This window comes from Strix uralensis, chromosome 2, assembly GCF_047716275.1.
Source record: "Strix uralensis isolate ZFMK-TIS-50842 chromosome 2, bStrUra1, whole genome shotgun sequence".
NCBI classification, from domain to species: domain Eukaryota; kingdom Metazoa; phylum Chordata; class Aves; order Strigiformes; family Strigidae; genus Strix; species Strix uralensis.
In genome coordinates this window covers 119,780,355-119,924,533 of record NC_133973.1, presented here as the reverse complement: position 1 = coordinate 119,924,533, position 144,179 = coordinate 119,780,355, and the positions used below count along the sequence as shown (strand labels likewise).

The window sequence follows — 144,179 nt, the reverse complement described above, 5'->3', positions numbered from 1 at the left end:
CGTGAATAAAGTACTACCTAAGGAGGTAAGTGGCTGTCACCTGACCTAAGAAATCAGAGGGCAACTCTAAATTATAACTACTGTCCTTTAGGGAAAATGTAATTGCTGTCCCATTTCCCTCCCTTTATTTTTTTCCTTTCTAACTTCTGCTTTGCCAAAGTGTTTGTAAAGGGGAAATACAGCATTATTTAGTTCACTTTTTAGTTAATATTCCCTAGAAATTCTGGGTCAAGATCTAGCAAAAAGCTTGCAAACATAAAAATAGAATAGAGAATGTGGTTTGTGAGCTTTCATTTTCTTAGCCTTGTAGTACAAGAGGAGGCAGACAGTATAGCTGACAACTCATGTATTTGAAAGTGAGTGTTGTCTTTTCATCAAAGAACAAAATGGACTGTGAAACTTGCTGCTCCAGGATGTTATTGAAGTCAAAACACAGAGCAAGAGCGTAAGAGGGAGGGCAATATTCTCTTGTCCTGAATTACTGTATTTTTGGATATTCTTGTTATTTATATAAGAGGTATTAAAAGAAGGGGGGGGGGGGGGGGGGGGGGAAGCCAACAACCAGAAAACAGTTTGAAACACAAAGTTTAAATAAGTTAGTAGTTAGGATGAAGTCTCCGTCACCGCAATTCTGTTGAAAATATGTTTGGGATTGTATCTTCTCAGCAGCATTGGGAACTGACAACAGTTAAGAGATACACAACTGGGCTAAATGAACATAATGCAGTATGGCAAGTTGTATGCTCCACTGAGCTCAACATTTCCTTGGAAATAAAACTAGGTTTAGCCCACCGAGAGAGCATGTCAGTGATCAAACTATACATGCCTTGAGGAAAAACAGGGGAAGGAATCTCTAAGGTTTAATTTTGTAAAGCAAAGTTTCAAAGAAACTACTGAAGAACAAGTAATTGCTCCATACTCCCTCTTTCTGAAAGGTCAATTTTTAGTTCCCTTTAGGAGAATGTGAGGAATACATGTTACACAACCATTCAGAAAATCCTTTGTTACTGTGGGAAGTCAGGTCTTCTAGGCAACTTAGGCTTTTGGGAAATTCATTTATGCAGAGATCCATTTCAGGTGTTACTGTACAACTGTTGGGGCTCAGAAAACCTTGTTTGCAAATGCAACAGACCATGAAAATGATCCATGAAAATGATGAGTTAGATTCCATTTATAGCTCTGTTTAGCAATTAAAATGCAATCACTAACTATTAAGATCCTCAAAAGCGCTACCATTTCCTGTGGGTCTGTCACTGTTCCACCCAAGATTCGTTAAAGTTCTCTGTATCTGCAAACACTCATTTTGATATTCCTTCTCCCACATAGACAAAATCTGATGGCAGTTTAAGATACTCAACCTGCTAATCTGTATCTTAATATATTCAGAAATCAGTTACAAAAATATTTGTGTAGTATCTAAGGTAATCTATTACCTAAAGACTCACTACATTCTATTGCAGTAAGTTAAAATACAGAGTAAAGTTAGTCTCACAAGACCCGAGTCTCATCTCATTAGTAGTCTTGATCATTTTAGTCAAAGAACTGCTCATATGCATTTTGGTCTGCAGAACTGGCAGCCTTAATTTTTCCAGATTCAGTGAAATATAAACCATTGGACTCTATTTTTCCTATACAGTAGGCAAAGCCAGTAACAAATCTGTGGGACAAGAAAGATAATTCAGCAAAACAAGCAAAAGTGGATTACAAGATACTGTTTACCCTAAATTAAGCTGGGACCATTATACTTCTTTACACAAGATGTCAGAGCTCTAGCAAAAGTCTGGGAAGAGAACACAGGATTTCCCCCAGAATTTTTTTTCTTGTGAAGCAGAGGAAGATGCACCTGAGACATTGATACTGCAGAGAAGGATGTGGGTAATTCTGGTTTCATATTTGGTCTGAGTGGGTGTATCTTAGCTGCCCTTTGAGGGATGCTCTACACTCTTCCTCTAGAATATATGCACTCTGTCAGGCATAAACCCAGCTGTGCAGCGTCAAGCCACCTGCTAGGGTACGGGGATCTGAGAGCAAGCAAGCACACCTCAGAGGTTGGTTCACAGTAAGGACAGCTCAGTTTTGGGCAGAGCATTTCTGCAGGTGTCACACAGGCTGCTTGAGACACTGACATCTGTGTGAGGGACAGGCACACTTTGACACAGGTTGTGCTCCAGCATATGCGGGGTGCTGTTATGTCTGCTAACTGTTGTTGTACTTCTATTAAAATATAATACACTCAGATAAAAGCATGGAACTCTGTGACCTGGTGTTTGAATTGAAGCATTTTTGCTTCAGTAAAATTTGAGTGTTTTGTAATAATACGGATATAAAAATCCAAGTATTTTTGCTTTAGCTCTTGTGTCTTGGTCTTTCATGCAGTGAGACTAGTCTTTTGAATAAAACTATTCATATGTTTGCAGTGCCAGAAACTTCAGTCTTTCATACACACTCTCCAAACTATTAACCCAGGATGGGTAGATACAAAAGGAAATGAGTTCAGTCTAATTAATTGGATGTCCCAGCTAGCAAATGGCAAAGACACAAGCAGGTCCGCAATGACTGCAACAGTGGTGGCTCAGGAAACAGCCCATACAACCCCACCCTCCCTCGATAAACAAATAGCAATTTCTGGAAAAGCATTTGCTTCACCATTATATAACTGGATAATTCAAGTTTCTTCCACTTTAGTATGACACCAGTCTACAGATAAAAGCTGTTAAGTGCAACAAACACCAGTCTTGAAATCCCAACTGCAGGCAGTCAGTCAGACCAGAATCTTATAAGGAAACTTTAAAAGACATTTGATTTTAAGGTTACTAAAAGAAGTATCATGCTTAATCACATAGGGCGTAAGAACTGGAGCTAGACATTCATCTACTTGTCTTTGCATAAGCCTCTGCATCATGAGGCTGTGCTGGTGTAATGCAGCAGGACTCTGCTAACTTCACAGCTGTACCAGTTCAAAGCAAAGAATTTGGCCTGTTTTAAGACTTGAGAGCTGCATGATTCTGTTACCCTTGTTTCTATATAGAAAACAGAAGTGTATAAAAAAGTAATATGGTAGAGTGCTACCTCAGCAGTTTGGAACGATGGTGGTACTGCTATGGGTTACTAACTCCAGCCTCATGCCAGCAGTTTGGCTAAGACCCCTAGGAGCAGTGCAAGAGAAACCTACTATATGATACATATACGCCAGCAGAGTGCTCTGCCTTGAAATAAGAGCCGACAGGCAAAGCCAGTGCAATACATTGGAAGCATTGTTTTATTGCTGCCTTACTGCTGAGATTGCTGAACGGTCACGAAAATGCCTGGCGCTGCTGCTGCACTGTTCCAGCAGGACGTGACCTGCTGCAGGAGATGGCCGCACACTGTGTCTGTTTGGTGTGCAGCAGCAGCTTGTGTAAATGCTGAAGAACTGGAAATATCAGATGAGTTCTCTCTACGCAACTGAGTTTCCAGCAGTTGGATTACTGCCAGCTAAACTAGCGCGATTTAAAAGTAAAACAGAATTTCTACACCAGCCAGAGTGTGTCAGCTGCACTATACCCACGTAGAAGCTGGTCCCAGGGAAGCAGAGCAGGCCCTTGGCTCCTCACTCCAGCCCCACAGCCTGTACCACCAGCCGGGCCCCATGGCTTTGGGTCACTTTGTTCATTTCCCATGCTTAAGGGTTCTTGACTGCACACAGTAATCTTGGATTACGGAGGAGCATAGGCTACATCTCAACTGTTTTAAGTGCTGCCAAGAAAAAAAGGGACTTGGGTCAAGCCCAAGCTAGCCAAGCACAGAATTGCCAAACCAAGGCTTTCAATAAATCAGTTCCCAGAAAGTCATGAGACTGGCATTAAAAAAAAAACAACTCATGAGGCCTTAATAATAGTTCGGGGTTCTCTTTATTTCCTTTTTGTGCTCTTATATTCATGTTTCTCTTCAAGCCTGGAGAGAGAACTTTTTGTTTGCTTGGTTTTAGGTTTTCAATTCCTAGCTGATGACCTGATTTTGAAATGACAGAAAAGAAGGCTTTGATTACAGTACTTTAAAAATCACAAAATTTAGCAGCTTTGCAAACACCGCTGTTCACATTTGTGATGTGATATACATGCTCCTAGGGTGTCAGAGAGAAGGATCATTGTTTCTAACTCCAGTTACACTGTTGGAGAAGAAGCAGAACTGATAAGATTATTATAACCTGGATTCCCATGGAGTCCCAAATGTGCAAGCACTTACTGGTAAGCCTCTGGCTTGTTTTGTAATCTCTTTTATATTTTTAAGATAACAGATATTCACACGCATAGATGTTTGCAGCATCAAAACGCTTCCTTCTCCATATGTACACATAGGTATCTAATTTGGCCTCTTACACAACTGCTGATGTATACCTTAAGAAGCTGAGCCCCAGTATTGCTTTATACACCGATTAGCATTTTTATTTTCAGTCATATCAATTACGACTTCCCAATGACTGTAAACAACAGCAACAAAATGTATTGGAAATTATAGCCTTTGACCAGAGAACGTTTTGACATATATGCATTTTATTACTTCAGCTTCTTATCAGTTCTATACATTTTCATTTTTATTCTAGAAATCTCTCAATTTCCTACTTCCATATGTAAAAATCTGTTGAAAACTTTTGCCTCCCTTCACGGCTGGTACATGCAGTGCGTTCAGGGCTGTGAGCAAGATGGAGCCCTAGTTTGCTATGCCTCCTGGTGGACACACGCACCTCCTGCCTTAGCACACTACCTTTGTGCATCACATTTTCTCTAAGAATCTTATACCAAAGCCTTTCTCACGTGCAATTGAGCTGCTTCTCATTACAAACCAATAGGCTACCACTAAAAGTAAATGCATTCCTTCCTAGCAGGCTATAAGAAGATGTATTTTTCGAAGGTAGTAAAGACCAGCATGCAGCACCTCATACATCACTCACTCTGCTTGCTACTGACAGAACGGCAGGACTTGCATCATCTACAGCAATCAACATCCTTGCTTAATGGAGAGCTTTTGCTTACACTTTGTTGCGTGTGTTCTTACACAACAACTGTAAAGACTCCTGGGAAGGCAGTAAAAATATGTCACTGATAATTCATAACAGCATTATCCATGGAAATGAGAAGTGGGCACCAGTAGGCAACAGGAGTGGATATCAGGCTGTAATTCATTGTCAACACGAATCTTGTGCAGTCAGAAAATGGCTTTTTTAATTGGAGACTCTAATTACTGTCTTGATCAGGAGTTGGGACACTGGAAGTAGTGAAAAAGATTTCATGAATTTTGGTCCTCAACTCCTGTCCTCCAGTAAGAACTCCACAACTTCAAGTTCAGGGTGTTATTATATGCATGAAAATTAGGAGGGAGTTAGACCAAAGAAGAGTCCATTTTATGTTAGACCAAAGGTCCCTCAAGCCCAGTATTTTGTCTCCAGCAACTGTGAAAGTCGACACCTGGAAAAGAATGCAAGAAGGGAGCAAGCATTGTCTTCCCCAGAATACCTTCCCATATTCCAACAACCTGCAGATCAAGGACTTCAGACATGAGCTGGACATGGTGGTTTTGTATTTAATAGGCTGCACTGAATTTGCCTTTCATGACATTGTACAGTCGTATTTTGAACACACTTTAAGATCCTCTATTGATGGAGACAAATATTCACAATGGAAATCTGGCTCTAACTCAGCCATGACACATTCTGCTTTGTTTTGAAAATTCCACACTAAACTGTCCATGCACTTTTTCAATTTATCATAGGAGGGAGCTGTTGCTATGCACTGTTATGCATAACATGAAGTAGAAGGATTTCAGAAATTCAGAAGAGTAAGAAAAGTTTTCCTGTGGAAAAACTCACTCATTTTTCTATTAAAGAGTACCAAGATTTTCAGACAAATAGCTTTAAAATCCCCTACTCAGAGATGCAAATTCCCACACAGATTTTGCAGTCTCTTACGTGTGACAGAACCATGGCTTTGAAGCAACAAATTATTTACAGTTTAGCAGAATTCCATGGCAGCAATTCACCTTCCTGTCACAAGACAGACCCACCTCCTCAGCTCTCCTCTCTGAGTGGATAACACGAGGCTCTGGCTTACTTCCAGAGCTCAACCTCTTTGAATGACAAAACTCCAAACATTTCTATCTGTTTCCTGCTGTATTTCAGGTGCTATAGTAAAACTAGCAAAGACAAAGCAATTGCAAACAAAACACCCTCCTGCCCTGCTGCACCGCAGTTACTGGATCCTCATCCCCAGTGCCAAAGTTCCCAAATGTCCCTTCAGCTGCAGAATCACTTGGCAGCTACACACACTTTGATGGTACTCAGATTACCTGCCTTTTACAGAAAGGCTTACAAACCACTTTAATTCCCAAAATAAAAACCACCACCCCATGACCATTTTACCTATCCACTAATCCTCCATTGGTTGATGACCTCTCCTTCACATTCCTGCCTTCTTTCAAGCATGGGTTATTTCAGACCTCATTGCTCTCAAGTCCTATGCTCCGGGGCTGAAGGTAACAACAAAGTGCTCGGTCTGTGTGTCCCACTTGCTCAGCTACAGACTGAATCTCTGCCCGTTTCTGACTGGTTGTGTTGTCAAAACTATTGTCCCAAAATGTCTATAATTCCACATCTGCATTTTCCAAAGGGTCATCTTTCAGATCTGGTCCACTATCATAAACTTGTTCAATGGTAGTTAAGCAATCATGTTGCAAGGGTTCCTGTTCAGCTATAGGCATCAAAGGGCTGGGTTCAGCGTAGATACCACATTCAGAGTCACATCCTCTGGATCTATTAGGAAGGCCTGGTATTTTGCCAACTGACCTGGAGAAATCCAATGCTGCCCTTTGCCATTTAGAATAGCTAACACCACAGGAGGTACCAATACTGTTATGGGTTGTCCCAGGGTGAGCTTTCATGCTTCCTGTATCAGCAAAGTGGTAGCTGCTATGGCTCAAAGACAAGCAGGCCAACCCTTGCTCACCTCATCAAGCTGTTTGGAAAAGTATCCCAGCTTCCAAGTATTTGAGTCATTACTCCTAGGGCCACATGCTGTCTTTCATGCACATATAGCTGGAAAGGCTTTGTCATGTCTGGTAAGCCTAAAGTAGAAGCCTCCATCAATAAATAAATGTTTGGACTAGATGATCTTCAAGGTCTTTTCCAACCTAGATGATTCTGTGATTCTGTGAATTTCCTTTTTATGTCATCCAAACTCCTCTGACACTCAGGAGTTCATTCCAGCAATTCTCCTGGTCCCTTAATAGCATTGTATAAGGGCTTGGCTATCAACTCAAAGTTCAGAATCCAGAGGCAACAAAACCCTGCCATTCCTAAGAACCGTTGCAATTGTTTCTTAGATTCAGGCACAGCAATTTGGCATATAGCTTCTTTTCATTTTGCCCCCAGTTCCCTCTGTCCTTCTGATACCTCAAAACCCAAATATTGAACCTTTTCTTTTGCTATCTGGGCCTTTTTCTTAGAGACTCTATACCCTGCTAACAAACTAAGTAGCCTCTAAACAATCCTTCTCACTGTCCGCTCCAACTAGTATGTCATCAACATGCTGCAACAGAGGCACATTGTAGTTGTTACCTTGCCACTACTCCAGTTCCTTTGCCACTATGTTACCAAACAAGGTAGGGCTGTTCTTGAATCCTTGAGGGAGTACCGTCCAACACAGTTGTACTTTTCTTCCAGTAGTAGGGCTTTTCCATTCGAATGCAAAGATTGTCTGACTTCATGCATCCACAGGAATGCAAAAGAAGGTACAGAGGCTAACAAGGTGTAAGGGTTTGCTACATGGTAATTCCACAAAGCTAGCACACCGCACACTGGTAAATGTCATACTTATACACTTCAAACTACAAGGATACAGGTTTAATGTAATGACCTTGGTTAGTTTCTTACCACTTTGTTCCTCACTGGTTAACAACATCTCAATTTGAAGTCACAGTATCCTCTTTTTTAACTTCAGTGAGGAAGGGGCTTTTCTTTGTAGGGAGCTTTTTCCTACTCGAGGGCATGTTTTTATTATGTTGATGAGGAAAGCTCACTCATAGTTCAAGTAGTTCTCTCTTTGGTTCAATTAGGAGCTTTTGTTCCTGTGCACTTATCTTGGTATTCTCCTGCTTGATGGGGTTTTTTTTTTTGTGTCATTCCTCACGATTAGCTCATTTTTTTTCTTGTTTTAATTACAGTGTTGCTTCTTCAGGGTCGCTCTGTCAGCTTTACTAGTTCCTTTATCAGTTCCTGGCATTCTTTCACAACCCTTCTTTGGTCATTTTATTAATGAAGATGTAACAGTTAGAGCTTCCTATGATCAATCACACTTTATTTAAGTTTGATTGCTTAAAAATAAATCAAGATCTGCATTACTGAACTGTCAGAGGCAGGTGGAGAGGAAGACTTTGGTCATTTACATGGTCTCAGAATTAGAAAAATCAGGTTGAAGAGATGGCATAGTTTGGAGGAACAAATGCATAGAAAATGTTCTGTGTCAGCAGCTCACGTGACCACTTCTGCCCCCACCCAGTCACATGAAGGTTGCCAAGGCGAAGTAATGTGGCCCATAGCTCTCCCATCTTTTTTTGTGAGGGCTTTGTTGCACTCTTGTAATCAGACTGTAGCTAGAGGACTGAACTGAAAAGAGTCATGCCAAAAAACAGAGCGGGGAATCCTAGGATACTACAAATCATGCTACCTTAGAGAAGAAACTTTGGATGAGATGATTCTGCTCCCATGTCAGTTAACAAGAGATGATCACAAAAGGAAAGCTCCACATGGACCATGGATCTTTTCCTTTTTCTGGATCTCCTTGAGTGTATCAACTGAAAGGGATAATTTGACACAATTTTGCTTCCAAGAAAATCCAGATTAAAACACATGTTCACACAGAACTTTGATAATGACCAGAAAAGCTAATTATATAAATATATAAATAAGTCTGACTACTTGGTGGATTTGTTATTTTCGAAAACTCTTTAAAAAACAGCTGGATTTTCATTTTGTAAATATGCATTTATGCCATGTCTCTTGTAGATAGAAAACCAGGACTCAGAGAGATCATCTGTAGTAACTTATAGAAATTATTTGCTGATCATTGGTATACATATGAAATGTTTTTATCATCCCGAACCTTGGAATTTTATGCCAAATAGAAGGGTATGTGGTACCTTTGCTTAGCAGCATAAAACAATCCAGGCTCGGACTGCTGTTCTCCCAGAATACATCTTGTTTTGCACAGGGGGTCTGTAGGCTGATTGATGGCACTGAAATGACTGGAAACCAATTACTTTCTTCTTTTTCCTCTTTTTTTTTTTTTTTTTTTTTTTTTCCCCCCTAGGTTAGTTTTTGCATTAATCACCTCTGTGAATCCATCCTACAGCTGGGTCATCAACACTAGAACAGCAAAAGGGAGGGAGAGGCAGAGAAGAGAAGGACTGTATCAGCTTCACCCCAGATTTCTATAAATTGCCATGGGGTTACACTCCATGGCCTCAAAGATAAAGCTGAGGATAGAAGATTGTGTGAATACCTGTATATTATCTTGCTGAAATTGTTTGCCATCTAGTGGTTTGTTGGCCTCCTACAAATATAAACTTAAAAATAGTAAAGAATTGGAGGATATAATTATTTTAAAAAGTTTGTATTACATCTGTTTCCCAATGTGCAAGAACCTATACAAATACATAGGAAACATGAAGTGCCTCTCGCAAAGTATTTACTATTAGAGTGAACATGCCATGGAGACAAGCAACAAAAACTGCGCACAACCAAGCTGAGATTCAGACATGTTAGGTACACACTGTTTGTAATTTTTCTCTCTTTTATTTCATTGTGCTACTCTTATTTCATCAAGGTATCCTGACCTAATTTACTCCATTTTCTTCAAGCTTGCCCACCCAAAAGCGTACATTTACATAGAGTACGAGGGAATTAGGAAGGTTCTGTGTCTGTGGGTGTGGGATCTCAGGGAGCAGCAAGAGTTGCCTGCTCTGCAACAGAAGGTGTGCCAGGAGCTAAGCACAATACCAAGGCGGGTGAAAGCAGTCACCTCACCAACAAGGAGCCAGGATGCGGAGCAACAAGCCAGGGTCAAGTTTAGGTTGAGACTGGGTTGTGTCAGGGTCAGACGCAGTCCAGTGAACACACAGCAGGGCTGCAGTGATGAGGCAGGTCTGGGGCCAAGCCAGCATGCCAAGTCAGCAAGTCCGGATCTGGGCCAGACTCGCAGAGGTGCAAGATGGTGCAAACAGAGCTGCTGCACAGCTGCACTGCAGCGCAGGCAAAGGCCAGCACAAAGCCTCAGCTTAAAAGTGGCTCTCAAGGGAAGGGAGAGGCAGGCCCTCACTACTAGCTTTTTTCACAACTGCTCTTATCAGTGAAGGAGCTGACCTTGGACTCTGCCAACTAAACTTGTGCAAGGGGGTAACGTGCTCAGGGCCATGGCAGTCTGAGGGCTGGAACAGGGCTATGGAACATGTCCAACACAGGGGTAAAGCTGGTTAATGGAAATGGCCTTCTTCATTAAAATGGTGTATGAATGAAAATCCCACATGAAGGTAGATCGAAGCAAAGTTCAAAGAGCTTACTGTGTTCAGTTTGGGGGAATCAAGAATTCTTGCTGTTAATGATGGCTTCATTAATAAGAAGCAGCAAGGGACATCTGGGTTATTAACTGATCACAGAACGATTTGAAGCTACTAATTTGACGTGTATATGAAAAAAAATCAAATACAATCCTAGGATGTATCAAGGTCACACATTTCTATCAGAGACACTGTGCAAGACCTGAAGTACTAACTAGTCACCCATGTTTAACAAGGGTAAATTCAAACTAACATGCACAAATGGCTCAGTGGAATAATCAAGAGAATAATAAGAGTTTCCTGTCTTATGAAAGGAGACTAGTAACAACAGAGGCTAAAATAAAAGGGTTGGAGGGATGGGTGGACATTACAAAGAACAAAAACTGTTTAAACTCAAGGGCAGCACTGGCCAGGGACAAATTGGTATAAATAATCCTATACTGAGAATTAAACTAATAAAATAAATTATTTGAAAATTAATACATAATTAGGCCTTCTACTCTTCCAAGGAGTGAAATTTTGGGACAGTTTTTCAGTGCCGTTAATACCAGCAAGAAAACTTTAAGAAACGGAAAAATACTTCTATATTTAGTTACTTGAGTTGCATGTGACTGCAAAGGTTTACATTAGAAGGTCCAGAGGGTCCCTTTCAGACTTATTTCCTGCATTAACCATTAATTTATGACAAGCAGCCTTCTGGTTAAAGTCAGACTAGATTATCTCATGTGCTTTTTTGGCTTTACAATATTAGAAGTCCACATAAAGCTGTATTTTAGCGATATACTGCTTTACAAGTATGCATATATGACCCTATGCTGTAGTGACAATATTGAAATAAGCTGTATTATTTGTAGCCACATTCTTTTGTGTTGCAAAAATCTAATGAAAAAGAGTTCAGCATGGGTGAGGGGATACCAGTATACCAGCTGAGGATCTGGCCCTCAGAGTATTTATTTCAGTGACTACTCTATGGTATATTAACATATGTTGACTGCATTTATATTAATATGAGTTAATAAACATATTGAGTGCATTGATTTCAGTTATATTTAAAAATATTACTCTACAAATGGTATATTTGAACAAACACAATTATTTTGCCAGTAATCAAATAACAACCGAAAGCTATTCTGCCAGTATTACACAGCGGCAACCTGTGTAAAGTTACTGCAGCCTCTGTGACAGGTAGAGTTTTTAAGGAAATTGCCTAGAAAAAAAGGTCAGCCTCAGTCAGCTGAAATGTAGAGATACACTGTGCACCTAGGTAATTGTAACACTTTTAAAATCCTATGCTAAATCTAGATGGGGACAGCACTACATTTTTTTTATGGAAAGAATACTGGATTGTAAAAGATAATGACGTGAAACAAATTTGGTATAACAGGATTCATACAGCGTAGGTCCTATAAAAGCTACTTTGACACAGCAATAATTGAAATAAAGCTTAAAAGATTCAGACTATGTAAAATCTTATGTTGACTATATCTGTAATGGGTAAAGGAATCCCTCTAATGACACTGAGTCTAACTTAGACGGTAGGAGCTTTATATATGAAGCAGAGAAAACTTGCACATTGAAGTCACTTGGTTTATGGCCAGACAGTTTGGAGGCTCTTGACATCACCACCACAACCTTCTCCTTAAAGAAAATACACCAGTTTAAGTTATATAGTATATTGTTATCTCCCTCTTTGATCTTACAGTGGTGCAACAAAAATCATAGGAATAATCTTAGCTACCTCAAGTGCATCAGAGATAAACAACATTTCCTCCGTTTCCTCATTTATTTACACTCCTGTTTGAATGAATATTTTGAAGTAAATGCTATATTTCTTCCTCATTCACTCAGCACTCTCCAGTCTGGGTGTGGTAGAGTGAAGGGGATCTACATAACCATCTAATCAAAACTAGTAGAGCAATGTGAACATTGCAGAGAGCCAAATTAAGTGTACATGTGCAGTCTGTAATTGCTCAGGAAATCTCAAAATTTCCTACTGCACATACTGGTATAGTTGTCCCAAAATCTGAGTTCTTTTACCTGGTGTGCAATGAGCCAAAAAACAGAGTCGAGATATTTGTTTAATCCATATCTGCACAGAGATGGGTGCTACGTGGTAATTCCACAAAGCTAGCACACCGCACACTGGTAAATGTCATACTTACACACTTCAAACTACAAGGATACACATTTAATGTAATGACCATTAGTTAGTTTCTTATCACTTTGTTCCTCATTTGTTAACAACGTGCCTCAACTTGATTTACTTCCAGTATATTATTATTATTCTGCATAAACTCAAGGAGCGGGGGTCTTACCTGAGTAAGGGACTTTTTCTCATCAAGAGGTGTGGTTTTCACATTATAATGAGCTAAATGAATCTAAAGGACACAACTTGGTCAGTCTTTATGGTATCTCTGAGCACACGACCAAGGGAAGTTTCCTTGTTCCTCAATTCAAGGTTCTGGTTTTTTTATCTTCTTCATTTTTCAGGGCTCTACTGTCTTTGAGCCTATTATCCCCTCCCAAGGCCTTGTCCTATAAAATGTTTCTTTTTGTTTTAATCTTTAATCTTTCATCAGTATTTGAGCCATTCACCAAGAATGCTCACGTCCTCTTAAAACCTCTGATAGCATTGCCGTCCCTTTGCTGATGCCTGGGTTTTAGAAGTTGATCTTCTGTCATAAGAAATAGTAATGGGGAACTGGGAACTCCTCGGTGGACCTGCCCACACAGCCGGGCAGACAGGTGAGACCCCTGGGCTGCCAGCGCCACTTCTCTGGGGCCGTGCTTCTTGCCCTGCCAAGGAGCCCAGTCCCTCACAGGCCAGGTCTCCCAAAGGGGCATCTGGGATGCAGTGACGACTCCTTGGGTGCCACCTCCACCGCGCCTGTCAGGGACCCCACTGAGCCCTCGCCTGAGCCCGGGCTGTGACAAGAAATCCCTCAGACCCAACCGGTCGCGGGGCAGGACATGTCGGGCTCCATGGGACCATCTTCCCAGAAAGACTGGTGTATTTGAGAACAAGAGAGCTTTCACCGGCCTACAGCGCGGTCTGAGGGAGCAAGCGGGAAGCGGAAGGGAAGACGAGCGCGACGGGCAGGGCCCCGCCGCTGGCAGCGCCCTGCGCCTTTGCCGTAAGGCCCGGCCCCTTCCCTCAGCGCATCGCTGCGCACTTTGCGTAACACCGCTCTTCCCGTCGCGCGGTCCCTTCTCACCGCCGTCAGGAGGGGGCGGGACGTGCGCTACGTAGACGGCTGCGAGAATCGCCGCAGCTCGCGCTGGAGGCGTAAGCGGCGGGACTTTGCCCCCGCCCCTCCCCCGGTGCCGGCGCGGAGGTCCCGCGGTCCCGTCCTGCCGCCGCCATGGCTGCCCCGGGGCCGGCCCGGCTCCTGCGGGCCGCTGCCGCTTCCTCTCGCCGCTGGCTCTTCTCCGCCTCGCCGGCAGCCGGGACGAGGCCGTGCCGCGGCAGCGGTGCCGCTGCCGTGAGGGCAGCCCGGTTGTTCAGCCTCTCTGCCCGGGCGGTGCTCAGGTAAGAGGGCCGGGGCCGTGAGGCGCTGGGCGGGCTCCTCACGGCGGCGGCCGCCTTCGCGCCGCGGCAGCGCCGTGCCGTACCGGGCTGTGCCGCTGTCGGGGCCTCGGGCACCCGGGGCCAACGGCCGCCTGGGGGCTGGGCCGCCCGGGCGGGGGCGGCCGAGCCGGGCTGGCGCTGCGTGACCTTCCTCCGGTCGTTCGCCGTGCCCCGCTGCCCCGGCCCTGCCGCTACCTGGCCCGCTCGGGGCAGGTCCCGGCCTCCTCCTCGGCCCCCCTCACGGCCGCGCTCCGCCACGGCTCTCGCCGTCCCGCCTGCGGCTGCCGTGGCGATAGCTCTGAAGCGCTCTGCGGAGCGACCTTCCACCGGCGGACGCCCTGGGCGGGTGGGGCGAGCTGTGTCCCGCAAGGCTGTGCCGGGGGCTGGTGGCGGGAGGTGCGGCGCGGGTAAGGCACAGGGCCTCTGGGGCCTGCAGCCCCGTTGAAAGAGCTTGCAACGTTATGGAAAGCTAAACTGGGGTTCCTAATATCCAAATTAGTTTTCTAAAAGGTTGTGACCTTATCAGTGTTGCTTTTTCATGCAGTGCAGTTTCCTTTTTTTTTTCTTTTTTTTTGTTTGGTGAAAGTCTCCTAGCCTTCTGGTAGAAGTACAGCATGTATCAGTGAGAACTCAATACTGAAGATCTCTTCTGCCTTTGGTATAATTTTTCTTTGCTGAAGACCACTTGTGCATCTAAGTGTGCAGAACCCCTCCTCTCCTCACCAGTATGTATAAGTAGGTGTTTCAGAATGCATTACATCTGTAGACACTTAATATTCCACAGCCCACAACTACAGATTTCCCACTTGGTACATGTAGTCAAAGACTGTGTTTATGCATGGCCTTCTGGCTTGTATAGTCAAAGATAGGTCAGAGTCTACAGTTAACTGTCAGCATTTAAAATACAGAAGCTTTAAAAGCCTAGTTTACTTGCTTGCCAGAGAAGTTTCTTTGACTTGGAACAGGACCTGCACTCAGCTGCCCAACATCAGGTGGTGTAGCCTAGCCTGTTTCCAGATGGTTGGGTAGTGCCCTTGCCATCAAAGTTGTTTCAATAGTTTGCTTTTAAACTCTCCCGCATGTGCTCTTTTACTTTGTTCCTGCAGATACTTTTAATGTGGAGAGACTAGCTTTGATCTAGGACTCCCATATGAGATAGGGAAGTTGCTAGTTTAGATCTCTTCTCTGAGTGACCCTGCTGAGTGTCTTAAAGATAAGTGTCCACTGAATGATTGCCCTGGTGATCAGTTATTGTGAGGTCCCTGACTCACAGTTTCTAATTCAAAAAACCAAAAGGCCTTTGTAAAGTATTTTCAAGTTTTTAAAACTTAGTAAAATTACTGAACAGGGTAAAAATGGGAGGGAAAAGAATACTAAAAAGGGAAAAGTTTTCCTTACCTTAATGTCTTAATGTAAGACTTGTAATCCCTCAAGTCTTTCACAAACAGACTGATTACAGATTGCAATTTATTCACATTCATTGCCCAAGCATACCAGCAAAAGAGCTCACACAACCAAGTATCTCAAACATTTTGTTTATATATTCTATATAACCTGGCTGAGTGAGTGGGGAGAAAAAGAAAAATCCTTGTTTCTTTCATATGTTAGTGTTTTCTCCATTTATGTGCAGGTTATTTTCTCTAGTCCTACAACTTCTGGATGTCATATTTGAGACCCAGATCCTGAACTTTATATAGTCAGTGTTATTCCAGTAAAAACATATTGTTTTTATATGTAGAATTAACTGTATTTGTGTCTAGAGCATGAAGACCTAGCTGTATAAAATCATCAGCTGAGGTGATTCCTGTGAGCAGATGTTCCCAAGCATTTCAGTGAAACATCAGGTGTTATGTTTCCATTTCCATTTCATTCTTTCTCTTGCTCCATTTTTATCCGCCATCCTTCATTTTGTGGTGAACAGGAGTTATCTCAGAATTCTTTTATACCAGTTTAGATAGCTGCACAGTACCTTTGGTGCACAATGTAATTACTGCATGCTTTAAAGATTAGTTCAGATTTATAACTTCCACATTTTAATTGAGCCCTGTATAATAGTTTCATTCATGAAACTCTTCAGGCAATTAGGGAGGGCTGTTAGATTTACCATTTAATAAAAGATCTGGAAAGTTATCTTTGTTTTGTTTGGAGGAATGTAAGAGATGTTTCTTAACTTGGAAGTAATAGCTGAAGATTCAGGAGGATACTTTTTTTTTAAGGGTGAAGAGGTAGCTGTCAGGATTCTTGCAGTACTTGCTCTTTTTTGCATGGGAGGGACAATGAATAGCATTTACAGTTCTCTGGCGCTCTTCTGTGCATTTGCAGTATGCTCAATTTAGGGTAGTGAAGCTTGATAACAAAGCTGATAGTACTGTGGCAACCATATCAAGAAATTAATTGTGTTTTACATCTGGTGAAAAGTGTTCATCTGAGCATGAATTGGGATATTTGTGCTTTATGGAGATTACACAAAATATGTTTTGTTCTTCCTGAGGCTATTTATAGTTCCATAGACTTGGCACATGTTTCATGTTAATTGCCTGTGACTAGTTCACAGTATGGTAGTGTTTGGCTGGTTTTTTCTTCATGCAAACAATGTTTAGGTAGACAAAAGCCATGTTACTTGAAATTTATAAAGCCTGACTACTGTTTCATGCAGGTGCAGTGGTTATTATTTTTTAATGGTATCTCCCAGTTATTGAAAAGATCTGCACAGTGTGTGTTTTGAATGTCTGATCAGTCTGATTATTATGTACACACACTTCTGAAAGTACTTTCACCACTCAGGCTCATGTACAATAAAACCTCAGTGATTTTTTTTTTTTTTAAATTAAACATTTTGGCTATGTGAAGAGTGGTAAAGATGGCAATAGCAGAACAGATCCTACTGGAAGACTTAAGGCTATCTCTAGCTTTATTACAAATAGCTTTTAGTTTCATTTATCAGCCAGAGTGAATTAGGTCCTGTAGAAAAGATTAATTACTGTAGTGATCTTTAACAAAAGTTGGTGACTTAATGGTGGTACTTCGGTTTGTCCCCTTGCTGCACGCTGCACTAGTTAGGCATGCACAGCCATGCTGCAGTTCCACAACTTGCTGAAGCTCACGTAAAATTGTTACTACTGAAAAAGGGATCCCACTCCTGTTTCCTCATTTTTGTTGTGGGCAGCGGCATTCTGTCAGTTTTGCTTGCTGGTTCATCTGAGACTACTTTGTTTTTATGGTTATTTTTTTTCAGCCAGATTATCGAAATGAGTTGACTTGTGATATTATCGGTGTAAGGATGATGTCAGGGCAGTTTGGAGTGCAGATCACCCAAACCCACATTTTTGTATTAGAAAGAGATCAGTTTAAGCTGATCATGAAGCTTAGGTTATGTTATTGCATCATAAAGTTGCAGTAACACAATTTTTCAAACTGATGTAATTTTCATTTCAGGGGCAGCTCTGACTGTGTACCGGTTCTGACATTCATACGGCCATTGACCTGTGAAGGTTGAGTTTCAGCCAGTTTACTGCATGACAGTGTGAGCGCTGGAGATAGAAGGAACAAAGGAGGGAGGGCCGGCCTGTTCTTCTTGTGGCACTGTGGTGTTATGCCAGATTAAAGTGTAATCACAGGTGAAGACAGTTTCAGATGTGTTTTGAAAACTGGGAGGGGGATGACTTGTCTTTTACAAAGGTTCCAGTGATCTAATGGATGGCCAGGCATCTTGCTGTTCGATCCGTGTGTAGTGCTAGGGCCTGAATAACAGGCCCTGAAACAAAGTTGACCTGTAGATGAACCTCATAACCAAATGTTATCCATTATTAGTATCTGCTAATTAGTAAAATCTGTATTACCATTAGCATTTATTATTAGTATCTGATCATTAACGAAATATGTATGTTCATTAGTGAAAGATGTAGTTTAGACAAAATATAGTCAGGAGTGAGACTGAAATGTCATGAGAATGTATCCAACTTTCCTTGTGTGGCCTTGTTCAAGGCTGAGAAACCAGGTGTCTGGTCTTGTTGGGAACTTTGTGGGAACAGAACCAAGTAAGTAGATAAAGAGACTCCCTTGATTCTGTTTAGCCTTGTTCAGAGCTGAGAACCCAAGTGTTTGACCTTGTTAGAAACTCCCTTGGTTCGCCCTCCCACCCCGAGCCCTGGCCAGGCTTTGGGTGGAATCCAACAGGAGGATGAAACCAGATGTTTCTGCTCAAAACAAAGGTACCAGTCATTTTGACTTGCTGATTTTTGGTATATAAGGCCGGACCCGCTTGCAGCGACTTTGGATGCCTCACCTATGGGTGGACACGCCTCATAGGACTTCCCACTTGCAGGGAAAGGCTCTCCAAATCCTCACTGCAACCGGGGCTCCCCAGCAACTGCGGGTCTGGATGATGGTAACGTGTGCAAGTGGTGATTTATCTTTCTTAATCACTATTCTCCCCATCATGTGGTAATGATTAGGTGCATTACCTTGCTTATTCGTGTTTTCTATAATTTATATAGTAATAAAGGATACTATTTTGTATTTTTCTTATTACTTATTTTCTGTATTACTTGGTTATATCCTTTAATTATTAACAGTAAATTAAGCCTCCTCTTTTCACTCTGGTGTCTGAGTTTAATTGGCATCCTCGATAAGCAAAACACCATATTACTTGTGATCGCCTCGTCCTATAATAAAGCAAGGGGTATGTTTTGGATATTGAACAAATATTTAGTACTTGCCATGTCTATACCTTGGGCAGAGAATGCCCATAAATGCAAGTGTGTCTTGCATTGTGTCTCCTGTCAGGGTTGTGGCTGTCATGTTGACAGAAAAATTTCGGTAAAGGAGGGTGTATTTCAGTGAGTTCTGGAAAGACTTTTTGAAGCAGTTTAAAATTACACTGTCAGTGGTTTACTTTGGCTGTCAGAATGTGAATCTATACCTTTCCAGATGCCGTCTAAACCCATCAGTCTTGAGCTACCAGTGGAGGTGGTGAATTTTGTACTAGTATATCTAAGAAGTGGGTGCTTGTTTCCTTGGTTGTGCTGTGGGAGGTGTTAGTGCAGCAGAGGAGCAAAATGAAGAGCAGAGTGGTAACTTAAACCCCCACAGAATGGTTTGCTAGAGGTGGTCCTTTGATATCACAGGTGACTCTGCAACATTAATTACATGTTGGAAAGATATATCTTTAAGATTTATGAATTTTATTATAGTGCATGCTTCAGTTGCATTCTGCAGATCAGCAAGGTCAATCCTTCATTACTGATGATAATTTTGGAATGAATTTGTAGTTAATAGTAGCTTGTGGCTGCCTTCTGGAGAATGGACTGAGGGATGATATGACAAGGATTGAACATGACATCATAATGAATCACGGCGCGTTCTGCTGCCAACTGAGCTTGCAGTTGTGGGAAGTAGATTAAGTCTAGAGCAACAAACATTTGTTGTTTTTCAAAACAAGCTAGGACTCAGATGTCTAAAAACACATTTTCTTTTACAGCCAGTTCCAAAAATAATCTGTTCACTGATGCTTTAGTATGACCACTTTCAAATTCAATTCTCCAGGTTAGAGTTTGACAGGGGGTGATTTGATTTTCAAGCTTGTATGCTTTCCATATGATAGATCACTCAAGACCCACATTTGGTATAAAGATTAAAGGTAATATTAAGCATGCTCTTCTTAAACATGGATTTCACATTGAAACATAGATTTTTGCATTAGCTTTTAGTTGTTCTGTTTGCATCTCTCATCTCTTAACAGGTTTCATCACAGTCCAACAAGTTTTTCTTGTTTTGCTCACTTAGTATAGGAAAGAAAATAATCTGTTTAAAAACAAACTATATTTTATTATTATATTAAACTTTCATTTAATTTGTATGTGAAATAACATAATACAGAACACAAAAAACCCTCGTTTTTCCATATTAAAAGCTTTATTCTTGAAGTTTTATGCAGACTGCAAGGGAATTTTTTTCTTAAGTAAACATAATCGTCTGAAAAGCAAAGCAGGAAAATACAAAACCTTCTTTCTTTGAAGTCAGTGTCAAAACTTTGAACTTCACTAGAATTAATATTTACAACGTGAAACCCTAAGAGAATCTGTGCACAAAAAAAAGCAGAATGCTTTTGGAGTATTTCTGGTTTTGGGGAGGAGAAAAGCATTAAATTTTGTAACTAATAAAGTAAAATGTCTTAAACTCTAAGTAGTAAAATTTGTACTAAATGATAATGATGAGAACAAATACAATTTCATAAATCCAAAGCAAGGCTCTGCAGAAAGATGTGGAGAGAAGCATTTAAAATAAGCTATTTTATTTGATAAAAATACAAATATTGTACCTAAAATAAAATAATTCTGACTCTCTTTGGTGAAAGGCAAACACCAGGATCCTATATAGCTTCTAGTGACAATACACAAACCAAGAGGTTTTTTTCTTATTTTTCATGGCCTTTGTTCAATGTACAGCAATAAATGCCTGTACCTGTTGCAGCTTCTAAAAGCCAGTAACTGAGGTTTCTGTGCTCTTAGTGTTGATAGCGATTACTGGTTTAGTAGTGTTCAATCAGTTTTAAAGATCTAAAAGATTCTAGAACTCCTCTTTAACTCCATTATATACTTTTCTTTTTCAGCTCAGAAGATAAAATAACTGTCCATTTCATAAATCGTGATGGTGACAAACTAACAGCCAAAGGAAAACCTGGGGATTCACTGCTGGATGTTGTGGTTGATAATAATCTAGACATAGATGGTTTTGGTAAGTAGATTCACTGAATACTGTATTCAGTATTCAGCCGCACCTCGATTACTGTGTTCAGTTTTGGGCCCCTCATTACAAAAAGGACATTGAATTACTCGAGCGTGTCCAGAGAAGGGCAACGAAGGTGGTGAAGGGTCTGGAGCACATGTCGTACGAGGAACGGCTGAGGGAACTGGGGTTGTTTAGTCTGGAGAAGAGGAGGCTGAGGGGAGACCTCATCACCCTCTACAACTACCTGAAAGGAGGTTGCAGAGAACTGCAGATGAGTCTCTTTAACCAAGTAACAAGCAATAGGACAAGAGGTAATGGCCTCAAGTTGCGCCAGGGAAGGTTTAGACTGGATATTAGGAAGCATTTCTTTCCAGATCAGGTTGTTAGGCGTTGGAATGGGCTGCCCAGGGAGGTGGTGGAGTCCCCATCCCTGAAGGTGTTTAAGAGTAGGGTCGACATAGCGCTGAGGGATATGGTGTAGTTGGGAACTGTTAATGTTGGGTTGATGGCTGTACTGGATGATCTTCAAGGTCTTTTCCAACCTAGTCGATTCTGTTATTCTGTGATTGAGTGTCTAGAAATTGAGTTACCAGTTTATTCATAAGTATTTATAGAATCATAAAATCATTTAGGTTGGAAAAGGCACTTAAGATCATTGAGTCCAACTGTAAAGGAATATTTATTTGTGAATTTATAAAATCTAGCTGTACTTTTATTTATAAAACCTAGCTGTACTTTATTTGGATTTTCTCTTTTTTTTTTTTCCTGCAGGTGCATAGAGTATTTTGGGTCAAGTTCTAAAAAAATATTTGGGGTGAACATTGCTTGAATGTTAAAGGAGAGGAATGTGTACAGAGTGCTGTGAAGGTGGAATCTTAAAGATGTCACCTGCAGACTTTTCTGAGCTGATAGGTTCTGGAGGCAATGCAAAGCTGGTGTATTTCTTACTATGTCTGGTTACTTCTGTATTGCCATACTGTCTCTATTATCAGGTTTTTTGTAGCACAAATCGCTGTAGTATTTGAGTGCTGAGTGAAAGTAACAACCAAATCCACATCAGTTAGCAGAGAAGAGCAAAAAGTTTAATTCTTGTTAAAGGACTGAGGTAAAGGAGACGTAGTGAAATTCTAACTTGGTACAAGTTCTGTTCAAAGTCAAAATAGGAGGAAGTTATAACACCTGTATTCCTTAAAACTTCTGCACTTTCCATAGTTAGTTGCGTTGAAGTTGTAGGATTCTGCCCATTGAAAGTCATGTTATTGGGTAATGGCAATTAAATACCTCAGGAAAGGTATTTACATGAACATGAGCTTAAGAATTAATAATACAAACTAAAGCAGGAAGTGGAAATACAATTTTCACTAGTGAGTGTGTAGCATCGAGCAATTGGAGAAAAAAATAAGTAGGCTAGCATAGTACAGTTTGAAATCTGAGGTGTGTTTTATTTAAGTGCAAATAAATCTCACTGTTAGTCATAAAATCTTTGATAAGATTTTTAATCTGACTTATGTCAGAGAGCTCTTATGTCTAGAGTTGCATACAACTGGGGAAGAAGAATTCTCATAAACATCTGTAGTGCATTGTGATAACTAGCTTTATGTATCACTTATTAAATGTGTCATATAGACTTACGACTAGTCTGCTTGTATTTTACAGTAAATACTCTCTGAGTTTGTGTAAATACCGGCCATGTTAAAGCATTGTGGTAAAGTGGGGAAAAAAACATAAATAATGCTGTCAATAAACAGAATCCAAACTAAAAATTGGAGATACTGTAACAATCTTTAATTATAACATATGCCAATCCCATTTCAATAATCATTTGTTAATGAAACATCGTACTAGGACAGAGAAATAATGCAGTATAAATAATATGAAAATGTATGTTCTGTGTTTAGGAAAAAAATGAGAAAAAAAATGTAAAATATAAGTCTTACATATTTATTTCTATCACTAGGGGGCATCCCATGTGCAGTAATAATAATAGAAATAGCTCTGTATAGAGACTTAGAAAACCGTTGAATGATTCAGCTGCACGCAAGTTTGTTTGCTACTGTGAGCTTTGCAGTTGCAGATAGACTGGTCAGTGTTTGTTCTTTCTCTCCTCACCTCCCCCAACATTAAAATGCTTAAACCACTGATATGACAAATTTTACATTATTTGGCACTTTATTTAAAGTCTAATTTTTCACATGCATTTGTATGTACTTGAAGACGTATTTTAAAAATCAAGTCTTCTAATACAGTATATGCTGTTGATACCATTACTGCATTTAACAACGCAGTGCTTTCTGTATCATTCCTGTGGTCTGATGATGAATCCCACTGTTTCTTTTCATAACAGTGGTTAGACATGCAGCCTTGCTTCCCTTTGTTTCCATATGAGTACAAAGGTGATGTGGTCACAATGCTTTTGGCTTTGCTTTCCCTGGAAATGAATAAATAAATGAAACTTGGCTAATGTATTACCTGCTTCTCTCAACAATTTAAATCAGAGGTGGGGGTTTGTGTGCCCCAACCCCAATCTCCATGCAAGTATGAAGAGTTCAGCTCTCTCCTCCTCTTGAAGTTGCGTGTTTCGTTTTCAACAAAGTGGCGAACTCTGTGCCAGACCTATACTGTGGCAGAGACAAATTTGTTAGTGCTCAAACTTTTACAGTCCCCCGGTGACCTAATTGCTGTAGCAGGTAGATGTAGTTGATGCTTGTTCTTTTCAACCCTTGCAAATTATTTGATCCTTGGCTTGAGCTGGATCACCTAGTAATACACGTAGGCCTCTAACACAGAGAAGACCATCTCTCTCTAGCCTGACTACCTTTGTTGCTGCAAATTAGTGTTCTGTTGAGTGAGAAGAAATACCAAGTATAAAATCCCTCCTTCCTGTACTTCTGAAGAATTTTTTGTATAGCAGGTGTCTTCTGTTGAACTTCTTAAGGAAACCACCTCAAAACTATGGGAAAGAGGGATAGAAAGATGAATCTTGGAAATAAATTCGATAGTGTTGATTGACAGCATTGTCTTGCTTTTGCATTCTTATAGTAGAAAACTTTCTTTAAATGGTAGAAAGGGAATTAAGTATTTTAACTAACTATAGCATTCAAGTAAATCTTGATGTTGTAGGAACTGTAGCAATACTATTGACAGTTGAATGCAGAGTAGATATATGAATGTGGAAATATATGAAACATTAATTTTACTAATCAAAAGATACTGCTTGTATTAGACAAACACATTATAAAGGATTTCTTCTGAAATTCTGCTGTAATTTGAAACTTTGATTTTCTATTATCTTGACTTTTTTTTCTTTAGGTGCGTGTGAAGGAACGCTAGCTTGTTCCACTTGTCATTTAATCTTTGAAGACCACATATTTGAGAAACTAGATGCAATTACTGATGAAGAGATGGACATGCTGGACCTGGCATATGGCCTCACAGAAACGTAAGGCAATATAACACTTCACTACATCAAAGAATAGAAAGAAGGATTTGCTGTCCAGTGTTCTTAGAATGCCTTAATTGGCTTTTAATGAATAGCTAGATTCTGTTACAGAAATGGGACTGCCAAGTTTAAATGTTGTTTATCTGAATTCATATTTAAAAGATGTCAGTATTGGTTTTGTAACTGAAGAGTGGTGCTTGCCAATACTGCTCTTCAGAGGTGTCTGATGCAGAAGTGTCAGATACTGGAGTGACCAAAACCTCAGTTCCTTCAACAAAAACCGCCGATGCTGTTGTGTGTAAATTTTCTTGTTCTTGTTTCCCTTCCCTTCTGGTTTCTGTCTCCATTGGTCTGTAGCTAGTTAATGTATTTTATGAATGTGTTTACATTAGTATTTTAGTTTTGGTCAGATCTTCTTTTCACAGAATCACAGAAGGGTTGAGGTTGGAGGGGGACCTCTTGAGGTCAACTGGTCCAGCCCCCTGCCCAAGCAGGGCCACCTAGAGCCCCTGCCCAGGACCATGTCCAGACGGCTTTTGAATATCTCCAGGGATGGAGACTCCACCACCTCTCTGGTATTTATGTATGTTGATAAGATCCTCCCCTGAGCCTTCTCTAGGATAAACAGTGTTCCACATGACAGTGTCCCCACTTTTCATGCTTTGACTGATGTCAGAGTGCTGTTGTTGCACACAAGCCCTTTTGGGTAAGACCAGTCCTAAAGTGTGCTCTAACTGCTAATGGGCATTTCAGTGCATAGGATTAGACTGGTGAGAGTCTAAAGTAACCCTCTGTGCTACATCTCCCCCACCATCACACCCCTTGTAATTAGGGTGTCACATCCTCATCACAGACCCATTCCTAGTGGGCTGCGCTACTTGCTGGTGTAGACGTAGCCTGTATCATAGAACATACCCACATGAAGGGTAGGCAGCTATGCCTTACAAGGTTTCATAAGCCCTTTTCTTCATGCTTCAGTGGAACTGCTTGTTGAAGTTTTTGAGCATCTTTCCAATTAAGTCAGAGAGCTATATACCTGGCCGGTATAATGCATAGGGGTTTTTATGTCTCTGCAAAGAAGTACTCTGAATTAACTCGTTTGTCTCCTTGTACTAGTAATGAGAATCCTGTACTAATCATTTCTAACTGAGAGTACACTATTTCTCACTTCAGCCAAATCTTAACTTTTCTGGGAGGTTGTGAAGGCAAAGAAGTCAAGGATGGAGAAACTTTCTTTTGTTTTGTCCCCTTTCCCATCTCGCAAAAACCTTTTTTGATTTTGAAAAAATCGTAAGCCTATTAAGTGTGAATTTACTTCTCTCTCACCATCAACCATAATTCTCCTAAGAGTTACTTTTTGGGTTCTGGGCTGAACCAATTCCTAGATATCTCTGGAGGCCAATGATCTTATAAAAACCTTTTTCTTTGGCTATCTTTTAATTAAAAGGTTTAAAGCAAGTAGTTTTTACTGAAGAACTGGAAAATGGTAGAAAGACAGAGCTCTCTGCTTAAATATTTCTGTTTTCTCTCAAAGTTCTTCAGACCAAATTAAGTTTTAGACCCTCTGCAGACACTTACTACTTCTGTCAGGTTTTCCTAACATCATGTGTTCTCCTATGGCCAGGATCTTTCACATGTGTGAGAGGATGACTTTTCTGGAAGACAGAGCTTTAGTGCCTGATATTTGCTGTAGGTTACCTGGTCTCCTGTGCTAATATAAACTTGCATAATGGGGTTGCACTACTATGTTCTGTCATAAATATAAGGATAAAAGCTTTTTCTTGTCAGTGACTCTCTGTATTTGGGAAAGCTTCAGCTAGCAGCTGCCATGAAAGCTCATGTTTTTTTAAAATGAGAGACTAATTAGAAAAATTAAAACAAATTTGTTTTGATTAACTGTAGAACACTAGGTTTATGAAAAGTAGTAAGATAGGGGGATGCAAACCCTGGCAAGTTTAAATGTTTAAAAAGAATACCTAATTAAAAAATAAGCTGAGAAACAGCTTGCTAAAAAGCAGAAAAATACTTTTTTTTTTCTAACCTAAGCAGGAGACTTGTCTATATGAATAACCAATGGATAATGTAGAAGGTGTACTTAAAATATAAAAAGATAACATAAAAGCAAAGGGTTTTTTGCATTGTTGTCTCTAGAGATATCCATGCACTGGAAGGTTTCTTTGCAGAGGGCTTCCTGGAGTATCTGTCTCAAACTGATGTGTCCATAGAAGTAGTATTACAGCAATTAAGTAAAATGAGTAGAAACAAATGTAATGACTGGGTAGCATTCACCCAGGAGTTCTATAGGAATTCAATATGACATTTCTGAACTACTGTCTGTGAGGCTTAATTAGTTGGTTTAAAACTACTTCCACATCAAAGTAATGGAAGGTAGCAACCCAACTTTTAAAATGAGATCATAGGAACTGAAGAACAGTGAGTCTGATTCCATACTGGACGTGTTAATCATGTCTATGGACTGCTGCTTTTTTACAGTTTCTACTACATAATGGTAAGGAAAGAATTCAGCAGAGCTTTTGTAGAGGAATGTAACAGATACGGGAGCTCTTCAGATGAGTCACTGAGCATGAAGAAAGATCTTACAGTTCACGTAGTTCACTTAGGTCCAGAAATCCTTTACTAAGTTTTGAGTTGCAATGGGATAAGAGCAAAAGCCCTGTAAAGGATAAGTAACTGGTTAAAAAACAAACATTTGTCTTTTAACAAGGTAGAAGTATTTGGCTGTCTGGTAAGAGTATGTGATCAGCAGTGATCTAAAAGCGATTGGTGCTGGGTTTTACGTAGTGAGCGTATTTGTGAAAGGCTTGGGAAAAGAGAATGAAGAGTAAGGCTTGTGTATAGTGCTATGTTACTCAGTGCAGTAAAACTGAAAACTGTCAAGACATGCACAAGGATTTTGTGCCATTGGGTGATAGGAAACGAAGTTTGGTGTTAAAAGGTGAAGATAAATGCATATGGAGAGGTGGTTTTGGTGTTCAAAAAAAAAAAAAAGCCCAAACTAAACCAAACCAAATACAACTACAACAACAACAACAAGAAAAACCCTGCCAAAAAAACCCAAAACAAAGCAACCTTCAAACCCCAAAAACCTCAAAAAGGTAAATGGAACGTTGGCAATACTTGATAGGAACAGGTAGAAAACCAGAAAATACCGTTACATGACAAAATGGGGATTCACTATATACTTGTGCAACTCTGACTTCCTGTTTTGTTGTTTTTTTCTTTTTTTTAGTAGTAGAATGAGAGGAAATAAGGCCCGTAGAAGTGGTTAAAAGGGAAATGGCTTTCATGCAGGGATTGACTAAATCATTTTTTGAGGGGTCAAAGCTTCTTCAGTTTTAACGGATGGGGAATCTGGTTAGATATCTATAAAATTGTAAATACTGTGGAAGAATCTGAGTAGGAGAAGATAGTTTGTTCCTCACAGTGTTATTTAGTACTGCCTATTTTTTTTGTACTGCTGTGTAGCAGGCTCAAAACGAAGGGCAGTGTTATCCACATGAAGTGAATCCATTGCCGCCCTACGGAGTGCATATGCAGTTGGTATTGGTCTTTAGTGAAAAACAGACACTTCAGTAAAATTAAGCCTTATGGGCAATGCTAAATATAAATACCAGAAATTGCATCTCTAACAGATTTTATATCTAAACCTATTCTTATGGATGCATATTCATGAGATTAAATCTTCTGGTAATGTATGTATTTATACATACATTTGAAGTTGATGCTGCAGTCATTTACATAGAATTATTACTTTGGGGTATAGTACTGAGTTGAGAGCTTCATCAGCAGTTGATCACTACATGCTTGAAAGAGTTCTGTATAGATATTAATGTAGTACCATTTTTTTATAGTATCTGCTTACATTCCTATACTGATTAAATTATTCAACTGGTGCTACAGAACATTGCCCACCCTTGCTTATGTTTAAGCATTCTATACTTAAGTACCAAGGTGTGGACACTAAAGATATTCCGGCAATAAAAGTGGCTTGTGATGTCTGCAGAATTTTCTTGTGGTATTAAATTTTTTGATTTTAATTGCTCACATACACCACTTTTTCATGCTGAATAATGGGTAGAAAACCAAAGGATTACATCTCCTCAGGTGCTATGAGTATTTTATCCTTCTTCCTGTGCTTCTTGTCTTTTCTTTCTGGCTTAAAGGCCCAAATCTTGAGTTGTTTAGTTTGAAAACATTGGACCCTGGATGGGTTATGCTATACTTTTCCTGAGGCTTTTTTTCAGATTCATTGCCTTTATCTCTTCAGAGATGCCAGATGTCCCTTGAGAGATCAAGTGTTATTCCCTGCACTTGACTGAACTATTAGTGACCCACCGAAAATGGAAGGGTCACCATTACTATATGTTGTCTCAGCAAGTAGGAGGTTCTCAGTGTACAACTGTCCAATGTACTGAACTCTGTTATTTAATGTAAATCATAATTATTGCCAGGTATATCTTTGCATTGATGCATGCAGTTCACTGCTGGTCTTGATTAAGACCATGCACAAGAGTGGCTGTTTCCAGATCATAACGTGTTTGGGCTGGCTGAATGTTGGAGGCATAACGGGGTAAATGCTGGAAATAGATGATTGGGTAAAACTAACAACAATGTCGTATTTCCCTACAGATCACGTTTAGGCTGCCAAATCTGCTTGAAGAAGTCAATGGATGATATGACTGTTCGAGTACCAGAAGCTGTTGCCGATGCTAGACAATCAGTAGATATGAGTAAAAACTCCTAAAAGAAAGTATCTTAGGGGTTTTAAAGAAGCCTAATTATTTTTATAACTTATTTTTAAATGTGTAATTAAATATGGAAACTTACATAATTGTGAGTTATTTTATATGACTATCAATATTAGATTAATGCTATTTTAATTTTCTTTATAGAACCTCCTATATTTTTACGCTTAAAAGGCAATAATACTTCTTACAAGTGATCATTGGATTATAAACGTTAGCAAGTGTACTACAGATTTCATATAACATTATTCTGCGAAAACCTGTAATGACGTTTGAGAACTCTATCACTTCTACAAGACTTCTAAAAACGCCTGAGCATTTCTAGGTTTCAGATCTGGTGTATGAGAGAACAAAACTTGTCAGACTGCTTGGGGTCTTTTTAAAGTGTTGTTATTAAAGATGGTATGCTTGGAGCTGATTCACATTCTTAGTAAATATCATACTTCCTCAGCAAATAGTGGATTTTCAGACTAGGGATTTGCCAAACTTTGGAATCTTTTATCTTGCAAAAATAGTGTTAAAACCATGAAATGTAGGGGCTGATACAGAATGTTGGCACCTGCAGCTTAATTGTTGCAGTGCATCTCTGTTGCCCAAATGAGAAGTCAATAAACCTCAACTGTATTTACGTTTGACTACACCACAAATATGGGGATATACATGTGGCTTAGATAAGTAAAGCCTTGGAGCTGTCTAATAGCAGAGCATAACCACTGGAGGTAACTGTAAATTCTTGCTGTTCTCTGAAGATGGCTTAGTTGGGATTGAAGAGGGCAATGTTTGCCAACATAAGATTTGTTCAAAATCTTTATCCTTCTTTCAGTTTTGAGCTTGTTTAGAAGCTCATCAGTTCAGAACATCATCAGTCTGATGTTAGCTAGGGCATTCACCTTAAAGAGATTCCCAGATTCTGGGCCTTGTTCTCAGGATCACTTCAGTAATGGCTGATATGAAATGGCCAAGTATATTCCATAAGGATGGACTAGGTTCCTCAGAAGGGGTAGGGAGACCCCCATGGTGGGATAGCGTGTGGACTGATGATGAAGAGCTTTCAGCTGGATCTTGTTTTAGTCTTTCTAAAGTAGACCAAAATAAAATAAAGTCTCTAAGAGTCTTTCTTATTCTCTTCAGTTTTTGTTGCCTAAATACTTAAGTGAAATGGTTGTCACCGATACAACAGTTGTTACCCTTATAAGGTTATTTTATACTATTTTGGCTGTATTTATATAACATGTTTGTTTACATTTGAATGATGTAATACATTCATTAATGCCTTCTTTGAACTGGTGACAATGACATCTAGACATCTTTTCTTGCATTATTATATTTATGGGAGCAGAGGAAAAATACTATTTTTCCAGTGTTTAATATTGGGATTTTTTGAGCTTTGTAAAGAGAAGTCGTCCCCCTTTGTTATAAAAAGAAATGTTTTCTAGAACTGTATTGAAAATAGATTTAGTTCACATTCTTTGATTTCCTCTCTGAGTAGCTCTTACTTTGTTTTCTGGTCGCTTTGGACTTTCCCCTAAAACAAGATATACTTCATGTGGTCTGCTCAGAATGTAATCGTACAGGGTTCTCAGAATACAATTCCTATCTCATCTAATCCAAAATATGACTTCAAAGTTGAAATTTCCTGGCTTTTTGAAAGACAAAGAGAGCGAGGTCGGGGAGAAGGGTGGAAATTGAAGATACATTCTGAAGATACTGCTGTCTTCCTCTTCAACTGCTGTGACTAACCATAATTTAGAAGTTACCCTCCCACAATCAGGCGCTAAGGTAAATCAGTTCTCACTTTGTATTGCTTTTGTCCTGAGTTCATTTATATACAGTAATTATTATTAAATCTTGAACTTTTTTTTACATGAGACACAGTTCTAGCTTCCAAGAGAGGGAACTCAGGTGATAACCAGATGTACTGTGCATTTTTACATCAGAAAGAACTCTGAGGTTTTGGTATAGCTGTGGGGTTTAGGGGTAGATCTTGGTTTGTGTTGGGTTTTGGGGTTTTCTTGGGTTTTGTTTTGGGTTTTGTTGGGGGGTTTTCTTGTTGTTTGTTTGTTTTTACATAAAGCACCAGTCACTTCTTGTGGGAATCTTGAAGCGCTTAACACTGTTAAACAAACGTGAAACAGCTCTCATGCGACAGTTCTTTCTAAGCCAAGGTTGTTTCATTGTGCGTTTCCTGTGACAGCTTCTCATTACAAAGACTTTGACTCTCCTGTAGTGTGCTCGTGGAAGGAGTTATTTAGCACAACACAGCAAAAAAGGACACTTCAAAGTTCATTTTGAATTCTAGAGGTATCCCATATTGCATGCAAATGGAAATCTCAGAAAGCAAAGGAACTAACGTGTAATCCCCAAAATGCACAGCTCAGAGATACCTGTTTCGTTATTGTCAAAATGATTTGCAAATAAATCTTATTTTATACCACTTTCTGACACATCTTGTTTGTATTGATTTTTCTTCCCTTTTTTTCCAAGCCATTGAATCTATTCCTGGGTATAAAATGGAACTTAACAGTTAATGATGCAGATTCGAGTGTAAGTATGGATCGTTTTGCAATGGCACACAATTAAAGCATCAAAACTAGTTAAATATATATTTACTTCCTTGTCCAAATAAAGATTAAAGGTAACTCTAAAAGTATTTCCTTTCTCTGTTAAAACATGGAGTCAGGGGGACTCTATTCTCTCTCCCCTGAAAAACAATGAGAAAATCAGAACCGACTTTGTTCCCTTTGCTTCTGAACTTTAGGTTACAACACTTGCTTGCAGTCTGGGGCAGAAAGACACCTTTACTTCACAACCACTGGGTGGGGGGGAGGGGGTGTGCTGCCTTCTGATTCCTGGGGGTAAAAAGGGCCTTTGGATTTGCTTGGTTTTGTGAGGCAGCCAGACCAAAACCATCCTCTGGCAAAAGGAAAGGTGGTGTAGTCCCCTCTGCCTTTCTGAGAGCGTGGGGGAGCTTGTCTGTGGCTTTAGGTCATGTCCCTTCCCCTCCACCCCTTCAAACCCCTGTTGGGTTCGGGGTCCTGCTGGCTTCTGTTCTGAGCAGGGAAGCTGACTGCAAGAGCCAGCAGCCCCTGTCTCCGTGACACTTTGTGCATGTGTTTGTGTGATGTCTGAAGGGGAAAGAAGGAGGTGCCTTGCACTCCTGTGTTACTACATCTTGTTCTGTGGGGGGAAGTTTCCATGAGGTGGACTGCAAGCTGTGGCTGGGGAGAGGAAAAGGCAAGTTCACCAGGCAGATTGTTACTTCTTGGACAGAAAATCTAAATCTGAAGTTCACCATTTTTGGCTACAGGGCTCCAAAAGATTTAAGGCAGCTGTGTCCAAACTTAATTCACATCCCCGGAGGAGGCAAGTTGAAAAGGTCATGTCCAAAAAAGCTGGAGTGAAAGTGGCAGTGCTTCCCCTGCTCACAGGTCTGGGCTAGGGCATGGACAAGATGCCCTACAACCTGACTTTGCCTTGCCCTTGGAGAGGACAATGTGGTATAAAAAGATAAGGTAGACAAAAAAAAAAAATCCTTATTACTTGGGAGAAAAAGGAGAAATAAATCTTTAAAGGAGAAGAAGACATGCTTAAGCTGAGTCACTGAGATGTCAAATAGCAGAAAAGTTGGGAAGAGCCTGCAGCTGTTGTAGGTGATTTCTCTTCAAATGATCTCAAAAGATGTGAAAGGGGAATGGGGATTTCCTGCATCGGGGTGGGGGCTGTTGCCTCCGTGGGTGGCTGTGTAGATCCACATGCTGCTGTGGGCTCTAGTGCCTCAGTGCTCTTCCTCTCCCTGTTGCGCTGCCAGGAGTATGGTCCATACATAAAATAACTGACATTAAAAGTAACCCTGAGATTTACTTCCTAATCTACTGGCCACCACTTCCTTTTTTTATGAAGTTAAACTTTTTTTTTATGTGAACCAGTCCAGATTAAAAAAAATGTCTTAAAAGTAATTTCTGGCCAGCAGTGATTTAGCATTTGCAATTGGAGCAAACGCTTCATCTAAAGCTGTGGCCTCGTTGTGTTCAGAGCAGTATCTCTGGGGTCCCCCTCCGTGGTTCTGGAAGCTCTCTTGACCTCAGCCCAGCAGCAGAAACGTTATTTTGAGCACTAACACTGCTTGTGTTGCTTCCACGAGTGGCGTTACTCAGGCTAGCATAACCTCCCTTGTGCCTAGCCCCTTCCATAGTGCAGAGCCTTCTTCCCCGAACAGGCGCCAGGGTGCATCTCTTGCATCTGCTAGTGATGAGAAAGGATAAAAAGGGGTTTGTACTGACTTGGTACAGCCTTCCTTCCCATTTGTGGCTCTTGTAGAGCATGTCTGTGCTAGAAAACAGGATAACGTCTGAAATTCTCTCAGCTGGTGCTGACCCCAGGTGGTAAATCCATGCAGCACAGCGCTACCAGGGATTAAAATTCGGGTGTGGGAACAGCGCAGCGCGTTAAAGCAGCTTTGTATGTGAGCCCAGCTCGGCTATAGCGTTCGATGGAACTCGCTCCTGTGGAGCCGGCTCGAGTGTCTATAGCTGTGAAAGAAACGCAGGTTCAGTGTTGCAATGGAAAAGAGCTATTGCTGGATCAGGCCAGGCTGCCACAGCTCTGGGTGCCTGTGCCCAGCCAGCGGTGAGGCTGAGCACGTAGTCCCACGGACAGACAGATGCGCGGACACAGACACACATGCCCCGGCCGTGCTGATCAATGCAGGCGGAAAACACAGCGCCAGCCATCTGAGCCCTGAGCTTCTGCAGGCAGCACCCCCCTGTCTGTGAGCTGATGGGGAGCCTCTGCCATTGCCCATGGTGCTGGTGGCTCCCCGTGACAGCCCTGGGAGCAGCCCTGTCAGGGGCTCAGCCAGCTCCGGTGAGGGTATGGGGGTTCCCCTGCCTGTCATGGTGCCTCTGCTCATTCATGTGCATGGGGATGAGCCGTCAATCCCATAACCTAACACTAGTCAATGACGGGGCAGGACATTTGTGCTCCCAGTTTCTCCAGCGCTGCAGCAGAGGATGCGTTATGCATGAGAAGTGGTATCAACACGGGACACTGGTGCCGAGTAAGTAACCGCCTCCAGATACTCTGGAGGAGTCTGCAGGTACCTATTGGCAGCTGTACCTGGCTTGCAGCTACAGCTGGGTCGGTTTTCTTTCCGCTGGCAGCAAACTGCCACTGGCACCTGGTGGGCTGAAATCTCTGGGTTTGGAGAAGTCTGTCCCATCTCACTGAAAGAAATGCCAGGCCATAGATGGCATTTCTCCTTCAGGCTGTGTTTGATCAAAAATGAGTCTCCTTAAGGATCCAGTTTTGGATCAAACAAATATCCAGACAAGTTGGATGTTCTTACTCCATCCAAGTGCATCTGAGCAGGTTCAGAGGGAGGCTAGCAGCTCATTCTTGTTTTACCCTTTCTCAAGTAACAGCTCTGCTTTGCATAGGTAAGCCTGCACTAGGTTTTGATCTAGTGAGCACTCACAGGCTTTACTGGTAATGGTTTGAAAGAAGGGCATTGCCTTTCTAGAAAACTCTGACTGGAGGGGAGAAAGAGAGAGAGAAGGAGAGCTGACGCAAGATCATAGTGATGCAGCTGCAGCCTCTTGGATCCAGGAGAGAGGCAGACATATACCACCCAGGGAGCCAGCGATGGGTTTTGGCTGGGGATAAAAGTAGAAGGTCTCATCTCAGAGGAATGTTTAACAACAGATGAAAATAGCTGTAAAAGAAAACAAATGGTGTCACAGAGACAAGGCATATGGTAGCTCAGAGTGATGGGGAGGCTCATTCAGGCTGTGGTTCAGTTCCAGGGGACTGATGATTGTCAGGAGGGAGCACAGCAGGGGATGGTCAGATCAGGAGAGTCTCTGCTTCAGATTTCAGCACTTCTTTTTTTTTTTTTTAATTCTAGCCTTATTGAGTTGTTATGATCATCACAGCCATTGGATTTTCATCAGAAAATTAGGAAAAACACATTCTGTCCTAGCATGGAGAAGAAAAAACAATGTCCCTTGCCTTGCAGTTTCCTGCCCTTCTGGGGCTGTCCTTCAGGGAGAAGGGCAGCCCAGGAGCCTCTGAGGCAAAGGTCTGGGAAAACAGAGCAGACCTGCCCCAAGGGTGAATGTTGTCATAGAATCACAGAATGGTTTGGGTTGGAAGGGACCTTAAAGACCATCTAGTTCCAACCCCCCTGCCACGGGCAGGGACACCTTCCACTAGACCAGGTTGCTCAAAGCCCCGACCAACCTGGCCTTGAACACTGCCAGGGAGGGGGCAGCCACAACTTCTCTGGGCAACCTGTTCCAGTGTCTCACCACCCTCACAGTGAAGAACTTCTTCCTTATATCAAATCTAAGTCTACCCTCTTTCAGTTTAAAGACATTACCCCTTGTCCTATCACTACACTCCCTGATAAAGAGTCCCTCTCCACCTTTCCTGTAGGCCCCCTTTAAGTACTGGCAGGGAACTTCAGGAGACTGGGATCTCTGTCCATTAGGTGATGAATACAGAAAATGTTGTATTTCCAATTCCAAGAACCTGTGTTTGAGCACTGATTTTGAGCTTCACATTAAAAATGACCTTAATTAAAGACCTCATTTCCAGTCTTCATTCTTTACCACTTTTGCATTTTATTAAGTATTTGTCTGTGCATAAGAAGGATGGGAAAGGTTTAGCTTCTGATTTGCCTGTTACAGTACCTATTTTCGGAGGTCAAAATGCCTAAAGGAGGTACAAGACATCACAGAATCACAGAATCATCTAGGTTGGAAAAGACCTTGAAGATCATCCAGTCCAACCATTAACCCAACATTAACAGTTCCCAACTACACCATGTCCCTCAGCGCTATGTCGACCTGACTCTTAAGCACCTCCAGGGATGGGGACTCCACCACCTCCCTGGGCAGCCCATTCCAACGCCTAACAACCCGTTCTGTAAAGAAATACTTCCTAATATCTAGTCTAAACCTTCCCTGGCGCAACTTGAGGCCATTACCTCTTCAGAGACCTTTACAGCAGCACACAGAAATGAAGGGGGAAAACCAATTACCGGGGAAAAGAAGTTAATTCTTAGAATAGAAGTATAGAGTAACCACAGGATATCTGCTATGGTATTTCATTGCTTATGTAACTGGTTGATCAGTTTTGTCAACTGTCCAATGCTTGCCTGCTCCTGGTTTACCATAAAGCCCTGCCTTCACCATAAATAACACATTTAATCCATTTCTGCTTCCTTTCAGCTGAAGCACCTCTATAATGGCTCTAGATCCCAGGAATTTTGTAACATTAACTTTTCTCTGAGAGTCAGGTGTCAGAAATTCTTACTCTCTGGCAAAATAATTTCCCCAAATCTTTTTGTTAATGAGTGAAAAAAGAATCCCATATCCAAGTCTCAAGTGAGCTTGAGCTGCAGTATAATCAGTGCAAGTACATCTGCCCTAGCACTTGCCATATTGCATGATGCAGACACAGTCAGCAATTCATGGTTTCTGCAATGAGATATTATTTACCAGACCAATAGGGCTTTTTTTGCCTCTTCAGATCTGGAGTGCATTCAAAAATACACAGGAAGGTTCTCTTGCTGAAAACTCGTGGTCACCTTTAAACCTGGAAGGAGACCTGCGGTTTTGAGGAGTTCATTCCTGGCAGCAAATTTGGGTGGACACTGCTCTGACAGCACATCTGAATCTGTAAACACTTGATCCAAATCCTCTGAGGCAAGAAAAAAACCCTTTAGCCAATCCTTGCCACTTGCTCCCCACCTCTCCAAAATAAACACACCAGTGTGTTTTGGTTTTGCAAAAATGTTGAAACAAATTACACTTGATACAAGTCACACCACTATTTCAGAAGTGAAAACAGCAATATTCCTTCCAGAGCATGCTGAATAATTAGATATAAAAATAAACCACCTAGCGAGGCCCTGGTAGTGTGTGCACTGAGCTCCCAATCCTCTTTTACTTCCTCCACTGCTCCTGCCAGAGAACCCCTGATTTATCGACTATTTGCCTCCTACTCAGTCGCCTGCAGCTCCTCATGACTTCCACTTGCTCAGTTGGTGCATCTGGATTTTTTTTGTTCTGCTCTGTTTATGTCCTTTTTATGGTGTTTTTTTGTCAGAGACATCAGGTATCCTGCAAAATTTTCCTTTTTACTGCACAAGTCAATATTTGCATTAAAAGCAAACTCTGTTCGTTTCAATAATCACGAAATTCTTCAGCTTTCTCTTACTTTATGAGTAACTGCAATGCCTGGAATCCTGGTGGGGTGAACTGCTGGTAGAAATAAAGCCCCTCCAGGAGCTGACAAAGGAAACAAGGAAAGGGCTCAGGAGCAGCTCCTGGCTCCAGTGCTGCATCCTTGTGCTTCAGTGCTGTCTGTGGCCCCTCATCAATCCCCAGGAGCTGTAGGGGGAACTCGGGGCTTGTCCCCAGTGTAACACTGAGGTATAGCTCAGTGCACAGGGCTGTAGAGGAGCAGTCAAAATGAATTTGTGGAGCACACGTTCTTCAGAGCCATGCAACACCAGAAAACCTCATGTTTCTGCTGTGGCTTTCGCCAAAGCTCCTCCTGCAAAGTGCTGAAGATACGTTGGACATCTGACCATACAGCAAGAGACAATTTAATTAGTGACTACTTAGAAACATTATGTCTGAACAGCTTCATCTGGTGCTGTGTCCTTCGTACAGTCTCTGCCAGGCACAGCTCTCTCTTCTATTGCTTTTAACTTTGATAGCCTCCTTTAAAAAAATTATCATAATTACTTCTGAAAAGATGAAACAGCGGAAATCTCGAGCCTGCTTCTCCATTTTCTCCCAGGTTTTCCATGGCTCTCACACGATCTTGTAATGCCAGTGTGCTCTTTTTCTAATTTCATAGCCTTGATATTAACACTTTTGGAAAAAATCCCCACTGGTGAGAACTTCTCCAGGCCCTGTCTGGGAGATTTTTGACTTCTAAACTGAATTTCAGGCTACAGTATTTTCACAGTTACCACTTTTATTTTGTAATGGAAAATGTGAAATGAACTGCTGAATAAAATAAATATTTTTTTCTTGGAAAAAATTGTGAAATTTGAGTATTTTTATTTCTGTATTGCTCTTCATAGAGTGAAAGCTGTTCATTTAAAAGGCATGTGCAGAAAATCAATTCTGTTGGTTTGCACGATACCATTTAATTCTGGTAAGCTTGTTCATAACATTTTCAAATCTGATAATACTGAAATTGTCTTTAAGTCTCTCGATAACACAGGCTCTGAAAGATCTTTTCTAACATTACACTGTTTTCCAAAATGACAGACACAGGGCTATAAACCTGGGATATTTGGTTGGGGATTCACACAATCACAGGATGGTTTGAGTTGGAAGAGACCTTCAGAGGTCACATACTCCCTGCATACTTGCTTAGGCAATTGCATAAACTTTGGGCATCTCATAAGTTTATTACATAAAATTTCTAGTGTATCTGATAAGTTTATTGCAGAATTTGTCTAGATTTTTTGAGGAAATTGATTGTATTGAAATTTGGTGTGTTTTCACAGACTTTATTGATTTAATCTGTTAAATAATTCCTGGTACATTATAAAACAGTTGTCATTAACAACTTTTTCTAATTGAGTATGATAAGAGTATTCCCCATGTGTGAAATTTTCTCAATTTGATCTGTAGGGAAAAAAATTACACTTTCTTTCCTTTAAAAGAACAAGAAGTATAACAAGCAAAACAAAAAGAAGTTGAGGTGTGGATTCCATCTTCCTGGCCAAGGGCTTGTTGGGGCTGGAGATCCATGGCAGACTGGTTGTGAGTCCATGACTGACAGCTGCTAGACAACCCTTGACCTGTCTGTAGGATAACAGAGAGATTTAGCAACATGTTGGATGGTGGCTCCAGCGCCCTTGAGGACATGAGTCACCATGGGGACTTGTTAGTAACCACAGACTGGAAGGGGATGGATACAAGATGGCTTGAGCACTTAAGCAGTAAAAATTGTTAGAGACGAAAACAGTAAGGAAGTCTGAAGTCTACCAGCAAAAGTCAGCCGGCATTCAGGCAATTTGTAGAGAAAAAGACCAGTGACAACTGAGTGTGGATCAGATTGTGTATTGGGTTTGCTTGGCAAGGTTTTGGTAGCGGGGGGGCTACAGGGATGGCTTCTGTGAGAAGCTCCTAGAGCTTCCCCTATGTCTGACAGAGCCAATGCTGGCCAGCTCCAAGACAGACCTGCCACCGGACAAGGCCGAGCCTATCAGCAATGGTGGTAGCACCTGTGTGATAACATATTTAAGAAGGGAAAAAAAACCACTCTGCGCAACTGCAGCCAAAGAGAGGAGTCTGTGAGAGGAACCACTCATCAAGATCAGTGAAGGAGAGGGAGGAGGTGCTCCAGGCACCAGAGCAGAGATTCCCCTGCAGCCCGTGGTGCAGCCCCTGGTGAGGCAGGCTGTGCCCCTGCAGCCCATGGAGGTTAATGGTGGAGCAGATCTCTACCTGCAGCCCATGGAGGACCCCATGCTGGAGCAGGTGGGTGCCCAAAGGAGGATGTGACCTCGTGGGAAGCCTGCACTGGAACAGGCTCCTGGCAGGACCTGTGGCCTCATGGAGAGAGGAGCCCACAATGGAGCAGTTTTGCTGGCAGGACTTGTGACCCCGTGGGGGATCCACACTGGAGCAGTCTGTTCATGAAGGACTGCACCCCATGGGAGGGCCCCATGCTGGAGCAGTCTGTGAAGAACTGCAGCCCTTGGGAAGGACTTACATTGGAGAAGTTCATGGAGGACTGTTTCCCATGGGAGGGACCCCATGGTGGAGCCGGGTAAGAGTGTGAGGAGTCCTCCCCCTGAGGAGGAAGAAGCAGCAGAGATAATGTGTGATGAACTGACCGCAACCCCCATTCCCCATCCCCCTGAGCTTCTGGCAGGGAGGAGGTAGAGAAATCGGGAGTAAGCCTGGGAAGAAGGGAGAAGTGGGGGGAAAGGAAGGTGTTTTTAATATTTCAGTTTATTTCTCATTAACCTACACTGATTTGATTGGTAATAAATTAAACTAATTTCCCCAAGTCAAGTCTGTTTTGGCCGTGACAGTAACTGCCACTAGTGATCTCTCCCTGTCCTTATCTTGACCCATGAGCCTTTCATTATATTTTCTCTCCCCTGTCCAGTTGAGGAGGGGAGTGATAGAATAGCTTTGGTGGACACCTGGCATCCTGACAGGATCACCCGACTACAGATTACTGCTTCTCAACAGTGTTTGTTCATGAAGAGCCAAAGTGCCAATAAATCTAAAATTTACCCTAAACAACTGTAGTCAATAATTTTGTCCCCAGATGCTTGGTTAACTTGGAGCATCTTGGGCTATGAAAGTGGTTTTGTTGCTGCTTTTTATAAAGATAATTCCCAGGAGCAAGGATTCAGTTGAAGAGTTAGTTCAAGAGTTATTCTTATTTTAGAGCTTCTGGTATGATGTATGTGAACCCAATGTGTCCTACCCTGACATGAGCTGAGTGGCCACCATGCCGACATGTTGCTTTAGGAGGCAAAAATGTTGTCCTAGTGAAAGAAAAAAGATATGAAAAAGGTCTTCAGAGATCAAGGCTGAGAAGAAGAAATAATAATTGTTAGGAAACCACTCAGAAAAATAGCCATGTTCATGGAGTCCGTGATATTTAGTGTCTGAAGTAGTTATGAATTTCTCTTCCAAGTTTTACCTTTTGAAGGTGGTTGTAGCCCTTGAGAATCACAAGCTGAGAGCCAGAAATGGAGTGCTGTGAATGCACGTCTTGGAGGTAACTGGATACTTCTGCGTCTTTATCAGCTCTCCCAGTTAGCCAGTTTTAGACTAATGGTCACTTAGTTTTCACCCAAATGATTTCCACAAAAGCGTTTTGGTTGAGCATGGATTATCACCCATGACTTTTGGTGTTTCTATCATGAGGATACACTGTAGAGCTGTATCAGCTTGTTTTGTATGTGCTTTATCAAGATCTGTCTCCATTTGGTGTTTGTTGGACAAGAGGTATCTTGCTTCTGTGATGAGATTGGAATGGGTGGGAGGTGCCTGGAGGGCCAGAGAGGTTGTGGGTAAAAAGGTAGTTCTAAGAAAAGTTATTTCAAGGTATGGTCTTACAGCCAAGTTGTAATTATCCAACATTTTCCAAGATATACCCAGAAGGAGTAGAAAACTTATGATCTTGGGTGGGAAGATGGGTCTTTTTGTTTTCCTGTCAGTCTGCATGAAGTATGTAAATAGTCAGATGCTATCATTTGTCTTGGGAAATTAAGGAAATTAGAGTGGGAGGATTAGAGACATTTTTAATCACCCCTGGCTCTGTATCCAAGGATTTTTTCCATGATTCATCTTCATCATGGGCAAAGAACATCTTTGCTGAGCCTCAGAGGGTACAAACCCCATGGCTGTGGCCACACCATTGCAATTAGGTCCATTTACCAGTGCTGAAGGGTTGACTCAATCTCTCCATTTGTGGATCTTGGGCTGTTTTAGTTGTCTGCATGTAGAGAGTGTGATATGGTGGACCTCTGCTCCCAGGGCTGTGTAACCCTTCCCTGCCTGCACTGGCCTGCCTTACCCTGCCCGTCAAGGGAGGCTGGAGCTCAGGGACAGTACGAGCCTTGTGACCACTAAGGCATCTACATAAGATACAGTACATATGCCCCTCCAACACTTCCCGTCTGGTGAAGTCCATAACAGCAGTGTAGGATGAGGGGTGATCTGAGGAGCCTTTATTGTTAATTTATTTTCCTGTAATTTCTGGTGGAAGTCTTGGGGGTTTTTTGCCTTTATTTTTGGAGGAGGCATTAACAGAGGGTGATCGTCAGCTTAGGTCCAGTCCAGTACTTCACAACAGATCTTTCTGCTCCCTGGGGGTTTGCTGTGCCTGGGCGTGGTTAAGGGTGGTTTTACATTTTATATTTGATGGATGTCTATGCTCAAAATATTTACTAATCCCAGCTTTATCAGGGACTATGAAACCAGGTGCCTTAATACATCCTCTCTGCTTAATCTTTGTTGTTCAAATGGAATTTGAAGCTCCACCCAAATTGACCGATAATCTTTTGTTTTGTACAGTGTGCATTTTCAGTTGATTTGTGAGTATGTGTTTGTTTTCCAGGTTAAGACAGTTCCCTTCACACCAGAGACTCTTTCTGTCTTTGGACAGAAATGATCTTTGGAAGTTGTCCTGAGAGCATATAAATACAGTAGAGTTGGAAATAGAAATGTGACATTTATTTATTGGGCCAAATATCAAGCAGCAAGCAGGGAGTAAAAAAAGTAATATAGTAATTGTGTTATTTACATGTATTTAGTGGGTAATGCTGATGAGTGGTGAGGACATTATTGGAAAGGTTTTGTTGCAGAGAAGGATAAAAGCAGAATTAATATCTCCTGCACGCAATTACTCTTAAAAATCACGGCTTGTTCCCTGTCTCAGAAGCTCAGTGGAACAATGTAGCTCTTGTATGAGGCCAGAAAGTATGAGCATGAGAAAACCTGGCCCTTGCTCCATGCCAGGTTTCTCCTGGTGAAATTCCCCCCACCCACCCACCTCTTGCTCTTACAAGACCGAGAGAAGGTCACCCCTAGGCAGTTAGAGGGGTTCCGAGGACACCTGCACGCACAGTAGCCACCTCAGCAGTTCAAAGCAGGGGTTTTGTGGTTGGTGATAGCTGCCACAGCCAATAGGTGGGCTGCAGTTCTTCTGCCAAAGGCACCTCTGGCTTTAGGCAACCGCTGGGATGTGCAATGCACAAAACCCCTCCTACTTCACCTCACTACACCTAGGTCGTGTCTTGAGGGTTTGTGACTGCCTTTCAGTGTACTTCAGACAGTAAAACTGAGGTAAACATGGTAGAGCTGGTCCTTCTAAATCCCACCTAAAATGGGATTTAATCTAAATTCCACCTAAAAGCACCTAAATTCCTCCTAAATCCTAGAGAACCACTTATCCTCCTGTCTGGTCCTATGCAACATGGCACCTACTTCAGGAGATGTCTCCTTGGTTGAACTTCAGTTTCCTCGTGCCTAAATTTGGGAGTGGGTGAACACTGGGATGCCCTGGTCCAAGGGAAGGGGGTGGTCCTCTCTCACCTAAGGTTACTGCAGTCCAGAGAGTTGCCTGTAACTCTGAAAAAGTCTCTCACTTTTTTAACAGAAGTCAGCTATTTCCTTTAATCAGTAGGAAGAGTGAATTCCAAGGAGGTGTTTTGCTATTTGTTCCCTGCACAGGAAACAAGAAGGGGTAGTGCCTAATGTAGCTGGTCTAAATTGTTCTCTGGAGGCACCCAAGCTCAGTATATGGTGAACAGAGAGAAGCAGAGGCTTAACTTCATGTGTCCTGGATTAGACACCGGAAACTGAGTCCCCACCAACTGCGTGGGAGTCTTGGCATCATGGTACCACTTCACTGTACTTGGAAGTACCTTCTGATGTACCTCCATCCACCTGGCAGGCAGGAGGTGGGACTAAATCAGTGATCAAGACTCCTTTTTGGGGATTTGGAGAAGGGAGCACTCATTTCTCTCATGAACGGAGCACATCTCTTCACTCATGAAGAACAGTTTGGGGTGGGACGAGACACCTCTGAACAATCCTTCAGCTGTAGAGAAAACCCAGCACCAATCTCACACCAATATTTTGATGGCTGAAATCACACCCAGCCTGTGGGAGAGTGGGTCATTTCCTTCTCCTTCCATTAGTAGCCTAAAATTCAGGCACAAATAGGCATAAGGTAGACACCCAATCTGTGTAAATGACCTGATTCTGTAGTGAGAAGAAAGCAACAGCTGCATTTGAAAACTCCCTGCAATGAGCCTGTTTTTTTTTCTCTGATGTAGACACAGCTAAAGAAAATGTATTTTTTGCATATTTACTCGTTAAACATTAAGGCCATACCTATCTCTTTGTTGGGACTGCTTGTATGATTGTTCTGAATAAAATGGCTAATCATTATGGAGTTGTGAGTAATCACTGAGGACTGGGAGTCTCCTGTATCATTAAGGCCTGTTCCTGGGTAGTCACAAATGTCCTGTATCTGCACTGTGGTTCCTGAGGCTGTCATGGATGTCAGGTCCCTGGTTTGCAGCGCTTCCTTAGGCAGGATTTTCAGTAAAAAGTATACAAAGTGGCTTGGAAGAAAACCTGAGGTGGCCATGATGGGATGGTCTGAAAAATGTGAAAATTACAAATGCAGATGTTATTCTACAGTCCTTGTTATGTCTCCAATGCATGTTACCTTCAGCAGCTTTGTCTCATTTCTGTTGCTGTTGTATCCTCTCAATTACTGTACACATCTTGTGCTGAGCCCCAGATTCTCCTATCGCTACTCTCTGGTCTATTCTCTTGTCCTACATGCAAGGATCATCAGTGAAGTCTTTTCCCTTTTGTAAATGTCTAGTCTCCACAGATAATGAGTCATGTTAAGAAAGTTGTCTCCGCTAGATGGGTGAACGTCACCTCTGTCCTACACATGGTGGCTGACCAGTGTCAACCCAGGTTTAAACTGAGAGGGGTTAAGAAAGTCTGGCACCCATAAAATCAACAGATCTGGGACAGGGACACCCACTCTCCTCACTTGCTGCCCCTGAGCCCCTGAGATGCTTCCCTGGGTGTTAATGAGCACATAATCCATTTGGGTTGCAGAGAGTCCCGCAGCCACCCCAAGAGGGTAAAATGTGCTTTTGGCCTAATGAGGGGAGGGGCCAAAAGAATGACAGCTCCATTTTTCATTAGCCTACAGCAGAGAGAGACAAAGCCAGAGTCTCGCTCAGTTAATTCTCCAGCCAGAAGCCAGAGCGGTTTTTCTGGAGGGAAGGATCTGAGAAATGTAAATAAATCGGATTGATGTGGTTAGGTAAGGGCATGTTATAGGAGCGTTTGATGATTGCCCCAGAATTATCTTCTTTTAGAAAACAAGGCTTTTGGCAGTTACAAAGACTGGCAGGCAAAGGAGTAAGTGGCTGTACCTCCACTGCTGGCTATTTCCTCTGGCACAGCCATATTACATCAGAGACGGCACCAGCTCTTCCTCCCTTCCCCTTCCCCTTGCCCTTTCCCTTCCCCAAACAGCACGTAATCCTGGGTGGGGAGCTGTTGAGTACAGCTGGCAATGGAAATGTTCTTCCCAACACCCTTCAACAACATCTAAGCAAAGGAGCTCTGAAATAGAAAAGAAGAACAAACAAACAGTGCATCATCTCAAGAAGGAGTATTAAGAGGCAATGTCCCTATTTCTGCTGCATGTTAGCATCAGTTCCCCCTCACCAATGTCTGAGCACAGCCTCACAGCATGGTGAAGTGTTCATTTTTGTCATGCCATGCTGGCTTCCAAAGCTGTGTAATGAACTGCTTTAAAGTAAATACAGCTTTAGAGAAAAATGCGGGCTGTATCCAGTCGTGTAGCTCCTTCAGCTGCAAGACAGCTTTGCCTTGAGCCAGCTCATGAATCACAGTCATGGACATCAATCCCAAGAGGTCCTACGGCTCTGCGGGATATGTGGGGTGGCTGGGATGGGTGCCCTGTGTCCCCAGCCCAGCATGCTGCGTTGAGGTGGGACCTGGCGTTCATCATGCCACTTGCTCTGAAGCAGGAACCTATTGGGAGCCCATGAGGTCACAGGAACAACGGAGGGGCTTGAAGACACCCCAGGAGATAACCACGAGTGCAGCATAGAGGTGTGTCAGTGTGAGGTGAGATATCTCCCATCCAAAGCTGGGCTGTGGTTATCTGTCCCTCATGGTTAATGAGAACAACTCCTCCAATAATTATTCCTAAAGCAAGCTGTTGAATGGAGAGCTCTGAACTTCATGTTTTAGAGCACTATAAGATCAGCTTGCTTCACTGTCCTTGTCTGAGCTAATTTCTCTGATGCAAAGAGATGCTTGCTCTTCTTTCCCTGTTAGATGTTGTTTGGTGTGTCAGTGGCTGCTGGGGGCACAGACTAATGGTCATTGTTGAAGTATTTCCTCGATGGCCTAATTAAGGAGGAAAAGTTCATTTGACAAGACAGAAATAATTAATGAGCCACTGTTCTGGTGAAAGGTTCCCCATAATGTCCATGAGAGAGAGAGTAATGATGGTTTTGGGAACAGAACAGGTCTCCCCAGCTAAGCCCAGCTGAGTTCTCTTGCCCTGCATGCACACACTTGCTGTCCAGGAGCCTTTCCCTCTCCTGCTCAAAATTTGCCCAGTTCAAACATAGATAGAAATTCGGAAAAAAAAATATTTGAGTCATAAAAATCTATTGTAAAAAATGCTTCTTGTTTGTCTCTTCCGCCTTCTCATTAATTTCTTACTCTGAGAGTCACCTGAATAAAAGGAGGGGAGGCAGCAGTAGATACCCTTTATTTGGATTTTGGATGCCAAGCAGCATGGCATGCTTACAGGGAACAGGGGAAATATGGCATGGACAAACAAACAGCTGCATTTGGAAAGCAGTCACCAGCAGAGGAGAGGCCCTGTGGCTGTCTGTATTGGAAGGGGCTCCATGGGGGTCTGTCCTTCCCCGCTTGCCTCTGCACCTCAAGACCATTTGGAAACTGGAGCTGAGAAGATGCTTTTGCAGGCAATGCTAAGGTAAAAGGGATGTCAGGCTGGGAGTCAGGCTGGATGTGAGCTCTCTGGGTGCCCACCAAGGTTTAGGGGTATATACAAAGGTGTCCACATGTGAGCTAAGTCCTTAGCTCCCACTGTCGTTACTGGGGAAGCAGTCAATATGGTCAGCAGAGTCCAGAGTGACTCCATTCCTCTGAAGCAAGCACTGGGAAAGGATCTGGCTGCCAAAGTGTAGGTGTCTAGTGCCATGTTGGAGACTGCAGACCCTACTTGGTATCCAGGTGCTGTCCCAGGGGGTCAGGGACCCTGCACGTCTTGTGTGGCATCTGCCGGCCCTGTGCAGATGCATCCACTGTCCTAGGACATTTCAAATAACTGATGTTTAGGCAACGTATTTCACCCGCCAAACCCCTCTCCATGCCATTAGTTGTTGACCAAGTTGCTGGCTACGCTCTTATGACTGTACTGACTAGAGTGGGAGCTGGGACGCCTGACGCATGTGTAGACACCTGAAATTAGAGGTCTAAATCTTGAAGTGAATCCCAACAGGAAATTCTAAATTCAAAAGGATCTGATGACACTGGAGTAATAACAAGACATCAGGAAGATGGTGTTCAGCCATGGGGGGTGTAGCATATCCAAGGTGGGATAGTTGTCTGGATCACAGTGCAGAAGGGCTATCTCACCATCTTGGACTCAGGGAAGAGAGCCAGGCCTTTTCCTCCAACTATATCCTATCCAGATATTTTTTTTAATTAAAAATGGTGCTTTACATCCCCCTGTCCTGCCCTTTGTCAGGGTTGTGTCTCCAGACTCAGGCCAGGCTGGCCAGTGTAGCATTGTCTGATCGCTGATGGCTCTGCTCCCTGCTCAACCACCCCATGTCCTCCTCCCAGCAGATTGCTCAGGCTGCAAAGCCTTGAAGGTTTCTCAACAAACATAGAAGTTGAAGGAAATCACATGGAATCAAATGAAACATTTAACTCAATCTGAGATATTGAATCTCTGGGTTTTTTCCTTGACTTTTCTAAAAATATGTCTTAAATGGAAGTAAGATCTGATGTAGAATTTAATTTTTTTTTTTTCATCTAAAATCTCTGAAGAAAATGTGGACTTTCGTGGAGAAAGGGAACAGGGCTTCAGCACTTTTTAAATGGAAATAATTAAGAAAAATTGATGTATATCTATGAAATGTTTCAATATAACTTAAACCCTTGTCTTCCAACAGAAAAATATTTTGGCCAAAAATATGCATTTTTTTATGATCTACAGCATCACCTGCAAAAAGCACAATGTAACTGCTGAAGACAAGCTCTGTAACCACCCAGTACAAGCCTCATATCTACCTTTCTGCTTGCAAAGAGCTGCTCTCTAGGCACTACTGCAGCAGTAATAATGACTGCCGATATTGCCAAGAATTTGCATTTCTGGTTATCCTAAAGCTTGGTATTTCAAATGAGAGACTTCAGAGAACTAATTAGCACACAGGCTCATTAAATGCTAAAATATGCTCTCACTAGGTAGATGGAGCATCCAGGCCGTTAACCCATTTCCCAAAGGCAAACACATCTCTGCCTCCTTAGGCTTTATGCAGAGCAATCTGAATCTTTCAAGCTGCATATGCTCAGGGAATGGCAGTTTATACCATCTACCGGCTTTTTTCATCAGTACTGGGAGGACTGGGCGCTGCCCCATGGTCATCACCATCTGAGCCTGGCTCTGGGGTGGCGTGGGGCAGGACGCCCCGGCACAGCCCAGCTGTGAGGGGTGAGAGAGCGGTGTGTTCAGTGGTGCATCCCTTCCCATTAGACCGAGCAACCTGCCTGCGCTCCGGCACAGGGATGGTGTTGCCAAAAATGCCATAGTGAGCCAAGCTCAGCCTGCAGTCAGTGTGTGTCTGCAGAGAGAGCGAAAACTGAGGGGAAATTATACAGCTCTGTGCTCACGTTCTCCTCTTACTCTTTCTCAGAACCTAAAGAAATGGCTGTGGCTTTGTGTGGAAGTTAATTAATGATAGTAAATAATATTCCTTTGTGCTAGGAGTGAATAGTGCCCTTTATTTGGGGATCTCAGTGTGCTTAATGCTCTGTATTTAATTCAGCTTCACAGCAAAAGCTAGCTGAATTATTCATTGCAAATAAATTATCTGTTGTTTGCGAGCCCAGCCTGCTTTCTTTGATGCCCTTTTCCATAGCCAGCAGTGTCTTGGGCAACAGACCCAGAGCACACAGCTCGTTGTGCTGTTTGTTAATTACAAGAGTGTGTGTGCACGTGTCGGGGGCAGCGGGAGGAGGGGGACAGCCTCCAGGTCTTGCTAATGGTCTGAGCAAACCTTTGAATGGGAGAGAAAGCAATAAGCCATGCTGAGCATGTTCCTCATCTGTGCCCACAGATGAATACACACATACGCATATGTATATGAAGATTTTCATACACATGTGTTGGTGTTCATGGAGTGCCCAGGCTCCAGTTAAGACCAATTGCATATGGTAAGTCTACAAATAAGGGATTCAGATTACATCCTTCTGGATTGATTTTGGTATAATGCTTGATGTTACCTACAAAACACATGCATTTCCCAATATTTCAGCCTCTCCCCCACACCCTCAGCCAGTGAAAAGCAGAGACATTTAAATACTCAAATCAAGCATGAACTCCATTGCTGCAGGAAAAGTAGCAGGCTGTACGCATCCTGGCTTCTCGAGCAGGACAAGGTCCTGCAGTACATAGGTTCAGACCTGTCCACATCTGGATCCCAGGGGTTTTCAGATGCCCTGGGCCTGAGGACACTTTGGTTGCAATTTTAGCCAGCCCTTCAACAGCACTTTGTTGCAGGTGGCAGGTTTGAAAAAAAGCCCAAGTATGCCTTTTTCAGGCAGGCAGAGCTCAGCGGTAAACTCACTACTATTGGTAGGTTCAAGATGTCAAAAGGTGACATGGACCCAAAAAGATTTTTGCCTAATTCACCTGCACAGAAATGGACAGACATCACCTGCAAGGAGTCAAAGGCCACTGCAGCTGGTCCCCCTCTCCCACATCCCCACTGGCTGCCCCCAGGGAGTGAGAAGGGAGGCAGAGTCAGCACCAACTCCAGCCCCAGTGCTGCAGGGAGGCTCTTCCCACATGGAGGATCCCATCACTGAGTGGGTGCATGGGACAGCCCTGTCCTCACCTTCCCACCTCCGGAAGGAGTTGCTGCTCTGGGTAGTTTTGTCAAAAGCATCAGTTTCATCAGTATTTGAAGTGTTTCAGTGTGTTCATGAGCGATGAACCACCCAGATCTGGGGGCCACCAGGGAGCCTCTCAAGGACTGTAGGGGATGTTAGAGCTGGGCTGGATGTGGATATTCCCCAGCCAAGGGCCGAAACACTGGGCACACAGCAATGTGTCACTAAATCTCTAGTTTAAGTCTCGTGGGAAATGAATGCATGATTGAAAACCATGAATTTCCAAGCCTTTAACACAAAACATTTTCTTGCTTTTTTTTGTTGTTGTTTTGTCTGTTTATTTCTTTTAAAGAATAAGGTCACCTTTGTAAGAAGGGCTTGTTTTTCTGTTTAAAAAATCATTCTATGCAATTTTTTTTTTTCCTCTGGAAATTACTAAGCTGACAGAAGAAAACTTAGATGCATGTTTTTTGTCAGTTCCTTGTAATCAATAGCACTGACATAAAAAAAGCTGAAATCAAGCATCAGCAAGGGAACAGGCTGAATCCATAACAGTTGGGCTGACCTATTTTTTAATCACATTTGATGAGAGGAAAATAAATCAAAGTAATCCGGCCTCCTACCTCAAACCTGATGCATTATCTTGGGTTTGTTGGGTGTTTGCCCAAATGCCCTCCAAGCACCAAGTGAGGAAAGCATTCAGACACCTTGGTTGGGATCCAAATCTACCCTCTTTTAGTTTAAAACCATTACCCCTTGTCCTTTTGCAACAGGCCCTGCTAAAAAGTTCGACCCCATGTTTCTCATAAGCCCCCTTTAAGTACTGAAAGGCCACAATAAGGTGTCCCCGGAGCCTTCTCTTCTCCAGACAGAGCAATCCCAGCTCTCTCAGCCTTTCTTCATAGGAGACGTGCTCCAGCCCCCTGATCATTTTTGTGACCCTCCTCTGGACCTGCTCCAACAGATCCATGTCTTTCCTGGGCTGAGGACTCCATTGCTGAACACAGTACTCCAGGTGGGGTCTCACCAGAGTGGAGTAGAGGGGGAAAAATCACCTCCTTCAACCTGCTGGCCATGCTTCTTTTGATGCAGCCCAGGATACGGTTGGCTTTCTGGGCTGTGAGAGCACATTGCCGACTCATGTCCAGCTTTTCATCCACCAGTACCCCCAAGAATTTCTCCTCAATGCTGCTCTCAATTCCTTCATCCCCCAGTTTGCATTGATACCGGGTGTGTCCCTGACCCAGGTGAAAGACCCTGAATTTGGCCTTGTTGAGATTCACATGAACCCACTTCTTGAGCTTGTCCAGGTCCCTCTGGATGGCGTCCCATCTCTCAGGCATATCAACGGCATTACACAGCTTGGTGTTGTCTACAAACTTGCTGAGGGTGTGCTCAATCCCACTGTCTATGTCACTGATGAAGATATTAAACAGTACAGACCCCTGAGGGACACTACTTGTGGTCAGTCTCCATCTGGACATTGAGCCATTAACCACTACCTTGTGGATGCAATCATCCAACCAATTCCTCATCCACTGAACAGTCCATCCATCAAATCCATCTCTCCAACTTAGAAAGAACATGTTGTGGGGGACCATGTCAAAGGTTATAGAAGTCCAGCTGGACAACAGCTGTAGTTCTTCCCTTGTCCATTGATGTAATCACTCCATGACAGAAGGCCACTAGGTTGGTGAAGCCTGTCCCATCTTCTCCCCTTCCTTGCAACAAACCCCAATAAAATAACTAGGTTTCTCAGATTTGAGAGCATCCATCCCTTACGATATGAGAGCCTATGCATTCCTAACAGAAAGCTAAGTGTGGGGACTGTATTAAGGCTATAAATATCTTGGAGTGATGGGCCTGGACTAACAACCCATTTTACAATGGGACCTGTTCTGTACCTGCATCGTGTGGGTCTCCCGACTGTGAGGCAGAGCTGGGATTTTGTTCACAGAGACCCATTTGCAGAGTAGTGGCTTTTATGGCCTTTTTGAAGGTGAGAAAAGTGAAGAATTTACATAGTAAAAATTCTTGGCAAAGTTGGAGCCTCCATTTTCTGCATAATAAACCAATTACTATACTGTTGAATTTACACACCTCAGACAAGTATACTGTAAACTCATATCCCCAGGTAAAAAAATGCAAAAAATTCAGACTTCAGTTTTGCCAAACATTTTATTGGACAATTTTTTTTTTTTTTTTTTTAAATCTAGACAGGATGTGTAAGTACTGAAAACTTTTTCTTAGTTCTTACACAATAAAAGAATATTTTCAAAGTCTCTACTTTATAAAATAACAGATCTCTGTAATAGAAATTAAAACTGTAAATGGACACTTGGTAGGGATCAATTTTTTCCATCAGTGTGGGAACATCTGGTATGTTTCTAATTTATTTAGAAAATAAGCACATGGGCTCCAGCCCAGTAAGGAATTTAAGCACATAAGCAATGTCATTGGTCTTCTCTGGGACTATTTACATACACATTCAAGCTAAGCTCAAGCCCAGGTGCTCTTCTGATCCAGATTCCTCATGCTGTCTCTCCATGAAAAGTATGATGCCATTTAGATGCTGCACATTTCTGCAAGTATTTGAATATTTAGCAGAGGGATAACAATGCCATAGAAGTATTCAGATGGGCCTGAGCAATGAAGAGCATCTTTCAATGCCAACCATCTATGGAGACCAAGTCCTGCTTGAAAATGTGATTTCGGGTCATGAATTTCCTTGGCTGCCTGGTCACCTCAGGTTCCTTGAGTCAAAGGCACTCTTGGACATGGTGTCAGACATCCCTTTCCCAAAAAGATGTGCCAATAAAGCACCTGCGTGCAGCCCTGCCTCCTTCCTACCACAACCACCAAGCCAGCCCCCCAGCTCTGCTAGGGGAACTTTCAACTGTGCTTTCAAAGGTGTTTCAGATAAAACCAGTTTGTTCAGGTAAAATATTTTAAGCTGGCTGCTTGCGTTAACAGAGCTGCTATTGCCTGCTGTGAGGTCAGGGGTCCACGTGAGCTGCTTCCCATAGCAAATGGCGACTGACCCCTTGGTGGCTCCAGCTGGGTCTGGAGGGATCATCTCTCTCCTGCCTTTAGTCCTTTCAAAGCATTTCACACTACATCTTTTGTGCAGGCTGTCCATGGGGCACTTGACATTTAAAAAACCCCTTCTTGTTCAAAACTGTTTGCTGACTGTGTTGTAAGGTAGTTGCACACACACACAGGGCTTGCACATATGTGAACAGTATGGGCAGCATGTACTGTTCCACTCTGGATGGTCAGGATTAACGTCCACTAGTGAAATACTTACCCACTCATGGAAAATGCGTCTCTCTGGTAGCTGACATTAGCAAGTCATTCTGCCCCAGAGCTGGCCTCAGGCCCCGGTTTCCCCAGGTGCTGGCACCGGCACCCTCCAGGCTCTGAGGTTCATGGTCCCACTCCAGTTGCCAGCACTCGGCTCTCATGCTGCTGCCCACTAGTCTGGCTTGAAGGTTGCTGGTGGTCCCTCACAGGGCTCAGAATAGAGGGTGTGCCCATACAGAAGGTGGATGGAAAGAATGTAAGAGTAATTACTACTAGTAGTAAATAATTAATTACATCATTACAGATGAATATTTAGTAAGACTGTAGGGCTGGCTGTGGTGATCAGGTGCAGGGCTCGGTCAGAGAAGCATACTGGCCAGCCAGCTATTACCCAGACCAGCCCCTTTTATCCTCTTTTCCCTCTGTTTTCTCACACTGGTTCCTCCCCAGTCCATCTTGATCCCTCACTTTCCCTGCCTTTGATCCTTCCCTTAAACATCCCATAACAAGTCGCACATTCCCACAATCCCCTTAAAACACCTCATAAGAAGTTGTACAATGTCCCCTAATGCTTTTCCCCTGCAGCCCCCCGTGAATCCCACACCCCTGCAGACACTCACCCCTGCCAGCCTGGGGAGGGGGTGGCCCCACTGGCTCCTCAGTGGGGAACCCAGGAACCATGAGCTGACTGCTGTCCTCTGACTGTCCAAAAGAGCAGGCTGGGGCTCCTCTGGTGAAGGTGGGGTGACTGGGATGCCTCACCCAGTGTTGCCTTCTGATCCCTGGGGGTTCTGTTGAGTTCAGGCTTTAACCATCGGTGGATGCCCTCCACAGGTCACTCTTGCTTCATCAGCCCTTACCATGGGGGTTCACTGTCTACACCCTCCACTGGGACCGTGTAGCCTCAGCTGTGCACATCGGCAGCGTGGTCCTGTTCCTTCTCTCCCCGCTGGCAGACCACCCACCATCCACTGCCTGTCCCAGCCCCCAGCACAGCAGGAAACCCTGCAGAAGCTCTCCATATCCAGGAGGAGGAAGAAGAGGAGGAGGAGGAGAAGAAGGAGGAGCAGGACAACTTCGTCTTCAATGGTCACATCAGAAATACAGCTGCATCTGAGAGCAAATTTGTAGCAGGTTGATGGAAATACTTTGTGACAAGAGAATCAAGTGCAGAGAAATTATTTCTGTATTGAAAACACCTCTCCCATGTAGGGTCACAGAATGGCTAAAATCTGAAATATTTAACCTAATGCAACTGACAGCAGCTACCAGAGTACTTGTCCTCGAGGAACTGCTGACATTTGCAGTGAAGCCACTACAAAACCCAGACAAACTAAGGCCTCGAGCAAACCTAGTATCAAGGAAAAATCATTACAGAGTGCATTGTGCATATTTGTGAAACACAAGTGATGCCCAAAACCTTTAGGCCTTGTGTGGCAACCATGTCCTATCAGAAATATCCAACACCTTTAACCAAAGAGTTTTCCCCTTTGGACACTAACAGGTCAATTAGTTTAGCTTGACAGTGGCCTCAATACAGAGACGTTGGTAACTAATCTTGAAAGCAAGTGAAATCATGCAAGTGCTTCTGTGAATGAGAGAGCTGGCTCGCTTCCCTTGATGTTTATGTAGGGCTCTGCTTAGCCGACAGACATCATGCTCCACTGCCTCTTACACTTGACAGGAGCAAAGGACTCTTCCAAGGGGAAGTGGCCTTGCACAAATGCCAAAGACAAGGCTCAACACAGATGCTCACTCAGCCTCTTCTCACATCAGTCCTTGGTGAGGGAAAAGCCCCCAGAGTGACTGGTGCTTTGGGTCCTCCTCTAGATGATTCCTCAAAATGCTGCGAGTGCATGAGGGTGTCCAGTGGCATCACTGAAGCTATCTCCTTATGCGTATTCGGGTATTTTGGACCCAGGATATGGGGAGATGTTAAATACTGAGGGAAAACATGTATCATAGTCTCTGCTCCTAATATAAAAGATTAATGGGATAACCTAAAGATTGGGTGTAAGACTGCAGCTTTTGCTGGTTTCTTAGACTTTTTCTGGGTTCTTTAAAAAATCATCATCATCGGTTCCAAAATATTTTATTTAGCTGTCTGAGTCAGCCACTTTTGCTAAATTTCCCTGGCTGTGATGAACAGCAGTGACTTGCTGGGGTATTGTTACCTCTCCTCCAGACATGAGCTACATGAATGTGCAAGCCCCTATCAGGAGGTTGGACCAGAGACCTCCTGAGGCCCCTTCTAGCCTGAATTATCCCATGCCCCTGTGTTTTTATGAATGAAAATGAGAGGAGGTTGATAGGTCCAGCTCACGGAGGTTGTCTTGGCTGTGCTGTAGAGGCACAAGTCAGCCTGCAAGACTTGTGAACCAAGTCTGTTTGCATGGGTCATGGAAGCCTCACTGTATGTACATATGTGTGAGTGCATGTGTGTGTGTGGTCCCCCAAAACACTGGCCACCTCCCAATCTCCCATGTCTGGTTAGGCATGGGTGAATAGTTATGTTTGAGATGGGAGGAAATACCCTCAAGCAGGAACCTCTGCTCTCTCTTTGCTCCAGGCGCAGGCATGGGAGGGGGACATGGACATGGTAGAAAGTTAAAAAACAGCTCTGTGTTGCCAAGCAACTTGGTTAGTAAGTTCCCCATCTAACACAGATGTCACCATGGTCATAATAAATTCAGGGCTTCAGCGGGTTTCACCCTTGTGTAGCAGCACCGTTGTCCAGGTCCCACACATGCAGCACCCCACCATGTGCTAGGCTCTGTGCAAAACATCAGCAACCACCAGACTGTCCCAGCAAACTAGGATGTTTAGAGAAAAGATTAGTGGTGTGAAACAAGGGGCAGAGGAAGCAAATAAGTTTGCCAAATGTCATACAGCAGATCAGGAGTGGAGATGGAAATAAGATGTTGACCACCAAGTCCTGGAGCCAGATATGTCTCCAGGAAAAGGAAAGAGCTGGAGCAGCAGGTATTAACAGAAATCTGGTGATTTGGAGGCATGGACAGAGGAACACCTTCAGTTTAAAGGTCAAGCTTCAGCCCCAGGACCTATAATCTATTTTGCTTGCACTCTACAAACTAGTTTAAGCAGAGAATAGATGGGACATGCCTTCCTGTTTCCTGTGTGCTGGAGAGATAAAGCTTGCAGGGATGAAGCAATAGCATTTATGAGACCAATGGAGAAAAATGGAAAAGCACACAAAAAAAACGCCGAAAACCCAAGCAATGATGTTTCAGGCACATAAGCCCTTTACCAGAGTTAAAAAAAAAAAGGCAAAAACTTTCAATGCAGGTTGAGAACAAATTGCTCTAAATTTACATTATATGAATTTCTGAAATTACATGAAAGGAATGATGGCTAGTACTTGTGAAACAGAGGCAGGATGCTCATTAACGATGAGATCATGAACCCCTGTGGGACAGAAAGGCCAAGTGAAAGAGGTAATTTGTCAGTTTTCTTTATTTTGTGTGCTTGACAGCAGTGAATGAGTAGTCATTGCTACATTTCTTCCCTAAGTCAGTCATCTTTTTTCTGTTATTTTTCATAGAATCATAGAATGGTTTGTGTTGGAAGGAACCTTAAATATCCTCTAGTTCCAACCCCCCTGCCATGGGCAGGGACACCTTCCACTAGACCAGGTTGCTCAAAGCCCCGTCCAGCCTGGCCTTGAACACTTCCAGGGAGGGGGCATCCACAGCTTCTCTGGGCAACGTGTTCCAGTGTCTCATCACCACCACAGGAAAGAATTTCTTCTTTATATCTAATCTAGATCTACCCTCTTTCAGTTCAAAACCATTACCCCTTGTCCTATCACTACACTCCCTGATAAAGAGTCCCTCCCCATCTTTCTTGTAAGCCCCCTTTAAGTACTGGAAGGCCGCTATAATAAGGTCTCCCTGGACCCTTCTTTTCTCCAGGCTGAATAAGCCCAACTGTCTCAGCCTGTCCTCATAGGGAAGGTGCTTCAGCCCCCCAGTCACCTTCGTGGCCTCCTCTGGACTCACTTGAGTAGGTCCATGTCCTTCTTATGTTGGGGGCCCCAGAGCTGAACACAGTACTCCAGGTGGGGTCTCACCAGACTGGAGTAGAGGGGCAGAATCAGCTCCCTTGACCTGCTGGTCACTCTTCCTTTGATGCAGCCCAGGATACGGTTGCCTTTCTGGGCTGTGAGCACACTTTGCTGGCTCGTAGTCAGTTTTCCATCCACTAATGCCTCCATGTCTTTCTCCGCAGGGCTGCTCTCAATACACTCCTCGCACAGCCTGTATTTGTGCTTGGGATTGCCTCAAGCCATGTGCAGACCTTGCACTTGGCCTTGTTGAACTTCATGAGGTTTGCACGGGCTCACTCTCAAGCCTGTCAAGGTCGCTCTGGATGGCACATCCCTTCCCTCCAACGTGTCTACAAAACCACACAGCTTGGTGTTGTTGGAAAACTTGCTGAGGGTGCACTCAAACCCACTGTCCATGTCTCCGACAAAGATGTTAAACAGCACTGGTCCCAGGAGTGACCCCTGAGGAACACCACTCGTCACTGCTCTCCACTTGGACATTGAGCCATTGACTGCAACTCTTTGAGTGTGACCATCCAGCCAATTCCTTATCCACTGAGTGGTCCATCCATCAAATCCATGTCTCTCCAATTTAGAAACAAGGATGTCATGCAGGACAGTGTCAAATGCCTTGCACAAGTCCAGATAGATGACGTCAGTTACTCTTTCCATGTCCACCAAAGCTGTAACCCCGTCACAGGCAGCCACCAAATTTGCCAGGCACAATTTGCACTTAGTGAAGCCATGCCGGCTGTCACCAATCATCTCCTTATTTTCCATTTGCCTTAGCATAGTTTCCAGGAGGATCTGCTCCATGATCTTGCCCAGCACAGAGGTGAGACTGACTGGCCCATAGTTCACCAGGTCTTCCTTTTTTCCTTCTTTAAAAATAGAAGTTATGTTTCCCCTTTTCCAATCAGTGGGAACTTCACTGGACTGCCATGACTTCTCAAATATGATGGATGAATAGTGGCTTAGCCACTTCATCCACCGGTTCCTGCAGCACCCACAGATGCATCTCATCGGGTCCCATGAACTTGTGCACCTTCAGGTTCCTTAGATGGTCTCAAACCTGATCTTCTCCTACAGTAGGTGATTCTTCATTCTCCCAGTCCCTGCCTTTGCCTTCTGCAACTTGAGCGGTGTGGCTGGAGCACTTGTCAGTGAAGACTGAGGCAAAAAAGTCATTGAGTACCTCAGCCTTCTCCATGTCCCAGTAACCAGGTGTCCTGTTTCCTTCAGGAGAGGGCCCCCATTTTCCCTAGTCTTCCTTTTATCACCAATTTACCTGTAGAAGCTTTTCTTGTTCCCCTTGTTGTCCCTGGCCAGCTTTAGTTCTGTTGAGGCTTTAGATTTTCTAATCTGAGCCCTGGCTGCTTGGACAATTTCTCTGTATTCCTCCCAGCCTGCATGTCCTTGCTTCCACCCTCTGTAGGCTTCCTTTTTGTGTTTGAGTTTGTCCAGCTCCTTGTTCACCCATAAAGGCCTCCTGGTATTTTTGCCTGACTTCCTCTTTGTTGGGATACATCACTCCTGAGCTTGGAGGAGGTGATCCTTGAATATTAACCAGCTTTCTTGGGCCCCTCTTCCCTCTGGGGCTTTATCCCATGCTACTCTACCAAGCAGATCCCTGAAGAGGCCAAAGTCTGCTCTCCTGAAGCCCAGGGTAGTGATCTTGCTGTGCACCCTCTTCGCTGCCCCAACGATCTTGAACTCCACCATTTCATGGTCACTGCAGCCAAGGCTGCCCTTGAGCTTCACATTCCCCACCAGCCCCTCCTTGTTGGTGAGAACAAGGTCCAGCATAGCACCTCTCTGTGTTGGGTCCTCTGTCACTTGGAGAAGTAAGTTATGATCAACGCATTCCAGAAACCTCCTGGATTGCTTGTGCCCTGCTGTGTTGTCCCTCCAACAGATATTGGGGTGGTTGAAGTCCCCCATGAGGAACAGGGCTTGTGAATGTGAGGCTGCTCCTGTCTGTCTATAGAGGGCCTTATTCACTCGGTCTTCCTGGTCGAGTGGCCTCTAGCAGACCCCCACTATAATGTCACCTGTCCCTGTCTTCCCTTTAATTCTGACCCATAAGTTCTCAGTCACCTCCTCATCCATCCCCAGGCAGAGCTCCATGCACTCCAGCTGGTCACTGACATAGAGGGCAACATCCTCTCCTCATCTCCCCTGCCTGTCCTTCCTAAAGAATCCTTCTGTGAGGTTTTGCTACTCCAGGAAAGAAGAAAACATTTTGGAAATATCTCATCTACCATTTGTCACAAAAACTTGGGCATGTCCTCCAAAGCAGCCACCCCAGCTGAGGGAGACATGGTGTCCTGTGGTGACCAGGACCCTGGGACCTCACCAGGGATTCCAGTGTTTGGGGCACCCAGATGAAGCCAGGGCAGAAGTGGGAGCTCAGCCTTTGGGGCCACCCTTACCCCAGCGCCTTCTCACAGGTCATCAGCAGAGCCATAAAAAAAGTTACAAAAGCTTCTTTTTAATATTCCCTGGACCCAATATCCCAGCTCAGCCTGCTGGGGTGCCCAGGGAAAGAGAGCAGCAAGGACCCCTATCCATTAAATGTTGGCTTCCCAACAATAACATACCTAAAGCTGCTGCTTACTGCATCTTCAGAGTCACATCTGACACTCTGAAAAGGTTCAGTATAATCCATTTTGGATCTTAACAGCATTTAATTGCTTCAGTGAGGAGTTGCAGACGGTGATCTTCTCCATCAGCGCTTTTTTGTGATTGTCACAGAACATGCCTTGTGCAGCAGCGGCGTGTATGTCTTGTAAGACAGAAGTGCATTTTAAATTGTACTTGGTCTACATCCAGCTTGTTCACCATATGTTTAAAGCTGAAAGCACTCTAGCATTAGCTACAGCTCAAAAGCAGACACATAATTTGTTTCACATCGAAGCACTCTTGGATATACTTTTACTTCAGACTAGCAGAGATAAATGACTTGCTGGAAGGTATCATTTGTAGGACAGAACATTTATATTGCAGAGACTAGAGATTTTTCTAAAGCTTTATTATTGTTGCAATGAATCAGCATTTGCTACTTGATGTAATCTTGGCAGCATGGCACTGTGCTTTTTACCATTTCAAAAAGAAATGCAGAGTAGCTGTTTTATTTCAAAACAGCGTCTTTTTTTGTTTTAAAGGAGGTGCATATATCGGACTATTAGATGACAGATCTCAAAATACATACAAAAGATTTTACCTCTGGAAGGTGACTCTTACAGATCGATTCTGCATATTACCATTTTTATTGAAACAGCTGAATATGAGAAAGATGAAAAAGAACAAATTGCGGTGAAGTCTTTGAGCCTGCACACAATTATACATGCTGGTATAGTTCTAAGTGCATGATGGTTTATCACATTATGTGGGCCTCCACAAAGGCAGCTCTGCTTACAGATACATTTGCAGGATTAGAGCCCAAAATAATAACCCTCTGATTCTATATTTTCAAGTAAGGATATTTCTATCTTTGTTAACTGACATCCTCCCCCCCTCCAAATCTGCTGGAGAGTATCCATTCTGTCTGATACAGAGCTAAAAACCTTTTATGCTGATAATACTTGGAAATAGCTTAGTGCACTAAACAGCGTTTACATTTTTCAGAAATACATAGTGACTTAGGAGCATAAACACATTTACGAGAGCACAATCAAGCAGAATGGGATCTGAAACTCCAGTACTGGCCAGTATTAACTGCAGCGGGGGAGGGCTTTTGAAAATGGAAAGCTCCTGAATGAATCAATGCAATTTCAGAAGCACTTATGCATGCATACACACCCAGATGTGTTTAGTTTCTTTCTTGCTTTCTCTATAACCCTACTAATATTAAAGAATAAATCTTGCTCTCAGCCAGTGTTTTGTTCTCCTCCTTTCCTTACTCCCAACACTAATATCTATTACCCAAAAAGATGTCTCTGCACCTCTATATTATTAACTGCATCCCATTAGCTGAAAACACCCTCATCTCTCTAGATGAAGAGCAAAAGGGTAGGAATTCTTGTTTGAATATTACTAAAATTTACCAAAGTCAACAGGATGATGACATACAGCATGAATGATGCCACCCAAAGTGGAGGAAAAATGCTGCAGTCCTTCCTCACGCAAGATCTGCAGTGGCATCACTATGACTTTTGCTTCAGCCATAGCTTGTAGAACTGACACCTAAAAAAAAAATTACACAGAATATAAATTGAATTTATGACATAACAAATAATATTTAATATATAGCATTGAATGCATACACATCAATACCAGTGCTGTAACAACGAAACAGAACTCGTAAAATTAGCAGCAGTTTTTTGCAAGTACAAAAATACACATTTTTTTCAGAACATATATAATAGCAAAATTTATCGGGATATATTATACAAACTCAAAGCATTTAGATAATGCATTACTTTTAATATATTATACGATGTTTTAGATGCTGCATAATAAAATTACATGTGTTCTGCTTGCAATAATACATAATGCCATTTACAGCAATGTTAAGAAACTATTCACAACTTAAACACGAACAGAACAGCCAACGAAGCACAATAAATGAAACACAGAGTTGCAAGGTGTTAGTTACAAGCTTCAGCGTTTCTCTTTTCTTATTTTTGAACTTATTTTTTTCTTTCTTTTGCAGTGTGAAAAAAATAACTACACCTATTGAACATACCTTATAAACATACAGAAAACAATACACTTATCCCTTGGAGGACAATGAAGGTAATACCTATCAGTTTCAGAACAGTAGTATAATACCACAGTTATGGAGTCTATGCTGACTTTGCACGCTACATCAAAACCACAAAGGACTGGGACTCACATCCGCAAGGCTCAACACACGAATAGTCAAGGGGAGAGGCCCAGCAGGCACCCCACTGCCCTGGAAGGCTCAGAGAACAGGGCGCTGCTCTTTGTTACCTCCTGGGACCCTTCCAGATTTTTGGGAGATTACTGTTTGCTTGCTTTTTAGCAATTTTTATTATTCTTACAACGTTTTTTGCAAAGCTTCGTGTGGGAATATTACTCAGACAGTTTTCTAAAAAAAGAAAACATGTGAATCTGGGGACTGCTCAATTAAATTTGAACAACCTGGATATTAAACTTAAAATGAACACACATTAATACCAAAGGCATTTTCTTTATGGTGTTTATTTTAAGCATTAAGATTCCTCTGCAAAAAAGCTTTGGTCAATCTCTTCAAACTTTGGATTGCTGCAATGCTCTTCTAGACCTCCGCTTTGATCTTGGATCATGAAGTCTGTCTCTTCCTGTGACTTTCAGAGGTAATGGCTGAATGTCAGGCTTAATCAAACAGCCGTCAACTCCATCAGTAGGTTGCAGGGGCATTGGCCTGCTGTTGGGCTCCACCAAGCCCCCCTCAGCCAAAGCGTTGGTAGGTTGTGGAGATGGTGGCACCTTGGTGGGTGTAACCAAGCAGTCATCAGCCGCTTCAGCAGCAGTGTCTTCGTGTTTCTTTAGTGACTGAAAAGTGTTATCAAAAGGGGAGGAGGTTTCAGTTGGGGTAAACACAGATTGGTCTGAAAATTGAGAGAAAGCACTGTCCAGAGAGCTCATTGATGACACAGATGGAGATGTCCCAGGAGAAGAGAGGCTGGAAGAGCTAAATCCTGAGCAAATATTTAATCCCTCTGGCGTTGGAGGCAAGGGGCAATGGGACAAGTCTTTCTTTTCAACATTTTGGTTTCTGTTGTCACTTTTACCAATGTTAATCCCTATAATCAAGCTCTGATTGATAAGCTTTTGCCCTTCCATCTGCAATGACCGAAGCTGTCGGAGATAATCTTCATCTTCGTGAGACAGGACAACATCACAGCTGGCTTTTCGTGTTGCCTTCTCATGACCACCACCAACACGGGCGAAGCTGGGGGTGAGGAGGCCAATTGCAGGCTCCGAGGAGCGCCTGTGTCTCCTCAAGCTCTTGAGAGTGCCTGAGGTAGCTGCTGAAGAGAAGCCCAGTGCACTGGAGTGGAGAGACTCATTCTCTGAGTTTTCTTGTGATGAAAACTTATGGTGTACATCAACAGAAATTGTCAACTGTCTCGATTTGGTTTTACTTTGGATTTCATCCACCTCTGTATGCTCAGAATCACCATCACTCAGAGTGAAGACAGACTCCCTGCTCCTGTTATCCTGATCTCGGTTCTTAATCCAGTCGCTAGAAGAAGAGTCAGCTTCATCGTTCGCCTCATTTTCCAGGCTGTCGTAGGAAGAGTCATTCAGATGGAGAGAAGCAGCATCTGCAAAGACAAACCAAGTGTTAACACATCAGTGACCAAGCCATCCTGCTGACAAGCAGCTGCATATTGTTTTTCTGGCAAGTATCCTTTACTTTCAGGAGCATTTGCCCTCTAAAGATTCTTCAAGCAGAAATGCCAATAATTTAAAAAAAAATTGTCTAACTTTGAAACTGAAAGGAATGCTAAGTCACAATTCAGTCAAGAAACATAGGGTAGTGGCAGCAATAAGGGTTAGGGGGTTTTGTGTTTTGTTTTTTTTTAAGTGGCAAACTTTAGTAGTAGGTAATCCAGCTGTAAACAGTAATTTAGATACAGTATATTGAATCAATAATTTATTGAAATTTTCTTTTCATTATTGAATATGAAAAGCAACATTTAACCTTTCTTTCCTTCTTTTAGACAAATGAAGAAAATAGGGCCCACTATGTACTTTTATAGTCTTCCAGAAAATACAATGTTTTTAAGAGCAACACTATGAAGAAATTTCTAGTCTCAAAACAGTCACCTCATTTCCACTGAGCAGTGCACACCTGGGCCCTATTCTGTATATGTGATAATTGGAAATGCATTAAAATCTCTTTTGCTCTGGGCTATGCTAAACTGACTTATCTCACATTTGCAGCAGCAGACGGAGTTCACGCATGGGCAGTCACCATGCTTCAGTGCGTGCCTGAAAACTTACTCAGCTGCCATAACCCATCGCAGGTCTGAGAATTCAGTCCCCACACATCCCAGCACAGCAGATCCCATGCACTTCTCTTGGGAAGGGGGCAGGCCAAATTTCACTGGATTTCACTGAGGCAGAGCATGAGGAGTTTGGGACAGCCACACTGAGTCAGACCAGTATGCTGGAGCAAGTGCCATTACCACTTTTAGTACAGGCCAGCTGTGTCAAAATTTATTTTACAGAAATACTGCTTTAGAAATATTTTAAGGAGAGACCCAAAACTCCAGTCAAAATTGATGCTATCACAGAGCTGGAGAGAAAAAGAGCATTAATGATATTCTGGAATGCTCTGCCAACTAGTCTGTCAGACATTTTCAGTCACCAGTTCCATGATTTTTCTGTGCTAGTAGCAAAATCTGGATGCCCCATTGAAACTCTGGAGATCTCTCTCTTGTCATAATGAAGAACAGATGCTTTCAACCCTAATATAATGGTGTGACAGCTGTATTATAACCATTGTTGATCACTGACTTCCTGATATTCTGGGAAAACATAGGCTGGGGCAAAAATTCTAGATTTGAGATGAAAAATCTTCTCCAGATTATTTTCTTTCTTTTTCTTTGTTCTCCCCACCCCCAGCCCCCACCTCCCCCCTTTTTTAAAATAGTGGCTTAGAGATGACTGGAATAGGAGCAAGGGATTCTTTGGGAGAGCATTTTGTGATATGGGCCAGGTTTATCATAAGTTGAATTAGTGATTATCACCAATACTTTGGGCAAAGGAAAGAGAACAGCAGTACTTGGGAACACCACATGAAGAGGGAACAGCATTTTTCCATAGAATATACTAATCTTTCTCCTGGCTGAGTTTAGCTGTCTAACAGGATCAAAACATCATCTGTATTACCTGAGCTGTTCTCTCTCTTGCATGTCATCAGAATTTCTCCAAAGAGGGACGTAATTTCCTCTCCAAAAATCCTGCAGCAATTCTCAGTGAGGAACTGTACCAGACTAGAAATCTGCAACAAAACAATGGGAGAGAGATGTCTTGTCACATCTTCTATTATTCCACTCAGGGCAAGCTCACCATACAAATGAGGAACAGGAGCAAATTGCCCATCCATGATGTGCCCTCTAACGGATAGGAACTCCTATTCTCATCTCCTGGGCCTGAGTAAAACAGCCAGGCCCAGCTAAAATGTCCCAGTATACAATCCTCATATACATCTTTTCCATTTCTACTCTGTCCTGTTCCAAGGTCACAACAACCAGAGATCTTTTTAATGAGAGAAGCACTTTGTTATTACACTGGGTATTGCTTTATGATCTCCCTCTCCTTCTTCCAGTCAGATTATGTGAATGGGTTAGTAAAGGTTTCTGGAGCCCTGATAAGAGGACAAGTCCTGAGCTGAAGAGGTATTGACTGTTTTTATGTTTGTAACCAACATCCTGGTTGAACAGGATGAAGGGTGGTTTGTTTTTTTACTCCATTGCAGCATTTCTTACCTTTTTTGCAAATTCACTTTCTATATCAGGAGTGGAGGAAACAGGAGGCCAGAGCAGGCTAGGCGCAATGCAGATAGCCAGATTAAATGCATTCATCTGGTTCTCCTCTGATCGCATTTCTATACCATGCAGTACTCCAAAGATGTAACGTAAGAGAACAACATTAGCTCTGGGGAGCTGCTCTATTAACCTGAAAACATACACAAATGTAATTCTTCAACTTAGTGACTGGACAAAATAAAAACATTTTCTGCAGATACACATAAGTCAAGATAATGAAAATACAGAAACAGGGTAACATGCTCCACTAATTAAACCAGGGAGTGTGTCAAAAAAAAGGTGTTCTTGCTCAGCTGCTTTCCCTCACTGTGACACATCTCTGAAGAGTTTTCTGGGAGGACAGAAGACACCTTAACACATAGTTAAAATTACACTCTGTCAAACTAATGAACCAAGTACCATGTATGACATGAAACTGTATTTCACCTAAGGTGCCTGATAATTCACTAGTCACTTAACCAAACAGTTCAGTTGTCTCTCCGTGTCATCTAGTTCCCATAAGTATATATGTATGTAAGTACACGTGAGGTCAGCTAGTGACCAAAGCTCTATTTCCCATGACATAAACTTTGCCCACTTTCGTTTCATATCACCTGCAAGGGTGGAGGCTTCCCTTGTCACTCACTATGCTCCAGTACTTCATTCACAATTCCATCTTAGCTTCAAAATGGTCACTAAAATTTGAGATGAATGAGGGGGAATATATGAGGAACTGATTTCAGCTACCCAGGACCCCAAAGTTCCCTGGGAATAATTTTGGGTTTGGTATCAGGCAGAAATCCTGGTCTTGAACAGCATATTTATAAAAACCACTATTTTTTTTTTTATGAAAGGATATTTCATTTATTTACTGGTATCCACAAAAGCCAGAAAAGCAGGACAAAAGAGAGTCAGAAAATTGTCCCATACAGGCAATCACTTAAGTATATATGTAAGTTTGAATGCTCGGTTATACACAAAGATATTTTTAGCATGTATTTTTTAAAAAATGTAATTTTAAGTTGAATATTTGGGATTCTGCATTCTGAGATATAAATTTATAGGAAAAGAATACAGAGAATATAAGTAACTCTACCTTTGGATGCTTTTTATCTTCTCTTCATTATTTCCTTGATCCATCACAGAGACCCACTTATCACAGAGCTGGGATGACAAAATGCTGCCTGGGATGTTACGAAGAAAATCCTTATCAAAAGAAAAGAAGAACAAAACATGAACAGCTGTTCTGGAGCACGGGAAGGAGTAGGAATAAGATACAGAGATCCAAGAGGATGTATCAGTGGGACAGCACTAACTGACAAGCATCTTGTTCCACACAGCAACCAAAACCAGCAGAAAACCATCTGAGATAAAGAAGTACTTTGGATTGTGCTTAAAGTGAGTATTTTCCTGCCCTTTACTCACCCTTTCCTGTCAAAACAGAGGTATTTGGATGCTTCATCTGCTATTGCTGAACTGAAAAATCTGCAGTGGGACCAATTATTTTGATGTTGCATAATGTCTGTCTTTACTTATCACTTAACTTCATCTGTAGTCCCTATTTCTTCTCCTTAGCTGACAAGCTCCAACACCTCCAAGACCATAAGCACTCCAAGGCACCCCTACCTTCCTTCCCTTTATCAATTTCTTTTGGTTATTGAGTACTAGTCATGGATAGTCTTGCTGCTCCTGTTTCCTAATACCTCAACCACTGGCAGGCAAACTGTTGCAACTTGGGAAGAAGCCCAAATCCTAGGTTCCCAAACAAGCAAGGGTAAGGGAAGCTATGATGCACATGAATACCACATTTGCTCTTAGGTGGTAACTGTTCACTGTTATAAATGCTAAACTATTGCCCCTCAGTGAAACTGTTACCATGGGATGAGTATTGCACAGCAGCACTTCGCATGGTGCAGCTGTCCTGCACTAAACACATGGCCTAAATCCACCAGTAGGAAAGTAATTGTGCAAGTCTCACCCATGAAAACCTCTCACATGGTAGCAAGAGGAATGGCTTTCTGCAATAAAAATATTCCACTGAAGAAGAGCTTGCTTGAGAATGGAGATTACTCTTTCTTTTAAGCAAAAACTACACATAAACAGATGCACTGTACTAAAATGTGAAAAGAAATATGCTATTTCTCCTTGTAGCTGAAATTTTACTGAAGGCTTGGATGTTTTTTGCAGAAGGAACATTGTTTTCAACATACTAGTCTGCAAGAAAAGATGGGAATATTAATCCAAATATTTTTGGCAACATTATACACTCGCTAGGGTGTGTAGTGTAGAGTATTTCGTTAACTTTAAGCAGAGATAAAAAGCGTAACAGGACCAGGTTGTAGCTGAGACCTCAGGAAAGCTGGCAGAAAAACAAGCTGGCTAGTCCTCTTCCCCATCCTAATTTAGTGGCAGCCTCCTTTGGAGATCCTCACAATGTTAACGCGTCAGCCCATTCTTAATTCAGCCCACCAAGTCCTCTTTGGGCCTGTCCCTGGGGAAAAGTCCTACTTGTTTGTGCCCAGGATCTACGCTGCTCTCACCCAAAAAGGGGGAAAGCAATGTTCTTCACATACCTTAAACAAAGATGCCGTCACAAATATGGATTCACAGGCTAGGTCCACTTCAGCACCTGAATCAAGCTTCTCCTTGAGCTCTTTGCAGGTTTTTGCACTTCCAGAGCGTCTGAAAATGCCCTCAGTGGAAGGGCCCTCTTGGTAAAGGAGGGAAAGCATGTCCTAAACAAAATTAAAAGGCAGAGGGACTTTCTCAGAAATATATTTTATTGTCTAGTGCCATTAAAATGTAGTTTTGCCACTTTTTCCACTGCACAACAAAGCTGTGGTCTGGGTCACCGATTTTGGAAAACATCCCCTCAGAAATATTGTGCTGCCACTGCTGAGCACTAACCTCCTGCATGATCTCCTAGGATCTGTGCAAGTTTTAGCCAAGTCATTTAAATATATAAATACTGTGGTATGGGCAAAGGAGAGTGGTCTACCTAATCCAAAGCTCTGCATCTGACAGCGGCCTCAGCCAGACACCACACTGCAGGAAGAGACCCTCACTGCTCATCAGTGTGTTCAATATTATCACCAACCAGAGATGAAGACTTCTGTTCCATGCCTGATGTCTGGAAAAAAAGAGATTTTATCTAAGGTGGCAAGTGCTTTGTTTGTTAATATCTATCTGCACTTCTACAGAGATCAGAGTCAGATTTTTACTCCCTTTGTTTCTTGTGAGTGGTATCGTACTCTGCAGGCAGCTCAGGGCTATTAGCGGGACCACCTCTGGGGCAAGGTGTTCTCGCCTGGAAGGTCACCCAGAGGGGGCTAAAGCCTGGCTTGCGGCTCCTCTGAAGCCAATGATTAAGGATTAAACAGGTAGGCAGCTCATTTCATGAGATATTTAAAAGGAAAGGAGGAACAAGCAGATTGCTGCCTTGCTTTTAGAATAACAGGAGGGCCTGATTTCTTCTGCTAAATAAGACAGGAAAATGAGCAGAAAAGGAAATGCTGAAATCAAAGACCTCTCCTGAGGTAATATGTACATTATATTTTCCAGCTGCTTAATTCTCTGCAGTCTCCTGTGGGTCATCTCTCAGACATGCTGGTCACCTCTCCCCAGGCCTGCTCCAAGCGATGTGGAATTTGTCATGTTTGTCTCTTCCAAGGGGGAAACACATGCAGACAGTCTCTGGGATTATGTGCGTGCACACAGTGATCTGAGGACAGAGTTATCAATAGAGATGGCAAGAAAAGGGACACTGGGGGAGAGTCTGTCATCATTAAACAGAGTTACTGTAACAGTTATGGCTAAGCAGTGGGGTTTGGTCACTTTCTTAGTCTGGGCTGTAAGGTAGGTCTTCCTGACACACAGCAGTGCAAATAAATCTAACAGAAAGTACTATTTTTACTTTCTTCTTTAAAGTTTCTTTCTCAGTCTTGCAGAAGTTGAAAGCCAAGAATTCATGTAAGTGCAGACACTTTGGAGGAGACCCTTCGTGTCAGCACTTCCACTTTCTCTGTGGGGATTTAGAGCTCTGCTGTCAAAACAGGGCTGAGTCCCACAGCACAGGATCTTAGCACATGAACAGACACTTTGAAAATGTATTTTGTATAAAATACCCACAAGATAAAACTGGGAAGCCTCTCTTAAAGTAGTAAACCCAGACAAAATTAAACAAATTAAGGTAATGGCGTAAGACAACTCAGTGTGGCAAAGGCAAAAAGAGAGCCTTTCAGCCATGAAAGCGTTTGAAGCTCTGAAGCAGAGATATCAAACATGCCTACAGCATTCACCCCTGATATTTTCCTTCTCTTGCAGGTAAACCCCATACAGTCCTGCAGATGCAGTATTCTGTTCTCCAGAGATGCTGCATGAAATCAAAAGTAAGTTATATTTTGTGGCATAAACACGTTTAAGATTCAAAGCACAAAGTCCACCAAGCAGTGATTCTATGCTTAATAACTTTGGGGTTTTTTCAGATAAAAAATTACTAATATTTAGGTTTTGGAGAAATTTCTGAAATGCAGCACTAGCTCATCTCTCAAACAGAGAGAATGAGGGACCAGGTTCTTCCAGAATCCATCTCTGGAGGGCTTATTTAAATTACCTAAATGATAAAAATGCACACTTCTCCCTCAAAACAAAATAACGAACCACACTATTAAAAGACCTGAAAAGTCCTGGTATGATTCACTATGCAAGCAGTGATAAAACAGAACATCAAGAACAAGCTTAAGAGAGAAACCATCTCTTCCTGTAAACTGGTATAACGCCACTGAAATCAGGTTCTGGTAAGTTGTTTCAGCCAAAAGTCAGGCTGTTAGGATGAGGGGCCCGGTCCTGCAGGACTCACTCACACTCTGCAAATGTTTCAATTCCTGTATTGACAACAGGGTAGCCCTCAGTCCTGACCAAAAACGCCACATATCTGCCTTAATTATGCCTAGGAATGGGCTCTAGGACAACCTTTTTCATGTTCCTGGACTAGTTTTGAGAGCACCCACAGCACTAGCACTCCCTCAAGACAGGATGAAAAGATGCTCCTGCAGCCTCCACCTTCCCACCTATTTTTGTAGTGGTGCTGTCAGATCAAAAATGAGGACCCAGAGTGCTTCCCTGCCCTGGGATGCCTTCAAGAAAGGCTCCAGAACTGTCTGCTTAAGGGCAGGTAGCATTCGTATGCAGGCATAGACTGTTTATATGGGACAGCAGATGCCACATTTATGGAGTTGGGGATTTTACAGAGATTTTGGGAGTAGTTTAAAAAGTATGTGTGAACGTGGTATTTATTTACACTGCTTAAGTGAGGATTAGGGAACCAGCCTTATAGCGTGGGCTATAAAGAAGAAATAGCTCAGAGCAGCAGACTGATCACATACATTTCTCAAGCTGTTTGTTATTAACCAGGCCTGACCACAGTGTATGTTAAAAACCAATGTTCTTGCTGAGCACCATAAATGAGGTTTCCTTCTGGTTTCTCTCCTTGGGTAATTTCAGTGTCCCATTTACAAAGTGTCCCCATGTTCTCATTCATTACACAAAGAAATTCCACCACTTGTAAGAGCCAGCCCTGAGCCTGGGACTCACCAAGAGGGGTTTGGGCAGGTTGTCATCCTCACAGATGGCTGTTAGCAAGAGGCCAAAGAGCTTCCCAGGAGCAGCAGATGTTGAGGAGAGGGGTGCATTGTCCAAGTGAGTGCCTGGGCCACGCCAAAAAGCCCAATTTATGATAGATCTTTTCCTTTTAAATGACTTTTGGCTTAAGTCTGGGAAAAGAGAAAGGTGTTTATTAGAAAAAATGTATTTCAATTCTAATTCCAGTATTTGTTTTGCAGCGGTTGCTATGGTTTCAAAGGAAAAATTGTCATGAACTCAACCAACTCCTTGGCATCCGGCTCAGCCTAATCCACCATGCAGCACACACCTGTGTGTGTGTGTGTGTGGAGAATGTGCTGCCTTACCCTTACCCATGTTCTTAAGAGGATCACCAGGATCTGCACTGCACTGCTGGACCACAGCATCAGCACTTACCGCCAAGTGCAGAATGGCAAATCTCAGGCCGCTGCGATTTCACACAGAGCTGGACTGTGCTAAACAACTCATTTCCCACCCACAGGTGCAAAACCACAGACCTTCTTTGGAAAAAAATAATACATAAACACCACTGCCCTCACCTTGGGTTGCTGTCCAGAGACATCCTAGTTCCCCTGGTAATGCGGGAGAGCACCTGCTCTCCCCACAAGTAACACCAGAGAATCAACTAATGGAGTGAGACATTTTCAGACCAGGAAAAGTCACCACCTTCCCTCTCTTCTCCGCAAAGCAAGTACATCATTAGTGTCCTCACTCCAAACATTTGATGACCATGGCCTAGGGACAGTGCCTGCCCTTTAATCAATGTCTTCCAGATGGCATTTCAGCATGCTGCCAATACACTGAAGGACTGCATTTGTCTTCATTTATTTTAACGTATTTCATAAGATATCTAAATAGCACCACTAATCGAAGCTCTTATTTGCAGTGTATAGAGAAGAAAATACTAGTATTGGGATACAAAAAGGGTTTTTTTCATTTTTCATATGACCTTTCTCAACATCAGCCTGTGTAGTCTTCTTAACAGCACAGGCTGCTGCTAAGGGTGGGTTGAGACTGTTTATGATGAAAGTGCTAACTGGGAAAAACTATTCTGATATATTTTTCCTTTTCTAGATGTTTTCAAAGCCAGTCAGCTTTGATTTACCTGCTTGCCTACACTATGCACCTTTCTATCAGCTAGTTCTTCCACTGGGTCATTTTGCTTTCTGCTGTTGTAGAGGGCAGAGAGTAGAAGCAAGGCTTGCAGAAGTAAGGACTGTGGTATAATACCATTTTTGTCTCCTATACTTTATACTACACTTGTTTTTCAGTCCAGATAGTGATTTTTGTTATAGGCCATTCCATTCTAGGAGATCATGCTCCCTTTGGGAATGGGTGGAAGTGTTTTCATTAGAGGCTTACAGGATGAAAAGTTACAGTTTAACTCAAAACTTGAACATATGAATGTGAAAGCCTGATGAAAAATTCTTTTCATAAAAAATAATGAGGATATATGTTTTAAGTAGTCCAAAGCTTCATGAAATATAAGCTTGGCAGTGTCTAAGGCTTTACTTGACACGTCATGTTTTGGGAGAACATAACTAACCTATAACTTTCAAAACGTGTCTCTCTTTCAGATGAGCTGGATATTAACACATGAATATGGTTTGCTTCACTTGAGTCCTACTCACACAATGGCAAACACATATTGGCATTTTTTTCTGGCAACCCTGTAGATCTCAATGGAAGTAAAAATTAAGAAGAGATACTATTTTGGAGAACAAGGAATAGCAGAAGTGGGAAAAAAAAGGGTCTTAAAATCAGGAACTGTTCTTAGTCTCACACTGTTTGCTCCACTCTTAAAAGCCATGGCTCAAACTGACAGTGTGAGCAAGGGGTAATTGTGATTAACTGCAGCTCTCTCCTGGGACAGGTAGGAAATCTTAATCTGTGTTCTTCAATATACCAGGACAGAAACCAACAACCAATATACAGCAACAAAATGCCATGTCACTTACAAAACTAAACTAACATTCACTGAACAACAGGAAAACATCCTTTTCATATCCCCTATTCTAAGGGGGTTGAGAAGTCTTAAGGTAAAGAGCAGATGAGAATGGGAGGATGTACACTTTGTTTTCTTGAACCTGAGCAAAGTTACAACAGTAGGAGAAGCCCAGCCTCCTCTCGGCCAAGACAGACGCCAATTATTGCTCTGCAGAAGTACTTCCATATAAAAACATCAGGGTCTTGCTCTGGTGGAGTATTCTAGGCCAGAATCAGAAAAAAAGCAATACTTCTTTGGTTGCAGATCTTGCTCAGAGCTCACAGCAGCCATCTATTCTGCTCATATTTTACATGCAGGGAATTTCTATTCATAGGTAGTGTCCTAGCCGTGCGAGTGGCATTTCCTCTTCTTGCAAACTAATCAGAAACTTCGAAAAAAACCCTCAGATCTATTTAACAATGTAGCATCCTTTCTGATCAAACCCCTAACTGTCAAACAGTTTTCAAAGACCTCCTTTCTGTAATGAGACCAACTTGTTGAAATTCTGCCTTCTCTTTTAACAGACAATTAGATAATAATTTGGATTACAGACTAGCTCCTGACAGCAGTCAGTTCTTGCAAGTTAAACTTTAAACAAATCAGTATTTACAATACTTTTTAGATATATGCTCATGAGCATTGCTTAATGGCTCTGTTTAACTGGTAGGTGACCATTCCTGTTACGTGCTGAAAGGCTGCAGGAGAGGCAACAGAAACAGTCTGGTTCTTTCAGACAGTAAATTCTTCTGTACTTTTTTTAAACACCCTGCAAGACAGCTGATGCAACTAGACCACCACAGTTGGTGTCCACACAGCTACTTATTTGACATGATGGCCAGTTGTCAGTCCTGTCGGTCTGTCAACACCTACAATGTTGCCTAACCATGGTGCATGCTGGTACAACTGGGCAGCTACTCCCTGCTGCCTCCAGAAGGGACAGTGTATCCAGCACAGCACTACTGGTGCAGGGAAGTGATGGGAGGGAAGATAGCACGGCATGTGTGGCAGTGAAATGTGGGGTTACAGATGCCGCTCCCTGTAAACTTGACCAGTATGTGGTGGTGTGCCTAGTGTTTACCTAACAACAACACAGATTTTGGCTTGCTGATCTGAAGCTGAGCCCAAAGGCAGATCATAGCCTTGGATTGCACACAGGTACGCTTTGCCATTTTCCAAAACCAAAATAGGTAAGAAGGAGTTAGGAAGAGCACAATGAGCAGCGCTGCATGCAAGATAATTTGGTTTGCAAGCAGCCAGACCTATACATCACTGTAAAAGGTTTTGTCTGATGAAAGTAGGAAAGGTGAATGGACTAAAAGCCTTTCTCCCACATAGCGCAGTCCCTGTGCATGACTTGCAGGCTGCCCCAGGCTTCTGCTGCCTCAAAGCCAGCCTTGCCTCCCCTCCTGCGGCTTCCACAGCACCGCTGACACACATCTGCATTAGAACTTTACAGGCCTGATTTGCATTTCTATTTTCTCTTGCCAGTCAACGTCAGCTGCCAGGCAGGGTCTGTAAACCTAATTACACCCCTTTGCTAGATTGCCTCATTCTTAAAGTATGCCATGAAGTAATATATGATACAAATTACTGGGAAGGGGGGATGAAGGCGTGTGAAAAGGAAATTAATTTATATGAAATGCAATCAATTTCCGGAATAATTTGTAATAGACACTGGTATAGCCTCACTATAGTTAATTTCTAAAAACATTAAAAATGGATTCTATTCTTATATTGTGGGAGATCTTAGCTATTGGGGAATACACAGGATAACAGTGTGCATGTTATTTTTATTACTATATGGTCATTAATGGTGAAGTAGGGCAGAGTTCCTAATTGACCTGAGTATGTCAGTGTGTTAAGCACAATAAAAATACACCATGGGATGCATCCTTGCCCTTAAGAGTTTTTAGACTAATGCCCCAATCCTGTAAAGATCTCCTCTTTTGTTTTACTCATGAGCAGTGAGCAGTCACTGACAACAGAGTGCAAAACAGAGAGCAGGTGCTCACATTTTTGCAGCATCAAGGCCAAAGGCAGAAGAAAATATTACTGTCTTCATTTTACTCAGAGAACTGAAATGAATAAATTGTATTCGTTCACTTCATCTAGGTACTCAGGTACAGGCCCACGCTTTGCCATATGAGGGTCCCAGTGAGGCAGATGTGTAGTCCTAAGTACCTTGTTGAGATAAAGGATGCTGCCAAACGTTACATGGGCATTCTGTGCAGAAGTCAATCCTTGACTCCTGAACCATAAAAGCATTCTGCCTTGCTACGGAGCTCAGCAAGGGTTACAGAGAGAAGCTCAGCTAATAGACTTACAAAAAATTGCAGGGGTGAGATCTTGTCTGTCTTTTTCTGGTTTTTGAACAACCATTTGACAGACAGCTTGTCAAAATGTAACTTACAAAGATGACACATATACAACAGCACATTCAAATCAGGGAGAGCTACATTGCAAAATCCCCAGTGCAGCTGGAAGGTACATCTGCATGCTGCTCTTCGCTTTGCACCCCCCTCCCCATGCTGGTGCATTTGCTCTCTATAGCGGGGCCAGAGAGGCAGAGGGGCTGCGGGTGAATGATGCTGGGGCGAGCGAGGCAACTCACCATTCAGCTGCTGGCACACAGCCAGGCGGCTTGGCTTCAGCACAAACTGGCACTGCAGCTCCTGGGGCAGCTGCTCCGTCAGGAAGGACCCCTGAAGCTGCCGGGGGCAGGCACAGTGCTTTGAGCCATGGGGCATAGCGTCACGAATGTGGCTCATTTTAATTCCAAAGGGATATTCATGTCCTGTTCAAAGAGAAATCATAATAATCTGTGTTGGATTGACTGGAGGCTTGCGAAACTCCATCTGCCTTGGAGGAAAAGCAGATTTTGCATGCTGGTCTGCAGCACTTTCTCTCTCTGTAATCTCAGAATTGGTGCTTTTCTGCATATTTACACAGGCATAAATCATACACTGGCAGATACGGAGTTACTTTATTTGGTGTAGTTAAACAGATGTAAAAGTAAAATCAGACCTATTACAGCTGTAACACATAAAAGCCCATCAGAAAAAAGACAACTATTTCTGAATCCAGCATTCATTCTTTCTACTGCTTTACTTGTGACACTAAAAGTTTAGGTACTGGTTGCTCGTATCGTTCTGATGAGAAATGAGATTTTGGATCCAGTCATCTGTCAAATTTTTGCTGAGCATGCAAAACCAAAAAATCCAGTGTGAAAGTAATCTCTCCCTCTCCATGGTAAGTGCAACAGCCAGCAACTCAGTCAAATGACACACAATTATAGTTCCTGTCTGCGGCTGAAACAGGAAAGAAACGTTAATCACAGGGCTAATGCAAATGAGCTATGCTCGGCACTAACCAGCATCTTTGGGGACTACACAAAGGCAATCCATTTCTGGAAGAGCTTTCAAAAATGCCACCAGAAAGATATTTTCTGGACTTGTCTAAAGACCTGGCAGTTGACATATATTAAATACAGGTACAATGTTAAGATGTTTTAGTTAACTTGCACTTAGATTGATAGTGGAGGAGACATTATTTGAGATTATAGGTAGTGTGAAGCTGAAGCACAGTCAAACTCTGCTTCTGATGTCTACCTATGATAAAAGCTGGCCTTATATAATAAACCTTTGCATAAATATAAAGAACAGCATCAGTTTTATACCTGATTCTTCTTTTCCAAGGATTGTAACTTGAATTTGCTGTGAGAAAGAGTCAGTCAATTAAAAAGGCTTTCTGCATTTCTGAATTCTCTGGTTCTATGTTTAAAACCATGGCTGTGATTTTACCTGAAGAAGCCACACATAATAGTCAGAGAGACAAAGTCTGGTATGTTTCAAAGACAAAGCAGTTTGTACTGTCTATAAGGTGCACAAGTTAGACATTTTATAAATATTAATGTTGTCTGACTCCAGCAAAGCATTTGTAGCTAAGGCTGCTTTAAGAAGGAATGCTAAGATTTACTGGGGTTAGATTTGCAGGAGGAAAATAGAAAATCCACAGATTTTTCTTGTTCTAATCATCTGTGAACTCATACAGCACAAGTAATGCTGGGCTTCTACAGGGAAAGGTTCTTAATAACGGGAAGGGATTTGTTCCCAGTGAATCATGGGTCAAAATCAACTCACTCTACCCAATCACTTCTGAGCTTTGGGTTGATTCCTGGGGAGGAAATGTTTCTAAAAGCATTTTAGAAAGTGAATAAGCAATAATTTGCTCCTAATCAGAGGGGAACTGTCAGCCAGTAAGAGAAATACAGGATTGGAAAGGACTTCTTGAATCAGTTAACTTAAATTGTGGAAGAACAGAACATTTCTCAAAACTCTGTTGAGTTTTGCTGAGGAGGGGAGTAAACAATGCTATGGAAGTGTAGGAAGAGATATGGTATAGCTGGACTGGCCCCAGGAGAGGAGGTGAGTGAGTGGAGAGGCTGACTCTGTAGAAAGACAGGCTCATGCAGCAAAACTGGGGCAGAGATAAATGAACTTTTTCAACCTCTTAGTGACACAAGCAGACAATCAGCATCTAACTAGCTCCCCAAATAGGCAAACTTGCGTGACAGGGAAGTAAGAGAAAAAACATGAAAAACAAAACAAAACAGAAGAGGAAACGTTTCAGTCTTCTCTGTATTTCTTGCTTCCTTCAGCCCTAAAAACTGAGTGAATGTTTCAAGACAAAACCATGCCAAGAACTTACCAATAAGAGGGTAAGGAGCATCTTCTCTTCCTGAAATCACCCAGAGCTTGTAGTCTTTTTCAGAGCCCTTTAAAACCAAAATTAAGAGTAAGTTTACCAGCCATCAAGAACAGGTTTGCCTTAGGTTTCTCACAATATAGAGGTAATCTGCACCTTGCTAGCGGGGTTGAAGGAACCCCCTTTACTTTTGCAGTGTCCAAATTTGCCACCAGCAAAGCTTCTGAATTGTGTCTGTCATGTGCAATGTGGTGTGTGACCAGGGTCCAGCTCTGAGCAGTGAGAGGGGCTGGAGCCCATCATTTCTGAAGGAAAAGGGAGAGATTTGCCCCAATTCTTTCATTGCTCCTGGATGCAGAGGGATGGAGGTCACAGCCTTCCGGGACTCAGGATTCCTTTTGAGGCCAGATCAAGACATTAGCCATGCCAGGCCTGCCTGCCACGTGGCTAAGTCAGTCCCTGGTCCACATGCCTCCCCACTCCCAGGAGGCTGGAAATGAGGCAGCCCCCAACATGGAGGGGACCTCTGGCCCTGGGCGCTGCTCCTGGCCCCCAGTGCCTCTGTTCCTCACTTCTCCCTGCCAGCACTGAGCAGCATCTGGCCCAGAGGAGAGGCAGCTCTGATCCCCCAGAAGGATTACAGATAAGCAGCATGAAGTGGAGGCCTGTTACAGAGCGTGTGGCAGACAGTGGGCTGTTCATGTGAGCTAAGGTGACCCTTCAGCTCCATCCTGAGTACCGGGGTAATCGCATCCTCTGGGACAATGCTCTGGCACACAAACACCCCCAGTCTCACTCCCAAGAGCTCTGCTCCACCATCTCCCCAGCTCCTCTACGTCCCCTGCAAGCGGGAAGAGCTCAAGCTTGCCAGCCAACAGCATCCCATGCCCTGTGCTGGAGAGCAGGGCAGGAGCACCTTTGCCTGAGACCTGAGCCCACAGTGATGATGGCAAGGCAAGGATGGAACCTGAGGGGCTCGTAGGGCTTCTGCTAGCCCTTTTGTGCAGTCTTTTTGTGTGGAAGGGCTTGGGAGCGCTGGATGGTGCCTCTTGTAAAAATTTACAATGTAGAGGATAAATTTACATCAAAGGAGACAATTTCCAGAGGATTGGAGAATGTGAACATCTTTGGGAAAAGCTGCGTAAAACCGATGATTTGAAAGCAAATTCTAACTATTGCCTTTAGCATAAATACACAAGTAAATGTTGCAGTTTAGTTGAAGAAGGAGAATAGTACATTATTTCAGATATGATGGTGAGACAATAGAAATAAAAAGAATGACATTTAATATAAACCACTCTCAGGACAAAAGGTAATAGCAAGTGGATAAATACACTGTATGAAAAGTGTTCTATTAGACCTTAAATCCCTTTTCAGTGACACTGCTAAATCAGAATAATTAAAATCTAAAAGTTTTCTGGCTACAAAAGGTGGTATATCCCTCATGACAGTATATATTTAGCTCTAAAAGTAAATCCTACCTCCTTTTAAACAGATCTGCCTACTATCCTGCATTGTCTGGACCTTCACCAGTCCCTAAAGCTCTTGAGACTCTTTCTGCTTGCTGCATGCACCCCGTGTAATGCTGATACACCCAATAAAGCCTTTGCAGTTTGCTCTCTGACTGACAGAGCTTTCTGGCCCATATTAGCACTGCTGTTAAGTTAGCTAGCAGGGGGCAGAAGGAAAATAAATAGGCTTTGGAGACATCTCTGATGCCTCAGGGCAAGCAGCCAGAAGCAAATAAATACAGCTGAGGAGCACAGGAAAGGGTATTTACTTTTTCTTTTAAATATATATATGAAAGGATTCGTTGCTGTGAAGGGGAAGCAGGGGAAGGGAAAGAGCTAGTAAGTGCAGTTTCAGGAGGCAGACTGCTCATCTCTCGATTCCAAATGTTGTCTTTTATGGGCTTTACGAGGCCATTTGTCAGTATAAATGTGACTGTCCCAGAAAAATCAGCAAGTGTGCTTATGGAGCTGGGAAACCCAAGGTCCTTCTTTCTGCCCCACTTGATAATTTGGAACAGATGATCAATGCCATTTTGCATGAACTAGCTGTCATTTTACCAGAGAAACCACAGAGGAAAAAACCCTGATGTGTTAAACCAGAGTGAACTCAGCCAAAGTAATAGCCCCATTAATCACACAACATATGAAATGTAGTTTTTATAATTGCCATTGAAAAGTTGTAGAGCTCCTTTCAAGTAGTTCTCTCTGGACATAAATAAAAAACCTCGAGACAATGCATAAGGAAAAGCTTCCTCACAGTCAGAACAATTGTAGAAGGGGGTTGGGTGTTTGATACACAGGCTACAGCTTAATTTATTTAGCTCGTTAGATTTTATTGCTAGTCTTATGATATGCTTCTAATGAAAAAGGCTTTATGCTATGAAGATGCAGTGAAAAAATGTAGTATATTACTTGGGCAAATAATTCTGCAGGCAAGATTTTACATCTTTTGGATGGCTTTCATTCTTTTTCCACTCGAGATAAAAATGTAAAGAGGAGGAAAGGGTTGATTGTGATACATACAAAAGAACACAAAGCTGAAACCTAACCAGCTCCTCCTCCAGCTCATCTTAAACAAAACACTCTTACAATACTACCATTTTCCTGTTTTTTCTGTACACAAAATGAGGAAGTGCAAATGACACCCATAAAATGGGTAAAAATGAAGGACATCATAATAAAGACTTGCAGTTGTAATATAGCACAGTCTCTTGATTTTTTTTGCAGACTGGGGGAGACAATCTGCAATTAAAATCCTGATTTTAATTCACATCTTATCCTTTTCACCTTGCAGTCCCTCCATCAACTCAGAGCGACCTTAATTGGACAGACTGCTGGATTCTGAGCTCAGGCCAGAGCCCCAGCCCTGGTGTAAATGGGATGTCTGAGCCATAAAATGTTGGCTAGACAGAAATTACTGTGCCTGGGAAATACCAAACTAGCAGAATAGGCTCCTGGATGCATTAAAAGCCTGTATAAATTAGGGATAATGAATGCTAGGGAAGGAAAATTCTGAGTTTACTCCAACTTCTGCTGGGGGTGTCCAGAAACACCAGGGAAGCACAAGAGTGACATACTTGATTCTTCACACTCAGGGCTGTGGTAAGGAAAGACTTGTCAGATTCCATGCAATGAGATCAGCATATGCATCAAGAGTAAGACACTTTAAAAAATCTTGTTACCCAAACTGTAGACTGACAGGCCAGTTAAAAAGCTGTCATCCAGGAGCTTCTATGACCATCGGTGTTGGTTGGAGCCACATTGTGAAACAATGAGAGAAACGGAATAAGTGAGCCAGAAATCTTGACCCTGGCAGTGATTCATTACTACACCTGAGGCACTACCATGTCTGGTTTAGAGCAAAGGGAGCCAGTTGAGGCAGTACTTGATCTCCTATGAATCTCTGCATCTCCTTGGTGCACTACCCTGCATTATCATAAGTCCTGTAAAAGCCTTTTTCCAAAACAGTTTCAGGACATTAAATTGGGTGCATTCAGATTCTGTGCAATCACTCAGTTACATTCATACCTCATGTAACACTAAAGGTCCATGGATATTTAGAGCATTTTGTTTGGGCGCTTGAGAGCTGGGGACACAGCTGATCATGCATGTTTGCCCATTTTGAAACCAACTAACAAGGAGGTCAGTAGGTCTCCTATTTGCACTGAAATATGCAAAAGGAGCTGTATCAAACTCTCACTTCTTGTGTCAAGATATCTTCTCCTAAGCATCAGCAAAACAGATTTTAAAGTGACTTCAAACATGATGGATCCCTTACAGGGATGAGAGACTTACTCAAAGCTTCTAAGGCACTTGATGATCTCTGGAGCTCTATATATTAACAAGGCACTTTAGCTTCATTTCAACAACACTGAATTGCTATGATAAAGGGTTTCATTAATGTTCATATCCTAAAACTTGGAAAAAGTACAAGAGAAGATTTGATTATTAAAAGTGACTACAAGACTCATTAAAACTGGTGCAAGGACTTACGTTAATTCCTAGCTGCTGCAGGGCCATCAGAATTACGTCATTTGTTGTATCAACGTTGGTTACACTTAGGGTTTTTGACTGTGAACAGAAAAAAGAAGGGGAAAGTGGCATTAAAAATTTGGATTTGCAAAGAGTATCTGAAGTGAAATAGCTCTGCATAATTCACTGTTGGAAAAATTGAGAGTATTCTGTTAAAATTTTACTTGATAAATAAGTTATACTACATAGATAAAGATCCAGCTGCCTGAGACTGAGGTTCGATTCCTCTACTTTGTCACATACTTCCTGTATTTGCTCTCTGCTTCCCCAACAGCTCCATTACAAGGGAGAGTGCCATGATTACTGGGGACAAGACCTCCACATTAAAATATGCAAAAAGACACAGTCACTAACTGCACTGTAGACACTGCATGAGGGAAATGTAATGGCTTGATTAATTTAAAATCATGCAAGTTTCCTTCAAAAAAATGAAACAGTTCAGTGAAATAAGAGGTTCTCAAATCAATTGTTAATTTCTGTCCTTTTCTACTGAAGATCCCCCTGGTAAGAAAATACTGTACAAAGCCTGTTCATCTCTATATCTTTTGCCACATTCTATATATATATTTCTCAAAGCTAGATTTGGCTTAGTACCAGAAGCACTTCCTCTTGGTAATCTTTCATCCACTTAAAATGCTACCTCTCTAGCATCCTCCAGAATCTGTTCATTAGTCGTATGGAAAAGCATGGATCAGCAGAAACACCGCTTTCTAAATAGCTACAGCAACCACCATGAAGCGCCAAGCTTTGTGTCAGAGGAAGTGCTGCTTTGCACAAAGCAGTCTTTCTAGGGTGAGATTTCAGCACCTTCTGCCTGGCACCAGTATTACTCCTGTACAGCTGGGTGATGTACCTCGGCACCATGGGTTGCTCTTATGCAGGGCAGCACATTTCAAATGCACCAAGATTAATGATTCCATCCTCAGCCCCTTCGGGATGTGGCAGCACTGCTGCCATCACCTTGCAGAGGCAAAAACAAGTAGGAGAGCATGTCCAGAGTGGTTTTTGCTTGCACCATCACACCTGTGCTGGCCTCACTTCCAAGCCGACAGGCAGCTCCCACACATCAAGCACAAGTTACTAAGCCCTCTTCGGACACCTGCTAGTTTGGCTCTTCTAACAAGACTACACAGCTTTTGGATTGCAGCTGGTTTGTGGCCAGCCTAAAGCCCTGGCAGAACAAATGTATGTCCGCTGCAGCAAACCACCCAGGCATATCCAATGGCCCAAAGAAGGGAAGGTGGCAGAGCTGGGATGTAAACGTTCACTGCCAATCCTAAAACAGTTTGCTATACCCTGCTACCCTGTGTAGCACATCAATTTTATACTGGCTGTAGGATGTTCAAGTGAAACAAGCCCCTGACATTTTGCATTTAGAAAAGATCTGAGCTGTACATTTCTATAAGTCCCTGATGGTAACAAGCTGCCATGGCAATCAAAGGAAAGTAGTGAGAATACTGTATATATTGCTTCAGGATGTATCTGAACGCTCATACCATAAAAAATTTAACATTTGCCTGAAGCAATAACATCTGGCTCTCAGGAGTAGGTCAGCACATTTGCATAAGTTTTACTCTTGGCTAGAATATTAAAATGGTTTGTGCCTTGTGTTCAGCCTTCCCTACCCTCCAAAAATGAAATAATTCTTGGGCATCTCCAGCTGCTGTAGCACAGGGACCACAGTGCCATAAGAACTATTTGCATCACAAAGTTTCCATCTGCTCCTCCTCTGTTTTATTACTGATAATAGCTAGACTACAGCGTGTCATTTCTAGGACTGTCAGGATCAGGAAACCGTATCTGGCACATGAGCTAATTACAGCTAAGGAGAAAAGACATTTAAAAAAACCCAACAAACCCTGGTACAAGAGTGCAACACCTGAGTGCATGTATGATTTATAGACGTTTACATCTGAGCAGACCTTGACTTGCAGTCCTGCATTTGAACTATCACAATTATTGTTATTGTTTATTAACATTTGTCTTAGCAACCTGGCAATTCTATTATCATTTACCTTCATGACGATTTTCTGAAAAAAAAGGCAGATTCCGTTACACTTATGTCTATGCAAATAGAGAATTCTAAGTGGAGATTAACTGTGCAGCAAAGATCTCCAACGAAGTCTAACTTCCGTGAAAATTTCTTGTGTCCTTGGAAATGCTCTTTAGGCTTCTGAGCATGAAATACAGATCTTACAAGCATAGTTAGAAAGAAAAAACAAATGCGTAAGAAGCAGAGGAAGAATGGATGAATTATCATTGAATGATAGGGTATCCCTAGGGAACTGCCTACATACAAGAATTTAGTTTAAATTGGTCAAAAATAACTTAGTAAAAAAGGTGCAAATCACCCTGTGGATGACTTTTCTTTACCAATTTACCTTGTAAATATAAATTTACCAGCATCAGTTAATTGATGAAAAAACATGTTTAAGGCAATTTTAGGGTGTTCATATACATAGCTTTACTGACTTAGGATCATTATAAACAATGAGACACATTGCAACTTTGCAGAATTGAATGAAGGCAGCTGTGGGTTTAGATCAGTTTTACAAGCAAAAAAAGAGTACATTGTCCTGGCATTTCTGAAGATGCTTATGCATAGGTTCTACTAGAGGTGTTTCTTGGGACTTCACGCTGTACAGTCTTTAGTTTGTGTGTCAGAACCAGTATTTCTTACCAAGCACACTGTCTTTAAAATGGAACTAATGTATTAAACACGGGAGACAAACATTTCAGGGTTGCATATGCCAAGTCTTTCAAAGGGGCTGTATCCCTAAAGGAGGTTGCAAACCAGAGGAACCCTCCCAATACCAAAAGAATTTACAGGTGACAAGCACTGATAGGTGATGTGGATTTAGACCCCCGTTTAGCTCAAGAGCACTTACATATGCACAAGTCCCCACGTCCTTTGCAATTATCTTCAGAGGAATGCTTTTAGGATAGTCTTTTTCCTTCTCTTCTCTTATTCGACTGACAAAACAAGTACAAAACAAGTAAATTTTTAATACTGTAAACATAAATAGCAAGACAGAGATTCAAATAGCAATCAAGCTGTAACTGGATAAGAAGTAGATTGTTTGCAGATGTACTGCAGTAGAAAGATCTCTGAGGACAAGAAAGCATCCAGCAGTATCTGGAAAGGATGCTGACTGTGGATCCCGGTAATGCCCTGTTGCATTAAAATTCACTGTAGAAATCAGAGTAAGCAGCAGCAAAACTGGATTTAGTAAAACAAGCTAAAACTACCCATCACTGTGATACCTTGGTCTGCACTACAGGCTCCTACTGGAATCAGTTACATCCCATTGTACGGACCAGTTCAAAGGACTGAACAGGAGAAGAGTGAATTAAATCATCCCAGAAAGGATGATTTAAACAACCCCAGGAACTCTGAAGAATCAGATAAAGACACAAACCTCAACCAGCAGAACTAGGTGACAAGAAAACAAAACCACCGCTAGTAGTTTTCTGTCCAAACACAGACTGAAATAAGACAGCTCTATTTATGTAAACCCACCATAGCCTCCAGCTTGGGATACAATTTGTAAGACCAAAATACAGCCAGCCATGAGCAGCAGATACGTTAGAGCAGAGGTTCCTGAGCTGGGCTTGTTTAGATGCCATCGTCATGGAAAAAGCCCCAGGCTCAACTAGAGCAGTGGCGGCAGAGGCTCCTACAGATATGTAAGGAAGGGACCATGTGTGATAGGAATCACTCCAGTTTTGTGCCAAGCCATGTTCAGGCCCAGGGAAGTTTTTCCCTCCTTGCACAGCGATCATTGCATGAATGGCACATACCATCTTCTGCAGGGAGAAGACATGAGATGCTTTTTTTTCTTAATATCGCTTTGAAAGAACTTATCTATCATGATGGCATAGGCACCACAGCTTGGGAATCACTGGTCTAGAGGACTGGGACTCTTTTCAGTGTCTTCAAAGACTGTATAATAAAGTACCTTTGCAAAAAAGACAGCCACGTTTCCTTTTGTTCTGCAGACCTGAAAAAATTATAGAAAAACAGGGACAAATCAGCCATCATTCTAATACCAAAATAGCCCTTGAACAAACCATGGTGGAATGGACTGCTTCTTGGTTGCAATTTCCATAAATACCCACAAAAACTAAAAGATTTTTCCAGATTTGAATGAAAAATCTGTTTTCCTGCAAAATCAACTGAAAAGCCTACCACAGAGATCAAAAGACTCTGTTACCAGTTTTTATCAGAAGCTAAAGCTTTAACAGTGAATTCAGTAGGAAATGAGTTGAGTTCTTAAACTAATGTCCAAATAGAAGAGGAAGGTACTTTAAAATAAGAGCTTGATTTAAAAGCTTAAAGATATTTCCTCAGGTATACAGATTTCTTTCCACTTTCACTGTTCTAATTCTCTTCTTATTTATTACTTTGATTATCACAACATCACAAAGTACACACAGCCACAATGAAAAAAGGTCCCATTGTACTTAGTAAGGTTTAACTTTGGACATTTTAAGGCTTATCTCATTTATCTTTATCTCATTTATACACTTTCAAGGATACAAAACTGTCCAGTTAAATGTAGCTAATAATAGGATAGTGCAAGGAATCTAACCTAATTTTGCTTCAGCTTTCTTGATTTAAATCCTGCCCCAGATGGAGTAACTGGCATTGTCACTGTTGCTTTTGCAAACCAAGTTCTTCAAATTTTCAGAGCAGGCATTTAGGGAACTACAAACCTACTGAATGATGTTGTGAGGGGAATGCACTTTATAAACATTAAAAATGTGATTCTGCTTTGGCTGCTTCAATTCTGTCAGATATGCATCTACAGACTCATGTATGGTGTTTTAGATTTTTCTGTGTACTTCCAGACATAAAATAATTTCATTTCTGTAAAATCTGACTCTGTTTTGATTGAATCTATTGCCTTCCTATCCAACTACTTTCTGATAGCTATAAAGGATCACATACTGTCTCTAAGCTTATGTTTACTGGCAAAGGTTCAATTGAAAATCAATAGAAAATTTCAGCTTTGTTTCAGGACTATTAAGTGAAAAAAAACATAAACAGCACAACCAGCTCAATAGAGAGCAGTTTGTGCACAGCATTCTCTTTGGATATGGACAACATGACACACAAATTAAGCTGCATGCGTCAGCTTTTGTTCTCTGTTGGTAAAGAGGAAAATGCATTTGCCAAGACCTAGCCAAATTACTGTGGCTAAGAAGCTGGGATTTCAGGAGGACAGTGCCCTTCCTTATCCAAAGTGACGACAGAGCCCTCCCACTGAGACTAAAATTAGCCTAATCACTGAAATTACCTCTATAGCCCTAATGTGTCCTACAGTCAATGCTGCAAAGAAGACCAAAAATCTTTCTCTCTATTAAAATTCAGAGATTCTGCTTTAAGGGGATTTTTGACATTTTTTCTGGCACAATTAAATTAAAAAGATAAATAGGACAAGGTCAATATTCCACTGTGTTTCCTGCTACTTCCAATACTGTTTAAAAGTGTACCGATATTCTGTTCCAATATTCTGTTTAAAAGTGTACTACGGGACTCTCTTTGATTCTTTCATTAGCTTGGCTGTTTACTATTTGTAGTTCATCTCATTAATTAGCCAAGATGTTTGTCAAGTTATACCAAAAAGAAGAGAATTTCCACTGAGCAAGTTTGCAACACAGACAGTGCTTTGCCAAATCACGTTATTTTCTCAAATTTTTAAGTGATAAGCGAGTTTCACTGCCACATTTGCAGAGAGACAGAAGATGAGGCATGGAGGGTAAGTGGATTGCTCACAGCAGTAGAAGGAATTGGTTTAAGAATCACTAAGTCCCTGCTTCCCACATTCACTGGTGCTGAAATGAATCTGTGATAGTCTCGATACCTGTCAGCCTAAAAACATTTAAGTAACTTGGTAAATAAAACATATGTCAATTCTTACCTGAAATTTGCCACACAGTTTGTGGTGGGCCAGCCCAAAACAAAGGACCTCTCTGGGTCTGTGCTGCCTTCGCAGACTTCTTCTGTACAAAATGCTGTCCACATCTCACAGAGACGTGCTTGGCACTTTAGTTTGAAATGAGAGTGCGACCTGCCAGCAGAAATTCACAGGTATGTCACACACATGAAAACATAGCAAGGCAGGTTAAACAACTCAGTTTCTTCTTCCTTCAGGCACATGTGAAGCTTGCATTGGAGCTGATGGAAGAAACACTTCTGCTTTAGTTAAAGAAAACAATGTTTTATTTGGGTTGCATATAAAAATATATCAATTTCTCATCTAAATGGGATTAACAGATATCTTATATGTGGGATAAATAGGTTGCTTATGGCATCCCCAGACATCCCCCTTCTTGGGGAAAATCTTCTGCACATGTCTAGAGCTCCCCTCCAAATCTCACCATGAGGTAAAGATTGCCACTTGTGCTGGACTCTCCTTTCGGTGACTTAATGCCATTGAGGAGTTTACAGTATAGCTGGATTGCTTAGCCCCAAGGTCAACAACTATGGTGAGTTTAAGTAGTGACAACCAGCCCAGAGCAAATGAACCGATCCTGAAGAAAGAACAAGCAGAAAACTGCCATTTGTGTTAACTACAGCTCAGGTCACATACAGCCTCCATGAATGAGCTGCATGGTAGCTTTTGGAGAATGAGCCAGGACTTCATGCATTCTCAAAATATCTACTCATCCTCAAGGAAGATACATAATTTCCCCAGTTTTTTTAAAATTTGGCCCTTCCTGTATTTTATCCTACTAAACATTTGAGTACAGTAAAGGTCAAATTTACAGAACCTCACATTTTAATTTCAACTCTTTTCTTACACTTAATTTCTCATGATAAGTCTCCTTCCTTTGTACCATTGGTGGGCACCAGTGCTATGTGAGAAATAAGTAAAATCTCACAGTCAGTCCAACTCTGTAGCAATGCAACTAAGGCAGGTTTGCACTAGAGGCCTTGCAGACTGAATTACCTGAGCTATGGTTCTCCTGGGCCAACAGGGAAAGGCTGGAGGAAAAGTATCCCCTCTCTGAAAACATTTTGCCCTTCTAATCCAAGAACTGCAAGCAAGAGCATGTCAGCTCATCACTGTGTTGCAAATGTGGATGGGGCAGTGTCAGGCACCATAGTGATTAGTGCTCTATGAATAAATATGCCAGGTAAGCAGTTTCTTAGGGCTTTGATACACATGGACTACCTTCTCTGAGATTAGTCTCATTTACAAGGTATTTGATTTAGGACAGACTGAACTAATACAGTCTGAAACATGAAAGTACTTGAACCTTGTGGCTTTAAAGGGGACACAGATGAACTTGCAGCACCTTGACTGGTCTGAAGTTTCCAGCTGACATTGTGCTAACAGGTGTAGTGGGGTAGTGCACCACTAATAACCCAGCTGCATTTACAGGGTGGGCAAGAAAGGACCATCAGTGCATATCAGACCTGGAAAAAAGGTGCACTTCAATTAGATCACCATAAAATACTGTAAAATACTCTCAAGTTCATGTATTTTTTAAACTAAAAGCTAAACACCATGGTCAGCCAAACTAAGCTGACCATGCTATATCTTGGTCAGCTGCACATTTCGCCTCTTTTTACTCTGTTGGGTTTTGTTATCCCATCAAAGAGAAACTTAAAGTACAGGAGAACATTTCAACATGCTCATCAATGAATCAGTTTGTGATGCAACAAGTAAGAGCTGTCAAGAATACAGAAATAACTGTAACTGACTGACCACTGAATGAACTGTGAAAATGTAGATTTACAGAAAAATACAGCTGTGAATTCTAATGCAGATGTTAATAAATGGATGTCCAGTCTGACTCCACTGAATCAACCTGTTGACCCTCTCTTTCTCCTCAGTTTCTTTTTCCCATTACCCAATACAGTGAACTCTCTACATGCTGCTTCACTTTTTTAACATTTACAGTTCATAAAGCCAGACCCCTACAGTGCCAGTAGCGGGTGTCAGCAGGGTGTTGGCAGAAGCACAAAGATGGTCTCCAATCATGCTTGATGTATATTCTTACCCCATTTGCCATGCCTAGTCACAGCTTTCAGCTATTATCAGTATTCAAGTGGCCTGGTTTCCAGAGGCGCTGAAACAGTAGCCTCCATTAACATCTAAAGAGCCTGAAGTATAATTTTATCTCTATCTGCCACATACTTCATGCAATCCGTAGGTTCTCAGCATTTGTGAAATGTGGGTCTTCTATTTAAGTGCCAAAGCATTACCTCTAGAAATGACTATATCATCGCTGACTAAGGAAGCAGCATGACTGAACATTTGAAAAATGGGAAGAGTAGCAATCTAATGAAGATGATTTTTTTTTTTTTTTTAAGGAAATAAGTCTCCTTGCAAGTGTTACACTGTAAAAGGCAGATCCAGAGTCCACCAAAATCAACAACAGGTAATTGATGAACCCCAAATTGTGCCACCTCTGCAGAGGAAACTGTTCCTTTTGCTTTCTGTAAGTGGCAACTGGATACCTTGCGGCTGTTAACAGATGGAAGATTAACTTCTCACTAGATTTGCTAATCTCCTTAATAGGACCCTCTGACACCATTAATGGATCTACTCTGAGGTTGCTACTGTAATTCCATGTATACACTGAACCATTAATTTCTATGTGCAGCCACACTGGGAAAATAACCTTAAAATGCATGTGTATATATGCATGTATGTATTACAAAGAAGAAAGAGGAAGCCATTCCCCTCTTCCTCCTATACAAAAACTTACGTGAGAAACCTTGATCATTGAACTGACAGACCCTTGAAATACTTACTCTACCAAATAAAAGCACATGCTCTCTGTAAGAAATCTAATCAATATATAGAAAACAGTATAACATTTTACATACTTTGGTTTAGTGAGAAAAACTTTTTCAATCAATTTATGACTTAATCCTCAATGAAGGCAGTAAAGGACAGGGCAGCAGAGAGAGAAGCACAGCATGTGAGTATTATTATTATATTTTATAAGTTGGCTTAATGCATGATCTGAAAAGATAACAGTCTACATTTCAAAAATTATTAGAAAGTAGCAGAAAATGAACCTACAGACACCTTGTCCAAAGTCATACATAGACCAGTTGTGGAGAGGACTTACCTCCCACAAATTTCCATGGGAGCAATGCCAATTAGCTGCCTTTAAGCAGGAGCTCAGTGCTGTACAGGAGTTTACTCAGCAAGCTCAGAGGACACAAGACACTTGTTGCTCTCTTTAGGAAAAACTTGTGCCTGTTTGCTGATCATACAAAGTCTAATTATACATGAGCTCCCTTTGTACAGTGACTAGCTACCCGCAGCTGAGCCGACACCAGTACAGCACTGAGCTGAACCTAAGATATCTTAGGTGTTCATATGCCCCAAGCTGAAAAACTACTTAACACAGAAGAGTATTACAAATTTTTAGCACCTTTACAAGGAATAATTCTGAAGTTGTCAGATTCAACTGTATCATCAATTCTGTCCTGGTGACCTGCTGCCTTGACTCTGTATCAGCTATTAAAAAGTCAGTAACAATCAATAGTCATGGCCACATAGCAATACACACCACTCAGGTTTTCGCTCTAGGAATCAGCAATGGTATTTTAGTGTGAGATAGACTTAAAAATACTGATTTTTAAGTAGTATTCATTAGTGACAGCTCTGATGCTTTAATTGCTGACAGGGCAGCTGTAGAGAGAACATCCCAATTAGTTCTTTAAATTACATGAAGTAATATCATAATATCACCAAAAATACTATTTTTACCATTTCTAGCAAAGACTTGCCCCCCTCCCTCTTTTTCACATGCAGAAGCACAATTTGTTCTCTTCCATCTTCTTCAAACATTGCAGACTCTTCACCACATTAAATCAAATGCTGTAAGAGACATTATTACTCCCTGGGGACCAGATTTTGGAGTGGTTACACTGAGTAGTACTTTCCTATGCAAAGAGTCGCACTGGGACCCAGCCGAACCTGCAGTAACGTGCAGCTCAGCCTGGGGTTGTAACATTGCTTCTGGTCAGCATGCTGACCAGCAAGGGGGGGATTAACCTCTCCTGACTTTAGTCTTCTACAATTTAGGAGCTAAGCTAGTGGACTATGACTGCTGAATAGCCAGTGGAACGAGTGAGAGACCCCCAAGAGCATGACTCCACTCATCCACTGTCAACACTCTTACAGGGCCAGGTGAGTTCACTGCAGGAAGGTGTTGGTTTTCTGTCAGTGACTGTAAGAGAAGCCTAGAAGCCTAGGTAAATTGCAAATGTTTATCATTTTAAGGCTTAAATTAGGTGAGGTGAATCCCATCCTAAACAAGACACAAACATAAATAAATACAGTAACAATGCTATTACTGCTACTGCTGGTAGGATAGCAAGATTTCCCCTAAATATCCTTATGCTCACCACCCACCCGTAGTGGAACATGTTTGGGGTAAAATATCCTCTGTGTTGTCACACCACATCAAGTGAGATAGTTCAACTGGAAGGGTTACATTTACCATGTGTGATTCAAATGGACAGAGCTCAGATTTCTACAGAAAACACAGATTTATTCTGGCTGTTCCCAGAAGCCTCTGAAACAATTGTTTAAGCGAAAAGACACATTGCAAAAGCTCAGGATTCACATTGAGATTACCCACCCTGTGAAACCACAAACACAGTGCCTAAGAGAATGAAGCTGCATCAGGATTTTTTATTATTATTTCCCCATAACCCATAACAACAAGTGAAAGCAACCTCTAAAATTGCCTTAAACCACAAATGCTGCATGAAGCTGGCATGCTAGATACAGCTTGTAAATGTGATTTAATTGTGAATGGTAGAGTGAATAATCAGAACTCAGCAGCAAGCCCGATTACACATGAACACTATCCAGACTGCTCAGCATCGCTTGCATTCCCCTTACCCTTGCTCCTCCTGGCACAGCACAACCTACAGAGACAGAGACTTCGATGCTGCCTGTAATCTCTATTTTTATACTGCTGCTCATCATTGGTGTGTATCAAAGCAGCTTCCAGGTAACTGTTAAGACCTCTAACCCCTCTGTGACACAGCCCCAGTGTTACGCACACCCCATACTGAAGATGACCTATCTAAAACACAACAGTCAGTTGAAGGCAGTGCAACAGACACCGCTGAGCACTGATGAGTCTTTTCTATAAAACTGTGCTCCCAAAGCAGGGAAGATGATACAACACAAGCAATATATTCAAGAACATCTGATACTTCTTTAAAATGTCGCATTCTTGAATTCCTCTATGGCTATGAGGTTTTCGAAGGTGCCTGGAGAGGTCAGGCACCTAACTTGCACTGACCAAATAGAAAGCTTTCTTATGACTTAGGGAAGATTTGCTACTAAAAAAGCATTATGGAAATCCATGCTATGCTCCACCAAGAAAAAGGGCTGTTCTGTAGGAGCAGTGCCTGAGGTGCCATACTCACTTGGACTTGGCAACAACCAGAAGGTCTGTGAAGAGGAAAAGGTGTCGCTCCTGGGTTTGTAGACCCGTCTTCAGCTGCACGTGGCCGTCCAGAATGAACGTTCGGTTGTGGCACATGAAAGACTGCACAAGTGGACATGCCTCTGGGCTGATGGGGGAGAAGCAGCCTTCCCTGCAAAAGGAAATAAAGAGAATAAAGGAAAGTAAATCAGCCGACTGCCTGTGAGTGAGAACCAGGCAGCAACTTCCCATACCCACTGTCAAAAGGCTATTTATTTGACCACATTTCAGTGAAAGGTGAGAGGGACAATGAAGATAATTCATCAGTCTGATTCTGACAGAAAATCTGCTAGGGACTGTCTTCGCTGAGTCTTTTACAGCCCAAGCACATGGATAGTATTTAGCAAAGGACAATAATTTAAATATAGCCCTCTTCATTTTGTCTATTTGTATTTGTCTCCCTTTGTATTGAAGGGAATACAGAGAAAATACTGTACCTTCTGTAGGTTCTCCATAAAGAGAGAGGAGTCATATACATGATGAATGGATAACTGCACACCCGCCTTTGTCAGAAGAGGACTCATATTCGGGGTTAAAAGCAATTTGAAGAAATTATTCAGAACCACAGGCAAACATAAAGTGTGACTGAACCTTGCTAGAGACAGACCATGTACCAGATGCACCATGAGAAGAGGCTGCTCAGCCTCTCTCTCTCTCCCAGCACACAACCCACAAGCATTGAAGTAAGCTCCTGTCAGAGGGCTTGGCTGTGTGACTGGAGCAGAGCTATGCTAGCCTGTGGCTGTGCTGTGCAGGGGCTGCTGGAAAATCCAAACCCAGGTCTATGGGGGAAAGATCAGGCTCCCTCCTAGAAGACACTGATCTTTTCTGAGGAGGTATCAAGTAGGTTGCAGTCCAAGTTTGCTGATGGTGGAGACATGATTACCTCAACCCCTCCTGGTCTAACTGTTCTACATGAAGTAATTGAATAGTTATTGAAGCAGAAATGAGAGTTTCTCTAGCACAATGGTCAGCTCAGTCACCCAGACAGGATATGTCTAGTTTCTGAGCCTTGCCCTAACAAACGTCTATTTATACAGAGCTGAACTGAATGAATGTGAGGGTCTGAGGGGAGGACACTCCTCCTCTAGGGCTCTCTAGAAGCTGGTTGCAGTTCAAGCTCTCCCTTGGAAAGCCAGAGATATGGCTTCAAATTCTCCCAGGCAGGTGAGAGAACTGAACCTGGGTCTCCTACACCCTGGTGTACTTTAAATAATTAATTTCTGGATTAAAACCAGGATCCATTAGCATCTTTACTCACAATTTTTAAATGCAACTTTTCAATTATTTGCTTTTCCTAGAGGTGCCTCCAATTGAACCATTTCCTTTTGGTTGAATCAATCAGTTAAATTTTTATTCAAATGTATTTACTTATTTTTTCTTGTTAAGAAAAAGAAAAATTAAGCTAACACTTGGCAGGATCCGTTTGGCAAGGAAAGGCTGAAGCGAGCAGCTTCACAATTATAGTTTATTCCTGGTCCTGCTGGAATGGATGACAAACACCTAGTGACTTTGCTGGGAGAAGAAATGGACTTATACAGTGAAAGTCACAAAACAAATGGCAGAGATATGAAAGAAAACAAGAGCGAACGGAGAAAATCTTCAAAGAAGGTCATAAACCTTCTTGTACCTCTCGTAGAGCCTGGATGATTCCCAGCCCTCCTCTCCTTGATGCCTGTGGCTGGATTACTCAGGAAATTATTTAGGAAGTCCTGACAGCTGGGAGAGAAAGGATAAACTCTGAGATTGGCTTACATTAGCAGCACTCACTTTCACTGATCTGGAAGGGGCTGGTGAGGATCTCTACCTGATGGGGAGAGACTTGTTTGGCCTTGGATTCCCCTTTCTGTCTGGGAGCCTGAGTTTTTGGAAGAATTCCTCAACTTGTCTTAAACTGTGTCCTAATCTTGTCTTTCATTACCTACCTGCTCAGCGAAGACAGAAAGAAGAGGAATGACTTTCAGAATTAATAATGCAAAACTAAGTTATTTGATCATTCCTAAGTAGAAGGGGTGTCCAGGAGTGTGGAGGTTAAAGCAGAGAGAGGAGTTTTGGTCCAATACAACAGTGACACATTCTGTGAGGCCAGCAACAGGAGTCAGGGGAACAGCAAGCATCCCTCCTACCCTGGCACTTCCGTGGGACTGGGAATTCACCAATTCACCAGTTTATCAGTGACTGATAGGTTACCGGGACTCAATTTCATAAACTCCCTAGCAGCACTTGGCACAGAAACTTAAGCAGAAATCAGGAATTATGATGAATCCATCTGCGTGAAAGCCATGCATGGCCTTTACCTCAAAGGTTAAGTCAGGGGAATACTCACTTTTATCAGAACCCAGCTGTGGTGGTTTAGGTCCTGCTGGGGTTCGAGACCATGCAGCCGCTGCCCCTCCCCCACAAAGGGAGTGAAATACAAAGCCCCAGGGCTGAGATAAGGAGAGGTTTAATACAACAGTGCAACAGCAACAAAACAAACAACAACAATAACAATAATAATAATAACAATGAACAGAGCAAGATATGTACCAATACAGCAGTGAGAGCAGAGAGATCGCATAACACACGCGTTCACCGATTCTCCCGCGCTCCCGCTTCCACGCATGGAGGCGATGTCAGCATGATATTGAATAACCCGGCTAGAGGGCTAGAGCTTCCCCCCACTGCTGGGGAAACTTAACCCTATCCTAGCTAAACCAGGACACCAGCAAAAACAATACTTAGAGAAAAACCCTTTCATGTTACACTGCTGTAACCAAATCAGCAGAAACATTCATAAAATCATACTGAAGTGCCTGCCCCTACTGACGATCCTGTAGGATCAGGCTCTTGTGTCTCCATATAGACAACTCTATTTGATTATCCTGTTTATACATTTTCTACATCCTGATTTTTAAGCCCAGGAACCTCCCAAATTAAGCCAAGCAAAATCTGTGTCATATAGGTAAGCAAATGAAGGTGTAGTAGGGTTATTAATGCCAGCAGGATCAAGCAAATTGAACTTGGTTTTAGAACAAGAAAATGCAATAACATAAATCAGTTATTTTAATGAAATCTGCCTTTTGACCCAGTGCCTTTCAAGCATATCTATCATCGGAACTCTAATAAGCATTCTCACTACTTTAATAGAGTTTACCTGATAAACCTTATTTAAAAAAAAGTTAAAATATTCTCTTCCTTTGAAACAAAATGGAAAAAATTAAAGCCATTAATTCATCCAGAACTTTCTAAAGCCCCAGGATGAAAGAACATGGAGGAAATTCACCGGCAATGACAAAAATATCTTTTGGAAAGCATGCTTTTGATCCTCTCAATTAATGTTCCATTGTTACAAGACATGAATGAAACCCAAGTTTTGTTACATTGACGAAAATGCAGATCAGCTATACCCTCAGGTGTAGGGATTTATACAAGAGGTATTTTTGGAGTTCAGTTTTTAATGGCTCAATGATTTTTCTGGTCTAATTTTGAAAAAGTGCTAAGCACTTAAATACTGATTCTTTGAAAATTCCTTTTAATAGAATTATGCAAAACTCAGTACTTAAGTCAATGCAATTTCTGATATAATTTAAAAAGTAAAAGTGATGTAGGGTCTTCTCTGCCTTCTCTGTGTTTCCCTAAAATTCATTCTGTGATTAACACATGTAAAAACTCCACAAAGTAACATCTTTCCAGTTTGGCAGAAAAAAAAGCCATCATCTGGGTTTGTTAAGAAGGAACTGTGAATTGATTCCTGAAAGATGAGGATATCCTGCTCAGTCAGCAATCAGCCATGTTTCACTTTGTGTAGAAGCAAGGTTGATACTGATGTTTACATGGCACTGCCATTGTAAAGCTCTAGTCTCAAGTAGACATTTCTTCCTAAAAGTACTGGGGGTCTGAAATTTCCATGTGTGGTTTTAACCAAGGAGTAAATGCTGTAATTTGAGGATATCTACAGAGATATTCTTGAGTTATTCAGGAAAAGACTAAAATCACTGTACTTGTTGAAATTAGTAGAAAGAGGATTGAAAACTTTTCTCCTGGCATTTCCAGAACTTAAAATTTTTACACCTATTATTTTTCAAATTAATCAAAATAGGTATTTTGTGCCTACTCAAAAGACACAATGATTTAAAAGAACTCATCAATTTTGTAGGTGTAATATACAAAGTTGAAATCCAAAATACTCAACCAAACACCGAAAAATACATCTTCGTTGCATTCAGTGTGAAAGCAAACACATCACTGCTCACTTCATCAATCCTGTATTTACCAGAAACCACAAAAGCACAAAAAATACTTCTTCTTTCCCCTGCAGAGCTTCCTTGGGGTTTCTCAGTAAAACTGATACCTGAATGGCATGACCCCCAAAATATTTATTCTTGGTGTAATAGAGATGTCAACTTCATTCTCTATTGGTAGTGAGAACAATGAAAGAAATTATACTTTCTTTCCAAAGGAGAGTTTAAGAGCACATGTTAAGTGGTTACTAAATCCATGATCCAAATGTCATTTCCACCAATAGAAAGCTTTCCCTTGATTTCAGTCAATGATGTCTTCAGCTTATCTATGATTTAGATTAAGCTATAAGATGCCTCAGGGGAACAATGTGTTCCACGGTACCTAAGCTGGAATGACCTATTGCAGGTATCTCAGACATCCCTCTCACAGACTGTTCATGCTCCATCCTAAATCTCACCCCATTGTTTTGGTTATTGTTCTCTGCCAGAACTTATGTCCACTGATATCTCGGCAGCCACAGAAGTTGATTTCCTCTTATGATGCAGCAGCAATGTTTTCCGCACAACTGATACCCACTGAAATAAAATATCACTTTGCTCTTAAACCTCTGAAGTCTTTCACAAGAGGTAGGTGAGAAATGCACCTTTTTATTAGCAGAGCAGTAAAATGGCAGCTATTCAAAAGGCTGAAGTCTGTGTCAGCACAGCCACATGAGAGGCTGCACTTGGTCTGTCAAACACATACATAATACCTTTCCAAACTCCTCTCACAGTGAACAACTTAGCCTATACTCATTTCATACATAGATACCATAAGCAAAAATTCTGCATGCTTGTGCCAGTGCTGAAGTCCAGGTAAGGACGAGAAGCTCTTTCCAGTTTTGTGCCTACACACACAGAGCTTGCAGCTTGCAGCATAAACCTAAGCTTGTTTTGGCTACAGGCTAGAGAGGCCACCAAGCAGATCACCTGCCAACCCTCCTCAGGGTGTTCAGAGACAACGGACTTATTTTGTATATCTCAAAGGCCAGTTTTGGATGGGTTTAAGAAACCAGCAGTTTATCTTTTAGGAAAAACAAAGACAACGAATTTTCAACTTCAGTCTCTCTCAGTAAAGCATTTACTTTACCATCACTGAGGCACAGCATTAGGCTAGAGCAACCCACTGAGAGAAGCAGGAGTTATTCACATCCTTTCAAGGCTGACGAAAACAGCAGCTATCTGCACAGTAAGAAACGTCTACAGCCCAGCCCACATTATGGATTTTTGCCAAAATGGATTTATCAGTCAGGGATGACATGTGATTTGTGACCAGCAAAGATACCCCCAAAAGCATCCCCGATCTAGAAGTCAAGTTCCTTCATTTTCTTAATAGAGCTTACACTGGAAATCAGGTAACAATATTTGCACTTTTTTTTCTGTGCTTCCTACTCAGACCCTTAAGCTCCTAAAAATTCCTGTGAGAAGGAACTTCAATAGCAGTTTAATAGATGCTTGTTTCATATTTCTGCTAATGAGGCAGGCCCTTCTAACTGGAGCTTGGAAGCCAACATGGTTTACCACTGGAAATCCTTTAACACATAAGACATATTACCCATACCGTGGGGCTAGAGGGTATTTTGCATTCAAGGTAATTAACTTAATAACCTATTGAAAACAATTCTTTAACCAACCAAAAGAAAAGAGCTCCAATTCGGTGTGCAAGAGCTACTTGTCTCCCCTGAGATAAGGTGGAAAAAAACCCCAAACCTGTAACACAGTAGTGAGTATTGATCTGCCTTGCAGGGCTGCTTATAGTGCACTCAAGTGCAATATTAACATTTCAGGACTTCAACACATATCTGATTTCATCATAAACGATAGTTTGGACGTGACTTGTACCGTTTCCTAGCCAACTTGACAAAATCAACATAGCAGATCATCATGTTCTATATGCAAAATAGAAAAGTGAAAAACGAAGTGAAAGAAGAGCTTTTCTTGTACACTGAAACCAAATGCCCATGCTTGGGACAGAACACAAGACAATAGAGATGGTCCTGTTCATGCTCCTGATGAATTTAGCCTCCATCACGCTGACAGCTCATTAAAGCACATGGCTGGAAGAGTCACTCCCCATGTGTGGCTGGGGAGAGCAAGGAGGCTATAACTGCTTTACACACAGCAGATCTACTTCTGAAATTTATCATCAAGGGACTTTGTCTTTGAAAAACAGTTGTGAACAAGCAAAGTCCAGTGCAGGTGCTTGATCATTTGCTCAAACCAGCTATAGATGGAAAGGGGCAGAAACTGGGAGATACTACATGGTTCTGCACATTAACATTATCTAGCTGGAGATGTCCTTGAAACATGGCTTCCGGCTTGGCACAAACCCACAAACCATTTATAGACAGAGCAAGGAGCTTAAAACAGGGATGTCAACAGCCATGCTCAGTTCCCAGGACTTGCTCAGCCCAGCCCGCCCTCTCCCCACTACTTGGGGTCTGGCATGGCCACACAAAGACCCACTGGCTTCAGGGCTGAGCACTCGTAGCTCCTTTTGCTGTGAACAAGGCTCCATGCAGACAAGGTTCACCCACACAGAGCAATCTGCAGCTCAGAGCCCTATTTAGACAGACAGATTATATAAAAAAAAAAAAAAATCCTCTGCATTTTTAAAGGTGCTAACTATTCCCTACTGTCACTGCCTTCCAGCTATGACCAGTGCCCTCGGCAAGTCACCCACGTGCTCAGGATCTTCCCACTTTAACTCCTCATGTTTCAGAATATGCATTTCATCTAAATTTACATGGTACTTTAATAAATTGTAATTATACCTGGAGGGTGAAAGTAAGCACAAAAAATATCAGCCTGAAGGGTAGGAGTGTTTTCCAGGAAGGTGGTAGGTAAGATATGGGCCAACACAAAGTTAGTATGCTGTTGTAATCTTACACTGACTATTTATAGAAGGGACTTGGATAGACAAGCATAAAACTCTCTTAATCACATGGGCTGCCAACCCATTTCTGAAAATCTGCTGTCAACTTGATCCCTGCTATGCTAAGGGAGCTTCTTTCTGAGGATGCTGGACATGTTTGCTTGCTGTTATCTATGGCAAATCTTATAGAGCTGAAGCAGTACTTTGTGAAAACAGTGCAGCATTCCAGAAATAGCAAGTCTATTTTCTGCAGCACTCTGTTAAAGTCCCCTAGGCCATTGCCATCACGTACAGTAGCTTTTGTACAATGAAACAAGTGAGATCTGCTTGGTTTTTCAAAGAGCATTAGTTACTAAGTATTAAAATCCATGTTCCTACTTTATAAGTGTGCTTTACTGGTTGCAACTTCTTTTTTATGAGGAATGTATGTGAACAAATACAAGGCAGTCACCTCTCACCCCTGCGTTTTCCCTTATGGACTGCGCCTGTGGATCTCACAGAAAGCCCTCTGCGTTGGAGCACACATCAGCCCCAGCTCACAGCCTCTAGCACAGGGCTATCCTCACTCTGCCCATGTCAGCGGCTGGACCCCAGCAAGCTGCAGCGGGAAGCACTGCACTCAAGATAAAGCAGTGAGTCCCAATAGGGTCGGAGAGCCTTTGGATCCAAATGCACTGCAAGCCCCTCTCCAGCACAAGCAGGGCAAGCACAAGCCTGGATAACAGAAGGAAGATGAATATTAATAGAGATTGGGAGCAAGTTTTGCTCCGATAAATAGATAAATTTACATTTTAGGGCAGAAATCAAGGCTAACACATATCTAGATAATCAGGTACCACTCCTCTGCTTCTAAAACTCAGTGTAAACATTTTAGTTCAAAATACATTGAGAAAATATACCAATTTAAATTATTCTAGGAATCTAAAAGTTGCCTTGTGTCTGAAATCATCTTTGCATGATGTCAAAATCTTATTAAAAGTAATAAAAACTATTATGATGAATAACGCGATTTACACTAAATGTTCCAGGTGTCGAGGCACGTAACTGTAATATTTTTCTGTAGTCTTCCAAAAATCAGTAAACAATTAAGACTTCCAGTAAAATATCACATAGCTGTAGGGTAAAATGCATCATTAAAAAAAATCCTCACACATTTCAGAATGGAAGCTTGGCAGCTTAACTGAAAACAAACTGCACTTAAGTAATTTCTACATAGCCAAAAGGACAATATTCTCTGCAGAGCAAATATGTACTACAGTGCAGTGGCTGGAGACAGGAAACACGCTTGTGGTTTGGTTTGCTTCCAAGGTTTTTTGTTTTATTTTAACAAACAGCTGCAAGGTGTTTACTCTGAAAATTTAGCACAAGGGCAAAATTCTCTATTGGTATAAATTAGCACCACATATTTTGGTCATATTTTGCCTATTTCCACCAGAAAATAATTTAGTGCAAGTTATTTAAATCCTATTGAAAAGCTCTTGCAGTGTGGGTGTCCTCCAGTCCTGCTATACGGCTCTGCTAGCAATCAGCAAGTTCAAGGGCTTTTGGTCCAAGTCCCCCTGGGCAGGGGAGAGGTTTAGGGGAGGACATATTCACATGTAGAAGTCAATAAAACCTTTTTTGGCCTTTGGAAGAATTGATCCTCTGTTCCCCACTGCAGTTCCCACTCATTTTTACTGAGTGACATAGCAGCACCACCTTGAGTTGCTCTCCCATTCCAGTTGCACCAGGGAAATGCCATTCCAGGCATTGTCCACCCAAACAAAGATTTCATTGTTCAGAAGAAAAAAAGTCAGGAAAAAAGTGACCTTTGGGGGGACAAAAAAAGAAAGGAAAAAAAAAGGAAAAAAGTAGGATGAACAGAGGGCAAGAAAAGGCCAGAACTTAACATCCCAGCACTGCAGTTCTGCGCCATGGTTGTGTGGGCTTTTTGGAGCTTCTCATGGCTTACAAGAGGTCTGGAGGCATAGGCTACCTTTGCCACTTCCACCCCAGCTCCTTCCTACCCATTCCAAGGAGGCACACAGGAGAGCACTCTGGGATCTCAGTTTCACCCGTTTTTATTGCCTGTCTGTCACCTCACTCAATTACCAGGTAATTCCAGAAGGGCTGCTCATGGTCTCTCAAAGTCTCACTGCTCAACAGTCATTCCCCTTTAGCCTCTGATTTTCTCATTCTTCGAGAATTCAGCTAGGCTCTTCCCCTCCTCAGCTTGCGCCACCTAGGTAGAGTCTGCAGTTACTCCACAACAAGTTTTAAGAAAAACAAAAGCATTCAAAACAGTGCAAGACTTCAAATATGTGGCCAGGTAAAGTAAACCTGGAATCCATCAGCTGCTGTTTCCTGATTGACCCTTTTTCAGGAGAAAAGTTGCCAATTATAAACAAAGTAATCGCATACAAAGTGACCTATAAATAGCTGCAAGCACTGCCTTTAAAAGATAAGCCCCTTCACCATGCTTTATCCTCCTGCAAGTTGCAACGCTCATTGAAGCCGCTGCTGCCCAGCCTTGCCTGCATCCCCACAACGGTGGGACACTGTGGGGTGAAATCCACAAAGCTCCACCGTAGATGTGAAGGGAGGATCTGCCCAGCCCTTGTATTGGCTTAAGTTCTGAAGGACCACTTCCCTACGAGGGATGACCAATATGGGTGCTGCATGGAATTGTCACTTCACTGCACCTGTCCCAACTGTAACACGAACAAATCTGGCTTTGATTTGCCTCAAGGGCCTCAAACCATTTTTTAATACTAGTACTACAGCACAGGAATTATCCTATTACAGTGAAGAGATTACTTGATATGCCTGCCGCTGCCAGCTATTGCAAATGTAATGACCCAGATTCCTCAGGAACAGCCAGCAGACAAATTAGTTGCAGCCACATGCACCTGTTAGCTCTACTATAACTGCCTACATATTCGACGAGTTTTTCGCCTAGCTACTCAGGCAGGTTAGTCAGAGGTTTCTATTCCACCAGTGATCTCAGCTGGGGAAAAAAGCTGTTAGGGGATTCCCCACATCCTTGCACCTGATGGTGATTACCTAATGGAGAAGCAGGCACAGGCCAGTTGTCTACAAAGAACAGCAGCCTGGAGGAGTGGGAAACACAAGAGTCTTTCACATGATGACATTTTTCCCCATGTTTATTTGAGCCTTTGATATACCAGAAGAGCTTGCCTGTGTCTGATTAGTGATCTCCTTGGAGAAATGAGTGCCTTGACACACCACCCACTGGCAAATCTGTCCTGCTCTTGGACAGAAAAACTGAGGGGTATGGGTGTGAGGTTGCTTAGTCCAAAGGGCTCAGCAACTAAATGTGTTTCCAGAGGAGCTCTGATAAAATGAGATGCCTTGCAAAATATTGCATACAGTTCTACTACCAGAACACGCAGAGGGAAGAGAGGGAAGGAAGGTGAATGAAAGCTCTGATTATTCATTCAGGTGAAGGTCTTTACTGTTTTTTCTGCATTTGCTGAATAATCCTGCCATGAAGACTTAGGACGCACTTAGATGTGCTTAGATATACCTACTCCCTCTGAATACAGTCAGTGTTCAGTGCACAGGCTGCCTATAAAGCGCATGAGGACCCAAACCAGCACAATCATCTCAGTATTTGCAACCACTTTCAGCTAGGGGACAGGACAGGCTGAACATGGATGTGTCAGTGAGTCATATGCAGAAATAATCCTGGGAATGGCCATAGGCCTTTCCCCTCCCAGGTAAGTGCTTTTACCATTCATCTACAGAGCCAAGGTCGCTCCTGTGAACATAGAGTTTTTTGTCCCGGGAGCATTGCATGTCCTTCTACACAGTGGCCCAGCTTCAACTGCGTGAGGGAGAAGTAAAGTCTCCACTCACTCCAAATCTGCTTTAGTAGTTACTTCACTCTTCTTGGAAGCAGAATTGCCTAAGGAGGCAGAGAGCCGAACCTGGGTGATTAATTTCCATTGAAAGCACACCGATTTCGAGGCCAGCAGTTTTGCAAAGAGGTGGTCTGTGGAGACCTGCCTAAGGAAGAGGCTACAAATACCTACCATAGCTTACACTAAGCTTGCTGGATGGCACAAACATTGGTTGCAACACAGACTGTGGTGTCTCCCTGCCAAAATACCCAATGAGCCAGACTCCTTCCCACTTCAGCCCTGATACTGTGTTTTTGGAAACCACTGCCCTAAACAGTTACTAAAAAACACTCCAGAAAAGTGGACTCAGCCAGAGGCTTAGAAGAGAGCAACATTTGCAATAGTTTTTGTGAGGGCCTTGCTCTTGACCAGGTAGGTTAAATACGGTCTGTGGACTAGTGGATGGAGCTTCTGAGGAGCTTCTCATGAAGCAGCATTTAGTTCTTTGACACAGACCTGTTCAGTGCTGCCAGCAGTCATGCTGTACCGGGATGTGCAAAAGCACAACTCTAGGTGTTTGGGGAGCTCTGTGGTCAGTAGGAGAGTACCTAAACAACAGAGGCACTTGGAAGGTCAGGAAACCAGTAAGATGATGTTTTTTAACTCATGGTTTTAGATTCAGGTACCAAAATTATTCCCATGTCTTGCCCTTGAGGCTTATTATCCTTTATTTGATCTGGTCCCCAGTATTCAAACACTTAAGACATAGGCAGAGAAGAAATCTAAAGACAGACTGTTACTCCCGTGAGGTAATCACACTCCATGTGATTAAAAACTCCTCACCAGCAGTTTTGTGCTCCATGAGGAAGAAACTGGACCAGAAGAAGCAATGCCATACCAGCCAGGAGAGTTCAATGCGTATTTAATGCTGGCCCTTGTCAGAGGTGAGAGCACCAGAGGCTGCGCATCAGCCTGCACATCATTAGAGGCTTTCTGCTTGTTTACACAAGATAAATGATCGCAAAGCAGTCTGAGCAAGTCGATCTGTGATTTCCTCAGGTATGCCGCTGCCCAAACTGCTTGGCCAGACTGTCATTTGGCAGAGATTTTATTGTCTAAAATCAGGGATACACAATGGCTGGACAACAGCTGCATTCTGCCAGACCTTAAGGCCTAATCCAAAAAGCCCCCAAAAATGGGCTGGAGCCAAAAGCACATGTGGACAGTGAGACATCTGGATAAGCAGAGCCCTGCGCTCACCCTGATGAGCAGTGCCCCTCTTTGCCTTTGTCTTAAAACTGTCACAACTCTATCCAAAGGGGAATCATCTTAAAGCACTAGTGTTAAACTATTAGTCATTTATTGTAAAATTAATCCCTCATTTAAACTCCAATCCCTCCAAAACCCTGCCTCCAAGCCTTCCTTCTTGTTACCTCTAGTCCTTTTCTTTTAATAAAAAAGGCAGCGTATCTCTGAGAGCTGCAGCTCATTTCGATCTCCAGATGTACAAACATCGCTATAAGCCAGTTTGTACAAACATCGCTATAAGCCAGTTTGTATGTCACAAATGAAGAACTGATGGATTTTATCAAAAACAAACATATGCACACATACACACACGCTCATACACAAAACAAAACAGAAAAAACACAGCAGGAGGACAGGAATGCCAATCTCCGAGTTAAAAGGCCATTTGAGGCCTCAGAAAGTTCACTTTGTTCCTTGTTAACAGTTAATAAAATTTTATCCTCAGCTATTAGTATGTAAAAATAGCTTTTGCATTCAAGCACATGGTTTAAGGAAACAATACTCCAGTGTCATAATTAGCTTAAATCAAGCATGAATTAGAAAGACTATAAAAATGACAACTTGTACAATATCATCACAAGTTGTTTTAATTATGTGCAATTAATTCCATTAAAATGGAAGAGCAATTTGATACAAAATAGTCTTTTTTTAAAAAAAACACACTATTTTTCTACAAATTCATGTATCCTTACCTTACATAGGGAAACATGATACACTGAGAGATCTGGGGAAGTTCTCATACAGAGATTTCTGCCCATTCAGATTAAGCATAAAATGTTAAAACACAAAAACTTTTAATTAAATGGAAAATCTTAAAAAAAAAATCCTGATCAGAAGTTTTGAGGCTGAATTAAATCTAAAAATCAAACCCAGAAGCAAAGAACTTTTCATTCACTTTGTTGCCTGAGTCTTTAGGAACAGGATTTTCCCTCCATCTTGATGATTAGAAATGTGATTTCTAACAAAACTGTTATTTTTGTAACCACATGACTCCTGTAGCTGGAGCTTTATGGAAAAAGTTATGAAATATCACAAGTCAAGATAAAATGTGTACTTAATCGCTCACATCGGGAAAGGGTTTTGTTGGATTTTGCCCTTTTTCTTCCTTTCTTTCATAAAATGGTTCTTCTGTATTCTTGAGTGTATTGGAGTCTCTCAAAGATGAGGAGTGGAGGACAGGGCTGCCACCAGGGTGCTGCCACTTTGATTTTCACCTGGGGGAACCACTCTGATGATAGTGACAGCCCTCGTGCTTCCCAAAAAACCACGAGCCCTGTGGCTTTAGAAGGACTGCCTTGCAAGGGCTCCCCTCCATGGCATGCCTCTTCCTAAGGGTGAATGAAGGCATTTAAGAGCCCTCATCTCTTGTGACCATGTCATTTGGGTGGCCCAGGGCACAGGGGAGGCTTCAGAGATGTTATTGCAGTTGTGCACATGCATGCCTAGTGTTAGCTACCCGGCCCCCCGCCACCTGAGTTGGCCTCTCACAAGCTGTGAGTGGCAGGTGAGGGTCACACCAGGGACCAAGCCCCAGGCAGGGACATGACTTGCCTGATAGACCCTTCTGCCTCAAACACTGTCAATCTTCCCCTACCACCCACGGCACCAGTTTCAGAGTGATTTTTTACCCCATTACCATCTCCCCTCACCTCCCTTTTGCAGCCTGCAAGGGAACCCCCTCCCACCCAAACTGCGACACCTGCATTTGAGATGGAAGGAGGCTGAGACAGTATCTGGCCATGATACCTCCCATCCTGATTTTGAGCCCATCTCTCCCCACACCACCACCACCGGTGTTGTGTAACTGCTTCGGAGGCAAAACCCCACACTGATCATACATGTAAGGCACACACAGAAATGGGCACACATACAATATGGCAGCCTTTCTCTCTCAAAGACCCTCAGATTTAGCCACGAGGGGCTAAATGTCTCACACTATCCCAGCGCTGTGCCCTGCAGCGGTGTGGCCCTAGGCCATGCCCCATGTGCCACCAACAACGGTACCACTGATCAGCCAGGCTGTGGCAGCCCTGGCCAAGGGTCCCACTCCTTGTCTCACAGGTTTTGCTGTGGTGACCGATGGGGACAGACATCCTGGCAGTGGGGTACCCTCAGCTAGGTGGGTGCCATCCCCGCTCCAATAAATGCTGTCATGGTGCCTAGTGGTCTATGTGAGAGCAACAACTGCCCCCACCATGATGGCCAAGGGGACAGTGGCTGCTCCGGGCACACCTGCCCATAAAGCCTCAGCCTGTAAATAAAATGGCTGTGGGGCACAACAGGGTGGCAGGCGCTCCCTCTCGATGCCCCCATACCATACCGAGGTGCTGAGCCTCACCAACCAAATGTGCCTCACAGAGATTATTTTGCTAGGCGAAATTATTCGCTACCATGGAAACGAGTGAAGAATGAGCAAAATGATTACAACCAAAATACCTACTTAACAAGTTAGTTACTTGCAATGAATTTTTATTCCCTTCCTCCCCGCAATCGGATTTGCCTGAAACACCAAATACTCATCTTCCCTGTGAAAAAGAGACAGTTAAGGCCTTCTGGCAATTTACATTTATTAAAAGTCTCTATTTTTGTCTTCATCTAGTCACATAGATTGGATCATCCACACATCTTCTGACTACAATCCTGAAAACACAATGTCCAAGACTTTGGGAACACTCTGTATTTGACTAGCGCCAAGTGGAATGTATTACTAGATTACACATATGATCTTCGTTATCTGGGATATTTAGCATTTGGCACGGGACCCCTGGAAGATAACATGCCAGAAACACTTACTGTGAGTTGGGAGAAGGAAGAGCAGCCTCTCCATGAATGGTGTAACACTGCTTCCATGTACAGAAAGGGAAAAACACATTGGAAACTTGTGAAATCCTCAGTTTTTACCTTTAACTTCTTCAACCATAAAAGCCACATAACAAAATTGGGTTGAGGTGACTTTTTAGGTACTACCTTTTCAGATTCTTTAAAGATTTGTTCATAAAATTATGTTTTTAAACATATTTTACATTATTAAACATAAATTTAAAATTATGTTTAATTTTTTTTTTAAATAGGCCCCACTTCTATCTGACACCAAATAACATCATAAACATACTTCATGCTGTAATAAAGAGTAGTTTCATTACCAATATTTTAACACCTTCAATGTGTAGAGACACATATCTATAAATGGTCATGCAGACTCAGAAACTGTGAAATTATATTAATAAGTTGCAGCATGTAAAAATATCACTTTTAAAGATCTGGTGAGGTGTCCATTAGTTAAGGGGAAGCTGACAGCGACTGCAGCACAGAATTTGGCTGTCCCTATGAAATATCCGAGATGTCAGCAGAAGTCTGCCAATGCAGAGCAGAAACTTGGTAGCTTGGGCTTTGTCACATGCAAAAATTGTTTTGAGGGACAGCAGAACAAAGGCCGAAAATTTGGCTTGAAACAAGTCTTTATTATTCTGTATCAATTATTTTGAGATTACAAGACCTGGTGCTTAAATCCAGGCCTCAGACATTTCTGTTTCAAGCCCATCATTTGTGTTGCGCTGAAATATATCATTAGGTTGTGCACTTCTCATTAAAGGACACCAAGAAAAAGTAAGAGGAAAATTACAACTGCAGAACAGGTCCAGGGCCAAATATAACTAACCCAAATCCTTTGCTGATTTCATACACATTAATGGAGTTAACAATCAATTTTTCCTGCATTTGAGTATCAGCCAAGAAAAACATCAAAAGCTTACTTTTCCAATGTATTTCTAGAATAACTTTGCTCAAAGTGCTTCCAAAGAGGACATCTGATGATGTGAAACAGTCCTTACATGCCTATTCTTCACTATTATGTGAGGAAAGAGAAACTGCAGAAAAAAAGGAAGAGAAGCAAGGAGACGAGGCAAAGAATAGTCTGCACATTTTCATCTCTTGGAAGTAAGGGCCCAAATTCCACTATAATATCTGTACTATTTACTATGTTCCTCTGCTGCCTGCAGTTACAGTCGAGTGAGGCAGGAATGACAGCCGTGCCATACAGCCATCCCAGAATTCTTCTGTAGGCCAAATATCTTGTAACTCCTTTTATATAACTGACATGGCAAGGGAAGATTTGTAAGGAAGGTTTAACTTTCATTAAATCAAATGATACAGCTGGAGAAAAAGAAGACAAGCTTTTAAGCACACAAGACTTTCAGATTTGCTTCTCTTTCAGGACTGAAGAAGAGGACAATAGCACAAACAAGCATCTGCTTTTTCCACCTAGATCGTCTTGCCTCACTTACATCTTCATGACAACACAGCTACAACAACACCACCATTAAAAAACCTTAATCCTCTGAATGTTAAATAGCCATCTCCAGGTGTCACAATGGTTTATTTGAATAAATACCATTAATAAACTTTAAAATGCCCCAAAGTAAGTCTGTCCAAAGTGGGTGCCACCACATTTTATGACAGCGCCCTGTATATAAACCAAGGACACCTGACATATAAAGTGGTATAAAAATACAAACTGACTTTTGCTTCTAAGTATTTCCTGCCCTTTTAAACTTTGCACTTGTTCATTAATTTCAACAAATACTGAGGTGAACCAGCTGCTGAGGTGAGAGGATTCATATAAATCCCTCGCAGACGTTTGCTAACTTCAGATAGGAGCTTTATTATCTACTAGTGATTAATCAACAATTAACCAGTAAGTGTTATGGAGTCCCAGTACTAAGGTTCACTGCCAGAGGAGAATAATGGATTTTTCAGGCTGGCTGTGTCTACAAGAAGGGGAACTAAGAGCTGAGACAGGTCTGAGATAAAACATTTGGAGGAGATTAGAAAACACAAGAAGTCATTTTGTTGCTCTTCAGCTTGCCTTAAGAGAGAGCACTTCACAAGAGTTAAGCATTTACACAACAAACCGAGTGGAAAGTTCAAACTCATCCATCAGTTTGCTGATGAAGAGGAATGTGTTTTGCACAGCCAAACAAGGAAGTCAGGCACAGGTGAGAATTACTGCTCCTGTGAACAATAATAAACATCCAAAGTGTTACCCTCTAACTGATAGATTTTGAAGCTACAAAATCAGCTGCTCTGGCTCTGGGGTACTCAGACTTCACTCAATGCCTCTCATACAGCCACAGACTTCAGTTCAAAACAACAGGAGCCGCTAAATTGTTGAATGCCACAGGCAGAGGACAGACATGACTGAGGCAGCATCCATCAGTTCTGGGTCCATCTGCTTACTGCAAAACAAGGCAACGTTTTCCCCTCTTCAGTCCTCTCCACCACAAAGTTTCTGCCAACTGGCCTTACAAAAAAATCCTTCCACACACCAAATCTGGAAATAATTCTGATCTGGGCTATACAAGCAAGACATATTTACACTTAAGAAAGCGTAAAATTCTTAGGTGTTATCCCACTCAGTGTCTCTCCATCTATGTCCGATTTCTAATACATACAGAGGAGGCAGTAAAACAAAAAAATAAAAGTGGAATTGAAGAAAAATGTTCATGTCTGAACCCGAGTAGGCAAATGACATAAGATTGAAATATAAGTATCAAATATAATTAATCCTCTTCATATTGAGAAGCAAGTCTCAAGACAACTTGAAGGGAAGACATTATGGAGCCATAAGTGTATAAACTGTAGGAAAGCCTGAAGTTCAAGGGCTGAGAGATCCCATCTCATGTCCCCTGGACTCTTCAGTTATTGCTACTCCTCATAGTAATAGTGCGTCTCTAATTTCACAACCTCAGTTATGAACGTGTCATCTATGCCCAAAAGATGGTATCACATATGAGCATAGCTACAAATATAACAAAGAAATAAGAGTAAATGAATAATAAATATGGTAGTACAGACAATCTAAACAAATACAGTATTCTCATGAAGGGGTTACAAAATACCCATTCATCTTATTTTAAAGACCTGGAAACAGAGAGAGGCCACAGAAGAAATTTTACAGACAGAACCAGAACACATGTTGCTGGCTCTCAGTCCTAGACTCAGGCCACTAGACTACACAAAAAGGTGCAAACGCCTTTAGGAATTCATTTCTAAGTTTCCTCTTTTACGTCATAGACAGCAAAAAGACCTGCAAGTAGTTTCAACTCATTTACCTTTCCTATTTTGCAACTCTGAATACTTTCACAGGTTTCTGAAATACTGTGGAATTCTCCATGATGACAAATATGAAACCAGGTATTAGTTAAATCAAACACAAAAAACTTTCCAAAGCTCACATATTGATTACTTAACACGCCACAGAGTAGGAAAAAATATTCCTTACAAAGCCATACTTTAATTTCACTCAATAATGTTTCTCCATAAAGAGCTCTACTCAGCTGGAAGCATTAACAGCCTACCAGATGGTTCCCTTCTCAATAAACACTTATGTTTTGTAAGTTTAAAGTCTAATGAACTGTAGTGCAGGAAGACAAAAGTTATGTATGCAGAATGGTTCACATGGCAGGTCAAGGGCTGGGGCTGAACAGCGGACTAGCTCCATAGAAACTCCCATTTCTATGGTAGCTTTACACTAGAGTAGGGAGGGAGGAGGCACAGCTGATCCTGCCAAAAGATGAAGACAAAAGGTGCTGAATGCTTCACACCCACATACACCCACACAGCCCCACAGCTAATGCTGGACAGGAGGAGGCTGTGACCACCAGATCCTGGCCCACAGCATTGTCCTAAACCAGCAGGTGCTTCCAGAGCCCCAGAGAGCCTGTACCATGCAGCAGTCCATGGAAGAAACTTAGCTCAAATTTGATCATACAATCGCACAATAACCACTCCTGAGTTATGCCTGGCACCGCATAAGTGTACAAGGCAGAAAGTAGGAAACGTTCATCTTCTTCTGCCCCTGCCATCTCCCCAGCAGTCAATCATAGCCAGCCACAAATTAATTAGAAATGAGCAGCCCAAATGTTGCATGTCCAGCTGCAAACTGTGGAGCAGCTCTGCTTGCCCAATTGGGTATAAACAGCTTAGTGTGGCAGCACTGGGGAAACCGCTCTAGAAGATCAGCCAATATCTGGGCTGGGTCTGTCACATCTTTCAATAGGCTTTATAATTGTGCAGCTACCAAGCAGCCTGAATTGTGTTTGACAACCTGGTGTGGACAACAGCTCAAAAACATTTCAAGTTTTGAGCTGAGAAACTGCAAAACAGTACAGCCAGCAAAACTCACTGACTCACCTTGAGACCGATCTAGATCTGTTAAGTGCTTTGACAAAGATCAAAGATGGTGCAGACTGGCGTCTTTGGGCCAAACTCTTCATTTTCTGATTGGAAAAAGAAACAAAATGAAGTCATAGGTGAGATTCAGAACAATAACTGCATGCATACAGACTTGTCGCAGCCAGATTCCAATTTCAGACCATGGGAAAAAGGCTGAGTTATTGCCATCAGCAACCCTGGAGGGGGAAAATGGTTGTGAAATATCACATATTGAGAAAAGCAGGAACACAACCAGAAAGACAGTGATAAAGAAAAGCTCATAATTGGTGTCTATACAGATACCTGAAGTATGCTGCACACATGAAATAAACACCTAGAGCTTGTCCTCAACCACTTTTTGTCCCTTAATAATCTATTGTACTTTAAATTTATCAAATATCTAGATGGTGGTTCAAATTTCAAATGTTTCATACACTGCTGTGTCAGGCCTGACATTTACCATAAGTTAAGGTTTGAATTCTACCCACCTAACCTTATGTGCTACATTGGGCTACCTTTTTTTCCCAAATCTTTAGAGATAAGGGCAATTTCCTTCCCTACTAATCTAGCTGGAGCATTATGTCTTGTCTCTCAGTAGTCAATAATGACATTTTTTTCATTCCTGATTGTGTATGCGACAAAACAGGAAAGTGAGAGGCAGGGCAGTTCTTAGCAGAACTAGTAAGGGAATGGGAAAAAGGAGAGACTCAAAGAGAGAGAATGCAGCAGGAAAAAAAAGACAAAGCATAAGGAAGAGATGAAAAAGTCAGTAGCTATCAAGGGAGCATGGATTCCCATTCAGTGAAGTTGAATACTACAATAAAAATACTGAGCAAATAAACAACACTCTTCCCCAGAGGTAGAAATTTTCAAAAGCACCCACAGGAGACGAAAACACACATTTCCCTGAGCACAAATGTATTCAGCACTGTATCCTCCCCCTCCTGCAGCCAGAAGCAGGACTAAGGAGTCCTGGCCCTAACTTTGGAGCTGCTCTCTAGAACTGGTTGTGCAGCCTGCTGTCAAGGTGCATGACCTCTCCTCTCACTGACCCTCCACCAGAAGGGTGGTTGTTACCTTATTTAGCTCAAATATTTTTTCAGAATAACCTGGCGAACAAAAGGACCGGGGCTGAACTCCTCCCAAGACCCCGGCAGGACAGTATCCAATGCTAGAGCAGTCCCTTACACCAGCCTGGTAACTGCTGAGAGCCCCCAAACAAGTGAACCTTTGACAGTCATGAAGTCTCTGTTCTCAACTAATCGCAAAGCAAGACTTTCTCCCCTTTATACTAAAAATAACCACTGATTACCAGGAATGGATACGTTAGGGAACAACTGATTCTTCTGCCAATGTATGTGCTGGATGTGGCATACATTTTGTTTGGGCAGGTGCACAGTGTGCTCCACTCAAGAGAAATGAAACTCTACAGTACTAAGTGCTTTACTTGCTTTTGACAAGTGCATTTCTTTTACTCATTGCAGTGCATTTGTTATTGTGTCATTTTTCTGGTTCCCCCTTTATTTATGTAGACCACGCTTGTTTGTTTTGTCAGATACTCAGTTACAGCTATTGTTATAATTCAGCTGTGCAATTTCAGTTCACCTTTAAAAATGATCCCCTCTCCCCTCTTTCTTTCATCAGAAAATAACCTTCTCAAGACTGATGAATTAAGCCTGGGAACATTTAACTGTCTTCTATCCGATCAGAAAATAACTGGATAATAACTTAATAGATTACTAACAACATAGATGCCCATTTTTGCTAGTTTTGAGCAAAAAAGAAAGAAAATGCTTGGCTAAATCTTTCTAGTGAGTGAAATCAGTTTGCCTTACTGTTAGCAAATCTGAGAAGCTGTTTGCATTTTTAAAAGTAGCATATCTACAAATATGAAGGGAAAAAGAGATGTTTGTAACAATGCAGTCTAACATACTACAGAAGACAAGCCACAGATTTCCCCCAGACAGCATTTTCTGTAGGAGTTTATATAAAGCATCAACTCCCAACTGGAACCTTACTGCAAGTCTGACTATCGGGCAGGTGGCTTTCGGGGGTGGTTAAAACTAGAGCATCTCAGCTTCTGTGAATGCAGTGGAGGTTTGGTTATGTTTTCAAAGAGATCTTAAATCCTTTGGCTTCTCAGGTCTGAAAAGGAAGCCACTGAAAAAATGCAGCATTTAAAAATCTCTCTCAATTATGGCAATTTTTTTTCATGCTTGGTTTAGCAGCACTGAACAGTGCCTGTGGCAGTGAGATTCCAGTCTTGACTTAGATATTTGAGGACCAAGGTAAAGATTAGGACTACAGCAAGTTTAGTAAGAGTTGACTGGCAGAGAGTCACAGAATAATTCAGGTTGGAGGGGATCCCAGGAGGCCTGTGGTCCAGCCTCTCTGGACCTGCTGAGAGCAGGACCTGTTCAAGCAAGCTGCTCCAGACTGCCTCCAGTCCAGGTCTGTGAACTCTCGTCTGAGGATGAGACTCCACTGCCTCTCTGGGCAGCCTCTAAATACAAGCTATTAAGCAAAGCTTACAAAGAAAAGCCTTAAAGCATAAAAAGATCACTGATGAGATTTGGAAAAGGAAATTTTTCACAGCAGAAGTGAAGTGAGTCAGGTCAGCTGTATGCAAATAAAAACATTACACCGAAATATTGACTACAAACAGAAAGGGGGTTTTTGCTTTTATTTTGCTATGTACATAGTTTGGGAAGAGAAAATAAGTGACCATCATGATAACTTGAATTGATTTACTCTCAGAAGGAGAAGGACAAATTAATTTTTGGCTAAGTTGGACCCATGCCTGCTCTCCTCAATTTCACTGCATTTACATGTGCGAAGATGTCAACCTGGCAATGCGGAGAAGAGATACATCCTGGACAGCTGTAGTGAGAGCAGATGTTTGGGAGCAAAAGGAGATGCAATGACCAATTATCTAAGCATGGACACAGAGAAGCATTTCTCAACATGTGTCCCACATCATAACCTCCCATTTTTTCATGTAAATATTAGAAAGGTCAACACAGAGAGAAATCCTCATACTTGCTGGCTGAGTCACACCCATGTGAAATGTATCATAAAATCTGTATTCATAATAAATGTTTACAGTGTGCCAGATGCAAAGATGATAATCTTCTATCACTCAGGACCAACTGGAGTTATTTTTGCCTTCCTCACATTCGAAAGCTTGAGTTCCTGCCCCCCCCCGCCCCCAATTCAGGTTTAACTTCATACTTTCTGCATTTCTGGTGGTGGTTGTCTGGACTGCTTTTTTACAGAAACAAAAAGGTTTGCTTTTTCTGTTGTTGGACTGGTGGTATGCTTTAGTATTTGGCTAGTTTCTCATCTGGTATAAACAGACATAAGGCTATAGATTGCAAAAGAATAAATTTACACCAGATAATGATCAGACCTACACTCTAAAACACTGTTTTGTAAACTGTGATGGTAGGTGGTTTATGAGCAGATCAGACCACCATGCTGAGGACAGTAACCTTGCAAGCCATCACTGAAAATACGCTGTGTCTCCTCAGGAATTAGAGCCCCTACAGATCACAGGATTACAGTAAAACTTTCACAAGTATCTCACAAGTCATCAGCTGGATGAAAAAATCTATTCCTGACTGTCAGTATTCAACAAATTTTGCGCTGCAGTTGAAGTGGATACTGATATTATATGGAATTTATGTAAATTAATATATTGCCGAATTATATTAATCTCCATTCTGTGAAAAAAGTAACATACAACAGTATCTTCATGATGTCCTCAAAAAAATTGGAACTGAAGATGAAGCACTCTCTTGTACTTTGTGTATATCACTTAACTATATCAAGCTTAGAAAGAGAATGGCAGATCATGAATTAAATAATGTGTGAAAAAAATCATGGTACTTACTATTTGTTTTGTGATCACAAATAACTAAAGTAACAGATATACAGTGTTTATAACATTTTACAAGTATCTAGAGAAGTGAAAATCTATGCAATAAATGGATATCCTGCTGCAGCTACTGCAAAGGTCGGAGCAGGGGGGCTAACACAGGGGCTGTGCTGTGTGGTGTCATTCTCCAGGAGCACGCTGCCCACGCTGCCAGGTTATGGTGCCTGACCGATAGGATGGTCAGAGATGTGCAGGAGGATTCCTCTCACCCAACCTCAGACTTGCACACCTGGGCTATTCTCTCTGTGATCCTTTTATAGTCAACAGAGAGAAAAGGACACATTTAGCGCACAGTTCATCTTGTCCTAGACGTGCTGTTTTCCTCCACTGACTGTAAAAGAAAACTAAGGTGAGCAGGAAAATTGAGTTAATCAGCTCAATCCTCTCCTTGCTATCTGAGCAAAGGATAGGGAACAGACAAATCTGCGAGTTCAGTAACATAGGGCACAATTGCCTTCTGAGAGAGCGGTTTGAGCTTAGGATGAGAGAATTATATTACCTGATGTCTATTTAAGAGATTCATATACAGAATAGTGGAAAAATGTATTCAGTTCCTGTCTGACAGGTGAACGCAGCAGAAATGCCTCCTCAGCCATGTGCAGACACCCTTATAAAAGTCTCCCCTGAGATGAAAGGATTTCAGACTCCTGATTTACAGGCTGGGTCCAGAAGTGGGTCAAGGCTGGGACATCTGCCTGGGTCATTTAACTGGGTGACAGGGACAACACTCAGATGTGCCAATACCTTGAGCTGAGGATTGCACTCAAGTGGCTAAGCTCTCCCTCTCACTGCTTTATTTTTCTAATAAAAGAAAGTCTGATTTTAACAAAGCCTATTCTTTAAAAGTATCTAAGTTAATAACCATGAGGCATTTCACCCATGCAAACTCTATTCTTGTCTGAGCAACAAAACCTACCTGTGGTTTAGCTAGACATGAACCAAAGCACAGAACACAAACCTTTACCAAAAACTGTAAGGCAAAGTTCAACTAACTGCCTGACAATCAAAAAATCAAAACAATCCTCAGCACCTAGCAGTTAATTTTCTAGGACCATTGGGCATCACTCTTTCTCCTGTATCATTGGGCTACGTAGGAGAGGCAATAAATCATTTTTTCTTTCATGCTATTACCCAGTATTTGTTAGACTTAGAGTGTATGGTTGTCTAAAAATACAAGAAATAACAAGAATCTCTTATGCTTTGGTAAAGCAAGAAATGGCCCATACTGACCTATAACATTCCTGAGCCCTTATAAACAGGGTGAGAAGATGACTGCATTTGAACTGCTGGCTCAGGCAGCAGAGATATCTAGGTCCCACGGAGAGCCCATTTACCATAAAGGCAGAGCAGGTGACAAAACTATGTGCTTTTGTTTATGCTGGCAGAATACTTTTACTTACAAGGACTTTCCTAAAAAGAAAGCCATTTTTGGATGGATAACTGAGGAGAAAACAATTGCAGGGTCACAAGAGGAAAGAGCTATCAACACAGTGGAAGCAAAAGCACACCATCATGGAACAGCAGATGCTAGAGAGCACAGCAAAGACAGAGACTAAAGGCCATCTCAGAGTAGAAAGAAAAACGAATGAGAGAAACTAAGAGCAAAAGATGTTCTACCAACTGCCTCCCAAAGCACTGATAGGGATGTGTTCAAAAGATCTCACCCATCTACATAAAAAGATGGAGATGTGGAAGACTACTAAAAATGTGGAGAGAGAGAGCATCAATCTTTGGCCTGTGGGTCCTACTGTCAGCTGCACTGCGCCCACAGTGCTCAGACCAGCGACTCTGGTTGTAGTGGTTTTGATGAAGCCCAAAGTTTCCTTTCAAGCCTGACACAAAGCAGGAAGGTTAGCACATGGACATAATTCTGCCCCGGTTGCTGTACAGCAAGGCTTTCTCAGGAGCCGTTTTCAGATAACAGAGAGAGGAGATTCCCCCACTCCACATGGATATTTCAAGCAGTATGAAGTAAACAGGCAATAATTTGATACATGCAGTTCTTGGGTATTAGATCCTACACGATCTGACAAGTCCCTCGCTTTCCTACTGTCACTATGAGGGACAAAAAAAACCCACAACCCAAGACGAGGAAACTCAAAAACTAGAACATATTGTTTTATGCATAATTTTCAGTTTCTCTCATGGACAGACAGAGAAAGGATTGCTAATGCTAGTTGGTAATTAAAGCAGCATCAGGAGGTACATCACAACAGTAAGTTATCGTAAGCCAGCACAGCCTGCCAAGGTGATTTCAACCTAAGGACCAACTACGCAGATGACTTCATTAAAACAGGGGCTTTTCAGTACTCATCAGAGATAAAATTGCTACAGGATATGTCTGCGGGATGACAGGAATTGTCCATCACTTCACTAAACAGTGCCAGAAGTGTTCCTGGACAGCCAAGATTCCCAGCACTACCAGGTGTGATTTTGGAAGCAACCCACCAGATCTTCAGCCAAGGACCAGAGTAAACAGGACAGAGACTTGCAGGAAAAAGAACTCTCTGCTTAAGGAGCTTTATGTTAAAAAACATATATATAACGGCATGAGATCAAGGTATCATCAAATACAATGGCAAATACAAATTTGATTCATCTTTGCACGGTAAGACAAGTAAAGGGATGAAGATTCTATATGACTACCTCTACTCTTCTGATGCTGTTAATTTACTTGAATTTTATCCATTTAGTACACTCTTAGGGGAACACTATAAGTCTCCTTTCCCTGACAATAAACTGTTGCTGTATTTGTGATAAGAATCACAAAGAAACACATTTTTATGGTGATGGAATACCATATTTCAAGTCTCAAATCATAAATACTATTTTGGTTAGTGTGCAAAATGGTTAATTTTTTGCACACATTGTATGAGTAAATATTAAAAATTGCTGAGCCTCCAAAACATTATAAGTAGTTACTTGAAATCTTCAAGGAGGCAGCAAAAAATCCTAAGAGTGACTCCTTGTGTTACCAAATATTGTCTTGTGTAAAATATTCAGGGTTGGTTGGAATCTAGCCCCTCTAAGAAGAGAGAAGCGAAACACCAGGAACTTATAAATATGGTTAAATGACCACAGCTGCTACTGCTGACACAGTTACACTGGCATGAAAGATGTCTCTGCTGCATAGTTTGTTTTGATAAATTTGTAGAAATAAGCTCTATCAGTATAATCACTCTTTCTCATGTTACTTCAATCCACTTCAGAGTTGCATCAATTTACTGGTATTGGTTACTAAACTAAACAGTCAGTACAAAACTTATCTGTAGGTCAACCACACATAGTCCAGTGACTCCAATAAGTCCAGTAAAGGAGGGAATCTAGTCTAGAATTTTCCAAAAGCATTAACTAAAACACTGCACTTCAATGTCACCTTTTAGCAGGGTGTCTTGAAGGCCTTGTAAGCATTTAACAGAGAGAACCTCCCAGTGTCTGAGAGAACTTTGCATGTCAAGAAAAGGAAAGGAAATGAAATGTTTCCAGGAAAACAGTTGAAATGGTCACACAAAATGAAAAAAGTCCTAGACATCTTCTGTCTCTTGGTCCTATGATGTGATCAAGCATGTGATACTTCGGTTTTGTTTTGACAGCCAAGTGGAAGATGAAGCAGGAGTTCAGACAACGACAGAACAATGTAGCAAATCTCAGCTAATTTGAGAAAGGTAAAGTGGCAATAATAAAAATGGGAGAAAAGTTCAGTGGTCATTTAGCATCCCATATTTGGGAGCATTTGTGCCAGAAAGTAAAATAGTTGATGTTAAAGACATATTTGCAATAAAATTGTTCAACTTGACATGCTGTGTCACCAGTATCAAAACTGACTTCTTGCCAAAACATTCTTCCATTTAACTGTTTGTAACCAATACAAGCAGTGTAATCTCCCCAGTAGCAAGAAAGAGGTTCTGTATTGTAAAAAATACAATGCTTTGGCACTGAGTGGAAGACAAAACAGAGGTATATATAGAGTCCATAGGATCTAAGTAGTAAAAAAACTACTTGAACTGTCACTGAGATCCAGCTCCAGGCAAAATTAGGACTAGCCCACTGGTGCACATGGATAAAGGTAAGAATCTTCTTCCTCAGATAAGCACAAAGAGATGGTGTGCTAGCAGTCTCAAGGAAGCACCACGACCATGGACAAACAGCTGAGCAGTTGGCTGGATGTTGGTGGCTGCCTGCGCTGGCTGTGCACAGTGTAAAGCTGCCATATGCTGCATGGCCCAGCCAGGGTCTCAAGCTGCTTCTCCGCAGGAAGATTTCCATCTGTACCCCCGCTGCATGTGCCTCCATGCTGAGGAATTCCAAAAGGGCTGCCAAGATCCGTAAAAAGTAATATCCCCACTCCCTTGTCAGTGCTGGCAAAAACAAGGTCTGTGTTCCTTTGCCTGTGGGCTCTTTGGAGCAGGAATAGGAAACACAAGTGCTACCATTAATATTTGTCCTCAGAATACTGAATCATGAAGTAGAACTTGTAAGAAAAAAATGTTCATCCTCACAGTACTTGAGCATCCTTTCTCATTTCAGGCGGGTACCTGGCATCAGGGCTCTGCCAGGTTGGAAGGTACATGGTACTCTGTCTTTGGCAAAAATGAAAAGAAATGATAGAAGAAAAATCAAAGCCGCACATTTAGACATCTCAAATTAGATTGCAGTACTTGGAGAGGATGAGTGTCTACTCCATCACTTTGTCCAGCTAGGCAGCAGAAGGTACTCCACCACTTTGTGTAGGCATATCACACTCTCTCTTCAGAAACCGATCAGGTATTAACTGCAGCAAAGTGTGGTAGAAGTCTTGGCCAAACACTCTCCAGGCAACTATTTCACCATTGCTGCTGCCATGAGAAGAGGTCCCCAGGGCTGCGGTCAGGCTGGAGCGCTATGTGCCTTGGTGGGACATGGCACACAAGGACACAGCCCATGGAAATGAAAAGCTTTACTCCCCGGCCCAAAGAGATGCTTTGGCAGGTGGAGAGGGACCAGGAGTCCCCTCCACACCACTGTGCCACGGCCAGCAACCACCACTCAGCAGCAGGACTGGACACAAGCTCAGCCTCTACCACCACGCATCCTAAATTCATGTCACCAGGTGGACAGATTTAGTAAAGGGCACGGTAACCTGGCCAGTCATTCTAATCCTACCAGTCTATTTGGCAGTCAGTAGTATTGTGCACCTCTAAAGACAAGGCAGTGCATAAATTTAAACGTCATTGTGAGGCAAAATTGGTAAGGCAGGAAGGTACCAGCTCTATTTGGACAGAAAATCACTACAGCACTTGCTAAACCAAAGAGGAAAAAAGAGTTCCTGTTTTACACAGTGGGAAGAATGTGGTTATTACAGCTCGTTACAGCTAAATATAAGGCAGAAACAAGTAATTGGCTGTATGCAGAAGTGAGCATTTTGCACTTGATTGTGTCAGATGCTGAAAAGCAATTCGAGACATCAAACAGATTTTACAACCAGTTTTGAAGATGGGATGAGGCTCTTCTGCTATCAGTTGTGATATACTGAGAGAGCGCAAGGCGCTTCTTTGGGAAGCTGCTCTTACATTTCTCTTGTACAAAGCACGTGCGAGAGCAGCCGGCAAACCCCCTCAGTTCTAGCAAATCCTTCCCTCGCTCCCCCAGACACATTTGCAGCAGACCCCTCTTGGACCCTGTGGATAATAATTCTGCAAACCTCCCCCTGCTCTCTCTGATACCCGCCCAGCAAAACGCCCAGACATCCATACGGCAAAGCCCCCCTTTAGGGCTCCCCGGGACATCCATGCAGCGAACCCCCACATCTCCCCAGCACATCCATTCAGCAACACACATACACACACACACCCCCCCCAGCTCACCGGGAAATCCATGCAGCGAAGCCCCTTGGCTCCACCGACCACCACCCAGCAAAGCCCTTCCCGAGCTCCCCGGGACACCGGCGCCGCAGCCCTCCTCACCCACCCCTCACAGCCAGGCAGCAGCCTCCCTTTGCTCCCGGGACAGCCGTGCAACAACCCCCCTCAGGTCCCCTGGGGTTATTCACCCGACTGAGCCCCCTGAGCTCCACCGGGCACCGCCGCACCCCCAGCTCCCCGGGGCACCCGTGCAGCAAGCCCTTCCCGCGGACACCCCCCGCCCCAGCTCCGCCGGCAGCTCCCCCCGGCCCCGGTGCCGGTCTCGGTGCCGGTCCCGACGGCGGCGTGCCGCCCAGCGCGCTGCCCCGGCGGCGGCGGCGCAGGACCCGGGACGATGGAGCCGCGGAGTGCCCGGTGGGGACGCGGTGGCCCGCGGGGGGCTCCGGGACAGGGGCGGGGGCCGCTTTCCCGCCGGGTCTCCCGGGGGCGGCCTCACCTTCTTGCTGTCGGCGGCGGCGAAGACCCTGCTCTCGCCGCTCACCGAGGACGAGCGTCCCGGCCCGAGGTGCTCCTGTTGCGGGGACATCACGTCCATGCAGCCCCGCGCCGCCGCCCTCCCGCCGCGGGGACACCCGCGGGGACACCCGCGCCGCCGCCGCCGCCGCCGCCGCCCGCACCATGGACAGGGCGCGCCGCGCCGCGCCACGCCCCCCGAGACCACGCCCCCGTCTGCGGGACACGCCCCCTCGCACACGCCCCTCACAAGGCCACGCCCCCCCGTTCGCGCCCCGGTCTGCCGAGAAGGGGCATGGAAGGCAGCGGGGGAGGACGGCGACGCGCATGCGCCGCCGCCAGGAAAAGGGGGAGGGGGGGCGCTCGTGCTGGGGAGGGGGCGCGTGCCCTCGCCCTGCGCCTGCGCGCGCTGCAGAGGCGGGGGGCAGCGCCCAGGGGGACCCGCGGCGGGGGGGGTGGGGGCGGGGGCGGTGCCCGCGGGGAGCTGCGGGGCCCCGGGGGCGTTGGGTGGTCGTGGGGGGGGTGCCACGGGGTCACAGGACTGGGGAGGGTGTTGCAGTCCCAGGGCCGGGGGGAGTGTTGCCAGGTCACAGCTTTGGGGAGCTGTTGCACGGTCCCAGGCCTGGGGTGGGTGTCGCACTGCCCCAGAATTATCCTCCCCCCCACCTCCCTTCAGAAGCCGTGGCCCTCTCCAGAGCCCTTCCGAGGGATGGTCCCCATCGGAGGAGCAGACAGCAGGTCGGGTGCAGGGGTAGGTGTGGGGTCTTGTTCCTTTGACAAGGGTCCCTGGCGTGAGGGAGGGGCGGCCGTGGCACCACGGGCTCCGAGTCTGCTGGGGCAGCCCAGGAGAGGCTGAGGGGCTGCCATTGTGCTCCAGAGCGCCGTGAACCAAAGGAGGAGGAACCACTAGTTAAGCTAATGGATGGTGTTGGCTCAAGAACAAATGGGTGTAAGTAAGCTATAAATAAATCTCGTCTGGAGAAGGGACGAAAGCGTACTGATCGTACTGATCGTAAGAAGAGGAGGCTGTGGAGGAGCCCTGCCAGCCAGGAGCAAAAGGCGTAGCTCCATGAAAGGCGGCAGTTTGATACAGCTGTCGTGTTTGCATGTTACCGTATACTCTCATTAAATACGGTGTCTTCAACAGCAAGGGGCTACTCCTGATCGCCCAGGAGGTTCTTTCTAATCCTGTCTTTCTACACTTTGTGAGGGATATTTTTATCGCCAGCCTCTCCAGCAGTCACCAGCTCTACATGCATTTTCTCCCATGTTGATCACAAAAAAGCAGAAAAAGAGAGATCCTGCCATCTCGTGCAGCTTTTCATATCTACCACTTTCCTTCTGTGAGGAGTTTTTACATCCCTGTGATGAACTGGATTGGGAATTGATGCAGCTTTAACAAGGTTACTTTTCATCTGGAGAACCCAGGCTGGTTCTCCTCCTGGAAGCTGAAATGTATGTGCTGCTCGCATAATTTGGTGGCAGCTGCTCTTGCCATCTACGACTGAAATAGTAGTAAATGATGAATTTGGTTCCATGTTATGTAGCCACCTGGATAGGTTATTTAGGCCCAGCATATCCGTGTGATAGTGCTTCAGTGATCTCTTTGTTGAGATGAATGTGGGCACCTGCCCTCTCCTTGCACCCTCATTTCTGTGTGTCAGCGGAATCGTGTAAGTAAAGGAAAGATGAAATATTAAAGCCTGGAACACAGTATGAGTGCTTCTGCCTCCTCAGGTTTTCTGGCTCTGACTGTTAACTTTTCCTCCCTATCCTATGCCTAACCAATTTAAAAAAAAAAAAAAAAAAAAGCCATAGACATCTATGACCACTAGGAGATAGCTCTTGGGTAACACCATGCCTGTGTGTCGTATCTCAGAAGGCCCACCAGACTGCCCCTAATATCCTTGGGAAAGAGAAATGGATGGTTAGGGCAGAGTTTTATATGTATTATGTATGTTAACGTGTCATGAGTTGCACCGTTTCCTCTTCATCGAATTTGTAAGGTCTTTCAGCTGAAGCGTAAAAACCTTGAAATGACGCATTCTTGGTATCTGCACTAATTTACAGATAGATGGCCATACATCACTGAGACAAACCACATATAAAAACCCTTCTGAATTTTTGAAGCAAAAGTCTCTAGAAATCATGATGTCAGCTAGTTTTTGCACCCGGGGGCCTTGGCACAAGCTGCGCATCAGGCCAGGCAGTGATTGCCTGTCCCTGTGTGCTGTGCAGACCTTGTCCCTGTGCTCTCACAGGTTCTCCCATCCCTCCACTTCCATCCCCTTGGTTGCATCCATGTTTCCTCTCCTTCCACCATGGTGTTGGTCCTGCGGGGGGGTTAACAGCAAGTGGAGAAAAAGCAGAGTTGTAGGCTTCCCCTGGCACAGCGCCCACATCTATAAAATCAGGAGGCGAGTCTCCAATTACTACTGCACAGCACCCAACCCAGTGGGATGCCATCCCCAGGCAGGTCTCTGAGCTTCTGTGAGAGGGCTAAGAAAAGATTTATCAGGGTAGAAAGGAAACAGTACAAAATGTCAGTTCAAAGCCTGGAATATATTTAGCAATTTGGCAACCTCCTCCCCAGAAACATTTGCAAGTGATGATATTCTTGGTGACATTTTGGAAATGGGGCTATAAGTATATGTTTATTTTGCAAAGGAAATGTTACATAAGCTTTCCAAAATGCTTGCACATGCTTAGAGGTGTTCTTTTATCTACTACCATGAGCACGTTTCCTATACTCTTCATTGAATATCGACTCTTTCACCTACTCACTGAGATAAATAGCTTAAAATTTGCCATTTGGTGAGCAAGGTTGGAGAAGCTTTCTTCTCCGTGCAGCACAAATACTTTTGCATATGTACAGCCATCAAGTTTTTGTTAGCTGCAGTACTTCTCTGTTGCTAACTTTCCCATACCCTTCCTTAACCTGCTCTGCCAGAAAAGCGGACAGGAAGTTTAGCGCTGGAGATGTGAGCTGGCAGGAGCGACTCTGAGAAAGCGGGGCTCTACAAGCCGCACTTCCCCTCACTGCTGCACAAATGACAGAGGCGTGGAGGGAACACGCGGGGTACAGCAGCGATGTACAGGCAGCCTGGAGCACCCTGCCTGTAAAAAGACCTCTGGGGTGGAGCTGGCAGCGAGCGGGTCCCACACCTTACAGTGATTAATCTCAAAGGGTAAAAAATAAATAAACAAACCCACTAAGAACTGCCAAAAATGGGAAACAGGAAAAATAGGTTTTCCTGAAGGACTGTTCAGAGCTTAACCGACAGTTTTTCTGTCAGATCAGGACTTTGTTTATTGATTTGAGTTTGGATTTTGAGAGACCCTTGAAAAGTAGTGGCGTGGTGGAGGCTGGGGACAGGATGCGATTGCAGCCTGTGCATCATCCCCAGTGCTACCTCTGCCCAACTGTTACCTGCCTCTGTGCAGATACTCCCAAAGGGGAAACCACCCGCTCTCCCTCACTGTTTGTTCGGGGATGCAGAAACTCCTGCTTGGGCTGGTGCAGAGCCAGCCACGGGGATGGGGCTGCTGCTGTCCAAACCACCCCGCTCCCTGTCACCCCGCAGCACAGAGCAGGCACACTCTGACATCAGGCAGGCCACCGGCACCAGCTGGGTGCTTCCTCTCATAGCACTAATGCTATTTGGGTTTTGACATCAGCCTTGGTATTTCCAACCCATGTCTGTCTGAACAATGAAAAGCCAATGTATATAGTTGCACCAAACCATCCTTAAACAGCACCAACTATCTTCACCACCAGCTAAAATCCTGCTTGAGCACTGCCCTAAAAGAAGATGTACAAGGCTCAGAAAATAACATGCACTTTCATAGAAAGATTTTCTTTCTGTTGCCTTGGCCACAGTGTTGTGTGAAGAAAAATACTGGGGAGACAGAGGGGGGTATGGGGACAGAGAAATATATGGGTGTTGTAGGAAAATCATGTTTGTGCACAAGACAGAGGAGAATTATTCATGGGCAAACCCATCCAGATGGAAATATGACCTCTGTAAATCTGCCACATTAGGGAAACCCACAGTGAACTGTTAGCAAATGCTAGATATGCAGGCTGCAGCTACCTCCAGTTTTTATGAGCTTTCCAAACACGTTAGCACTAGCAGACATTCCCTTCCAAGAAAATCATGATATCCGAGGAACTATGTGAGGCTGGAAATGAGTGAGCTGTACTTAACTTGCACTGAATAAATGTGATTCTACCCAGTCTGCCCCGAAAGGGTACATTTGCCTGAACACTGATTTTATGAACCTCGCAAGCGCCTCACGCAATTAAAGCCATGCAGTAGATCCAAATTGGAAACTCCAGAGGCAGTTGTATTTCAATGAGATCTGATGCAATGGCTTTCTGTTTTAATATCCCAGTACCTAGAATTTCATGCTGCTCATGCAGTGTGAGCAGCTAAAAATAGGGCCGTATCTTGGACAGATTGGAGCTACTGAGATGGAGAAAAGCTGAGCTGAAAGAAAAGGTTGGAGAAGGAGAACAGGATGGATGGAATGGATGCTGGAATTCAGCACAGGAGCTTTAGTGGCAGGTATTTACCCTACAGTGTGGATCCTTCATTGCTCATCTTCACAGTATTTGCTGCTGCTCTGTACCAAAAAAGGTTGTGTAAGCTGAGAGCATCCTCCATAGTCTGTGGTCCCTGAGGATCTGGGCAGTAGAAAGCCCAGGTACCAAGCCCTGCACTTCTGTTTTGATAGCAGCTTGCTAAAAAAATTGTTAAATACCATGTGAGTAATTGCTAAGTGGAATTCATGAACATCCTGGGATTCAGGCCACAGCAGTTATTAATGCTTTGTGCAGATAGGTTCACATTAACAGGAAATACCCCATTCTGTCCCTTCCCATACTCTAAAGTTTTCAGGGCCTTTTGCACCAGATGCTCTGCCTCAGAGACTCCATAAGCGCTGAGAAACACCTCACTTTGGTAGTTATGCCCAAGCTTGTCAAATAAACAAAGATCTTCCCACTCTCTCTATCCCAGAAATACAGGGTGGCCCCATGTGAATGTGGAGTCCGAGTCTGGAGCACATGGTGTGTTTCTAGCAGCAGCAACGAGCGTGCACATTGAATGGGGACCCCAGCTGGCAACTCTGCTGTAGAAATGGGGACAGCACAAGTACTGGGAGAGTCTGAGCGTTGGGTGCTCCGCATGGTATCACTGCTATGGCTAGCTAGAGCCATCCTCCTGCGGCCACACGTGACCCAGCCTTGCAGAGGAACCTACCAACAACAATCCCGACTCTTAATATCCCTTTCAGCCTTATTACAAGTGCCATGTGAAATTCAGTCCAGCGCATCAAAGGGAAGTTTGCCTTTGAAGGGCTGCATGCTTCCTGCATGCAAATACTGCTCTGATTTAATTGTTTGATTTTATAATCAGTGTAGTTAAACCAGTACGATGCTTGTGAGCAAATACAGCTAGTGTAAGCACCTCAATGTGCATATGACCTGATATCAGCACTGCCCATAAGCAAGTGACATTCAAATTTCCCTACCAGTCACATTTTCCCCATTTTTCCTATATCTTCTGATTTTTATGCATTATTTCTTTAGTTCATAATAATATGCTCATAAGATTGTTTATTTTTGGTTTTTCTGTGCTGAAGATTTTCTTATGGTCATTGTCCAGAGTTCAACTTTTCAATTGCAAATTGTGAGGTAAAGTTAAAAGTCAGTGACTAGTATTTATCCATGACGGACCTCACATAGAAGCTAAATATTAAACATGAAAGGGTAGCATTTAAGATAAGGCCTAATCTGTTCCTGTTGTGAGCAACATTTCTGAACTAAATCTGAGCACTTGCACCTGGAGCTGTTTAACTTCACTCTCAGCTAGGTGGGTAGTGATGGAAATACATGGAACTGAATCTGCAGCGTAATCCTGAGTACAAAATGCAGGTGCCATTAAGAGAAGGGAGGTTGACTTCAGGAAACATCTACTAAGTGTTCAGGTATGTGCAGGACACACATCTCTTTCAGTACAAGCTTGAGCCTTCTTGCATCTCGCTGTACCCATCACACTCCTTAATTCCTGAAAAACCCACAGTCCACAGCACTCATAGTGATGCTCAGCACTGGGACTGGTTTTTATTCATCAACATATTCTTGAGAAAAGACATCCTGTCACCTAAAATTTGATGAGGGGGTGTTTTCAGATGCTTGTCCCAAAATTACGGTTGAGAAGCATGGTTATCAGCATACAGATCATAAATAACCTGTACTATTTTTTGTGTTATAGCCAGGTGTTGCTGACAGACTCCCTGGAGCTCCACAAAGCACTGGCCACGTAGACAGCCAAATTCCCATTTCAGTGAGTTGGGGCACAGAGTGATAAATTAGGTAACATGAGTCAGGTTGGCATATATGTGCCCAGTGAGAATTATACATTCATAACAGGAATGTTTATAGTAACTAGAATGGGAAGTTATTGGGGTCGCATTAAGAATAGAGCATCTTTGTTTTATGGCTGATGGGACTTAAATTTATTGCAAGCAGAAAGTGGACTGTTGACATTGGCTCTTTAGGAAACGCGAAGGAAGCTCCCATGAACAGGGGACCCTTTCAAGTGTAACATGCACTCATCCATAAAAGTTATCACATTATCATCCTTGCTCTGGATTAATTTCAGGCATCATTTTCTCCCTCTCTCTAATTCACAACCTAGACAGTTTTTACTGTGAGTGTGTTTAAGAACCCAGAGGGCCATATTTTTTGTTACTTTGTCTTTTTTAACATACTGATGGATTGTATTGTACTTCTGATCAGTCCCTGGATTTACTATTTTCCATTCACCATAGAGAACTCCCTTTTCCTAATAGTTTGTGGGACTGTCAAGATGTGAATGACAGACATTAAAAAAATGATGGGCAAGATTTTTAGTTGCCTTTCATAACACGCTGCAAAATTTTTCACTGCAAGAGTGAGATGCTTTCAAAACTGACTCAGATGAATAAAAAATGAGCTAGACATCATCCTGCTGACTGGGGATCCAAGAGGAAACAGCTCTGTTTTCCTTGTACAGAGTGTTGAATTACTCAGTATAACCTGATGCACATATCTTCAGGTTCTGTAAGCCAAGGTGGGAGCCCAAACTTCACTGCACTCCATTGAGTGAGGAATTGGCTCTCCTGCCTGTCTCAGCCTCTAACCAGACTGCTAGCAGTTTACAAATTAAATGGTCTGTTATACGAGTGTGGTGAGTTGACCCTGTCTGGATGCCAGGTGCCCACCAAAGCTGCTCTATCACTCCTCTCCTCAACTGGACAGGGGAGAGAAAATATAACAAAAGGCTGGTGGATCGAAATAAGGACAGGGAGATCACTCAGCAATGGCCGTCATGGGCAAAACAGACTCGACTTGGGGAAATTAGTTTAATTTATTACCAATCAAATCAGCGTAGAATAATGAGAAATAAACCAAAATCTTAAAAACACCTTCCCCCCATCCCTCCCTTCCTCCTGGGCTTAACTTCACTCCCGATTTCTCTACCTCCTCTCTGTCAGCGGTGCAGGAGGATGGGGATTGGAGGTTGTGGTTAGCTCATCTCACATTGTCTCTGATGCTCCTTCCTCCTCAGGGGGAGGACTCCTTACACTCTTCCCATGCTCCAGTGTGGGGTCCCTCCCACAGCAGACAGGCCTCCACAAACTTATCCAACATGAGTCCTGCCCATGGGCTGCAGTTCTTCATGAACTGCTCCCGTGTGGGTCCTTTCCATGGGGTGCAGTCCTTCAGGAACAGACTGCTCCAGTGCAGGCTTCCCACAGGGTCACAGCCTCCTTTGGGCACCCACCTGCTCCAGCATGGGGTCCTTCACAGGCTGCAGGTGGAGATCTGCTCCACCATGGACCTCCATGGGTGAAGGGCACAGCCTGCCTCACCATGGTCTGCACCATGGGCTGCAGGGGAATCTTTGCTCTGGCGCCTGGAGCACCTCCTCCCCCTCCTTCTTCACTGACCTGGGTGTCTGCAGAGTGGTTTCTTTCACATATTCTCACTCCTCTCTCCAGCTGCATTTGCTGTTGCGCAGGTTTTTTTCGCCCTTCTGAAATATGTTATCCCAGAGGTGCTACCACCATTGCTGATGGGCTTGGGCTTGACCAGCAATGGGTTCGTCTTGGAGCCATCTGGCATTGGCTCTGTCGGATGTGGGGGAAGCTTCTAGCAACTTCTCACAGAAGCCACCCCACTACCAAAACCTTGCCACGTAAACCCAATGCAATGAGAGCTGGAATTCCTGGATCTTCTGGCTGATGTGGACAATGAGGACTGTCACCCTCCAAATGGAGTTTGGCTCTTGCTGCAATGCAAGAGGGTTTAATTGCTGAAAAGGGGTGGCCCACAGGAGCAGGGCAGAGGAGTGCCCAAGGACACTGCTAGGCTCCCACCACAGCCCTTCCACCTCTCAAGTGCTACTTCCAGCATCCTAATGTTTTAAGGGTAAAAGAGATGGTTTCAGAGTGTATCCAAGCTGTTCCTGACCCCAACATGTTAATCGTAAGAAGCAGATTTAGGAATGACCTCAGATCACCTAACCTCATTATCAAGCAGCTTTGCCTAGGTCTTTCCTAAAGGCCTCCTGGATAACTTGTTCTTAGAAATGAGCGGTGATGGGGATGTGTGGCCTCTCTTGTAAGTCCCCACAGTCTAGGACAGTTGGGAACTGTTTTCCCTGATGCCTGACTGAAAATGCCGCCTCCTCAGTTAAGCCTATGACAACTTGTCCTAAGCCCAGGGGATATGAAAAGAGTTTATTCTTTCCTCCTTAGAGCTACCTTCTACATATTTGGACACTATGTCCCCACAATCCTCTTTTCTAGACTAAACAATACCAAATCCTTCAGCTTTTCCTTGCAGTTGATGATTCCTGGTCCTCCGACCAGTCTTGTTCTCTGAATTCTTTCCATTTGGTACATTTCCTTTCTAAATCACCATTTCCAAAGCAGGATACGTTTTGTTTGTTAAGGACGATACGCACATGTTTCTCTTCCCTTCACACCCCACCTCCAAAACAAATGTTTCTCTGCTTTTTTATTAACTGAAGACAGGTGTAGCCGTGGGGAGGGGTACGGGGAGGTTGGCGGTCCATCCTTTATATTTTACAAAAACATTTGTTTTTCCCCATGATGTGGAAAGCCATTTAGCGAGGAAAAATGTATTAGTTTCACATGTCCTAAGTGTCATTATAACCGTTGAAGCCAGAAAATATACGTAAAGCTATTAAAATATTTGGATAGTGTAAGTTTAGATAACATTCCAGCAGATACTCCTATCACACTTATTTCTCAGTACGAAAACTGTGACCCAGCATTTCTTCTGAATCAGCAGGATATGGGCCCCGGTTATCAAGCAAAGTTAAATGGTTATTGCTTTTAAATTAACAGAAAGGTGATCGCTACTGAAGCGCATACATTTGGATGGAAACCTAAGCTGTAGGATAACTGTGGGCTTGAATTATTTTAGGATTCAAGCTTGAGAAAAAAAAAGGGGTTGTTACTCTAATAAATCCCATTTCCTTCAAAACAAAAACTTTTTTGTAAACTTTGTTAAAAATTATTTTTTTTTTTAGATCAGAAAGTAGGGAAAAATTAATCTGAAAAAAAGGTTAACCTATTTTGGAAAAAAAAAAAAAAATCCTTCAGGATGCTGGAAGAGTGAAAAAAGTTCATTGCTGTGACTGCACAGGATTTTGGGCAGAGGAGCAGCAAGAGAGGACCCAAAGGGGTGGGAAGGAGATGTGGGGGCAGAGGAGGCACGGAGTTGGCAGCCACAGAGCTGGCAGCCATGGTGCTGCTGAGTCAAGAAATGTCACGTGCAGCAAGAGGGGACAAGGAGGTGGCAGGGGCCTCACAGGCACAGCCCCAAGTGTCAACTCATCAGCAGCATGGGCTTTGCTGGGTTGCTACCACAGAGATTGTTGTGGGTGCACAGTGGGTTGGTGACCCGGACGGAGAAAACAGGGCACCTCTGTGCCACTTTGCCTGGCCCCCCTGGTGAGCTGGGAGCAGCATCACCTTGGCAAAGAAACAACTGGATCTTCCCTCAACCTGAAAATAGCAACATAAATATTGTGTATGCGTTAATTAGCACTGTTACAAGGGTAGAGTGTGGAAAAAAAAACTAATTAATGTGAGGCATGTTCAGATGACTTCACTGAAAGCCATACTTTTTTCTTAAAGGAACACGACTTTTTTTTTTCCCAGATGCTTTTAAATATTGCACTTAGATGATGCAGTTCTCATGTGGGCTTTCTCTCGGGAGGACTCTCAGGCACAGGGTCAGATAGCTGGTCACCATAAAGTATAGCATCAGCAATATAGCATTGCCACACATTACAATACTTTGCATACAGCTTGAATACGAGAACACCTTATAACTATTCTAATGTAATTGGGATGTAAGCTAATGGCAGACCTGAGGAGAAATAAAACATGTAGCATAGATAATCACTATTAGATGTCCCAGGATCATCTTCTCAGGACAACATGCAAGCCTACCAGCTTCACATCTTATGTCTTTGCAGTTGTCAAAACATAGTTGTCTGTGGGGATGTATACTTGGCCACAAAAATAAAAAAAGCAGGCTAAAATTAGTGTCAGGAAGAGCACTAATATTTATTAAAAAGAAACCTGAAATAGTAATCACAGGACTATCATGTTGATTCTGCTGCCATTCAGGGTTCACAACTTAATTCTGCACTAAAGAGGTTTGCTGTTGGCTCGAAGACTCACAGGTCACTGGAAACTGTTGATCTTGTGAGGCCTGTCAAGGAAAATAAGTGAATTATGGGTTTGGGCCAAGTTATGTGCTTGCCAGGCCAATTTCAGTAACCAAGGCAGCAAAAAATCCATTTCAATGAACTGAAATTAAAATGTGTATAGATGAACAGTCTAGGTTTTGCAGGATTTTTAGTGCTTTGCAGTATGACATAATGGCACATATTTTTATGTCCTCAGAACAATTCTGCTGATTTCAAAAGTTTGAACTGACACTTATGTCACATTATCCACTTATTCTACAATATATTCTGGCCTTGTGCTTCATTTAATGCTTTGCAATGTTATTTAGATGCCATAATTTTACAGTTACCTCACTGGATCAATGAGGAAAAGTAAAAAGCTGCCAGAGGAAGGTTATTTCACACACAAAGTCATCATCAGCCCAGGTCTTTCCTAGCTTTCTTTTCCTTCTCCTCCATTCCACCTGAATGCAAACCCATTAAAAATGGTCCAGGAAACCTCCACCTCTACATTCACACGCAAGATGGTCATAAATTGTATTGCTTTAACAGGGGTTTATAATCTGATGCTAATGAAGACTCTAGGGTAGCACCGTGTTTGAGAAGGGACTGGCGCCAGGAAGGAGGTTGATGTATGGTTGCATACCTCCAGTGTTATCAGTGGAAACCCTCTGAATTACATCAGTGCAAGAGCTTTCCTGTTCTCTTTAGTTCAAAAGTTTCTATTGGCAGGATAATAAAAATCCCCCATCGTATCATCTCGTGAATAGTTTACACTGCAAATTCCAGAGCCCTGGCTGCTCCACTGCACGGGTCCCAAAACACAGCAGCCGTGCTGCTTCCCATCTGCTGCCAGGCCCTTTAGACCACTCCAGCAGTGTGAAAGGCTCCTTACCTCACATGAAAGATGCCTTTCATTTAAGACCCCTTTCCAGTGCTGGGTGAATGGGAGGAGGCCGGAGTGCAGATGCGAAGCTGTGCTGCAGCCTTGCAGGCCTTTGCGGGAAAATTTGGTGGATACTTAGCTAGGTGGTGTGGTGGTTTGCAGGGCATAAGAGCTGATCCTGTGCCTCGTAAATCTTAACCTGAGGGATTAATGTCAGCTCTTTAAGTTGTAATATAAAAGCCCATCTCCTAAACCCCAGCTCCTCACACCATCCAGCAGATCAAGGTAACTTGCAGACTCATTAACCTGTTGAATAACCAAGATATGCCAGAATATTGCAGCCCCTGCCTGTCTCTCCCCTCTTTCAAAACCCCTAAAACAGGGAGCTGCTGGTGGTGTCTCACCCCCACAGCCACCCAACAATACCAGCATGCTCCATCCTCATCTCCCCTTGCATCCATCGCCTCTAATTTGGGGTGGCCACCCTGTGTTTCGGAGCAGTCACTGCTCACTATAGACCAAATCTCACTTGATGAGGGGCATGAGTGTTTTCAGCTATGTCTTTATCTGCTGCCTAACCCAACCCAAAAAGGTATTTCTTTAACCTACGTGTCTTAGAGACTGTGGGAATGAAGGTGAGCTTGACTTGCCAGCCTGTAGCTTTGATTGTTTTATTGCTTAATTGGCGTATATGGATTGATGTGTAATTGGCATATGAGCGTTAGCTAATGAATTATGTGCATGGCAATGGGAATAACAATGATTTACTCTTCCGGAGAGTTTCAGCAAAAGACTAGCAATCAGAGCGGGCTGATTACTGAAAGGTCTTTCTTTTACACATGGCTTTGAATACTATAAAGTATGGCAGTAAAATAAATACCATGTTAGGGCATAATAGTATCCAGCTGCTAAATGAAGACCTAAATGACATCGCTGAGGATTTCCATTATAAAACTGATTTTCTTTCTGGCCTATATATTGATTGATATGGAGTGGGTATCATTTTGTCTACTAGTTGTTGCTGTTGTCAATCAGAAGCTTTCTTGGATCAAATGCCACCCAGCTCCCTGCATAAAGCATTGTAAATTTACAGGTCCCAGACTGTAGCATATCAGCCATGGTGCATATTTTCATATTGACCAGTAAAGTTGCGATGTTCATTTCTGAGTGGTACCAAAGAGTTATTGGAGTAAAAGCTCACATTCTCACAATACTCCTAGAAAATTTCACAGGATGGTGACAAATACAAAATGAAAAACAAAGTGCAGCTCAGTAGAATAACTGTGGCTGATATAAAGTCACTGGTGTCTTAGCTGCCCTGCACGAGGGATGACAGGAATGGTGGTATCCAGAAACCTCCAAGAACTTTGCTTTTGCTTGATTTCGAAGTTAAAGTTTTCTTTCTGCATAATCACGTTTTCCTCTTTGTTTTTACAGTTACCTACAGCAAGGAATATTTTCCCAGGCATAAAAAAATGTATTTTCCCTTGTTTCAACCCAATTTATTTTTTGTTCATCTTTCTGAATAGCTGCTAACATTAGTCATTTGTTCTCAGTGGTGCTCACCTCCTGCCTGTGCCTGGAGGACTTTGAGGATAGCTGGCAGCAGAAAGCAGTCTGTAGGCCAGATACTTCATTGTGGGCAGTATATTGCCCCAATCTGTAGGGGCTACCAGTCTTGGCTGTTAGACCCAGTTTTTCTGCAAGAATGAATCAAAGGCTGGTCACTCTGGCCCCTCATGAGGCTTCTCTACTCGATGTTTTGTTATCCTTCATAGAACTGTGTTTGTAGATCTCCAGCCAGTTTTCAATCCATGTGACAGTGTTCATTTCCAGGCCAGTTTTGATTATTATTCTTTGGTGTGAGATACCCTATCATTTGCTTTACTAAAATCCCAGAATATTTCCTTTACGTCATTGCCTTTGTCCAGTAATGGTAAAACTCCATCATAAAATGTAATCAAGTCTGTCTGGCAAGATCTTTTATTTAGAAACACATGTGGCTTATTGCACATAATTCTGCTGCCCTCTTGATATTCCATGATTATATTTTCAATCTTAATGTTCTATTAATGTGGAGGGAAGGGGGAGGCACACATTTGTTTCATACCTGACCAATCATTTTTTATGCTTTTACACATGTTCTGTAATGTAGAGCACATATGCAAGGGAGCTATGTTGTTTTTCCATGTGGTTTAGGCTGTTTGTTTATTTTATCGTTAATTCTCAGTGAGAGAAGGTCATCCTTTCCCCCAGATGTTTATTACTTTCACAAATCAAAAAAGATTTCTCTCATAACTTGTATCGCAGATCTAATACTTATAAAATGCACAAGCAATGCCAGCACAGTAATGGTTTCAAGAGCTTTCTATACGCAGAGCTGTGGTTTACCACCACACCATGGCTTACCACAATTTAATAGAGAGACATAGCTTTTAATCAGTAAACAAAGTCCTGGCCAATTTGAAAACACAGTGCTCGGGGGGAAGATTTGGAAGGCATTTGCTGCACTGGTTTCTTTCAGTTTTTATATTTACTTACATTTTTTTTAAGTATTATCACAGACTCCCAGCAAGGAGAAAAAGGGTGACAATCAAGAAACGTTTGGATGTTGACCAATTGGAAAAGACTAGTCCAAATTTGTCCATTATATTTTCAACCTTAACCTTTATACCCCTCTGATCCTTTTTTAGGTATATATACATTTCTGAAAATGCAGCGTGCATAAGCATGGAGGTTTCTGAGGTTTAAATATATTATCTCCACTCAAGAATTTTCCCTCTGCAGTGTTTTTGATCACTTTGGGTGTACTCATCTACTTCTGCATAGTTTACTACTGACTGCAAGGAGAGCAGGCTTGGAAATAAACTCATATATACACTATAGGGAACCGACAGGGACAAGTAAATACATTATATTTTCATATATCTATGAGCCTGGGGGGCTGTATATATGTATACACATTTTGCCCTTGGAAATCTTACAAACATGTTTGATTGAGGAGATGAAAGATGTATATTCAGTATATAATGTAAAAATGAACTGGTTGTTTGGAAGGGGGTGGCTCATATTTCTGATATGTCTGAAGTTGAATTTCTTCAAATAGAATCTCTATTTTTGCCTTGATAACATGAAAACACTGGTGGGACTTGCTAGAGAGATATATTTTACTAGCTGAAAGCTGAGTAGGCATCTCTGAGCAGCTGGTGGTAAGGACAGGAGATAGGTTGAATTAAATCACCATAATGAACAGGGCTTGATTTAAGGAGAAAGACATTTTTTTAATGACATCAAATTCCACTTGTGACTTTTTCCTCAGCAGAGACAAGCTGTAACTACTTTACGTTGAGCAAGATATAAATCTTTTGATCTGGTACTATAATAGCCAAGATGTCAGAGATAATGTTACTTGATTTAGAGTTTGTGGCATCCACTTGACAAGGAGAGGTGAACCTGCGCAGTAGAGCACCACAGCAATAATCACACCAAACATCAGAGCAGAAACAGTGTGTTTCTTTTCCTCATTGTGGGCTTTTCACTACAGACAAGTCCGTGCTAAACCAGTATTTTACGTCAGTTGTCCTGCGGGCAAGGACAGCAGCTGTCTGCAATTCAGCATTTTTGTAAGTTTGGCCCAGAAATATTTTCAACTGAGTCTGCTGCACTTACAGAGAGGCTGAATGTCACACTGATCACCATCCCACGTGCCTGGATGGGCAGACTTTGGGCTTCACTCAGACGTGCAGTGAGTGACCTGTGAGAGGGTTGCAATTTTTCAGTACCTCAGGGGTGGGGAATTCAGATCCTGTCTCCAAATTAAGTTACCCTCTGAAAAACTGCTGAGTCAGCCACTAAATTATCTCAAAACTGTTTTCTGTTCTGAAATCATAACAGATAAATTAGTTCAGCTCACAGTGGTACAGTCAGAAACAGCAGAATGGGAAACAGGGGTACCCAGATGAAAATGAAGGGACAATGTCCAGGGGAGGGGAAGTAATTGGGGAGAATCAGACTCAAGTCTAAGGGAAATCTGTCTCACTAAGCCCATTATTAAAAACAAAATAACCCAGCCCAAGCAGGTCAATAAAATGTTTTGAATTCTGAAGACCACTTTAGTTAAGAGACTTACTAAAATACAGTTTAATTCATAAAATTCAGCTGCGTAGGTAGAAGTTGCAAAAATCCATGCACCTTCTGATGGCTTGTCTCAGCTAATCTTCCAAAAGAACTGAAACATCGAGTTTTTCGGTAAAGTATCTCACAAGCACTGCAATAGCTGTTTGCACCCTTCCGAGCAACACTACAGTCACCACCCCTGGAGACCTAAAGGAACAGCCCTGATAAGGGATGCTGTGGGTCAGCCCCTTCCCATCTCAGTGACAAGCTGTTGGGGGACGTGATCTCACAAGGTAACAACCAAAGCATAATTCTATAAAACTGGTACTCTAGAAACTTGCTTTTATTAGACAAGACTCTGTCAAACAAAAAAATAAATTCAACCCCCTTCCACAAGCTTTTTGCTGCTTAAACTGGCTTTGAAGAAGGTGATTATTATTGACTGTCTAGCTTCTTATGTAAAAACAAAGAATTTTGACAGTGGGGCCTAATTTGGGGGCAGGGTTTCTTTCCTATGTGTTAAAATTGTGAATGAAAGGATATAGGATGAATATGTAAATGCAGAAAAGAAAATAAACAATATTTGTATGCAAGACTTAAAGAAATACATGTTTTCCAGTTGTTTATGGTTGTCGTCATCCATGGGCAAGCTGATCACAAATAATGGCTCTGCCTGTGCTTGTCCTTAGTGAGCTTCCCACTCCCCACCGTAAGAAAAGATGGGACCACTTCCCTTGTCCCTTCCAGATGTGACTGGTCCTTATCATGGTGTGTTCATGCATTTCTCATCTTGCCTCTTTTCATCTGTCAAAACTCAGTATCATGCTATACCAACTTAGGCTTTCTGGATCATTACAGTGGCAGATCAACAAATTTTTACTTTGACTGCCATAAAACAGTAAAAACATGTTTCTTTTCACGATGACATTACAGGAGAATCTCCTTTAGAGTAAATCAAAGGTATTATAATCTCTTCTGCATGTCCTGGAGTGTGTGTTTGTATGCATTTCTGGCTCTGCACTTTCCTCAGCCCCTCACATGAACACACATTCATCTGCACAGACACCTGCCTAGATGGTTTCATTACTTTCCTGCCCACTGCCTGCTCCAGTTTCCTCCTGCAGTTTTCAGCCAAGGGCTCTGGCCCGCCATGAGGCAGCACGGCCGCAGTATGCAAGCTCCCAACCCACTTTCTCAGCAAGCCCTTGCATGTTCCTCCTGCTCAACCACACCACAGGCAGCTGCAACAGGAACCAAACAGGTCATCTCCACTTCCAGCCAAGAAGAGAGTGTGCATTCCACCCTCCTGCAGCCCACAGAGACGAGAGATGTCTGCAGTCATAAAATCCAAACGGTGTGATCTTCACAAACCCACACAACTTTCTTTCCACAGATTTGAGATGAGTCATGAATCGGCATGAGCAGGAGAGCAGCCTGACTGGGAAATGGCTACTACAGTCCCCAGGTAAGGGGGTGTGTGCATCTTAAAAAATTAAACCTCGGAAGCTGTGCTTTGCAAGCTGGACTTGCGGGCTGGATGGATGTTATTATTTACAGCATCATTTGTGGCCAGAAAGGATCCCTGGCAGTAATGACCGTGACCTCTGCTTTGAAACTGCATAATTGCCTTTTGCTCACAGCATGTGTGGTGGTGTACTGCAGTCATAGCAACTCCAGCGAAGCAGCAAGTCCACATTGCTTTCCAAGAAATCATTTCAGTTCTGCTGCCCAGAGCTCAGCTTTGCACAGCCTGTCCAGACAGCCAGTTTGCATGAAGACCCCATCAGCTGGGAGTGTGTCAAAATCCCTTGAATGCCTCTCCCTGAGCTCAGAGGCCATCTGTGAGACCTTCACCTCTCACTGTGCTTTTGCTGGCAGCGGCAGCAGCAGAGTACCAGCCACCAGTTCCCGGATCTGCTGCATACAGGGTCACTACTAGCACAAGATTTCCTGGCTTGGCCACTGAATTTGGGGTTTATCTGGAGATGTTTCTGAATTATGCAGAGAAGATGAAAGCTGTAAACTACCAAAAGTGAAGACATTTGCAAAAGAGGCCAGATGAAGCAAACCAGTCCTTTTTCTTGTCTCCACTAACATCCATTCCCATGTTGGCATGTCAAGCAGAGATGAACATTTCTTCTCTAAGTAAGAAATCATATGTTGATCTGGCAAACAAATTGCCAGAGTCATTCCATGAAGTGCCTCAGACACTAAATCTGATATCAATTCTCTTTTCTCACCCTAAATCCTGTTTTTTTGACAACCATGGTTAATCATTCCTACCTTTCACACCGTGTGCCCTGACATGAGTCACACCCCAGGAGCATAATGAGGTTGTTCCTCACCATTTCTATTCCCTTGGGCCTCTCTTATTAACTAGCTCTTGTAAGAGGTTAGCCAAGCGCTGTCACTTTTATATCCCTGCAAATGTTCCCCATATTTCTTGACAAAACTGTCTGCTGAGTCGAAAGGCCATCACTTACTGCATGCAGTTACTTCTCCATGCAAAGGGCCCAGTTCCTCTGTTGTGCAATCTGTCCATTTGATCTTCTAATAGCAAAAAAAGACACATTTGCCATTTCCTTAGCATGCAGGAGGCAATCGGATCTTTATGTGGTAATGACTTTACAGCAGTAAGGTACAGTCTTCTCCTATTCTTAGAGTGAAACAGCAATGTGTAACTCCGCTTTGAAAATATTAAAAACTGTCTCTGCACTGTCAGCACGTGTACTCCCAGCAGCCTTTAGAGATGCCTAGTTATAAAAAAGGTGGGAATTATGGCTTCACTCTGGAATTGTGATGCTGGACATCAGTTAATGATAATAAATCAGAGTAGCCACCTGCATGCGGGATTATACATGTGTGTGTAAAGTTAGGCACCTGGACTGAAACTGTCCCAGTTACTTCCAGCTAGATTCCTTGCAGCTTAAGTTATAAATACTTTGGCCCTTAAAGTGGTTTCCAGTGCTGCCTTTCCAGTTTGTCCTGCCAGGCTGGGCTGGCTCCTGGCAGTAGAGGGCCTGGAGGTGGAGGGCCACTGACACAGCATCACCAGGGCTCACACGGTCTGTCCTGTGGGGTTCATGTCCCCAGCCAGATCCAGCGCTTCAGGGCATGAGCTTCAGCACGCCTGCTCTGCAGTCCAGCCAGTCCGTGTGGTGTCTCCCAGACAGTCCTCACACACTTTCTCCCCAGTACTTTTCCACTTGCTCACTGATGTATCTAACCTTATTTTTGAGGTCTGTTAAGTAAACAGCCAGCCATGGGCTTCAGCAAGCAAACCGCAGAACCCAAACAAAAGAAAGCTCATTCCTCACTTCCCTGACCAGACCCAAACATCTACAACACTTCCCCAATTTAAACATGTGAGATTTTCCTGCCAGCCTCTGCAAAAAAACCCAAACCATTCTCTCTGGCAAATGCTGGTCAAGCTGAGATGCAACACTGCAAATCTCTCTGCACCACATGGCCCCTCCACCCCTCTTGGGCACCCAGGCCCTGGAGACCAGCTCCTTGCTCCCTTGGTTGACCAAGGAATTGCTGCTAAAATCTTTTTCAACCGCTGAATGTGTTTTTTAGCACTGTGCTCTGGATTCATTGCTCATGTGAGGGCAGAACTGTTTCTGGTGGGTCCTGTGGCACTGTGGCATCTTTTTTGATGCTCTCCACGTGATTGGCAACCACTGCCCTGGTGCACCACTGGACCCAGGCACTGTTTGCCGGACAGCTCTTGTCATCTGGGTTCAAAAGAATAAACCCACTGTATCCTTTGATTACCTTAGAAGAGAAAATTTCCTTGCTTTTAGGTAGCATAGTTTTTTTAAATGTGATATCCTGCAAATAGATTTGCTATGCACAAAATGGAAAGCCTTGGACCAGCAATCCCAGCCAACAGCTCATGAAAGTGAAGGGGCTCGAAACGATGTCTGTGCACAAGTTCACTTTTAAATACATCTCTTAGACGTCTGTGGAAATCCACTCCTTTTATGCAATTTCCTTTTTTCTGCAGTCCTCAGGATAAGTCGGAGTGGCAAACCATAGGCTGCTTCTATTCTAGGGTAGCCTGTAAGAAATAACTGTGAGGTCTAGCAAAACAACAGCAGCCTTTGGAAACGGAGAGCAGACATGTTCCCCATCAGCAGTGCCGCTCTCCTGTTCCCTTTGTACTTTCTGTAGACATTCAGCCCCACAGAAACAGCTGGCTTCTACCCTCCTCCATGCAAAACTTCTTTCCTCCTTCTTTCTTCACCCTCCTTCCCCTTTACCTTCCCCTTCCCTGTTTTCCTGCATCCTGTGGTGCTTTCCATTTTATTCTCCCATCCTCCCATCAGGATGGTGCTAATGGCTCAGCATCTCTGGCTGTCCCAGAAAGCTGCCCCTTCCTCATCTGTCCCCCTCATCACCGGAACAGGTGTTGCACTCTGCCACTTGCCTTGGAAAGAGCTCACATCCCACCCAGCTGCCGAGGGTCCCTCAGCCATATTCCACCATATGGCACCACGTCCCTCCACTCCACATTATCGCATGGAAAATATCAAGATAATCAGACCTGCCTTGCTGTGATTCATGTAACCATCTGTCTGGGCTTCCCACTATTCGAGTGCTGTAACACCCAGCCTGCTAGCCAGAATATAAGCGATCTTTTACTGTCCAAATTTCTTAATCTAAACAAACATGAAAGGCCAAATTCTGCTCTGGGCCTCATTTGCACAAATCCCATTTGTGACATTAAATGGAGCTGTTTGAATCAGTCTGAGCATGGAGTTTGGCCCAGGGTTTTCCAACTGATTTATGGTGTCCATCTGGCTGCTCTTAATCAAGGAGAACCTGGCCTGAGTGCAATTTTTAAACAATGCCAGTATATGCAAAACTCAGTTACGGACACAGCCGTGTTTGGTACCAGGGCTGATAATGCATCTCTGTCCCTGTTGTGTCACTTTTACATGGCTCTTGAGCTTTCAGACACTGCCTGTCTGCTCAAACAGGACCCTGCCTTAAGTAAACCTTCTGAAATGGGGATGATAAACTCTTAAAGAAAGTTTGGCTATGGACAATTTAACTGCTACCGGGACTGCTTCTGTAAACCGCTCTTCACCA

General features: G+C 42.8%; 2 protein-coding genes across 2 annotated transcripts; one reads left to right on the top strand and one right to left on the bottom strand.

The window, feature by feature from the left end:
• Positions 1–13,848: 13,848 nt before the first annotated feature.
• FDX1 (ferredoxin 1) lies at positions 13,849–31,520 on the top strand. Its single transcript, XM_074860111.1, has 4 exons — positions 13,849–14,113; positions 20,763–20,887; positions 24,191–24,320; positions 28,971–31,520. The coding sequence occupies exons 1-4, from the start codon at positions 13,947–13,949 to the stop codon at positions 29,083–29,085; spliced, it is 537 nt and encodes a 178-aa protein (XP_074716212.1). The 5' UTR covers positions 13,849–13,946; the 3' UTR covers positions 29,086–31,520.
• A 29,864-nt stretch (positions 31,521–61,384) lies between these two features.
• On the bottom strand, positions 61,385–123,434 carry ARHGAP20 (Rho GTPase activating protein 20). Its single transcript, XM_074861033.1, is given in 17 exon segments — positions 61,385–62,372; positions 62,374–62,442; positions 62,444–63,450; positions 65,024–65,135; positions 65,623–65,812; positions 66,758–66,867; positions 68,235–68,396; positions 71,254–71,432; positions 75,900–76,082; positions 77,996–78,062; positions 81,997–82,074; positions 84,924–85,008; positions 85,995–86,036; positions 87,960–88,109; positions 93,455–93,625; positions 112,992–113,077; positions 123,286–123,434. Coding segments are annotated over 17 exon segments (2,817 nt in total). The 5' UTR covers positions 123,385–123,434; the 3' UTR covers positions 61,385–62,345.
• Positions 123,435–144,179: the final 20,745 nt, after the last annotated feature.

What these genes read in the sequence shown, in the direction of transcription:
- FDX1 (XM_074860111.1), top strand. Translation starts at nt 13,947, where the DNA reads ATGGCTGCCCCGGGGCCGGCCCGGCTCCTGCGGGCCGCTGCCGCTTCC. An exon ending in TCTGCCCGGGCGGTGCTCAG is followed by an intron (nt 14,114 to 20,762) that starts GTAAGAGGGCCG and finishes TTTCTTTTTCAG; the next exon opens with CTCAGAAGATAAAATAACTG. An exon ending in TCTAGACATAGATGGTTTTG is followed by an intron (nt 20,888 to 24,190) that starts GTAAGTAGATTC and finishes TTTTTTCTTTAG; the next exon opens with GTGCGTGTGAAGGAACGCTA.